This window comes from Rhinoderma darwinii, chromosome 6 (genome assembly GCF_050947455.1).
Source record: "Rhinoderma darwinii isolate aRhiDar2 chromosome 6, aRhiDar2.hap1, whole genome shotgun sequence".
In the NCBI taxonomy this organism is placed as follows: domain Eukaryota; kingdom Metazoa; phylum Chordata; class Amphibia; order Anura; family Rhinodermatidae; genus Rhinoderma; species Rhinoderma darwinii.
The window spans coordinates 144,964,567-145,108,745 of NC_134692.1; the positions used below are offsets into that span (position 1 = coordinate 144,964,567).

Here is a 144,179-nt window from a genome sequence, read left to right on the forward strand (position 1 = left end):
CTGGCCTCCTCCCTCTGAGCTCCCGGGTGTGTGGACCCTCACAGGGGAATTATCTCTATAGGCCCCGGAGGACCACATCGATCCCCCTGAACCCAGCAGATTGGAGTGGGGCACAAGCCTCACGAGGGACCACACTTCCCCCGCACAATTTGGACTAGTGGGGACACCCCAGAGGGCTCCTGGTTCTCTTTTTACGGCTTCCTGGGGACTTCGTTGCTCTCCCTGGCCCCATACAGGGCACCCTGCCTGGTAGTCGGCCTTCACTGTGACCATCTCCCCACTCGCTGGATATCGAGAGAGTGTGGGTTGCTCTGCCTCATATTTGTCTGGGACCTGGACTCTGGCGGATCACTAACGCCATATTTGAATCCTAATGTCTCCTGTCCGGATCTGGAACATAACGCCACTGATGTTTTAACGATCGTCTGAATGTCGTCTGGCAACTTTCCCATCTGACCATCTGTTATTCTGCTCTAATACGCACTTTTGACGCCTTTCCCCTGACATAGGGAACTGTGTCATGGACAGATACCTCACAAAATCGTCAAAAGCAAAATCGACCCGCTCTCAGAATACCCCAGTACTGGACTCCCCACGCTCCTCCACCATGCATGAAAATAATGGAAACGCTAAAGCGGAAAAATCATCTAAACTTGCACCCACTAAAGTGCGCTCTCCACAACCGCAATTCCCTCTGGAGCTACTTACAGGAGATGATATGACTCCCCCTCAGTTGTCCGCACAAAACAGCCCTTCACACGGCTCTGACATGGACTCACTTCAGGCTACCCTGATGGCGCAGGAGGTCTCGAAGTTGTTGATGCCTCTCTTTGATAAACACCTGGATGTCCTACACACATCTATCAACTCTGCGTTAGCCCAGATCGCCTCCAACTCCCAGAAGATTGCTGACTTGGAGACCAGATTCACCTACTCTGAACACACCATATCAAACCTGGAGGATACCCTAAGCCAGAGCCAAGCCACGACTCAGGCGCTAAGGGACAAACTGGAGGATCTGTAAAACAGGGACAGACGCAGCAACCTGAGATTTGTGGTTATCCCTGAAATGGTGACGGCTGATTGCTTGACGGACTATATCAGCAAATCTCTCCCGTATGCGCTTGACCTTGGGGGTGACCCCCTCATGATTGAGAGAGCACACAGGCTGGACCCTCCTAGGTCCAACGGAGGAGCGCGTGACACTAGACCACGTCCGGTCATAGCTAAGTGTTAGAAAAGTTTTATTTTAAATTTATGCTTATTTAGATGTGATGGAGACCAAAGTGTTAGATATGCTATCAAGTGTGAGGGTGGTGGGCAGTCTCCATTTTCTATTCTTTACATGATGTGTGTAATTTCGTGCAGCGGCCATCTTGTCTGGAGTTCCCATCTTGTTTCTTTTGTAATGAATAAAAAAGTAATTGTTCCTTTAAGACAGGTTTTCATGTTATTAAAGTTAGTTATCTTTGGCCTTGATTCTCATGCGAAACTCAAGGGAAGAAGAAGACAGTGAGTGAGATGGGAGGAGGACAAAGATGCATGTGAGAATGTCTCCCCCATCTTACAGGAATATTCTTGCCGAGAGAGATAAGACACCTGCAAACCTGATGTGTGAAGAATTATAATGATGCATCGTATGTCTGTAATTGGCTGAATAAGAAATAAGTTTATCCCATGTATAAATACCATGATACGCAAGGTAGCAACAGACAAAGGCTGAATGATGACTTAATCTGATGCTGTTTTATCTCCTCGTTAACGAGAATAAAAGGCTGCAATATTTCAATTTATGCGGGTGACTGCTTGTATCTCATTGATAAATACATCAATTCTTCTAACAATTGGTGCGTTAGGCGGGAATCCAACATCTCCTGACCCCTCGTCTATCCGAGGACTGCATACCATGTACGGGGTGAGTTATTCTATGAACTCACTAAATCTAAAGACCTCTAGCTGAATTGCTATCAAACAGAGGCCAGTCTGATGGGACGGACGGGGTGGAGTGATGGATTCTAAAAGAACCTATAGAGAGGAATTGAGGATTTAAGTTTTTATCTAAATAAAGGTAATATAATTTTGTATATATATGTTTTTGTTATTTTTCAAATTTTGATGTATAAGGTTATGTGATAAAAACCTAAATTGGATCTTAGGTACTAAGACTGGCTCTTAGTTATATTAAGCACAGGTCTTAATATAAAAACCTGGGAATAACGGTTCTCGAGGTTAGAAGTCCATAGCCTATGTGAGAAGGCTACAGGTAATAAATAACTCCGTGCAGCATGTTAAAGATAAAGTACTTGGAGATTTGGAGGATCTCCTATAGATTAAGGATTATAGAGTATTATGATTATTTGTTGTGTAAAGTTCAATATTGTGGTTAAAAGTATATTGAGATATGAGGGGAACAGCTTTGTCTTTGTAAGTGTCTGAATTGTGCTGTACAGGTTAATGATGTGTAGAGGTTTATGCTTCTGTGAATGTATGATATGAATCATATATGAGACTCCTTGACTGTGAAGAATGAATGTATGAGGGTTAAATAAATAAATAAAACCCTGTGTGTATAAGGGAGTCCAATTAGGTATGGTCCTAGGTAAAGTTGTTACCAGGACAAATTTGTAGAAAAAATACTGTTAAAACACCCAGGAACATTAAGTATATGACTGATCAGCATAATACTTGTAAATATTGGTGTGAGTGTGATAGAAAAAATTAAGAAATTAAACTTTTTACTAATGTATTAACGTGGAGAATGATGACGTGTCTTGTGGGAGAACAGAAGTTACTGATTCTATTGTGTGAGTGACCAGACGGAGTCAAAGGAATTCCATCTGTACAACTAACCATTGTAAATTATAAAGTAACCTTTATCTTTACCTCATTATATGATATAGACATGTGCCAGTGGTATTGTACACTAGGTCTTTCTATCTCCTGGTGTGCATACATCATATTGGCTATATAAACTGATGTAATTAATGATTTGATGTCCCATCTCAATAGGAAGATTTTGGGTTATATTACAGATTGCAGAATATGTGTAATATTGTAAAATATTTAAAATTGTTATACTAACTGTATGTTTGCTGTTTGAATGAACGGAAGTATATGGTATAGTCTTCTCTGTGTTTTACAGACTTATCCACCAGAATGGGGGTCTAAGTTGAGACACTTTATTATAAACTCCGTGTGTGAAGTGGCGGGTAACCACTCCCGTCCACGAATCTGGACAGCACTCTTGCACGTCCACCTTGTGACTATTATTGCGCTCGTGGTCAGGAGTGAGTTAGCAAGTTAACAATTAAGAAAAGTAAGTGCTGCATCTTTTCTGTTGGGGTTATAAGCATTTTCTACTATTAGAGTGATTCTCTTACAGAAAATATAACTCCACATGCTTCACAAATGTATTGTATGTCACCTAACATGATGATGATTGATGATGATGATGATCTTGATGAAGTTGATGTGAGATAGAACAATTTGAATACAGTTGTAAATTTTGATGGGAAGGCAAAAAAAAAACACTCTAAAAAAAATTGTTAAACAGGCTGGCAGCCGTAAGATGGTTGGCTGCATGTGATATATAGAATGGATTGTGGAAAGTTGAAAAAGGGGAGTTAAACTCTGTTAACTGGGCATAAGTTAAAATGACAAAGTATGGTTTATGGAAAAATAGAGGCATGGTAACTTCTACAGGAAAATATATTAATTATAAAGATCTTATATTGCAACTCTTGGAGGCTGTTCAGTTACCAAAAGCGGTGGCAATATGTAAATGTACCGCACACACAAGCAAAGACGACCCCATTTCAAAAGGAAATGAAAAAGCTGACACAGCAGCAAAACATGCAGCTACAGGATAAGATCATCTACTCATACAACAGACACCGCAAATTATAGATCTCTAAATACGACAAGACATGCAACAGTCCTCACCTAAGTCAGAATAAAATAAATGGACAAATAAAGGAGCCACCATTCAAAATGGGCTATACATATCCGCAGAGAACAAATAAATCCTACCCAGAAACTTATTCAGATATGCAGCTATATTGAGCCATGGGACAAGCCATGTCTCAACAGGGGGGATGGTAGAAATCATATCTAAAATGTTCACGGCATATGGCTTTACTAACTATTCTAAAAAAAATTGTTTAACCTGTCTAATAAGCGCCAAATATAATCCACAGGGGAATGTAAGACCAAAGAGAGGACAGTTCCCAAGTCCACAATATCCATTCCACCATGAATAAGGACGGAGACACCATCCGAAACGCGTAGGCTACCTACCCCCAAATCTTTCATTGCAAGATATACCATACACGCTAATGAATATCCTCTTTTAAACAAAAACGAATAAAACTTGGAAAAAGTTTCCTTTTACCTCTGCCAGCGCTGGATCCAACCACTCTTTCCTACAAAAACAGCAAGTTTTTCGTGTGCCACCACGAGGATCCGAGCGCCAGGATTACCAATTTCAAAACACGCAACTTTCACAAGGTGAGCTGGAGAAATCCTCCCTATTTTTACCTGATCCATTCCACCATGTTTGTATGGATTTCATTGAATTAAACAAATGTGAAAGGAAGAAATATTGTTTAGTGATTATTGATGCATTTATTAAATGGGTAGAAGTATTCCCCACAGCAAGCCCAGATGCTGTCACAGTCGCTTAAAGGGAATGTGTTGCCAGAAAAACATGTTTTGTTTTTTTAAATTAAACATTTAGTGTGTGAGTGATTAAACATTGTTCAAATTTTTTTTATTTTTTTCACGAGTCAGGAAATATTATAAATTAATTCTAATTTATAATATTTCCCATTTCTGGTCACTAGATGGAGCTATTCCCAAAATTGCAGCATTGCAAAATTGGGTAAAAAGCCCTCGCTCTAGTGAGCTCTCAGCATCCCCCCCCTCCTTTATCCTGGCTAGTGCCGGGATAAACGAGGGGTTTGAACGGTGTAACCTCCTACACTGTGTGTCGCCATTTTTTGAGCTAACACACAGTGTAGTAGGTTTACATACAGTAGTAAACACACACAAACACGAACATACATTGAAATCTCTTACCTGCTCCTGCCGCCGCGGCTCCCTCCGGCCCGTCCGCTCCGTCTGCTGCCGCTGGTCCAAGAGCACAAGTCCGGAAGCCGCGACCGGAAGTAGTAATATTACTGTCCGGCCGCGACTTCCGGTCCACAGGAAAATGGCGCCGGACGGCGCCAATTTCAAATTGGACTGTGTGGGAGCGGCGCATGCGCAGTTCCCACACAGACGCCGTACACACAAGTGAATGGGACGGGAGCCGTTCGCAGTCCCTATGGGACTGTGGCTGCCGTATTCCATGTCTGTATGTGTCGTTAATCGACACATACAGAAATGGAACAAAAAATGGCAGCCCCCATAGGGAAGAAAAAGTGTAAAAATAAGAAAAAGTAAAACACAAACACACAAATAAATATAAACGTTTTTAATAAAGCACTAACATCTTTAACATATAAAAAAATAATTTGTGATGACACTGTTCCTTTAAGCATTGGTAAAGGAGATAATACCTAGGTTTGGGATACATGAGAAAATATACAGTAACAATGGATCTCACTTTGTGAATAATGTCATATTCTTACTAGCACAGAACTTACAAATAGAAGTGAAAAATAACTGTGCGTACCATCCACAATCAGCGGGATTGGTAGAAAGACATAATGGGATACTAAAAACCAAACTCAAGAACACAATGGAAGAGACTGGGAAGAATTGGGTAAATTGTTTACCATTAGTAGTTCTAAATATGCATGTGACTCCTACAGCATCAGGTTTGACACCTTTTGAAATTATATAGACCATTTGTAATACCATATTTAAAACCATTCTCTAGGATGGATGAGGAGTCTGATTTTACACTTGCTGAATATATGGCAAAAATGCTAACCAACACGGAAGTTTTTATTCGTAATTGTAATGCAGATGACCCTGTACCTGAACCTGTGAAGTCAGGAAATTGGATCCTGATCAAAGCAGCCTTGTTGGGAAGGACCATATCAGGTTCTGCTTACCACATCTATGGCCGTTCAGATAGCCGAGCGTACCTCTTGGATACACTCATCGCACTGTAAGTTAGTTAGGAAATTGCCACTATCCTCCTAGGCTATAAAAGACTGATTACAAAGGGTGGTCATTTGCTAGAAGTGACAGGTCTCAAACTTCAGAGAAGAAAACATCCAGAGCCTGGGAGGAGACAGGGAAAAATGTTATTCGTTATTTTAGGTATCCTATGGGGTCCAAGGTGTGTCAACCAAAGGTATGGTATCACTGGAAAACAGGGTCGGGGGTATGATTCCCTAAAGACTTGGAGGGTTAGATATTTTAATTTCACTGAAGGTGAGATTGTAATATATGAAATAGCTTTTTGCGCTGTGGTTAAAAACCAATGCACGGATAGAAACATAGCTCACAAGCTAGCATATTCAGATTAATATATTTGTACTATCTATGTAAATACCTCTTCTCTACATAGTTGCTCGGGTTTCAAAGACATGTGTTCAAAATATGGCCTTCATATATCCCCATTGTAGCGGGTTGGCTGAAGGCCCAGACATAAAATACAACTATTTGCCGTAATCGCCCTCATAGGAAAAGACAGCTAACAACATCTCATTGTTTGTATCTCTCCAGGTTTTACCTGATGTCAGCATTTTAATGAACAATTATAGTTATGTACTTGAAATATTCTTATGGTCTGCTATTGCCTAAATGGTAGTATTTTGAGCACATTGCCTCTGATTGGTTAACCTCAAATTTACACCCCTTCTGAATAATATTGTAATTGAGTTTGGCAATAAACCCCCAGAGGAGTATGTCTGCCATTAATCCCTCTTTAAAAGAAAAGTTAATTACTATGAAGAAACTTACCTCTCCCTGTACAAGTTCCACCAACTGTAACTAGTTATTTTTGACCCTTCCGAAATCCTAATAAAAGGATAAGGGACTAAATGCTATATGAGCTGATGTTTCAGGTACTGACCCTATAGGGCATGTCCTTAATGATGTTAAGGAAAAGGATGCAACTGAAAGTCCTTTAGCTCCGAAGATAGACTTACCCTCTATAGTTTATATGGCCAACTTCATTTATGAAGATAAATTGGCATTAGAAACAGGTTACAGTGATAAAAAATAATGGTTAGCCTGGATGAGATACACTGCAATCCAAAATAGTAGAATTAACTGTATCGCTTGCGCAAAAGCTAGGCCACATCTGGGTACTATACCTTTCAGGCTATCAGATAAGGAGAACCCACAAGGTCTGTGCAATACGAGTTATCTTTATATAATGCATCATATAATCCAGGTGATAAATTATGTAAGACATTCTCTTTATTGTACCCACCTGTGGGGAGAGATGAAATCCCTCCCTTAGTAGTTGCTTACCCAGTCAGCTACACCTGCTTTCTGAGGAATGGGCAAGGTAAGAAAGTAGGGAACCTCATTGAAGCTGTCTATCCCTGGAGGTTCCTTTGACTATAAATTATACACCGTGTTCCAAATTATTATGCACATTGGATTTAAGTGTCATAAACATTTAATTATTAGTTTTTCAATTAAACTCATGGATGGTATTGTGTCTTAGGGCTCTTTGGATCATTGTAATCAATCTCAGAGACCTGTGATAATTAGTTTGCCAGGTGTGCCCAATCAACGGAAAACTACTTAAGAAGGACGTTCCACATTATTAAGCAGGCCACAGGTTTCAAGCAATATGGGAAAGAAAAAGGATCTCTGCTGCCGAAAAGCATGAAATAGTGCAATACCTTGGACAAGGTATGAAAACACTGGATATTTCAAGAAAACTTAAGCGTGATCATCGTACTGTGAAAAGATTTGTGGCTGATTCAGAGCACAGACGGGTTCGTTCAGATAAAGGCATAATGAGGAAGGTTTCTGCCAGACAAATTAATAGGATTAGGAGAGCAGCTGCTAAAATGCCATTGCAAAGCAGCAAACAGGCATTTGAAGCCACTGGTGCCTCTGGAGTCCCGCGAACCTCAAGGTGTAGGAACCTCCAGAGGTTTGCACGTGTGCATAAAGCTATTATTCGGCCACCCCTAAACAATGCTCACAAGCAGAAACGGTTGCAGTGGGCTCAGAAATACATGAAGACTAATTTTCAAACCGTGTTGTTTACTGATGAGTGCTGTGCAACCCTGGATGGTCCAGATGGATGGAGTAGTGGATGGTTGGTGAATGACCAGCATGTCCCAACAAGGCTGAGACGTCAGCAAGGAGGTGGCGGAGTCATGTTTTGGGCTGGAATCATGGGGAAAGAGCTGGTAGGCCCCTTTAGGGCCCCTGTCGATGTGAAAATGACCTCTGCAAAGTACGTAGAGTTTATGACTAACCACTTTCTTCCGTGGTACAAAAAGAAGAACTGTGCCTTCCGTAGCAAAATTATCTTCATGCATGACAATGCACCATCTCATGCTGCAAAGAATACCTATGTGTCATTGGCTGCTATGGGCATAAAAGGAGGGAAACTCATGGTGTGGCCCCCATGTGCCCCTGACCTCAACCCTATTGAGAACCTTTGGAGCATCCTCAAGCAAAATATCTATGAGGGTGGGAGGCAGTTCACATCAAAACAGAAGCTCTGGGAGGTTATTCTGACATCCTGCAAAGATATTCAAGCAGAAACTGTCCAAATACTCACAAATTCAATGGATGAAAGAATTGTGAAGGTGATATCAAAGAAGGGGTCCTATGTTAACATGTAACTTGGCCTGCTAAGATTTTTTTGATTGAAAGAGCTTTTGATTTCTGTAAATATGACCTCCTGATGCTGCAAATTCAACAAGTTACCATTTTAGTTGTGCATAATAATTTGAAAAAGGGCATTTTGAGTTTTTTACTTCTAAAAAAAAATCTGTTATCATTAGGAGATTTGTTCAAAAAAATTTGCATTATACTCCAACTGTTCATGGCTTGAAGATTATACTGACTGTCATTTGCATCGACTATTTAGGAAAATCAGCGAAAAATAACATTTGCATAATAATTTGGAATGCGGTGTACATAGATGAAGTAGAAGTACAGCCGAGGGGTGCCAAATTGTGACATCTATGGCCGGGGGTCGTCTTTCAGACTTACCCCTTGACGGCCCCGGCCATGGACATCTCTCTTTACGGCGTGAGCTCCCTCCAGGGAGACTCTAGCACTCACTTCCGGGTCCTCGGACTGATTCCAGCAGGGCATGCACACCCGCGCGTGCATGGCCTTAATGGGCCAGAACGCGTCTAGCTGTCACCTATCAATTATTAGCCCAAATGGCTGCTGGACTATAAAAAGGGGCTCTGCCCACTGGTTCCTTGCCTGTGCGTTGTTGTCTACCTAAGTTTGTCTTGCAAATGGTCTGCCAGTGTTTTCCAGTTCCCAGTGTAACCCGTTTCTGCTGCCTGTACCCTGTATCCCGTGCTATCGTATCTACAGTGAAAGTCATGTCGAGTCTTCCGCTGCATCCACGGTGCTACCTGCTGCGAAAGTCAAGTCGTGTCTTCCGCTGCACCCATGGTGCCACCTGCTGTGAAAGTCAAGTCGTGCTTCCGCTACTGTCTACATTGCCTCAGGTACCTGTTCTGAACTATAGACATTGTTTTGTACCTTGTTGGTCAGCTGCTACGCGGTACGGCCCAGTGGGTCCACACCCCGCGCCGTGACACAAATGAGTTTAGGGCCCGAAATCAGATTGCATCAGGGTTCGAGTCTATACTTTTCTGGTGGTCTACGATAAATAAGAATGTCGACTGGATTAATTATATTTATTACATTCAACAGAGAGTTGTTAATTATACCAGAGATGCAATACAGGGCATTGCAGATCAGTTGGGACCTACATCTTTAATGACATGGCAAAATAGAATAGCCCTGGATATGTTACTAGCAGAAAAAGAGGGTGACTGCAAAATGTTTGTATTTTCTGTTGTACTTTTATTCCCAATAATACAGCTCCTGATGGCAGTATTACCAAGGCATTGGAAGGACTCAATTCCCTGTCCGAAGAGCTTGCGGAAAACTCTGGAATAAATGACATCTTCACTAATTGGCTTGAAGGATGGTTTGGAAAATGGAGTGACCACATATCCAGTCTATTGATTTCCTTAGCAGCAGTGGCAGCCATACTTGTAACTCATGGTTGTTGTTTCATTTCTTGCATAAGGGGACTAATTCAGAGACTCATTGACACTTAAATTACTAAGACTATGTGTAGCGTCCATGGCCGCGGGCCATCGGGTCTACTCACCTCCTGACGCCCCAGCCATGGATCTGTGAGCGCTGGTCCCCATCTCCTTCCTAGGAGACACCAGGGCTCACTTCCGCTTCTGTCCGCTGTGTCCCGTAGGGTGCGCGCGCACGCTCGTGTCTGCTCTTAAAGGGAATGTGTTGCCAGAAAAACATGTTGTTTTTTTTTTTAATTAAACATTTAGTGTGTAGGTGATTAAACATTGTTCAAATTTTTTTTATTTTTTTCACGCGTCAGGAAATATTATAAATTAATTCTAATTTATAATATTTCCCATTGCTGGTCACTAGATGGAGCTATTCCCAAAATTGCAGCATTGCATGTGGTAAAGCAACCACATTGCTTTATGCTGCAAAATTGGGTAAAAAGCCCTCGCTCTAGTGAGCTCTCAGCTTCCCCCCCCCTCCTTTATCCTGGCTAGTGCCGGGATAAATGAGGGGTTTGAACGGTCTAACCTCCTACACTGTGTGTCGCCATTTTTTGAGCTAACACACAGTGTAGTAGGTTTACATACAGTAGTAAACGTACACAAACACGAACATACATATAAATCTCTTACCTGCTCCTGCCGCCGCGGCTCCCTCCGGCCCGTCCGCTCCGTCTGCTGCCGCTGGTCCAAGTGCACAAGTCCGGAAGCCGCGACCAGAAGTAGTAATCTTACTGTCCGGGCGCGACTTCCGGTCCACACGAAAATGGCGCCGGACGGCGCGCATTTCAAATTAGACTGTGTGGGAGCGGCGCATGCGCAGTTCCCACACAGACGACGTACATTGAAGTGGATGGGACGGGAGCCGTTCGCAGTCCCTATGGGACTGTGGCTGCCGTATTCCATGTCTGTATGTGTCGTTAATCGACACATACAGAAATGGAACAAAAAATGGCAGCCCCCATAGGGAAGAAAAAGTGTAAAAATAAGAAAAAGTAAAACACAAACACACAAATAAATATAAACGTTTTTAATAAAGCACTAACATCTTTAACATATGAAAAAATAATTTGTGATGACACTGTTCCTTTAAAGAGCCAGCGCGCGCACATGAAGGTAATCATCATCAACTCACATGATTTCCTGGTCTATAATAAGGCCCCAGCACTTCTGATCCTTGCCTGAGTGTTGTTAGTATATCCCAAGTCTGTCTTGAAAATGGTCCCTTAGTGTTTCCTGTTCCAGTTGTTACCTGTGCCCTGTTACCTGTTCCTGTATCCCGTTCTGTGTTCTTGTTCCTGTGCCTACTAGTTGGAGTCGTGTCTACTGCACCCGCTGTTGTTTGCCACGTCCTGTGTCATCCGCCATGTCCTGTGTCATCTGCCATAATCAGAGGGATTCGCCACGTCTGGCGCAACCGGCTGTTATCCGCCACGTCTGGCATTACCTGCTGCACCCACCTCCATCCGTGCCAGAGCTGAGGCGACTGTCTGCACTATCCAGGTACCCTTGTGCGGGACTTTGTATTGCTGGGGTACCCTGTTGTTTGGCAAGCTGCCTCCCTGCTACGGCAGTGCAGCCTAGTGGGTCCACATACCCATAAACCGTGACAGTATACTCAGGACGCCGCTGGTCAACCTGAGACCTTGACGACAAAAGCCATGCTGGCCGAGATGCAACACCTCCTGTCACGGTGTAGCATCCATGGCCACGGGCCGTCGGGTTTACTCACCTCCCGACGCACGCAGCCATGGATCCGTGAGCGCTGGTCCCCATCTCCTTCCTAAGAGACGCCAGCGCTCACTTCCGCTCTGGTCTGCTGTGTCCCGTAGGGCCAGCACGTGCACATGAAAACAATTATCATCATCAATCCACATGATTTCGTGGTCTACAAGATGGCCCCAGCCTTTCTGATCCTTGCCTGAGCGTTGTTAGTTTATCCCAAGTCTGTCTTGCAAATGGTCCCTTAGTGTTTCCCGTTCCAGTTGTTACCTGTGCCCTGTTACCTGCCCCTGAATCCCATGCTGTGCCTACTAGTGTTGGAGTCGTGTCTACTGCACCTGCTGTCGTTTGCCACGTCCAGTGTCTTCTGCCACGTCGTCCATCCGTGCTGAAGCCACAGCCACTATCTGGACTAGTTCAAGTACCCAAGTGTTATGAACTGCTATAGACTTTTTGTATAGGCTGTTACCTGGTCAACTGCCTCTCCGCTAAAGCGGAGAGGCCTAGTGGGTCCACATACCCTGTGATCGTGACAGTACGCTCAGGCCATGGAACCCGCTGGACAGCCCAAGACCGCAGTCCAGAAGATACAGACGTAGATGCATGAGCTACGCACACGTCAGGATCAACTCCTTGAGGCTGTGAATTCTATCTTGGCCCGTTTGGATCTACTCACTGTTCCACCTCCGGTTCTTCCTCCAGAGGCTGTTGTTGTGCCACTGCCCGTAGCTCCTTCTGTTTGTTCCGGATCCACAGTTCCTCTGCCTCTTCCTCCTCGCTACGACGGTGATCCCAGAGCATGTAGAGGATTTATTAACCAATGCACGCTTCATTTTAGGCTACGGGCTCATCACTTCCCCTCCGAGGAGGAGGCCAAGGTAGTAGTTATCATCTCCCTTCTTGCTGGCAAGGCCCTCGCATGGGCGAACCCAATCTTGGAGCAACAAGGACCTCTATCCTCGGACCTAGCCTTGTTCCTGCAGTCCTTTCGTGCCGTGTTCGAGGAGCCGGGTCGAACATCCTCTGCCGCAGCTACTCTGTTGACCCTCAAGCAAGAGGGTTCCACAGTAGGGGAGTATGCTATCTCCTTCCGTACTCTGGCAGCCGAGCTGGCATGGAACAATGAGGCACTGGTGGCGACCTTCTGGCAGGGACTGTCCTCTCACATCAAGGACGAACTGGCAGCCCGCGACCTTCCTTCTACCTTGGATGCCCTCATCCTGTTAGCCACTGAGGTTGACATGAGAATCCAGGCACTCAAGAGGTTCGACAGGAGAGCCGGGTCCACAGACCAGCACCCTCGATCCAGAGACCACTATTGCCTTCCCCTAGTGCGCTACCTGAAGAACTCATGCAGGTAGACAGAGTCCAGTTGTCTGAACAGGTGAAGCAGCGCAGACTCTCCTCTGGACTATGTATGTATTGTGGCCTTAAGGGTAATTTTGTGCGCCAATGCCCTCAGAAACCGGGAAACTCCAGTACCTAGGGTTGGTCGGAGAGGCAACTCTAGGTGGGACGTCTCCAAATGTTAAAACCTTTCAAATTATCAATTCCTGTGGCCTTCAACTCCGGAGAGTGATTGTGGGGGCTGCCGATGCTTGTCATGGCAATTGGAGGCCAGACAATGACCTCCGGATTGCCATGTACAGAAGCCTCGGAGAAGCAGTGTAATGTCCGTGGCTGCAGGCTGTCAGTTCCAACCTCCCCCTGACAGCCACAGCCACGAGTCGGCAAGCACTGGCCCCAGCCTCCTCCTCAGGAGACGCCAGCGCTCGCGTCCACTCACCTCTGCTGGATCCCGTAGGGTGCGCGCGCACGCTCGTGCCCGCTCTTAAAGGGGTAGCACGCGCACCGGACCTCATGGACAAACTTTGCCCCGCGAGTACCCTGGACTATAAGAGGGGTCCAGCCCTAGTTCTATGCCTGAGCGTTGTTGTGTTCCCTATAGTTTGTCTATGCAAATGGTCCCCTAGTGTTTCCTGCTCCCAGTGTTTCCTGTTCCTGTAACCTGTATCCGGATCTAGTGCCGTGCTTAGCTGTAGTCGTGCTGTGCTGTATTCTACACCTGACCTGCTTCTCCACGCCTGACGTCTACCTGCTGCCTAGTTCCTGCCAAGCTACTGTCCGAGCTGCCAAAGGTACCCTATATAACTATAGACTCTGACCTGTGCCCTGTTGGCCAGCTGCCTTACCGCCAAGGCGGTACGGCCCAGTGGGTCCACAGACCCTTCGTGACAGTACGCTCAGGCCATGGACCCCGCTGGTTGATTCAAGACTATGACGACAACACAGGAGATGCGAGCGGATATGCTGGACCTCCGGTCTCAATAGGACCAACTCCTCCAGGCGTTGAACATTCTTGCACGTCGGCAGGAGGCACAAGCTGCCGTTCCTCCTACTACACCTCCTGGCAATATGGATCCTCAGTCTACACCTCTGGCAGTATTGACCCACGTGTTTCTTTGCCACTTCCTGACCGCTATGATGGAGAAGCAATTACCTGTCGTGGTTTTCAATGCCAGATCCACTTCAGCCTGTATGCTAGGACATTTTCGTCTGATGGTGCCAGGTCGCTTTCATCATTTCTCTCCTCACCGGAAAGGCTCTTGCATGGGCGAACCCTATCTGGGAGAGACAAGGACCAGAGACCCGTGACTTCTCTGCCTTCCTCCGGACTTTTCGCATGGTGTTTGAGGAGCCTGGATGGGTCTCATCTGCAGCGGCCTCTTTGATTAACCTGCGCTAAGGAGACACCTCCGTGAATGAGTACGCCATCCACTTCCGCACCCTAGCAGGAGAGCTCTTATGGAACAATGAGGCTCTGGTGGCTGCATTCTGGCATGGACTATCTTCCAGAATTAAAGACAAACTTGCCGCCCGGGATTTGCCGTCTACTCTGGATGATCTCATCCTTCTGTCGGATTAATATACGGATCTGTGAACGCCTCCAAGAGGTTCAACGGGAGGGAGCCCTTCCTAGTCTGGTCCCTACGTTGCAGCAACCCCTGCTGTCCTCAGATGTCGATCCTCCTAAGATGTCGGTAATAACGGATCAGTATAAGTTATCTACCCAAGAGAGACAACGCAGACGCACATCTGGACTCTGTCTTTATTGCGGTCTCGATGGCCATCTGGTGCCCCTGTGCCCCAAAACCTAGGGTTGCTTGGAGTGACGACCTTGGGTAAAGATGGACTTCCGTCAAGCTCCTAGATCTCCGTTGGAAGACATGTGTGTTGGCTCTGATCTAGCTCGCCACACACTGTCCACGATCTACCACCTCCTTCTGAACCCGCCGGACCTTCCCCCACCTGACTACGTTTTTAAATGGGACTTGAACCTGGGTATCTCCTTTACCGCAAGTCAACACACTCCTCACTTTAGCCCATAAAACATCGATTAGCTCGCGCTATCAGGAAGCCAGTTTTAAATTGCTCTCTCGTTGGTATAGGACCCTGGTTCGCCTACACCGTATTTGCCCGACAGTATCCCCCCTTTGTTGGAGGTGCGGATTGGATAATGGTACCCTTCTCCACACCTTTTGGTCCTGTCCGCTACTCAGAGTTCTGGGGAGGGGTTAAGAGGGTGATCTGCGAGTTAACAGATACCAGTCTTGACATGGATGTGGCCTTCTTTCTCCTTCATCATTGCGACATTCCAGCAAATAGTTACAAACGCTCCTTGCTTCACTTTTTAGTGATGGCCGCTCGACACTGAATTCCGTTGCAATGGAAGAGTTCCTCTCCTCCCACTTTGTCCCTCTGGGTTTCAAGGGTTAACGACCTCATGCATATGGAGGATCTGGCCTCTTGCGTTCATAACTCCCATGCTAGGTTCTGCCTAACGTGGTCTCCTTGGATTGGTTTCCAGGACTCTGACTCCTACAAAGACATTCTTCGAGAGATGAACACTGTTCAGTAGCCCGTTGTGGGCTCTCTCTGCAGATGAAGGTATTTCCTCGGTGGGAAGTGATGTCTTTCTCCCTCCCTCCCTTTTACTTTTTGCTCTGTCATTTATTGCTATGTCTCCTCTTTCTTTACATATTGGGGTGTGTTTATCAGTTAATATGGATTTGAACAATAATGTCCTATCTATTGATATGTTTACAGAGCGCTGTTCAGTGAAATCCATCTTCATCTCTGCATATGTGTTTCAACTTCCCTTATGTACATGCTGTATTTTTAGTATGTGGAAAATGTGGCTGTTGGTCACGAAAATAAATAATAATAAAAAAATAAAAAAAGATGGACTTCCGTCTAAATTGTCCATACCTGTGACCATAGTGTCCGGCGAGAAAACGCATCAGGTCTCTGCGTATCTCGACTCTGGATCCGTTGCTAATTTAATCCGCAGAGATCTGGTGGACCTTCTGCAATTGCCCACCGCCCCTCTGGAGAGCCCGTTGACAGTTGCTTTAGTAAATGGACTACCTCTGCCACATCCTGTTATAGCTGTGACCAAGCTGCTGAGGATCCAAGTGGGAGCTCTTCACTCCGAACTTCTGCCTTTCTATGTCCTGCCCAAAGCTGTTAACCCTGTGTTGCTGGGCCTGCCTTGGCTCCGGTCTGCATGCCCCAGTTCTGGACTGGAATTCTGGAGAGTTTCTCCAGTGGGGCCCTGAGTGTCAAGGTCGTTGCCTGGTGTGGATTCGTTCAGCTCAGCCTTCGCTGCCTCGGTCATTGGCAAGATTGCCGGGTCATTATGCTGCCTTTTCGGACGTCTTCAGCAAGAGGGAGGCGGAGACATTGCCCCCACATCGGGCGTATGACTGCCCTATTGAACTGATTCCTGGTGCATCCCTTCCCCGTGGTAGGGTATATCCTCTCTCCTTGCCAGAGACTCTGTCCATGTCCTCCTATGTGAAAGAGAACTTAGAAAGTCTTCCTCCCTGGCAGGAGCCGGGTTCTTCTTCGTCAAAAAGAAAGATGGCTCTCTTCGTCCTTCCATCGACTACCGTAGTCTCAACCAAATCACGGTGAAGAATAAATATCCGTTGCCACTGATCTCCAAACTGTTTGATCGTATACGTGGTGAATTTTTTTTTCTAAACTAGACCTGCGTGGGGCTTACAACCTAGTCCGGATTTGCCAGGGTGATGAATGGAAAACTGCATTTAACACCAGTGATGGACACTATGAGTATCTAGTAATGCCCTTCGGCCTGTGTAATGCTCCCGCGGTCTTCCAGGAGTTTGTGAATGACATTTTCCGTGACCTCCTCTATGTTTGTGTTGTAGTCTACCTTGATGACATCTTGATTTTCTCCCCAGATCCTGTGACGCACCAGAGACTTGTCCGTCAGGTTCTGCTACGGTTAAGGGAGAATCGTCTGTACTCCAAGTTGGAGAAGTGCGTATTTGACAAGGATGCTCTACCCTTCCTGGGCTACATCGTCTCAAACGAGGTCTCGAGATGGACCCTGAGAAGGTAAAGTCTGTCCTGGAGTGGCCACGTCCTCAAGGCTTGAGGGCCATACAGCGCTTTCTGGGATTTGCTAACTTTTACAGGCAGTTTATTCCGAACTTCTCCTCACTAACTTCTCCCATCTCTAACTTTACTAAGAAGGTTATGAACGCTAAGGTGTGGACTCCTGAGGCAGAGTCCGCATTCAATAGCCTGAAGAGTGCCTTCACGTCAACCTCTATCCTCCATCATCCGGATGTCTCTCTGCAGTTCTCGTTGGAGGTGGACGCATCCTCTGTCGGTGCTGGTGCACTCCTGTTCCAGAGAGGTCCCAAGGGGAAGTCAAGGGTATGTGGATACTTTTCCAAGCTCCTGTCTTCCGCAGAACACAACTACTCGATTGGGGATCAGGAGTTACTGGCCATCAAAATGGCTCTGGAAAGTGGAGACATCTACTAGAGGGCGCAGCTCATCCGATCTTGATTTTTACGGACCACAAGAATCTGACCTACCTCCAGACGGCCCAACGGCTGAACCCTCTGTAGGCCAGTTGGTCACTGTTCTTTGCAAGGTTTCAGTTTGAGCTTCATTATCGCCCGGCCGACAAGAATGTGAGGGCCAATGCCTTGTCCAGGTCTTTCGAGACAGAAGACACCAATGAGAGTCCACAGAACATTATCGATCCATCTTGCATTGTCTCTGTCAATCCCCTGCAATTTGGGGACATTCCTTCAGGGAGGACTTTTGTACGCGTGGCTGATCGTGGAAGAATCCTCCGCTGGGAACACTCCTCTAGACTGGCAGGTCACGCGGGGTTGCGTAAGACATGGAAATTGGATTGCTCGTCATTTTTGGTGGCCCACTCTACCCAAGGATATTGTGGACTTCATTTCTTCCAGGGCTGTATGTGCAGCCAACAAGGCCACCCACTCCAGACCTGCCCAATGCTCCCTGGCAGCATATAGCGATGGACTTTTTCACAAACCTGCCTCTCTCTGCTGGATGCAGTGCTGTCTGGGTGGTGGTGGATTTTCGAAGATGGCCCACTTCGTTCCTCTGACCGGTCTTCCTTCTGCTCCTCAGTTGGCCAAGTTATTTATTCAACACATCTGTGAGTACCCTGGACTATGAGGGGTCCAGCCCCCCTAGTTCTATGCCTGAGCGTTGTTGTGTTCCCTATAGGATAGCATCTCTTAGAAAACCCTCAAATATTTTACCCACAATGGAGGTAAAACTTACAGGTTACAGTTTCCAGGCTCACTTTTTGAATATTGGCACTACGTTGTGGAGAGACGTGTATGACGCCGACCAATCAGCGTCATACACTTCTCTCCATTCATTTACACAGTACATAGTGATCGAGCTAGATCACTATGTGCAGTCACTTACTCACACATTAATGTTACTGAAGTGCCCGGACAGTGAATAGACATCACTACCAGCCAGGATGTGATGTCTATTTAGAATCTCGACACTTTGGTAACTCGTGTGAGATTTACAGCACAGCAAGTGTAATCTCGTTTTAAATTACAGTTTACAGCGTAATCTCGCAAGATTACGTTTGCCTTGCTGTAAATCTCACGCAAACGTTACCGAAGTGTCAGGATTCTGAATAGACATCACGTCCTAGCTGGTAGTGAGGTCTATTCACTGTCAGGACACCTCAGTAACGTTAATATGTGAGTGACTGCACATAGTGATCTGGATAGATCACTATGTGCTGTGTAAATGAATGGAGAGAAGTGCATGACGCTGAGTGGTCATACAGTCAAACACTTCTCTCCACAACGCCCACTTGTGGAATTTTAATAATCAGGCACCTCGCAAGTCCAGGGGTTGCTGGATTAATAGAGTTTCAAAACGCCAAGCTAGTAAAGACTTTCAGCATATTCTTCTGTAGATGTAAAGGGGATTATCTATAGTGTGCAGTCTCTGACCAGAACGTAACCCTGGGTGAAGTGGACAAGCAACGAGACCTCATCCATTTACTGCTGGACTAATAAACCACACAACATACTAGTCATTAAACACATTTTATTTCCTTAAAAAAAATTTAATTGCAAATATCTATGTTGTGAACTAAACGGCAACATTTCCACAGTATGTCCTGGAGTTACAAGCAAAAAAACAAAAACATTTCAGTATAGGAGCAGTGGTATCAGTTGTGTACAAAACGCAGGGGGTGAACATTGAGACCAGAGTCATGCAGGAATGGAGACAGGTAAGGATACAGCTTCTCAGTGAACGTGGCCCTGAACGTGTAGATCGCAGACATGTCATCAGCGTTGTAGAAGGAGATCTGACCTCCCTCGTAATCTACGTACACCCCGATTCTCTTCGGCTTGGCGTTCAGGACCAAGGTCTTGGAAGGAGACTCCAGAGCTTTGTAGGCGTTGCCGTTCCTCAGCCAGATGGCCCAGTAGCCGTTCTTGGGGTTCAGCTTGATTTTACCCTTGCGGTTGCTGGACTCGCTGGCCATGCCAACATCCCAAGCGGTCTTGTCTCCCACTTCCACCTCCCAGTAATGACGGCCAGACTCAAAGCCCTGCGATCCCAGGACCAGGATGCACTGGCTGAAGCGTTTGGGATTGTCGGTGACCGGGAGTTTAACATCTCCATATTTAACACTGGTCATATTATCGGACATTACCAGGTTTGGGTGCGCAGTGACGGGATCGAGCAACATTGGAGTCAAATCTGGACAAAGGAAGAAAGTAGAAATGTTTAGAACAATTTATGTTTTGTATCCTACGGAGCGTTTAAACAATTTCCTAGTGTCAGCTTTAGAGGCTGTTCGGATCTGGGCTCTACGTTGCATGTATAGTGGCTCCCAAAAGGCGTAAAAAAAAGATTCTGGAGATAGATAGTACACCTCAAACTAGAGTATTGGGCAAATCCTTTACATTAAAACCATCTGTTTTAGGCCTCATGCACATAGAATTCATCCGTAATTGCGGTCTGCAATTACGGACCCACTCATTTCTATTGGCCATGGACACCTTTACTGGAAGGTGTCCGGGCCATAGAAAGACGCCGCAAAAGATTGGACATGTCCTATCTTGCTTTTTACAGACCGTCCTCCCATACTTTGTATGGGAGCACGGGCCGAAAACGCGTGTGGCTGTCAGTGACTGCCAGCCGTGCCCGCAATCACGAGCGGTGATAACTGGTACGGCCGTGCGCATGATTTCTTACTGTTCGCAAATGACCTCCACGAGTTATCAAACTCAATTTATATGCATAACTGCTCAAATCCATTTGAACTAACCTTTTAGTTCCTGTAGTAGTTGTCAGCCTTTCAAGATGATCTTATGAGAAATTCTATGCTAAGAGATCTGACAACATGGAAGCATTCTACGCAAGTGTATAAAAATGGCCAGACCATTGTACAGAACAAACACTATTACACTTTGTGTCTCCCTTATGTCCTCATAGATTGTAAGCTCTTGCGAGCAGGGTCCTCACTCCCCAGGTTTGAATTGTAAATGAACTTTGTCACTATGTAATGTCTGATATTGTTTGTTTCATGTTCCCTCTAAATTGTAAAGTGCTGCGTAATATGTTGGCGCTATATAAAGATTATTATTATTATTAAAGCGGCCAATGGCCTCTTCCCTACCAATTCTAGGTTGGTTTCACCTCCTTGCATCCTAGAACTCCTCAATAATTATAGTGTCACGTATATGCATTTACTGTAATGCTAGAATCTATAGCTAGATAATCCCTAAAGGAGGAAAAATTCCCTATTCAAAATCTTGTCATCCCATAATATATATACACACACCACGTTTTATTTAAATCCCCCCCTTTAACTGCCAAATATGTAACTTTTTTCAATACCAATAACATTTCTTCAAACGACACAATTTCCTACTGAGGTTTTGTTGAACAAAGACTGGATAATATGAATGTGAGACCAGGATCCTTAATTTCTACAAACTTTCCAACACCAGTTTTACATCAAAGCTGCCAGCAGCCTCTATAATCGCAGCCTGCTGAAGACGACTGGAAGAGGACAGCAGACATACAAACCTCAATGCCGATTTTGTTATATTTGTCACCGAGCAGCCATTCAGTAACAAACCATTACGGTTACGTCAGGAAAACAATAAGGTATTGGACTTTACTAGTCGGCATAATGAAGCCCATGATGTACAAACTTTTCTAGTGTTGAAATTTCATTCTATATGTGACCGATATCAACGCTGTTCTGAGCTGCGGACTTTACATTTAGATCGTACAGGACACCACATAGTAACACAGGCGTATCATCTTTTGCCGTCTCCTACAAAAACTTGGATTCGTTCCAAAAACTATAGGACTCAGTAGTGAAGAGGGCAATCACGTAGCTTTGTTGTTTCTTATACAAAGGATTTGATGGAACGAGTAGCAAATATTGTCAAATGGGTCAGTACTTACGTGGTACAACAAAAGATTTCATCTGCGTCCAGACTGTGTACTGAATGGGCCCTCTAAATGTTCCTTGACACAAATCCTTGGAGAGTAGGCTGTTCCCTGAAGACATGACCTCTTTCTGCTGTGACTGGCACCTGGAGAGAAGAGTGCGAGACAATCAAGTGATCTGGATTTCTAGACATTAGACCGTAAAATACTAAAGCAGAGACTTACGTTTCAATGAAAGACTTGATGTCCTGCAAGAGGGGGAAAATAAAATAAGGTTAGTAATAGAAGGAGAAGCAAAGCGAGGAGCCAAGGAGACGACACCATAAACGCCACACAGGTTACGGGATGGCGGGCAGTGGCACTTACCGTGAGGAAGGAGATGGAGTCGGCATCGTTCGCCCTCTCGTTGGCCATAGTGATGGTCTGTTTAATGTTGTTCTGGTTGTCCTGCATCTTAACCATGTTGGTCTCCATCTCTTTCAGCAGGTTTTCTCCCTGTTCCTGAAGCTGCTCCAGAAGCTTCTCCTCTCGCTCCTTCAGGAACGAATGAAGCTGCTCAAACTCCGACACAATGTGCTGCTTAAACTCCGATACGTTGGTCTGCAGGGAAATCAAATTGTTGTAAGTTACCAATTTATTATTCATGAAGATGGATAAATGGTTGGTCTAATAACACATCTTGTTTGGATTACAGGGGCTGACCACCCACCTTGTGCTGCTCAACCTTCTCGTTCTGTTGGCTTGTCAGCTGTTCCGTCACCTTGAGGGCTTCTTCTAATGGTGCCACAATGGCCGATAGCTCTGCCTGGAGGTTAGGTAATGAGAATGGCAAGTCAATTTTAGATCTCTGGTTGGGACAATCTAAAGTGTATTTCCTTACAGCTTACCCTGTACACCGCCACTGCATCCAGGATGGGTAGGAAGTTGTGACTCGCGTGTTTGAGAGAGTCCCGGCAGATGACACAGCTCAGGGTCCCATCATCCTTACAGTAGAGCTTCAGTCTCTCATCGTGCTCGGGACAGTTCTCTGCCGGTTTAGGCTTCTCAGAAGGTTTCGCCGGGGTCAGGACAGCGGAGGAACCAGCCGTCTTCTTCACCAGGTTAGCCAGGGCTCGATTGGTAGTATACCTCTTCTCAGTGATGACTTCCTTACAGTCAGGGCAGGTAAAGGATTCCTGGCCATTCCAGGCCTTGTCAATGCAGCTACGGCAGAAGTTATGGCCACATTCCACCATGACGGGATCTTGGAAGAGCTCGCTGCACAGAAGGCAAGTCAATTCTTCAGCAAAGTCCCCAGACGCCATCACCGAATTGGTTGCTGGAGCAATTTCAACTTTCACTTTCTAGAACAGATAATGGGGGGGGGGGGTCAGTGAACATTTCCTTCTGAAAGACAAACACGCATAACGGTTACACTCCATACCCGAGATAGGAAGGAATAACCTGCTTCTGCTGAGGGAATGAAGAACGTAAAAGGGCATTAGTCAGTTTTTAGTAAGTCTCTTCCAGCTCAACACTCTGATAATATATGGCTTTGAATTAACAGTTTGTAAAAGCCGTCCAACTATAGCAAATATAGGGACTGGCACTACACAAACAGAATTGGTGTCATCACATACCAATATTGCATCAAGTGACCAGTGAGACTGAATACGAGGTGTTGGTTAGACAAACATCCCAAACTGGAATTTTCAGAAAATAAAAATAATGAAACAATTCATGCTGTTTATTTAGGTGTGAATAAAGCCCAGCAACAATATTCAGGAGGCAGCCTATGGGAGAAACTTTATATAAACGGGAGCACGACATGAGAGAATAAGAACGCTTCTCTGGTTTTACGGAGGTAGAGAACTGGTAAGATGCCTGAATAACAGCCATTAAATGTGGAGGCTGCAAGACGTAAGTGACTGCTAGACACCCCAGATGTCATTTATCTTCACTAAGCCATCGAATCAAAGCGGAAAAAAAATGTAGCATCACAACTGTGTGAAAATCTGACAACAAATACTTAGGCCACATTTATCAATTTACTACAAAATAATGTTTCATTTGATGTGTAACATTCATTAACCATTTGAACCAGGATTTAGCGCCATTTCCTGCAGGCACGTCAGGTGTAAAACTGGATGGTAGAGGAGCGTGTCTTTCTGCCTGCCCAGGATTTAGAAATTTATGAAATGCCATTTAATCAGTGGCAGAAATCTTGCCATTGTGAAAGTTGACGGCAGTGATTTATGTTGTGACATTTATCAAATAGGGCACCTGCTGTCAAATTTGTTGTAATACAGGCCAATAAAGCAGTCTAGCTGTAACTTCTCAAAAGTGGCGGGATTGTGGCCAATGTCTAAGTGCGGGCCTTAATGCTCAGCCAGCTTTAGGCCGTGTTCACACATTGTGTATTTGTTGACTAATTCCACAAGTACAGTAAAATTTAAGCAAATGAAGTTAACAAAGAAAGCCTAAAAAAAAAGTTAAATATAAAAAATAATAATAATAAAAAAAAAATAGTGGATTGTAGTTGCTGCAGATCACAGCAGATTTAATTTCAAAGCATGAAATCTGTGACAATATCCGCACCAAAAGCCACATGTAATGTACGCGGTTTTCATTGCAGATTTGTAGGCTGGTTCAACAGCGTAATATTTCTATGATCCTGCCCAATTTGCATAACTGGCTTTCATGGATCACATACCCTATCCACACCAATGCTGTAGAACATCTTTGTTTCTTCGACAATGGGAGAACACAAAAAAAAATAAAAAAATATTTCTCCACTTTGAAGAACCCCTTTTTAGTGGGGGTGTTTCCCCAGTGACCCGCTAATTGCAGGAGGTGCCCTAAGCTGCTAGCACCCTTACAATAAACAGTCATCACACTGAAAACCTCTCGGCAAGCGCACGTCTTCCCTGCAGCACTTAAAGTTTAGCTTGAGGGTATGTGCACACGACCTCTTTTCAGACGTAATGGAGACGTTTTACGCCTCGAATTACGCCTGAAAAGACGGCTCCAATACGTCGGCAAACATCTGCCCATTGCTTGCAATAGGTCTTACGATGTTCTGTGCAGATGAGCGGTCATTTTATTCATCGCTGTCAAAAAGACGACGTGTAAAATTACGGCCGTGATAAAGTGCCAATGAAAACCAGCTCCAATTACGTCCGTAAAAGACGTAGCGAAAAACGCGTGCACTAATAAAAACGTCTGAAATTCAGGAGCTGTTTTCTCCCGTATTTGGCGTTGTCGTGTGCACATACCCTTACATGATCCACCATTGAACCAAATAGTGGATAAAGCACAGGCTCCAGCAGATCTAGAGTGGTTCGTTGCAGGAGAAAGGGGGTCTGGATCAGGAAAGCCCCTCTATTACCTGCAAATATCACAATATTGCATTCAGGAAAGGGTAAACAATAAGGCCCCATTCACATTGCATTTAGTGATCTCCATTGGATGTATACGCCGGAAAAAGCTCCCGAAGCATACGTTAAACAGAGGCAGCGATAAATGCCTAACACTGGCATTTGTCACATACACTAATTGCATTAGTTAACGAAATCATAACAGACAAACTCCCATAATCAAAGAGAAATATATATCAATTTATAGCGAGCAACACGTTTTTACCGGATGCCTCTAGATAAAAATAGTATAATCGACTCAAAACGGCAAAACACGTGCACAATATACCAGAGCCACTCAGACACGGGCCATGAAGTCCCTGACTGGTTGCTTTAGGCATCAACCCTTTTTTTGGTTTTCAATAGGGAGCCTGTGTGTTAGGCCCCAAGCACACGGCAGTGCCTGTAATCACGGCCCACGATCACGGCTGGCCGCCGACAGCCACATACATTTTCAGCCCGTGCTCCAATACAAAGTATGGGAGCACAGTCCGTAAAAAGTAACAGGACATGTCCTCTTTTGCGGCGGCTTTCTACGGCCCAGACACCGTCCCGTAAATAAACGTTGAACAGTAGAAGTGAATGGGTCCGTAATTGGACAATTTTTACAGTCGTGTGCATGGGGCCTTATTCAGATGAACGTATTAAGTCTGCGTGATGCCCTTTTTTTTTTTACATATTTCCACGGGGCGGTTCACACGGCCGTTGTTTTAACGGACTGTGTGAATGGCCCGTTAAAAAAAACAAAAAACGTAATGTCCTATTTGTCAATTTTCATGGATCCCTCAATAGGCTCAAGTCTGAGGGATCTGTGAAAACAGGTCACGCACGGGTGCGAATTGGACATGAAAAATAGTTTTGCGGCCGATTTCGCACACATTCGTCTGAATATAGCCTTATCCTAGGACACAAAAAAGCGTCTCACTATAAGACCGTGTGCACATGCAGCAGATATATTCCACAGCGGAGTGGCCTGAAAATTGTTGCAAAATCTAAATGCGTTATGTACAGATTTTTTCTTTTGCAAAGAGCGATGACATCCGCAACACATCACGTACACAGATGTTTTCTGCAGCATCTATGGAGTTTTGTGTTACCCCATTTATTTTAGAGTCAGATTTGTTATGCAAATGGTGCAACTGGTCCTCTGTGTGTGCACAAGGCAAACAAGCAAATTATTATTTTTTTCTCTTGCCTACATTTAACACCATAAACAGAAAGGTTCCTGACGAGTATTCGTTACTGGAGTCCTGGGATGATCTTTGTACAAATGTTGCAGAGCCATTTGCCACCCCTTAAGGAGACTTCACAACGTGTTATATGTGCGATTTTACATAGGACTGCAGAATAGTCCTCTGCACAGTCACACCACAGAAAGCCATTCAAATGCATAAACAAAGCAGCACCTGAGAGTTACATGACAAACCAAGCTCTGCTGCATTTACAGGAACAGTGGATAACATTTATCAGTGCGATTACAACACTTTTCTCTTGCTGATCACAGAATATTTTTCAAGTCACCTGACCACAACCTCAAGGTTTGTGTCAAGTCTCACTGTGCGCCCCATTTAGTTTTTTCCCCCTTTTCTGCGCAGAAGAACGCAGGTGAAATACGCCAAGTACAAGCGAGCATAGTTCAGTGGCTGCACCCTATTCCCCAATCGCCATGTTGTGGAATACAGTGCAAGCTACACTGCAGTTACATGCTGTGTCCAGCGGGGCAGGATCTTCCACACTTGGTCATATTTAGGCCTTATTCACACGGACGTGTCAGTTTTGCGCACGCAAAATAACGCTGCGTTTTGCGCAGTGCACAAAACGTCCGTGTGTCATCAGTATATGGTGCGCAGCTGCGTGATTTTGCGAAACACGGCCAAATATAGGAGATGACGTGCGTTTCACGCAGCGGACATACGCTGTGTGAAATTCACTGACAGTCTGAACGGCCCCATTCAGTAACATAGGTCCGTGCGAAGCGCGTGATCGCGCGCGTAGCACGGACGTATTATACGTTCGTGTGAATAAGCCCTTATACAGGAAAAAAACAAAACAGTTTATTGTGACGCCACCCCCGAGTAGGCAATTCTTTGTAATTGACGGATGGATCTTGGAAATGTCTTCAAGACATTTTCTGCAATTCTTAAAAGGGATTGTCCTCCCTGAACGACTTCTTCTCTAAATGAGGACCTGCTGGCGATCAACTGATCGCAGAAGGTCCGGCTTCTGAAGCCGCCAGCCATTGCAGGAGAGATGTGGTATTACATGGTGAATATTCAGATAAATGGTCAACCACGTGATGGAGGGTTACACGGAGTATAATAGAGCTGCTCATTGCATCTGTTCTGTTTTGACTTAAATGTCTTCGCACCTAGGTAAACGATGGCATATCACTAGGATACGCCAACACTTACAGATGGGGGGGGATTGTCACAAAAACCATCATGTGTGTGAAAGGGCCAGTCAGTATTTTCTCGGCACAGTACTTGATTGGGAGTGATGCTGTGCAGAGTATTGCAACTTGGCCCTGTTCACTTGAACAGGTTTGTGCTGCTAAACCAGGCAGCACCAGGGTGGAGTGGCACGGTGTTTGGTAAAAGCCTAAGGGGTGGCGCAGCCCCTTCATTCTAGTGATCACGCAGGTCCCAGCAGTGCAAAGTAAATAAAAGCGATGCCGCGTTTTTGGCAATATAATTAACTAAGCATCTTCGTATATCCTGGAGGTTTCACAGGGTGGGGGATAGAGTTGTAGATTTATAAATCCTAAAACCACCATTGCCATGTATGAAAAATTATTGACAAACAGGACGATGTACTACAGACTCTCCCCAATGAGGTGGCGAGCACTGGTGGAGCAGACAGATCTGGAGATTGAGTTACCTTCGCTTCCGGTTCCCCCTCCTCATTTTTCCGTTTCGGGGAAGTATTTTCATTCTCTGCGACGTCCGAGCTTGTACCATTTTCCACTTCAGCCTCGACCTTTACTGGCTTGGGAATCACCAACCGCGTTTTGTCAACCCACTCGTTTTGTCGTCGATTCACTGTGGGGGTGGGTGGGGAAAATTTAACTTACAACATAATTTGATAACATAACGAGAGGCGAGCATTGTGGGCTCCTGACCGAGCGCTGACTTACCAAGCTTTACCGGGTGGAGCTTCTACACTGCTTATTGTGGTCACCATAATCGGCACCTGCAGTAGAATTGCCCCTATGAGCTACAAGACTGCAAATATTTGACAATGGAACCGAAGCCAACGCATGAAAACAACCTAACCCGGTACATAAGGATCCTCTTGAAACATCCAGGAGAAAGAAAAGCACTCGTCAAGGGTAAGAACCAAAGACTGAATGATGGGCAATGAACTAGAAGCCGCGTGTCGTCCGAGCCGGGACACTTGGTGGTAAAAAAAAAAGAAAAAAAAGAAAAAACGAACACACTAGGCAGAGTGAATCTATAGATCACTCAGCTGCTTAAAAAATAACAAAAGACTGTTGTCCAGCAGGAAGGGTCATCCATGGGGTTTGTCCACACGTACGTGTCAGAACTATGCACGTAAATAGAAAAGAAAAAAAAACTTCATGGTTTTCCCAACTTAAGAATATGTAGTACAGGCAATAGCAAATCCAGGTCCAGAAGCAGCAGGTGCTGCAGTGAAGGATACGCGGGGCCATGCCAGAGAGGGCAGAAGAAACCAGGCTAAATAACAGCAGAAATAAAGCCTGGGGCCTCATTGACGCCTCAATAATTCTCTTCCGATTTTAGACTAGAAAGCTTCCCCGTGTTATTTTCTGTTTGGACATTCATGTATTATACATTGACCATTAATCAGAAGGTTTAAAAAAATAAAAATAAAAATCAAAAACAAACTGCACGCAATAAGTTTTTTATGGTGGCGCACTGTATAGGAATCTACAGGCGGCTGTGCTTTCATATACAGCACAAAAAAAAAAAAAAATGTACCGACGTGTCCCCAGATGAAGGCCACCGGTCCTCGTTGGGTGAATGGGGCCATATGGCTGCTGTCACCTCAGACACCAGGAGATATCCCGACGCATACTTCAAACGTGTTTAGTAAACGTGACCACAGCCTTTTCCTTTTACCACGAGCAACCAGAGAGCCGTCCACCTGGGAAGTGTAGTCCAGAGGAAAAAAAATACGTACGTGCAAACAGCTCGTCATCTCACCGGATATTAAAGGGGCGACTGTACTAGTATTACTGACAAGTCCAAAGCGTGACGCCGGGTTTAGATGACCATGAGACGCTACGGCATGTGGCAGACAGACATATCCATCGGTACGGCGCCGTATAAACAACTGAGGTATTACCCCAAGGCTGGAATACAGCATTTTGCTGTGCTTTTCGTGGCATTTTTATTGCGCTCGTCTGTAGTAAAATAGCCAATGCACTACATACAACGGAGTTTCGGTTTGTGGCGGTTTTGTGGTCAGTGGCATTAGAAAGGCTTGATGCTATGGGTATGGCGTTTTTCCCATAGTCTCCTCTATAGGAGTTCAAATACACCAGAAAAAAAAATATACAAAATGACACCTAAATAAAAACGCCACTAAAAGCACTTGACAAAAACTGCATGTTTCCTTTAAATAACACGAATGGGCTTTTAGGAGCATTTTTTTATGCGGTTTAAAACACCAGAAAAATTGTGTGTGATGGAGGCCTAAACCTCCCCCTCCAAGCTCAGACAGGAAGAGATTTACCGGAGCAGGAGCTGCGTCACACCCCCCCCCCCATTATAGACGCCATTACTTACAACCAGCGTAATGCACATAGAACTCTTCCCTGCCGGCCTGCTTGTTCATTCTGGTTTTCAGAACTTCAGCTTCATCTGTTAGAAAATATAAAGAAAAGTTACAAAAGTCCATAGTGTGAACGCTGCGAGACGCATTACATTGGAGCAGCAGAGGATAGATGAGGAGTGCGGTGTATACCGGCTGCTTCTAGCACTGCGGGGGGAGGGGGGGTCATTTACAGCCACAGGCCTCATGCACACGCACGTAAAAACGCCCGTAATTACGGGCCCATAGACTTCTATTGTCCACGGGTACCTCCCCGTATGCTTACGGGAAGGTGCCCGGGCCGTTAAAAAATATAGAACATGTCCTATTTTAGGCCGTTATTACGGCACGGGCAGCCCATAGAAGTCAATGGAGGAGAGCCCGTAATTACGGATAACTACGTGTGTGCACCAGTAATTACGGGAGCATTGCTAGGCGACGTCAGGAGATAGTCACTGTCCAAGGTGCTGAAAGAGTTAAACGATCGGCAATAACTCTATCGCCCTGGACAGTGACTACCGATCACAATATAGATGACGTGTAGAAGAAAAAAATTAATTAATTAAAAAAAAGACGTTCATACTTACTCAGAACTCCCTGCTTCTTCCTCCAGTCCGGCCTCCTGGGATGACGTTTCAGCCCATGTGACCGCTTCAGCCAATCACATGGACTGCCGCGTCATCCAGGGAGGTCGGTCTGGATGTCGAAAGAGGGACGCGTCACCAAGACAACGGCCGGGTAAGTATGAATTTCCTTTACTTTTACCTCGGAAAGGGCTGCCCCTTCTCTCTATCCTGCACTGGTAGAGAGAAGGGGATGCCGATTAGTGCAGTGCAATTTTGCAGCAAAGAAGTGCCCGTAAATACGGGTGCAATACAGGTCGAATACGTGTGACCAAGGACCCGTATTTACGGGATGACAAAAATACGTTCATGTGCATGAGGCCATAGCAGCAGGAATACAGATCCACATGCCGGTCACTTCTACAGCGGTGACCTGCAGAGTCCTCCCTTCCCCCTTCTCATGTGTTTGATTATAATACAGCCGGCCTATAGGAGACGCACTACGCAGCGTTACAAGATGGTCAGCGGAGTGAGGAGTGATTAGTACATGCGCCGCATGGAGCACGAACAGCCATCCTCAATATCCTTCACTCCTATTGCACTTTATTTTCCAATCAAAACAGAATATATAAAAAAAAATAAAAAAATAAAATGTCCCAGATCAGCCGCCATTTTCACCTCCTTCCCACAGAGCTCAGATCAGAGCAGTCTATGGCTGTAAGGCACCTGGCTGCAGCAGGAACCCTCCCCCACACCAAGTCCCACCTCCTCGGCCATAAACGACCGCCTATGTCCCCTATGATTTCTACAAGACGGCACTGAGTGACAAAACGAGGCCATTTTACTTCATTTCTAGGTTTACTGTTCCATTAGAGTTTTTTTTTTTAAACAAAGGACATTTATCACCTGTCCACAGGACAAGATTGTGTATCTAGATAGAGGGATAGCTGTATATATATGTACATGGAGGGGTATATAGCTGTATATATTCATGGAGGGGTGTATAGCTGTATATATTCATGGAGGGGTGTATAGAGGGATAGATTATATATATGTACACGGAGGGATATATAGCCGCATACAGGAGAATTACATGGCGGTGACTACTCACGGTAGGATCCGTCCTGCCTCTTGCAGGAGTACGAGGCCCCGACCTCAACCACCACATCTTCTTCCTCCTCGGCGCCGTCTTCTTCTCCCCCGTCATCATTCTCCTCGTCGTCTTCTTCCATGGGCTCCTCGGGGTTGTTGTCCGCCTCCTCCCCGGCCGCCGGGACGTCTTTCTTCTCCAGCTCTGAGGAGATTTCAGCCTTCGCTGCAGAGGCCATAGCGACAGAACACGTGATCCGGGGGAGAGAGCGGGAAACGGCGGGAGGCCTGGAAACTATCTCCTCACAAAGGGGCAATCTGGAAACCGTGTGACGAGAGCGGCGGACACCGGGCCAAGGCGGAGGATGACGAAGAGACGGCGGCGGCAGCAGCAGCAACGTGTACCGGCTCCTTCACTGCGAGACCTCTGCTGGACGGACTGCACATGCGCCGGTTCTACACAAAAGCTAGGGAGGAGCTTTGCGCGGGTGAAGATGGCTGCCTCCACACAATAGAACCGCCACAACTGTGCCCGGGATAAAGATGGCCGTCACGTCTCAGCACATAACCAACTGCCAGCGACGTAGTTCCGGCAGTAGATCGTTTGGGTGAGGGAATACTGAGGAGGCAGCTTCCAGCCTGTGAGAGTGTCCGGCCATATTCTTTTTCCACAGGATGTACCGGACCCGCCTTTTTCTCAGCATTTACAGTGCAGTGAAGTCAGAGAAGCTGGTCACCTTTTCTAGAGCAACAGATGCCGGTGTACAGCACAGGAAGGGCGTCAGGCTGTGCCCCGTTGGGCTTTTCAACTCCCCAGACGCCTTCTGCCTGTGACAACAGGATTCAGGGCCTGTTCACGTCAGCGTTTGCTTTCCGTTCCTGGGTTCCGTCGGAGGTTTCCGTCAGGTGATCCCCGCTACGGAAAGTCAAATTGAAACCACAGCTTCCATTTCAGTCCCCATTCTGGCAGGTTTCCATTTTTTTTTCCGACGGATTCAATAGCGCAGTCGACTGCACTATTGATTCCGTCATTAAAATGGAAACCATTAGCGATGTTTCCGTCACCATTGATATCAATGGTGACTGAAACGGAGGCTATGGTTTCAGTTTGACTTTCCGTTAAGGGGATCACCCGACGGAAACCTCAGACGGAACCCCGGAACGGAAAGCCAACGCTGATGTGAACAAGCCCTAAGGTGACAATTCACGCGGAAAAGACTAGGAAAGAGAGACGAGGTCAGAGTAAGCAGTTTTCGAGAGGTCAGATGGGGCGGTTTTGGAATGCTGGTTGGGGGGCTCTTTAGGCCCGGTTTTATGCTTGTCAGAAGAGGTTTCAGTCAGTGTTTGAAGGGTTTGGGAATGAGGGAAGTCATTCCATGAGAGAGGGGAAGCACGAGAGAAGTCTTGTATCGGAGAGGAAGGCGCGTGTGGGGCGATATCTGTGAAGTAGAGGAGAGTTGTGCAGTAGAATTAAAGGAGTTCTCCTGCTGGTATCCACAACACAGCGCCACACCTGTCCATAGGTTGTGTGTGGTACTGCAGCTCAGCCCCATCCACTTCAACAGAGCTTAGCTGCAATACCAGATATAACCCATGGACAGGGTGGCGCTGTTAGTGATGTTCTCGATTGTGAGGGTGAATTTAATGGAAACCGACATCAATATGAAGAGGAGATTACATACGAGGAGAGGACACTAAACATCCTGTCAAACATTGGCATCTTTGGGGAGTGGGTGGTTTCTGGGGTTTGGCTGGAATGCCGATTGTAGGAAGAATTGTCAGATATAAAGGTCAGAGTGAGGAGAATAATGGCGGGAGAGCGGTGAGGATGTCAGAAGACGTTTCAGTGCGTCGTCCTATCTCCTGCAGCAGCTTCATCCCCAGTGATCGGCCGTTATCGCGCGGGAGGTGGCAGGCAGGCAGGCAGACACGTTTTTGCAGTGGCGGCTGTAGTATTACATGGCACCTTTTTAAATGAATAAGTAACATGGATCAGGAGCTGCTCTTGGCAGGAAAGCGGGGGCCTTGCTCCATGATGTCCATATGCTCTAATAGACAGACCATGACTTCCCATGGTAATTACAGCTGATGGCCAGGGGATAGAAGAGAGGGGTTTAGCTTTATGACACAACCCCTATAATCCTCGTATAATGAGAACTGCAACTTTCCAATAGAGTTGTCTTCATGTTATGTAATTACCCCCCTAGATTCATATTTAAGACGTGATCACTATGAAGGAACATATGGAATTAAGTGGTAAACAAAAAAGTGTGAAACCAGAATGTTAGGCCCTGTTCACTTTCGCTGCGTTTTTTTGGCTGCGGCTATCGAGCCATGTGGGCAAAAAACGCTTTCTCTGCCTCCCATTGATTTTAATGGGAGGTCAGAGACGGAACCGCAGGAAGAAAGAGCATGCCGTTTGTTTTTTCCGTGAGCGGAAGGAAAATGAAACCTTCGTCTCCCATTGAAATTGATCGTTTTTCAGTGTCAAAATTAGCACCAAAAATCTTATATTTCCACTCCGTCCCCCATAACTGCACACTAGGATGGTCCCATAACCTCTGTAGGGACAGAAACTGAGGGAGGTTAAAAGGCCCCACCTTCAGCCAGAGGTGGGACTCGCATCTATCTGACATTTATTACATATCATGATGATATGTCATAAATGTCTCTGGTGGGAAAACTCAATACAAAGGATACAAAGGAGATGGATTAATTATGATCATCTGGTTCCCCCTCGGGATTTATGGATTCTAAACAATATTACTTTCCTTCTGAAGACATGGATTATTTACTAAAAGCGATGAGGGGTACAATGAATATTGAGAAAGGTAAAAGACGAAAAAACATTAAGGATAAAATGTTTGGTAGTCCAAAATCAAAGAAAAAAACGTGTTTTCCCAATTATTGAAAATTTTATAGAGTTAATAAATGATGAATGGAAGGACCCAGAAAAAAAAAAAAAGATTGGGGGGGGGGGGGGGTTCTCCCGCGAATTAAAAAAAAAAAGGACTGTTATCTCACGAAGTTGATACAAGTATTTGGGATGATTTCCCAAATATGGATGTTCAGAAGGCAAATGTGGTCAAGCAAACATCCTTACCTTTTGAAGACTCAGCCCAACTAACTGACCCCATGGATCGGAAGTCAAATTGTCTCTAAAGGAGGCCTGGGAAGCAACCATGTTTAGTTGGAAGTCTAACATTGCGGCCACATCAGTAGCCAGAACCCTCTTTATCTGGTTAGGTGAGCTAGAGAACCACCTTAAAGCAGAAACACCCAGGGACCAGGTAATTGAATCTATTCCTCTCCTAAAAGTAGCAACAGGGTTTCTAACAGACGCCTCGATGGAATGTATCAGATTCGTGGCCAAGGAAGAGGACTTACCAATGCCGCAAGAAGGTCCCTCTGGTTAAGGCACTGGCAGAAAGGGGACACTCGTTCAAAGAATAGACTTTAGAACATTCCGTTCCAGGGAGAATATGTTTTTGGGCCAGACCTAAATAAAATTCTTGAAATACTAGTACGGTATTGATTACGTCAAAACGACGAAACCCTTGCACAACTGAGACAAATGGGAACCATTGACACCGGATCCGTCACCATTGAAATCTATGGTTTCCGTTTGTTTCAGTCAGGCTCCCGTTCTGACGGGAAGCTCTGACGGAACATCAGAACGGGACCCTGATGCAGATGTGAATGAAGCCTAACACAGCAGCTATCCGGTCGTTTCAGGATTGTAAATTTAGCAAAATCAGATCTGATACCGCACAGTCGGACAGAATTTCTAGGTGTTCTACTGGACTTTACTTTCCAAATATCTTTACTCTTGGGGAAAAAAGATAGAAAATAGTTTCCAGCATCAAAAAATGTCAAAAAGCCACCTCTTACAAAATAAGAGCAGACATGAGTGTGCTGGGTCAAATGACGGCTTGCATTTAGTCAGTCGCCTGGAGCCAGAACCATTCCCGACAACTTCAAAGGTGAGTACTCTCATCGAGGGGCAAAAAAATAATCGTCCCTGGATCAGAAGATAAATATACCTCAAAAAGTAAAATCGTCTCTGTGCTGGTGGACAGAACACTCAAACCTCAGGAGGGCAGTGACTTGGCATCAGTTCCCGGTAATCATCCTAACAGATGCAAGCAAACAGGGATGGCGAGCAAAACTCTCAGACAAATATATTCAGGGGACTTGACCATCTACCATCAGTGCTCGATCTTTGAATTACCGAGAGCTCAGAGCAGTCTGGGAGACACTAAAAACAGCATCTCTTTCTCTTCAAAACAACCATGTCAAGATACTATCAGGCAGCATGACGACCGTGGCTTTTCACTGCTAGCACTATCTCAGAAAAATATTTTTTGGGCAGAAAAGACTCTACTTTCTCTATCAATGTCACGATGGGTGTGAGGACCCACTGGGCCGTACCGCCGTAGCGGGATAGCAGCTGGCCAATCAGGATACCAAGGCAAAGTCAATAGTTCGAATACGGGTACCTGTGGCAATACAGGCAGTAGTGATGGCAGGCTCAGATGTGACCTTGGCAACAGGCAGACACCAGGCGCAGTGAAATAGAGCAGGCATAGTATACGACACAACACGACTCCAACTCCCTACAGCACAGGAACAAGGTAGCACGGGAAACAGGAACGGGAACACTGGGTGTAATGACGGGGTAGGGAGACAGACAAGTGAGCCCTAATCTACCCGCCACTCAGTCCCTGCCTACTTGCACGGCCCGTCCTAGGCGACGGTGTACAACTGGGCGACGGGCCCTACGCTTAATATGTGCACAACAGACAAGGGTACACAGAAGCTAAGGGAAATGGGGCAGTTGCCCACGGCAACACCGTGAGCAACAAGAGTAGTGAACGAGCCGAGTCAAACCAGGAGCATACGAGGTACCAAACGCAGAGCAGGAGAGTAGTCCGTAAAGCCAGGATCAATTTGAAGCAGAGGTAAATAGACTAGCAGAGCCAGGAACCCAGACAGAATCACAGGCAAAGGAGGAGCAGGAAATGAAGGTATAAATAGACAGAGGACGGGAGCTAGTTCCGTCTGGCCAGGCTGTGATAGGCTCTCCCACTCCTCAGCCTCCCAGCCTGAGTGGTAGCAGATCGAGTCACTCTATCAGACTTAGGAGCAGATGCAGACTGATTAACCACGGGCATCGACACAGAAGCTGTGTCTGGCAGATCCTTTACAGGAACCCCCCTTTTATGAGGGGCCACTGGACCCTTTCTAGGTGGACCTGGCTTATTGGGGAACCGAAGATGGAACCTCCTGAGCAATACCCCAGCGTGAACATCCCAGGCGGGTACCCAAGTCCTCTCCCCAGGCCCGTATCCTCTCCAGTGGACCAGGTATTGGAGGGAGCCTTGGACCATCTTGCTGTCCACAACCTTGGCCACCTCGAATTCTACCCCTTCAGTTTCCTCGAGGTAGCCAAGGACGGGGAGCAGCGTTTCAGGAGGGAGGCATGAAACATGTCGTGTATTCGAAAAGACGGGGGTAACTCCCGTCGGAAGGAGACAGGGTTAAGGACTTCAATGACCTTGTATGGCCCTATATACCGGCGAGCAAATTTTTTGGACGGGACATTAAGGCGCAAATTTTTTGAAGATAGCCACACCAGATCCCCGACCACAAACAAGGGGTTAGCAGAACATCTTCTATCTGCCTGAGTCTTTTGTATGCTCTGGGACGCCTCTAGGTTCTTCTGAACCTGGGCACAGACTGTGCACAGTTCCCGATGAACAACATCTACCTCGGGATTGTTAGAACCACCAGGTGAAACGGAGAAGAACCGTGGATTAAACCCAAAATTACAGAAAAAGGGGGAAACCCCTGACGAATTACTGACCCGGTTATTAAGGGAAAATTCGGTGAGGGAACTGAAGGAGACCCAATCATATTGACAGTCGGAGATAAAACACCTTAAATATTGTTCTAGAGACTGATTAGTCCTCTCAGTTTGGCCATTAGTTTCAGGATGGAAGGCCTATGTCTGTGAGACTGACTCCATCTTCCACCACTCAGGATGGCAGGCTTAGGAGTGGGAGAGCCTATCACAGCCTGGCCAGACGGAGCTAGCTCCCGCCCACTGTCTATTTATACCTGCCTTTCCTGTTCCTCCTTTGCCTGTGATTCTTCTATGCTTGTTTCCTGGCTTGCTGCTGCTGCTTGTACTACTCCTCCTCTGCTTGTTATTGACCTTGGCTTTCTGACCACTCTCCTGCTCAGCGTTTTGTACCTCGTTTTCTCCTGGTTTGACTCGGCTCGTTCACTACTCTTGTTGCTCACGGTGTCTCCGTGGGCAGCTGCCCCATTTCCCTAGCTTCTGTGTACCCTTGTCTGTTTGTCTGTCTTGCACTTACTGAGCGTAGGGACAATTAACAGAAAATCATGACGTCATGCATTCATTACCCCATTTGGTAGGATTCCCAGTATTCCAGTTAAACGTGGGATTATGCATCTGCAACCAGGGAAGGCCTAAAACCAAATCGGATGATAATCCCTGCATCACCAGTACAGAACACTGCTCCAAATGCATGGAGCCAACAAGGAGTTCAAAAACAGGGGTATGCTGCGTAAAATACCACTAACTTCCAATTTTGACCCCTCAGGTTTTCTGCAGAAATTATGGGAATTAGGCTGTGAAAATGAAAATCTATATTTTTGTCAATAAAATGTAGGTTTGTTTAATTTTTTTAAATTTCCACAAGAACTAAAAGAGAAAAAGTACCCCAACATTTGTACAGCAGTTTCTCCTGAGTAAAACAATTCCCCACATGTGGTCATAAACGGCTGTTTGGACACACGGCAGGGTTTAGAAGGGAAAGGGCGCTATTTGACTTTTGGAGCTCAAATTTAGCAGCAATGGTTTGCGGAGGCCATGTCGCATTTGCAAAGCCCTTGAGGGGACAAACAGTGGAAACCCCCCAGAAGTGACCCCATTTAAGAAACTACACCCCTCCCCATAGTTAGCATTTTGACCCCACAGGTTTTTTTGGAGAAATTATTGGAAGTAGGCTGTGAAACTGAAATCAACATGTTTTTCAAAACAATGTAGGTTTAGCTAATTATTTTTCATTTCCACAAGAACTAAACGAGAAAAAGCACCACAAAATGTATAAAGAAAATTCTGAGTAAAACAATACCCCATATGTGGTTATAAACTGCTATTCGGACACACGGCAGGGCTTAGAACGGAAGGAGTGCTAATTGGCATTCAGATTTTGCTGGATTGGTTTGCGGTTCAATGTCGCATTTGCGAAGCCCCTGTGGGACCAAAACAGTGGAAACACCCCAAAAGTGACCCCATTTAGAAAACTACACCCCTCAAGGAACTTATCTAAGGGCATAATTAGCATTTTGACCCCACAGGTTTTTTGTCTGAATTTATTTGAGTTAGGCTGTATTTACTGGTATTTCAATATATAATGTGGGGGCATGTCATGTGTAAGTTGTGAAAAGCAAATCAGAGTATAATAAAATTAATAATTCATAGATGTGTGGTAAGCCTTGAAGCAATCCTTTATGCACAGACCAGGTTTTTCGGGGCAGGTGTCGCACTGATAAGTGGTCTCCCTTCACTTTGCACCTTTTTTGGGATCTTCCCTTCTTTGCAGTTTGTGGAACGATGCCGGCAAAGTGTTACCCTGGTACAATACGGGTGCCCTCGCTTTCAGCAGATGTGCTTGGACTCTCCCCTGCCTGGTTTTCAAACACAGGCACCTTGATAATCTCTTGAAAATTAAGGAATGACCCTGTCCGGCCTGCACATTTGGAATAGCATGTAAGCGTTATACAATGCCATCTGTACCATGCGCACGGCCACCTTTTTGTACCACACCCTTGTTTTTCTCATGGCACTATAGGTCTTCAGCACTTGATCTGGGAGATCAACTCCTCCCATGTACTTGTTATAGCCCACGATGCAATCTGGCGGGTGGGTCACTGTTGTGGTACCTCGTACAGGGACTGGGGTGCTGCCATTCCGATGTATTGTGGTCAAGAGAAAGACATCCCTCTTGTCCTTATACTTGACGAACACCACGTTCTTGCTTCATAATGCCCTGCTCTCACCCCTTCTGACACGTTGGCCAAGCAGTGTTTTAGGGAGGCCTCTCTGATTTTTGCGCATTGTGCCGCATGCTGCAGTATTTCTGGTGTCGAGGCATTTAAATAGTGGGATGCTGGTGTAGAAGTTAACCACATAAAGGTGATAACCCTGGACCAGCAGTGGGTACACCAAATCTCACACTATTTTCCCACTAACTCCCAGGACAGGGGGGGGGGCATTCTGGGGGGTTCAATCCTGGAGTCCTTCTCTTCATAAACCCGAAACCTGTAGGTGTACCCTGAGCTACTCTCGCACAGTTTGTAAATTTTTATCCCATACTTTGCCCTCTTACTGGGCAGGTATTGGTGGAATTTTAGCCTACCCTTAAAATGTACAAGGGACTCGTCTGTTACAATGTTCTTTTGGGGGGTATACGCTTCTTGAAATTTGGTGCAGAAATGATTGACTGGCCGGGGCGGGCACTGTGCATTATCATTATAATGCAAAAATTTAAGAATAGCTTGAAAGCGAGTCCGGGGCATTGGCATGGGGTGTTGTACAAAATATCTGTACTCCAGTATTGCCTGATCTGTGGTTTCTTTGCTAGCCCCATACGCAGCACAAGGCCCCAAAATTTGGCCATCTCCGCTTCATCCACAGGGGTCCACTTGAAGGGTCTAGCATATGATGACATGGCGTTCGTGCCAATAAATTGCTGGGCATATAAATTGGTCTGGGCCACAATTAAATTCACTAACTCCTCACTGAAAAAAAAATCTATTTCTGTGAGGCCTTCAGTCTCAAAATGAGTTCAGAGTTTCCTATGAATTCAGGGATCTGCGGCTCATAATTCTCGGGGGGTGGGTTCCACACAGGATCACTTATCTGGGGGGTCGCCTTTGCAGGGATTCCTCATCACCGGATGAGGAGGACAAGATGTATGGGGCGGATTCCTCTTCTCACTGGAATCTGTGTCAGAGGCCAGAATGGCGTATGCCTCCTCTGCTGAATAGACCCTTCGGGATGATTGGGGCATTTTTATTAGGGGGGGTGTGTAGTGCTTGAACACATGTAAGGGTACGTTCACACGGCTTATTTTCTGTAATTTTTCTGGCCGTAAACGGGCGAAAGATCGTAAGCAGAACGCCTCCAAACATCTGCCCATTGATTTCAATGGGAAAACCGGCGTTCTGCTCCGACGGGGCGTTTTCTTATGCAGTTTTTAAAAATGGCCGCGTAAAAAAAACAAAAAAACAAACAAACAACGCCCACGAAAAAGTGCATGTCATTTCTTGAGCCGTTTTTGATTGACTCAGAAAAACAGTTTGATTAAAAAACGCCTGAAAATCAGGTGCTGTTTTCCCTTTTTTTGCGAAGCGTGTGAACATACCCTAACACTGACTTTATTTTTACCCAGGGGGTTGTGTGTTGTGCTTTTACACGTGTATTTCAAAATTGCTGAATAAAAAAAATAAAAAAAGAAGAGAAGAAAGTAAAAGTTTTCGAAAAAAAATTAAGTATAAAAAAAGTTTACTGAAAAAACTTTGGTAACAAAAAATGATGGCAATATAAAACTGTAATGAATTTCCTGACCGCCACCTGACACTAACTAAAACTTAGGAACGTTGAATTTTCCCCCCAAAAAAAAAGTAGTATAAAAACTACTGCAGTAAATTTAGGCTAAAACTAAAAGTACGCTGTGTAAAATTTAGTGAAGAGCTTCAGTAACAAACAAAACGGAATGTCCGTCACTAACTGATGCTAAGGCCTTATTCACACGAACGTGTTATACGTCCATGCTACGCGTGTGATTTTCACGCGTATCGCAGGGACCTATGTTAGTGAATGCGGCCGTTCAGATTGTCAGTGAATTTCACGCAGCACAGCACTTCCGGGTGATGCGCGCTACAGTAGTAAAATAAATGAATGAAAACAGAAAAGCACCTCGTGCTTTTCTGTTTGTAAACATAAAAACAGAGTGTCATAATAATGGCGGCTGCATGAAAATCACGCAGCCACACACCTTATGCTGATGCCACACAGACCTTTTGCGTGCGCAAAACTTATTCTTCCGTGTGAATAAGGCCTAAATCTGTAACACTATATATTAGTGCTAAAATAACTAGTATAAGAATTATACTGCAGTAAGTTTAGACTAAAACTATAAAGCCACAGTAACCACACTAAATTTTAGAAAAAAAACTTTAGCATAAGAGATTATACTACAGTAAGTTAACACTAACTTTAGAAAAATTGTATAGCTAAAATGACCTAAAATGCTATGTAATTTTTTTTTAATTATAATACGGACGCTAACCTAACACCCTACCTATGCAGGTACCAGCTAACCCTAAACTACCGCTACCCTCACGCCCTACCTATGCAGGTACCAGCTACCCCTAAACTACCGCTACCCTCACGCCCTACCTATGCAGGTACCAGCTACCCCTAAACTACCGCTACCCTCACGCCCTACCTATGCAGGTACCAGCTACCCCTAAACTACCGCTACCCTCACGCCCTTCCTATGCAGGTACCAGCTAACCCTAAACTACCGCTACCCTCACGCCCTACCTATGCAGGTACCAGCTACCCCTAAACTACCGCTACCCTCACACCCTACCGATGCAGCTAGTACCTGCACCTAACTATGTTTTAGTTTACTTTTTTAGTTATATATATATATATATATATATATATACATAGTCGTCCAAAGATAGGCAGCACTCCAAGTTTTAGTGAAAAAATGGCGTTTATTTAGCACAAGGGCTAAATAAAAGCCATTTTTTCACTAAAACTTGGAGTGCTGCCTATCTTTGGACGACTATATTTGGATTTGGAGCAGTGATCAAGCTCCCAGGGCGTGCACCCATCCACAACTTTGACTGGTGCTGCTGGACTGTGGACTTTATATATATATATATATATATATATATATATATATAAGAAAAGGCCCAAAAAAGCATGCGTCAACAAATTACCACTGAGGCGCATTATAGACTCAGCACTCAGTGGCTGCAGGGCGAACACTTGATCTGAGAGATCAACTCCTCCCATGTACTTGTTATAGCCCACGATGCAATCTGGCGGGTGGGTCACTGTTGTGGTACCTGGGACTGGGGTGCTGCCGTTCCGATGTATTGTGGTCAAGAGAAAGACATCCCTCTTGTCCTAATCCTAATCCGCTGTGACTTATTGCTGGAGCACCTCGCTTTGTTTTTTCCTTCTACGTTCCCCCGCAATTGTGGTCGGACACTGCCCAGCCGCTTGTACGCTGCTGGACAGTCTCTGTCCTTACGGTTTTTCCGTTAAGTCCTTATAGGACTACTTTAGGTCCTTCTTTTCTCTCTTTTTTTTTTCTTTCCTCCATTCCATCCAGATTGGGGATTTCTTACCCGGACCTTAAAACACATAGGACTTGGATCCAACATGCTCCGATGGATTGGTAGTTTGTACTAGAGGCTCTCTGCGGCAGTCATATTAACGGTGTCCTCTCAGACTATTTCCCTATACTGAATGGTACCCGTCAGGGCTGTCCCCTCTCCCCTTTTATTTTCATTCTCGCACTCTTCTTTGATTCATTCGTCAGAATGTTGACATTACAGGAGTTCAGGTTGGGGACAATACCCATAAAATTGCCACTTATGCCGATGACCTTTTATTTTTTCTATACCAACCGTTAATCTCTCTTCCCAATCTTCTCGCCGAACTCTCCCGATACGCGACCCTATCAAATTACAAAATCAAATTTGCAGAAATCGGAAGCCCTCAATATTTCTTTGCCACAGACAGTTCTTGCTTCCTTCCCATTCAAGTGGTCCACGTCTACCTTACCATATCTGGGAGTTCACCTCACCCCATGTACGTCGGGACTCTATCAGGCCAATTTCCTTCGACCTATTGTCCTCTATTAAAAAAAAGATCTGGATAGATGGTCTCTTGGCACCTTTACATGGTTTGGTCGCTGCTCAATACTAAAGATGAATGTTCTCTCTAGGATTCTTTATTTATTACAGGCCCTGTACATTTTTATTCTTCGGTCCTTCTTCAGTGCGCTTGCCTCCCGCTTCTCCAAATTTGTGTGGAATAATAAAACAGCCAGAATCCAAAAGTTGTTGCTCTATAGACCCAAAAGACAGCAGGTAATTCAATTCCCCCTTATCTATGCATACTATAGGGCTACTCACCTTACTAGGCTAGTGGATTGGCATCGTAATGCAGATACCAAACTTTGGGTTCCATTGGAATCACATTTCTGCTCCTCGCCTCTTCATATCCTGCCCTGGCTTCCCAATGCCTCTTTGTCCTCTCAATCTCACCCTACCTTGACAATAATCAGAAACGCTACTGGGTCCCAACTTCTACCCCGTCTTTCCCTGTTACTCCCGATATTGGGCCATCCTTCCTTCACACCGAGCCTGTCTGACCCAGTTTTTCAGAGATGGGCGTCTTCTGGCCGATATCGGGCCAACCATATTTTGATAGGGGATTCATGGCCGACTTTGGAATCTCTAGCTTCCACTCTTGACCCGTCCTTTGGGACTCTGGGAGGGAAAATCAACTCCATTTCCTTGTCTCCCTTCCACCCCGCCTCCGTTTCACGCTCCGTCACCCCATTGGAAATCCTCGGCTCGTGAACGGGTCCGATGCGGCATGCCCTTTCCGCTACCTATGCCATGTTGGGCTCCCCTTCGACGCGGCCTCCACCTCCTTTTGTGGACAAGTGGGAGCGGGATTTGAATTTATCTTTCTGACTCTCAATTGACCAGAATTTATGATTTAACACATGGATCCTCAATTTCTAGTCGTATCCAAGAGGCAGGATATAAACTTTTCTCGATGGTAATATGTTCCGTCTAGACTCAATGTTAGGTTTCCCAATGTCTCCTCTTTGCTGGTGCTGCGGGTCTACTGAAGGGACCCTTCTCCATACCTTCTGGGATTGTTCAGTGTTGTCTCATTTCTGGCAGAAAGTCTGGAGAATAACCTCCTCTCTCTGACCACATACCTTTTACTCCGGCCTTTTTTCTGCTTCATCTCAGCGACATTCATTTTCCAGTATACAAAAAGTCGATTTTACTCAAGATGCCAAAGACTCAGCATATTCTTCTGTAGATGTAAAGGGGATTATCTATAGTGTGCAGTCTCTGACCAGAACGTAACCCTGGGTGAAGTGGACAAGCAACGAGACCTCATCCATTCACTGCTGAACTAATAAAACCACACAACATAGTCATTAAACACATTTTATTTCCTTAAAAAAAAATTGCAGATATCTGTGTTGTGAACTAAACAAGAATTCTAAACAGCAACATTTCCACAGTATGTCCTGGAGTTACAAGCAAAACAACAAAAACATTTTAGTATAGGAGCAGTGGTATCAGTTGTGTACAAAACGCAGGGGGTGAGCATTGAGACCGGAGTCATGCAGGAATGGAGACAGGTAAGGATACAGCTTCTCAGTGAACGTAGCCCTGAACGTGTAGATAGCAGACATGTCATCAGCGTTGTAGAAAGAGATCTGACCTCCCTCGTAATCTACGTACACCCCGATTCTCTTCGGCTTGGCGTTCAGGACCAAGGTCTTGGAAGGAGACTCCAGAGCTTTGTAGGCATTGCCGTTCCTCAGCCAGATGGCCCAGTAGCCATTCCTGGGGTTCAGCTTGATTTTACCCTTGCGGTTGCTGGACTCGCTGGCCATGCCAACATCCCAAGCGGTCTTGTCTCCCACTTCCACCTCCCAGTAATGACGGCCAGACTCGAAGCCCTGCGATCCCAGGACCAGGATGCACTGGCTGAAGCGTTTGGGATTGTCGGTGACCGGGAGTTTAACATCTCCATATTTAACACTGGTCATATTATCGGACATTACCAGGTTTGGGTGTGCAGTGACGGGATCAAGCAACATTGGAGTCAAATCTGGACAAAGGAAGAAAGTACAAATGTTTAGAGCAGTTTATGGTTTGTATCCTACAGAGCGTTTAAACAATTTGTTGAACAAAAACTGGATAATATGAACGTGAGACCAGGATCCTTCATCTCTACAAACTTTCCAACGCCCATTGCACATCAAAGCTGCCAGCAGCCTCTATAATGGCAGCCTCCTGAAGACGACAGCAAACATACAAACCTCAATGCCGACTTTATTATATTTATTAACTAGTTACTAGTCAGCATAATGAAGCCCATGCTGTACATATTTTGCTGTGTTCCTCAACACGGCACCAGGAAGTGCAGAAACCTCCCTGTCCCATGATCACTCCAGAGCGGAGAACCTCGAAACATTTACATCCATATATGTGACCAATATCAACGCTGTTCTGAGCTGCGGACTTTACATTTAGATCGTACAGGACGCCACCTAGTAACACAGGCGTATCATCTTTTGCCATCTCCTACAAAAACACGAGGACTCGTTCCAAAAACTATAGGAGACTCAGTAGTGAAGAGGGCAATCACGTAGCTTTGTTGTTTCTTATACAAAGGATTTGATGGAACGAGTAGCAAATATTGCCAAATGGGTCAGTACTTACGTGGTACAACAAAAGATTTCATCTGCGTCCAGACTGTGTACTGAATGGGCCCTCTAAATGTTCCTTGACACAAATCCTTGGAGAGTAGGCTATTCCCTGAAGACATGACCTCTTTCTGCTGTGACTGGCACCTGGAGAGAAGAGTGCGAGACAATCAAGTGATCTGGATTTCTAGACATTAGACCGTAAAATACTAAAGCAGAGACTTACGTTTCAATGAAAGACTTGATGTCCTGCAAGAGGGGGAAAATAAAATAAGGTTAGTAATAGAAGGAGAAGCAAAGTGAGGAGACAAGGAGCCAACACCATAAACCCCACACCGGTTATGGGATGGCGGGCAGTGGCACTTACCGTGAGGAAGGAGATGGAGTCGGCATCGTTCACCCTCTCGTTGGCCATAGTGATGGTCTGTTTAATGTTGTTCTGGTTGTCCTGCATCTTAACCATGTTGGTCTCCATCTCTTTCAGCAGGTTTTCTCCCTGTTCCTGAAGCTGCTCCAGAAGCTTCTCCTCTCGCTCCTTCAGGAACGAATGAAGCTGCTCAAACTCCGACACAATGTGCTGCTTAAACTCCGATATGTTGGTCTGCAGAGAAATCAAGTTGTTGTAAGTGTTATCAATTTATTATTCATGAAGATGGATAAATGGTCTGTCTAATAACACATCTTGTATGGATTACAGGGGCGGACCACCCACCTTGTGCTGCTCAACCTTCTCGTTCTGTTGGCTTGTCAGCTGTTCCGTCACCTTGAGGGCTTCTTCTAATGGTGCCACAATGGCCGATAGCTCTGCCTGGAGGTTAGGTAATGAGAATGGCAAGTCAATTTTAGATCTCTGGTTGGGACAATCTAAAGTGTATTTCCTTACAGCTTACCCTGTACACCGCCACTGCATCCAGGATGGGTAGGAAGTTGTGACTTGCGTGTTTGAGAGAGTCCCGGCAGATGACACAGCTCAGGGTCCCATCATCCTTACAGTAGAGCTTCAGCCTCTCATCGTGCTCGGGACAGTTCTCTGCCGGTTTAGGCTTCTCAGAAGGTTTCGCCGGGGTCAGGACAGCGGAGGAACCAGCCGTCTTCTTCACCAGGTTAGCCAGGGCTCGATTGGTAGTATACCTCTTCTCCGTGATGACTTCCTTACAGTCAGGGCAGGTAAAGGATTCCTGGCCATTCCAGGCCTTGTCAATGCAGCTACGGCAGAAGTTATGGCCACATTCCACCATGACGGGATCTTGGAAGAGCTCGCTGCACAGAAGGCAAGTCAATTCTTCAGCAAAGTCCCCAGACGCCATCACCGAATTGGTTGCTGGAGCAATTTCAACTTTCACTTTCTAGAACAGATAATTGAGGGTCAGTGAACATTTCCTTCTGAAAGACGAACACGCATAACGGTTACACTCCATACCCGAGATAGGAAGGAATAACCTGCTTCTGCTGAGGGGAATGAAGAACGTAAAGGGCATTAGTCAGTTTTTAGTAAGTCTCTTCCAGCCCAACACTCTGATAATATATGGCTTTGAATTAACAGTTTGTAAAAACCGTCCACTATAGCAAATATAGGGACTGGCACTACACAAACAGAATTGGTGTCATCACATACCAACATTGCATCAAGTGACCAGTGAGACTGAATACGAGGTGTTGGTTAGACAAACATCCCAAGCTGGAATTTTCAGAAAATAAAAATAATGAAACAATTCATGCTGTTTATTTTGGTGTGAATAAAGCCCAGCAACAATATTCAGGAGGCGGCCTATGGGAGAAACTTTATATAAACGGGAGCACGACATGAGAGAATAAGAACGCTTCTCTGGTTTTACGGCTTGTACGGCAGTAGCGGACTGCATCAAGGAGCAGCGACACAGACATCATGCTCCACTGAGGCGTCATGTTGTCCAATAAAGCCTTCATCAGATAAGATGGTTGAATAAAGCTACATTCACACAAGCATGACAGATTACACACGTAAAAACCACGCATAAATCTGGCGTTATTGCATCTGCTTTGCGAGCGGCATGTATTTTTCACGTTCTCTGTGTTTTTTTTTTATTTTTCAATGCAATTGATGTGCAAATCACAAACACCACAGATGTGCAACCGTGTTCTGTTGGTGGTTAACACGAACCCATTGACTTCAATGAGCGCGTAGGTGCGTGATAACGCACCAATATAGGACATGCAGTGAGTTTCACGCAACAGACTCTTGCATGTGTGAACAGTCCCATTGAAAATCAATGGGTGTGTGTGCTGTGAGCGATTTCCACGCACAGCACACGGACGAGTTTTAGGCTCGTCTGAATGAGTCCTAATGGTCACTTTTTAAGCGCAGTTAAATGTGGAGGCTGCAAGAGATAAGTGACTGCTACACACCTCAGATGTCACTTATCTCCACTAAGCCATCGAATCAGAGCAGAAAAATCCAACATGACAACTGTGTGGAGAACGGACAACAAATACTAAGGCCTCATGCACACGGCCTTGCCCATAATCACAGCCTGCGATCGCAAGCACGGCCAGCCGCCGACACCCGCATTTTCGTGCCGTGCTCCCATACAAAGTATGGAAGCACAGCCCGTAAAATCAGAAAAGTAGGACATGCTCCATAATTCCCAGCACAGCTCCATGGCACGGACACCTATCCGTAGCGCTATGAAAAGGTGTCCGCAGCCAATAGAACCGGGCGGGTCCATAATTGCGGACCGTATTGCGGTCCGCAATTATGGCGTTATTTTTCGGTGTGCATGGGACTTAAGGCTGCGCCAGTCTTAATTAAAAACAAGCCAGAGTAAGGTGCGATAAGAGCCAATGCCTCTTAATAAATTTGTTGCATCTTCGGCTGTCAGTGCAACCCTGAGTGAAATATACGCCAGCCAGGATCGGCCATAGATTTTGGCTATAATTTACACCCGCTTCTGGCGTAAGTTCTAGTAAAATATGTCTGACCCACCACTTTGGACTAAGATTCACACCTTTTTTTGGCTAAAGCAGGGGGAAGGGGTCCAAAAGTCGCAATTGTTGCAACTTCTGGACCCTTTGTAACATTTGTAGACCAGAAAACTGGCGTAGGAACGTTATTAACTTTCAGGGTATGTTCACACGCTGAGCCAAAAACTTCTGAAAATACGGAGCTGTTTTCAAGGGAAAACAGCACCTGATTTTCAGACGTTTTTTGAGCAACTCACGTTTTTCGCTGCGTTTTTGGAGCTGTTTTCAATAGTCTATGAGAAAACTGCTCCAAAAACGTCCCAAGAAGTGTCCTGCACTTCTTTTGACGAGGCTGTAATTTTACGCGTCGTCTTTTGACAGCTGTCAAACGACGACGCGTAAATTATAGGTCGTCGGCACACCCATTCAAATGAATGGGCAGATGTTTGCCGACGTATTGGAGCCGTATTTTCAGGCGTAAAGCGAGGCATAATACGCCTCGTTTACGCCTGAAAATAGACAGTGTTCACATATCTGCAAGAAAATACAATGTGAGTGTACGAGGTGTAAACAAACTCATTTCCACTTACAGCGGATTCGAGACATGGTGCAGATTTTCACACATATTAATTTCCAATCAGTTACCGTGTATGACACAAGCGTTACACAGGCAGCCAAGCACTCTCGACCCCTGGTAAGCCCATCATCACTACTTGCTCATTTTTCTTTTGTGCACTGCCTTATACTTTGGGTTGGCAACAACATAAAAGGACAGATCAGTGTTGTCATAGGAGCCATCTAACACTGGTTGCAAAGCTAACGGAGATTCCTAAGATTTGAGCAAAATTCAGGAGTGGAAAGGACCATTTTAACATTGAAGATATTAAAATACCGGATTAAAAAAAATGAACAGATTGCTCCTTTGGGACAGACCTCAATTCAATTTGTCCATATTTGCTACTGCTCCAAACATGTTCAATAAAAACCAGCGTCAGGAAAAAACAAAAACACAAAAAGGTGAAAAACAAAAATATATGACTATAAAAATCTGTTCTTAGATCATCTTTTTTTTTCCCTTTTAATACCCCAAAGTAAACAAAACAGAAAGGTTCCTGACGAGTATTCGTTACTGGAGTCCTGGGATGATCTTTGTACAAATGCTGCAGAGCCATTTGCCACCCCTTAAGGAGACTTCACAACGTGTTATTTGTGTGATTTTACATAGGACTGCAGAATAGTCCACTGCACAGTCACACCACAGAAAGCCATTCAGATGCATAAACAAAGCAGCACCTGAGAGTTAGGGCGGATTTACACGAACGTGATATACGCCTGTGCAACGCACGTGATTTTCACGCGCCTCGCACGGACCTATGTTAGTCTATGGGGCAGTGCAGACAGTCCGTGAGTTTTACGCAGCGTGAAACTCACGCCAGGTCCTATATTTCTGCGTTTTTCGCGCATCACGCACCCATTGAAGTCAATGGGTGCGTTAAAAATCACACGCACCCACAGAAGCACTTCCGTGGGACGTGCATTTAGCGCAACAGCAGTAAAAGAATGAATGTGAACAGAAAAGCACCATGTGCTTTTCTGTTTACAAACATCCAAACGGAGTGTCATAATGATGGCGGCTGCGCGAAAATCACGCAGCCGCGCACACCATATGCTGCTGCCACACGGAGCTGTTAAGGGCCTTTTGCGTGGGGAAAACGCACACGCTCGTGTAAATCCTCCCTTACATGACAAACCAAGCTCTGCTGCATTTACAGGAACAGTGGGGAACATTTATCAATGCGATTACAACACTTTTCTCTTGCGGAACACAGAATATTTTTCAACTCGCCCGACCACAATCACAAAGTTTATGTCGTGTCTCACTGTGCGTTCCATTTAGTTTTTCCCCCTTTTCTGCGCAGAAAAACGCAGGTGAAATACGCCAAGTCCAAGCGAGCATAATTCAGTGGATGAACCCCATTCCCCAATCGGCGTGTGCCATGTTGTGGAATACAGTGCAAGCTACACTGCAGTTACATGCTGTGTCCAGCAGGGCAGGATCTCACACACTTGGCCAGATTTATACAGGAAAAATGTGAATAGAAAAATCCGTTATTTATTGTGACGCCGCCCCCGAGGAGGCAATTCTTTGTAATTGACGGATGGATCTTGGAAATGTCTTCAAGACATTTTCTTCAATTCTTAGAAGGGATTGTCCTCCCTGAACGACCTCTTCTCTAAATGAGGACCTGCTGGCGATCAACTGATCGCAGAAGGTCTCGCTTCTGAAGCCACCAGCCATTGCAGGAGAGATGTGGTATTACATGGTGCATATTCAGATAAATGGTCAACCACGTCATGGAGGGTTACGCGGAGTATGAGGCTGGGTTCACACGACCTATTTTCAGACGTAAACGAGGCGTATTATGCCTTGTTTTACGTCTGAAAATAGGGCTACAATACGTCGGCAAACATCTGCCCATTCATTTGAATGGGTTTGCCGACGTACTGTAATTTACGCGTCTTCGTTTGACAGCTGTGCAGGACACTTCTATACATTATATGCAGGGCACTTCTATGCCACGTAATTTGAGCTGTTCTTCATTGAACTCAATGAAGCACAGCTCAAGATTTACGAGCGTCTCAGACGGCTCGCAAAATGCGAGGAGCATTTACGTGTGAAACGAGGCAGCTGTTTTCTCTTGAAAACAGTCTGTCTTTTCACACGTAAATGACAGCTAGCGTGTGCACATACCCTAATAGAGCTGCTCATGGCATTGGCTCTCCACTATCAGAGAGGAAAAAAATAAATAAATAAAAAAAAATAGCAGCAACTACCGGGATATCCCCACCTCTGTAGGAAGTGGCGTATCACTAGGATACGCCATAACTTGTCTATGGGGGGGTCCTATCATGAGAATGAAGGGGCCCTTCAGTTTTTGCTCCGCACAGCATCACCCCCATTCAAGTACTGTGCAGAGTTCTGTTTTGACTTAAATGTCTTCGCACCTAGGTAAACGATGGCATATCACTAGGATACGCCAACACTTACAGATGGGGGGGGGGGGGGGAGTGTCACAAAAACCATCATGTGTGTGAAAGGGCCAGTCAGTATTTTCTCGGCACAGTACTTGATTGGGAGTGATGCTGTGCAGAGTATTGCAACTTGGCCCTGTTCACTTGAACAGGTTTGTGCTGCTAAACCAGGCAGCACCAGGGTGGAGTGGCACGGTGTTTGGTAAAAGCCTAAGGGGTGGCGCAGCCCCTTCATTCTAGTGATCACGCAGGTCCCAGCAGTGCAAAGTAAATAAAAGATGCCGCGTATTTGGTAATATAATTAACTAAGCATCTTCGTATATCCTGGAGGTTTCACAGGGTGGGGGATGGAATTGTGGGTTCAAAAAGCTTAAAACAGTGATTGCCACCTATGAAAAATGATTGACAAACATGATAGTACGTACCATCTCAGTATTAACCCCTTAATGACCGGGCCTGAAAAGACCTGAGCGACCAGCTCATTTTTTCTGTTTTTGCCTCTGCCTTTCAGCAGCCATCATTTTTTTATTTTTTCATTGACGTGGCGCGCTATGAGGCCTTGTTTTATACGAGAGAAATAGTATTTTTTTTCCACGCAGTTTCTTTTACACGGCGTGAATATAGGAAAAAGTGATTCTCGGCATAGTTTCTCTTGTTTATTTTTTATCCCGTTCACATTTCACACCAAATAACCTGTTAAATTAATTCTTCAGGTTATTACGGTCGTGTAGATACCTAAAATGTGTAGGTTTTTGTTTTAATGTAACGTGGGGGCAATAAAATATATTTTATGCAAAATAATGACACTATTTTTTAATCCCATTAAGGGATAACTTTATTTATTACTTATAATGTATTACCATACTCCTGTTTGCCAATACATTACACTGTCACTAGGACACAGGCTGTGGTTAGGGCAGCACAATATGTGCCCGAACAGCAGGCAAACGGAACAGACAGCCCTGGGGTCCTTTCTAGGTCCCCAGGGCTAACTGCAGAGGGATTCCCCGGTGTTTCATCGCATCACCGGAATCCCGGTGATGCGATCAAAGAGGGGAATTCTCTTTGATCATGCCGCTGTCACGGACCGCGGCGATCAAAGGGATAAACAGCTGGGGTCCGAATGTTTTCCCGACCCCAGCTGTATTCAGGAGGCTGCTCGGAGATCAGGAGCTGTTCGCTAGGATGAGTTCTCAGCAGCCTCATCTACAGCGACACCAAAAGAAGTCGTCGTAGACTGGGAACCTGCACCGCCTGACGTCAAAAGCCGGTGGGCAGTCGGGAAGGAGTTAAAGCAAAGAGGATATAAACAGTTTATTCATGAAAACTGAGACAAACAGGACGATGTACTACAGACTCTCCCCAATGAGGTGGCGAGCACTGGTGGAGCAGACAGATTTGGAGCTTGCGTTACCTTAGCTTCCGGTTCCCCCTCCTCATTTTCCAGTTTCGGGGAAGTATTTCCATTCTCTGCAATATCCGTGCTTGTACCATTTTCCACTTCAGCCTCGACCTTTACTGGCTTGGGAATCACCAACCGCGTTTTGTCAACCCACTCGTTTTGTCGTCGATTCACTGTGGGGGGGAGAATTTAACTTACAACATAATTTCATTATATAACGAGGGGGGAGCATTGTGGGCTCCTGACCGAGCTCTGACTTACCAAGCTTTACAGGATGGCGCTTCTACACTGCTCATCGAGGTCACCAAAATCGGCACCTGCAGTATAATTGCGCCTATAGGCTACAAAACTGCAATATTGGGCAATGGAGCCGAAACCAACCTAACCTGTTACATGAGGATCTTCTTGAAACATCCAGGAGAAAGAAAAGTTCTCAAGGATAAGAACGAAAAGATAGAATGATGAGCAATGAACCAGAAGACGCGTGTCGCCCGAACAGGACACCTGGTACCAAATTTAAAATAAAAACAATTGGCTGGGTACACAGCTAAAGAAAGACGGATTAGGAGACCGTCTGGACAAGCCCCATCTCAGGTTGTAGGAAACCCTCCGACCACGAAGTAGATTACGTTAAACTCTACTCTGCAGTGCCACTGAAAGAAAAGGTGGACAGGACATCCATTGCGTTTGCTCACACCACAGACACTGCAGACTTCTAGTGCAAAGAGTTATAAAAAATAAAGACGCAAGAAAAAAACCAAAAAACAACTTGGAAGGTTTTCTTTAGCACCGGGTACAGAAGCAGCAGGTGCTGCAACTAAAGATATGGGGGCCCAGAGGAGGCAGCGGAAACCAGGCTAAAATAACAGCAGAAATGAAGCCACGGGGCTCAATAACAGAAGCTTCTGGACATTCAGGTGTTAACTTGGTTTAGCAAGAGATGATTTATTTGTGAGCAGTAAGAGTTGGAGCCATTGTGGAACGCATTTTCCTTTTGCTACTGATGAGTATTCCCCCGACGTGAACTTGACAAGCAATACAGTGACATACGCCAACCATGGATCACGTTAGAAAAAAAGTATATTGCGTGATATATACATGTCCTTTTTTTACGGCGACCCACAGTATGGTAAAGCTCAGTCTGCTGCGCTTTCCTATACAGTAAAAAAACACCAGTATGGACAGTTTAGACCTGTGGGGTGAATGGGAACCCATGCCTAATTTCAGCGTAGGCATCTTTCCAGGAGCATACGCCAAATATGTTCACTAAACGTAATGTGAACACATCCTTACCGCTGAAGTCGCCTATAAGCAGGAGGTAAACAAGAGCAGAGAAAGTGCATTCGACCCGGCACAGAACAAGCAGGGAAGTGTAGTCCAATGTCCAATAATATGGACTACTCAGACTGGCTGCACCGGACCTAGAGAAAAATGTAAGTGCCAACGGCTTGTCACGTCACCGGCTATTCAGGGGCAACTGAAGTTCCGCTTGTATTAATGACCGTTCAAAAGCTTGATGTTTGGTTTAGACGACCACAAGACGCTGCAGAACTTATACATGTCTATGGGCACGGCGCCTCAAATAACGGAGGTGTTCACTTAATCCTCATATCTCCCAGCTCAGACAGGAAGAGATTTACCGGAGCAGGAGCTGCGTCACACCCTCCCCCCATTATAGACGCCATTACTTACAACCAGCGTAATGCACATAGAACTCTTCCCTGCCGGCCTGCTTGTTCATTCTGGTTTTCACAACTTCAGCTTCATCTGTTAGAGGGAGAAAAAAAAAGTTACAAACTCCATAGTGGGGGGGGGGGGGGGGTTGGGGGGGGGAGTCATTTACAGCCATAGGATTTGAACGCGGCAGCGGTCGCTCTATAGGCGAACAAAAATAGAGTGCTGCACGGCCGCTTGCTATTGGTAGCGTGGGATGGTCACAGGAGTGTACACAGAAACAACAAGACCCCACTGAGCGAAGACTCCAACTAATGACCCGTACTGTAATCATGTTTTCAGTAGTTCCACGGAGAGGCAGGGACTCCTAGCGTCGTACATAACTATGATGAGCCCGGCTCCCTGCAGTGTGTTCGGTCCGGGACTTGCGGCCGAAATACGTTCCGTCCATTATGGACCGAACATGCTCGTGTGAATGCAGCCTAACACACGACCAATCAGCATGTAGAGACCGCTAAATGAAGTATTGTAAGGGGCGGAGCTTTCATATTCATGAGCCTCCATGTCTGGTATATATGGTCAGGAGATCTAGATATATGGATGGGGAGTTGTATATATGTAAGGTCGCAGCAGACTGTAGGATACATGTGTAGAATATGGAGGGGTATACTTTTGTATATAGATGTAATACATGAGAAGCGTAGGAGGTATATATTAGAATACGGAGGGGATATACACACAGGGGTATATAGCGGTGTGTGTATATATGTACATGGAGGGGTGTATAGAGGGATATATAGACGCATACAGGAGAATTACATGGCGGTGACTACTCACGGTAGGATCCGTCCTGCCTCTTGCAGGAATACGAGGCCCCGACCTCAACCACCACATCTTCTTCCTCCTCGGCGCCGTCTTCTTCTCCTCCGTCATCATTCTCCTCGTCGTCTTCGTCCATGGGCTCCTCGGGGTTGTTGTCCGCCTCCTCCCCGGCCGCCGGGACGTCTTTCTTCTCCAGCTCTGAGGAGATTTCAGCCTTCGCTGCAGAGGCCATAGCGACAGAACACGTGATCCGGGGGAGAGAGCGGGAAACGGCGGGAGGCCTGGAAACTATCTCCTCACAAAGGGGCAATGTGGAAACCGTGTGACGAGAGCGGCGGACACCGGGCCAAGGCGGAGGATGACGAAGAGACGACGGCGGCGGCAGCAGCAACGTGTACCGGCTCCTTCACTGCGAGACCTCTGCTGGACGGACTGCACATGCGCCGGTTCTACACAAAAGCTAGGGAGGAGCTTTGCGCGGATGCAGATGGTCGCCTCCACACAATAGAAGCGCCACAACTGTGCCCGGGATAAAGATGGCCGTCACGTCTCAGCGCGTGCCACTCATCACATGACCAGCTACTAGTGACGTACTTCCGGCAGTAGTTCGCGGCCTACGTTTGAGTGAGGGAATCTTGAGTAGTGTTTTCTATCCCCGAGGAGGCAGCTTCCGGCCTGTGAGGGATTGTCCGGCCATTGTCGTGTCCACAGGAAGTACCGGAGTTGCCTTTTACTTCGAGGACAGGATTTACAGTGGAGTGACGTCAGAGGAGCCGGTCATGTGATTGATGAGGTAACGTATGATGAGAGGTGTCCATGGAGCACAAAACTACAACTCCCAACATTTCCAGTCTTCTGTCCTGTAGTTTTACATCTCAGACACCCGAGCGCTCGCCCGAGTTCTGGAATGATCTTTGGTTAATATTATTGGCGCTCACACTCGCTATTGACGTAGCAGCGGAATGTCTCGGTGTAACGGCGCAACTGTAGATTGAAACTTCGCAGGTGATCCGGGCAAAAAAAGGAAGAAAGAAATGTTTTCTAGAGCAGGTGTAAAGCCCCGGAGAGGCGGGAGGCTGTGCCTGTGCAGCAGCACGCATGTCGCTGGCGGGGGAGATGACGATTCGCTGCTCTTTCTATTGCAGCCTTTAAAAGCCATTTTTTCCGTTGTCGCATTTATGAAGCCATGTTTTTGTTTTTTTCCGTCCACATTGCCGGGTGCGGACTTGTTTCTTGCGGGGTGACTTGTCATTTTCGTTGGTACAGTTTTGGGGGTACATATTTAATTAACATAATTTTTTTTTTTGGGGGGGGCGGGGTGGAAAAAGACCGCAATCCCGCCCTTGTTTTTTGAGTTTTAATTTTATGCTGCTCTCCGTACGCTGTAGATAACGTGTTGTTTTCTGCGCGCCGGTGCGGTTACGGCGATACCGGTTCTGTGTAGTTTTTTTTTGTTTTACACAATAAAATTACTTTTGAAGTAAAATAGTTATTTTTTTTGTCGCCGCTTTCTAAGAGGCAGACGTTTTTTCTCTTTCCGGAGATGGCGCTGTACGAGGGCTTGTTATTTGCGGGACAATGTCGTTTTTATTCGTACAGTTTCGGCGTACATGGGATCTACGTTTTTTTGGGAGAAAAGAAAAAAAAAACGACTATTTGAAGATTATTTTCAGGGCGTTTTTTTTGAAGCGTCAATGGAAAGCAATCATTGGGGGGGAATTTGGTTGTTTTCCGTATAGTAAAAATATCCGCTCGTAAAACACTTGTACGCGACGTCTCTTCTTTTTTCCAAAGCGTATTATTAATTCAGCGGTGTAATAACGCCTTCGTATGATCTGCGCAGTCTGTTTACTATTGAAAGGTGTTTGCAGGTGGATTTCGACTCGTAGTGCGAGCGGTTTATGCGTCAAAATATGGAGTGTGAACGTTTCCTTAGGGCTTGTACAACCAGGATCGGAGGTTTCTGCGGTCCCGGCCAATAGAGCAGGAGCACGCCGGTCATTAGGGACCCGCTTCACCGCCATGGGACACCCGTGCAGGGCTTAGACTAGGCCGCCGTTATTGGCAGTCGATAGGGGGTTAATAATAGATTGGAGAGGTGTTGGTCGGTTTATTGCTAGTCACAGTGAGCGCGCGAGCGCCTGCGTGGGGAAGGGACGGAGCGTGCGGGTCTAATGGATGCCGACATCAATAGAGGGAGAACGTGGAGACGCTGAATATCCCGTCAGTCTTCGGGGAGGGCGGTTTCTGGGGTTTGGCTGGCGATTGTAGGACGAATTTTCCGATCGTTGGGAAGTTTTTCCTTTTTTCCCTCCTCTTAGGCCTGGTTCACACGGACTTTTTTTGCAGGCAGAATAATCCGATTTTGACCCGTCTGCACTCTCTTTGCCGTGTTTTTCACTGCGTTTTTTTGACCGACGTCACCATTGAGCGCCGCGGGAAAAACCGATGCGAAAACAGCTTCCTCTGCCTCTTATTGAGGTCAATGGGATGTCCGAGACGGAAACGCATGAAGGCAGAGCGTGGCGCTTTTTTTTTCCTGCCAGCGTTTTTTCCGCTCGTGGGAAATAAACAGCCCCCGCCTCCCATTGAAATCAACGGGAGACTATTTCGGCCGTGTTTTTTTGCGCAGTTCCCGAAGCCATTTCCGTGTCAAAAACCGCCAAAAAACTCCGTGTGATCTTGGCCTTCTATTCTTTGTGGAATTAAAAACGACATATCATTGAGCCAGGTCCGCACGTCACGGCTAAAATGCACATTTTTGACTGCACCGTGTGAACCCGGTCTGAGAGAAAATGTAATTTCTCATCCTTGTCCCCCCCAATTCTAATAAATGATTCATCACCTAAAATAACGGAATTAACCCCTCATTGACCGGCCCTGAAAAGGCCTTAATGACCGCCATAACTTTTTTCTTTGGCGCGGCTGTGTGAGGCCTTTGTTTTATAAACCTTTTACATTTCATTTTCACTTTGTTTTAATTCCTGTATAACCCCTGAAGGCCTTGTCCACACAGCGCAGATTTTGCCTGCACTTTTTAAGCCAAAAGCAGAATGTGATCCAGGAGAGCAGAACTACAAGGTCTTCATTTATAGATTTCTTCTGTTCGGGTTCCGTTCCTGGCTTTGGCTTATAAGAATAAGGCCAGAGGGTGCAGTCACGCGGCGCGCGGTAGGTTTTGTCGTATACGTTTTCTGTGACTGAAAATCCGTTTCATTGATCTGAATAGAAGTCCCAAGAAATTCAAACCCCTTCTGCAGAAACCGTCAGAGGAATGGAACAGATTTTTATTTGCCGAAAATTTCTCCAACAAAATCTGCCACGCGTCGTGTGAAAAAGAAAAGGACGTTCAAAAAATGAATCCACCGTAAAGCAGAGACATGGGAAACGTTCGTAATACCACACAAAATCGTGAATATTTATCTGTCCTAGGCCCTAGGGCTCTTTCAGATGAGCGTAAATCACGTCCATCACACGGACTCCTGTACTTCAATGGGGTCGTTCACATGACCCTTGTTACAACGTCCCGCACGGGGGCATCTCTGATGTGATGAACGGCGGTTCGTTCGTGTGAATTCGGCCTCAGACGATTATTTTACGTCCGTGTGTTTTCTTTTGAAATAATTGACAGCGCACGGACCCGCGGTAATCAATGGGCGATGCACATGCGTGATATTTCATGTAGCGCGCGTCTCTGTGAAACTCACTGCATGTCCTATTTTAGTCCGTTTTAGCGGGTCAGTCTCGCCCATTGAAGTCTATGGGTGCGTGAGAACCGCGGACCGCACACGGACGACATCCCTGCGCTGTCCGTGTTTTACGCATCAGTTGCTTAAAAAAATGTAGAGAAAAAAACTACAAAGCAGAAAGTGCAGAAACACGTGAAAAACTGAGGCCACACGGAAATGAAATGCGTGAAATACGGTCAGTTTTTTGCGGACGTGCTCGTTTGAATAAGGTCCTACAAGCAGAGAACTTGAAAAATGCAAAATTTTTCAAAACTTTCTATACATTTTTTTTTTGTTTTTAAATAAACACAAAACTTATAAACTAAAATTTACCACCAAAATAAAATCGTGTTTTTAAAAACACCAGGTCAGAATCTCTCCAAGGCCTTGTTCACACAGTGCAGATTTGCTGCAGATTTTGCATGCATTTTTAATCCAAAACCAGAATTTGATTCAGAAGACCAGACGTATAAGACCTTCCTGTATACAGGTCCTTCCCCATGAATTAGAGGATCATCATAAAGTTCATTTATTTCAGTAATTCAACTTATAAAGTCTCTCGTATATTCTATAGATTCATCACACGCAGAGGGATCTCATATATTCTATAGATTCATCACACACAGAGGATCTCATATATTCTATAGATTCATCACACACAGGGGGATCTCATATATTCTATAGATTCATCACACACAGAGGGATCTCATATATTCTATAGACTCATCACACACAGAGGGATCTCATATATTCTATAGATTCATCACACACACAGGGATCTCGTATATTCTATAGATTCATCACACACACAGGGATCTCATATATTCTATAGATTCATCACACACAGAGGGATCTCGTATATTCTATAGATTCATCACACACAGAGGGATCTCATATTCTATAGATTCATCACACAGAGAGATCTCATATATTCTATAGACTCATCACACACAGGGATCTCATATATTCTATAGATTCATCACACACATGGATCTCATATTCTATAGATTCATCACACAGAGGGATCTCATATATTCTATAGATTCATCACACACAGAGGGATCTCATATATTCTATAGATTCATCACACACAGGGATCTCATATATTCTATAGATTCATCACACACGGGGATCTCATATATTCTATAGATTCATCACACACAGAGGGATCTCATATATTCTATAGATACATCACACAGAGGGATCTCATATATTCTATAGATTCATCACACAGAGGGATCTCATATATTCTATAGATTCATCACACACAGAGGGATCTCATATACGCTATAGATTCATCACACAGAGGGATCTCATATATTCTATAGATTCATCACACAGAGGGATCTCATATATTCTATAGATTCATCACACAGAGGGATCTCATATATTCTATAGATTCATCACACAGAGGGATCTCATATATTCTATAGATTCATCACACACAGAGGGATCTCATATATTCTATAGATTCATCACACACAGAGGGATCTCATATATTCTATAGATTCATCACACACAGAGGGATCTCATATATTCTATAGATTCATCACACACAGAGGGATCTCGTATATTCTATAGATTCATCACACACAGAGGGATCTCGTATATTCTATAGATTCATCACACACAGAGGAATCTCATATATTCTATAGATTCATCACACACAGAGGGATCTCATATATTCTATAGATTCATCACACACAGAGGGATTTCATATATTCTATAGATTCATTACACACAGAGGGATCTCATATATTCTATAGATTCATCACACACAGAGGGATCTCATATATTCTATAGATTCATCACACACAGAGGGATCTCATATATTCTATAGACTCATCACACACAGAGGGATCTCATATATTCTAGATTCATCACACACAGAGGGATCTCATATATTCTATAGATTCATCACACACAGAGGGATCTCGTATATTCTATAGATTCATCACACACAGAGGGATCTCGTATATTCTATAGATTCATCACACACAGAGGGATCTCATATATTCTATAGATTCATCACACACAGAGGGATCTCATATATTCTATAGATTCATCACACACAGAGGGATCTCATATATTCTATAGATTCATCACACACAGAGGGATCTCATATATTCTATAGATTCATTACACACAGAGGGATCTCATATATTCTATAGATTCATCACACACAGAGGGATCTCATATATTCTATAGATTCATTACACACAGAGGGATCTCATATATTCTATAGATTCATCACACACAGAAGGATCTCATATATTCTATAGATTCATCACACACAGAGGGATCTCATATATTCTATAGACTCATCACACACAGAGGGATCTCGTATATTCTATAGATTCATCACACACAGAGGGATCTCATATATTCTAGATTCATCACACACAGAGGGATCTATTTCCAGCAGTTTTTCTGTTATTGTTGATGATTATGGGAACAGTTACTGAAAACCCAAAATGTAGTGTCTCAAAGTCAGAATATTATATAAGCCCAATTTAAAAAACGATTTTTAATACAGAAATGTCGTCCTACTGAGAAGTCTGTCCAGTATCTGCCCCCAATACTTGGCCGTGGCTCCGACTCTACATGAATTACTGCATCAATGCGGCGTGGCATGGAGGCGATCAGCCTGTGGCACTGCTGAGGTGTTATCAATGCAGCGTGGCATGGAGGTGATCAGCCTGTGGCACTGCTGAGGAGTTATCAATGCGGCGTGGCATAGAGGCGATCAGCCTGTGACACTGCTGAGGTGTTATCAATGCGGCGTGGCATGGGGGTGATCAGCCTGTGGCACTGCTGAGATGTTATCAATGCGGCGTGGCATAGAGGCGATCAGCCTGTGACACTGCTGAGGTGTTATCAATGCGGCGTGGCATGGAGGCGATCAGCCTGTGGCACTGCTGAGGTGTTGTCAATGCGGCGTGGCATGGGGGCGATCAGCCTGTGGCACTGCTGAGGTGGTATGGGAGCCCCGGTTGCTTTGATATCGGCCTTCATCTCGTCTGCATTGTTGGATCTGGGGTCTCCTCTTCCTCTTGACAATACCCTACAGATTCTCTATGGGGTTTAGGTCGGGTGAGTTTGCTGGCCAATCAGACGCAGTGATCCTGTGGTTATTACACCAGGTATTGGCACTTTTGGCAGTGTGGGCAGGTGGCAAGTCCTGCTGGAAAATGAAATCAGCGTCTCCATAAATCTGTCAGCGGAGGGAAGCATGAAGTGCTGGGAATGTCCTGCTAGACGCTGCGCTGACCCTGGACCTGATATAACAGTGACCGGCACCAGCAGATGACACGGCCCCCAAACCATCACTGACTGCGGACACTTCACACTGGAGCGCAGGACACTTCACACTGGAGCGCAGGACACTTCACACTGGAGCGCAGGACACTTGGACTGACGCCTCTCCACTCTCCTCCAGACTCCGGGACCTTCCGAATGAAATGCAAAATTTACTTTCATCTGAAACCAGGACTGGACACCGAACATGAGGCCTTAAAGGGGTTTTCCCACCAGGGACATTTAGGATATATCCACGGGAAATGTCATAAATGTCAGATAGATGCGGGTCCCACCTCTAGAGCCCGCACCTCTGTCTAGAAAGGGGCCCCTAAACCCTGCTCTAGCTTTTGGTGTTACGGAGACAGTATAACTCGCTGCGCTACGCCGTTTTCGTATCTCCTATACTAGTGAATGGCGGTTACGGAAGCAGCTTCGCATGCGAGTTTCCGGGGCCGGGGGACAGCGGTAGCACCAAAAGCTAAAACATGGTTTATGGGGCCCCATTCTAGAGAGAGGTGGGGGCTCTAGGGGTGGGACCCGCATCTATCTGACATTTAGGACATTTCCTGTGGATACATCCTACATGTCCTTCATGGGAACACCCCTTTAAGAATGGGGCTTCGTGCCTGATGCTGGGACTTGTAGTTCTATTTTCTCGTTTTTTTTTTTTACATTGCCTAATGAGTAAAGGCGCGACCGTATCATTACCACATAAATGACAGGTGAACGAGGCCACGTCCTGAAGGGGTTAATCCTGATGTAATGAAATGTTCTGCTACTTCCTAATAGGCCTGTGGTCATGTATTTACCCCCCCCCCCCCCCTGTATTTGCAGGTGCGGCGCCCTGGAAGTGAATGGCACTATAAAATAAAAATAGGTAGATATAGAATATATAAAGATCTCTGCTTGCTTTTGGTGAATGAAAGCATTCATCGTTTACATTCAGAGACTGAAAACTCTTCCTGACCTAGTCCTGCTGCCACAGCTGACTGGCTTATATGGTAAACTGCAGCACAGTGTCATTACATGTATAGACCACAACTACAGTCTACACGGGTGTGTTCAGACGTTGCGGGTTTTCAGCGCGGATTGTGCGACAATCTGCAGCTCCGTGCATGTGGAGGTTTGTTTTTTTAAATCAACACATGCTGCGGATTCGTTAATTCATGACCGTCTTCGCGTGTAACACTTGGATCTCGCTGCTGAGGAACTCTACGGCGGACACGGGTCTGCAGGAGGGGTCTGCACGGAGTCCTCTATAGAAACCGCAATCACATGACCCACTCACTGCCGTGTGTATTGCCGCAGGCTGACATGACTTATTCCCACACAGGCGTTTTGCGACCTCACACGATGTCGTGGGACATGCCCCTCCTCCTTCATCGTGAGACGCTTGTTGAGATCAGCGTCATTTTCTCAGCCACCCTAAACTTTGTTCGCTTGTGCCCTCAATCTGATTTACCAGTGTGTCTGTAATACGTCAGTCTGCCTCTAGGTGGAGCTAAGGGCCCATGTAATGTCTGCGCTGCCCGATATACACAAGGGGTCCGTTCTCCCCTCTGGTTTATTGATATAATTGTCCTTTATCTACCGCAGAAGCTCCACCCGTCAGTACAGAGGTCTGTCAGTGCAGCGACAACACCTGTACGCCTGCTTCCTGCTCTTCGCTGCCGGTGGGCGGACAGCGCTGTGTTTCGTTTGCTCTTGGCTGTTGCTGTGCTAGTTCTTCTGCTGTTGTTATCCACTTTCATCATGGGGAACCCCTGAATCGGCCGCTTCTTAGCTCTGCTACATTAGGACAAAGCTGTGATAAGTGAATCCAGCTTAGTGGTATAGTCTACTGAAGGCTCAGGCTGGTGCTCCATCCTCCCACCATTCTTTACACTGCAGCTCTGCTTGTTTGGACTGGCTCATGTACATAAGCACAGGCTCAGCAGGAGGTCAGTACATGACCAGCTAATTTCCATGACAACAATGTCAAAATTATAATAAACGACAAACAAACCCCCAGTGAGTAGATCAGTAAATTGCTGCACATAGATTGAGGGGAGGAGCCTCAATAACGGGGAGGAGCCTGGAAACAGCAGGACATCAGCATTCCCGGTCCCTAACGTTTGCTGGGTTCAGCCTGATCTCCGCTGCTTGGGGGGTTGATGATATCACATAATGTATGTGACGTCCATTGTGTTGCTCACCTCGTTGTGTGTGAACAGCGTCCGGCACTTGAGGAAGCGTTGTGTACTCAGGGTGTGGGATCTGTACACATTACAGCGTTTATCTCCTGATTTCCTATTCATGTGTGTGATGTTCTTCTTGTGTTCTAATTGTTTGAACAATGCAATTAAATAGTTTTATACTCCAGTCACACCCAGAGCAGCATTCCAAGTGCTACTAATTTCCTGTTGGCACTGAGACTGCAGGTCATAAAATCTCCCTGTCATTCCATGCTGTATTTTGATCCAGGCGCAAAATGAACTGCATTTTCCACGATGCAATGCAGCAGAGTGGTGCATTATGGAGCCAAGCTGCCTTCAGGTGGTCTGTACGCACCGTGCCCGGGTTCCAGCAGCTTTTACATACCAGGTCATTGGTTTGCTGGTGCATTGTGGTCCGTATAGTCTCTCACCTGCTTATACTGTATTCTTTTCCTGCCCACAGATCCCAGTGGTGGCCATGGACGATTCCGTTCCGGAGGAGCACAAATCGGTGGCGCTCGCAGCCGGGGAGAACCAGCATGATCCGCTCCCGTCCCAAGACGATGGCCTGGAGCAAGGGAGCATTAAAGAAGAGGAGGACGACGAGGTCGTGTCCGGAGGAGAATCCGGCTCTGTGGTCACAGGAGGGAGAGACCCAGAGGTGACGGTGGAGATCGGGGAGACCTACCTGTGCCGGAGAGCCGACAACACCTGGCGTAAGTGACCCGGAGAATCTGCCGCTGATTATGGGGATACAAGTCAGGGGGGCGGCAGGTTCTCTTTAAAGGATAGCGACACCTTAGTACGGAAACTTTTTTTTTTTATTCATTTAATTTTCTCAATCGTCTTCATTATAAATTTCCTCCCATTTTGCTGCTGTCGAGTCTGGGTCGCTCCTTCATCTGGCTGGTTGTCCTGCTCCTGCCGACATAGATGTGATCTCACGCTGCTCCTGATGACGTCAGCTGCTCTCCCCTCCCTTCTCTGTGTTAGGCCTCATGCACGCATCCGTGGCCCTTTAAACGGCCGCAAAACACGGACCGCACACGGATGGCTTTCAGGTGCAGTCCATAGTTTTAATGGATCAATGAATAGAATGGCCGAGACTTATCTGCAGAAACGGACAGGAATAGGACCTGTTCTATGGCACGGCCACACGGCCCCGCAAAAAAAATGGAAGTGTGCATGGCCCCATAGAAATGAATGGGTCAGTATGCTATCCGGTAAAAAAACGGATAGCAGACTGAAGCATTTCACTGAAGTGTGCATGAGGCCTTAGAGATCACAGTGGGGAGGAGGTTGTATACAGCAGATCAGTGTGTGGAGAGGGGGGGAAGCATCTAAGTCTACCGGGAGGGCAGATTACACAGGCTTGTCAGTATCAAAGTGTAGATAGGGAGGAAAGAACAGGGGGAAGGAGGGGGAATCATACAGGATATCAATGTAGAGAGAAAGGAGAGAAGACGCTCTGCAGGGGGAGGGGGAATCATACAGGATATCAATGTAGAGAGAAAGGAGAGAAGACGCTCTGCAGGGGGAGGGGGAATCACACAGGACATAATGTAGAGAGAAAGGAGAGAACAGGCTCTGCAGGGGGAGGGGGAATCATACAGGATATCAATGTAGAGAGAAAGGAGAGAAGACGCTCTGCAGGGGGAGGGGGAATCACACAGGACATAATGTAGAGAGAAAGGAGAGAAGACGCTCTGCAGGGGGAGGGGGAATCACACAGGACATAATGTAGAGAGAAAGGAGAGAAGACGCTCTGCAGGGGAGGGGGAATCACACAGGATATGACGTAGAGAGAAAGGAGAGAACAGGCTCTGCAGGGGAGGGAGAATCACACAGGACATAATGTAGAGAGAAAGGAGAGAAGACGCTCTGCAGGGGGAGGGGGAATCACACAGGACATAATGTAGAGAGAAAGAAGAGAAGACGCTCTGCAGGGGAGGGGGAATCACACAGGACATAATGTAGAGAGAAAGAAGAGATGACGCTCTGCAGGGGGAGGGGGAATCACACAGGATATGACGTAGAGAGAAAGAAGAGAAGACGCTCTGCAGGGGGAGGGGGAATCACACACTCCTCAGCATCAGTGACTGTCAGGACAAGGGAGAAGAGATCCCTTATGGGCTGTAGGGGAAAGCAGTACAGAGATGTAGCTGTGCTGATACATGAGAGCTTGTGCAGACAGCAGCGTCCTGGACACAGACTTCACACCCTGCATGTATTTCTGGAAAGTTACACATACATGAGAAAAATCTAAAACTTGGAGCAAACTGCATATCAGGGAAGATGAAAATTGCAACATGAAGGTTTTTAAACTCCACGTAATATTTTTCCATATCAAATGTCCATAGGCTTTAAAGGGGTTGTCCGGGCATGGGGCGGTTTTTTATACTGATGACCTATCCACAGGATAAGTATAAGTTCTCTGGGGTCCGAAAACCCTGCACCAATCAGCTGTTCTGGCTGCCCCAGGCACCGGAAGTTACGAAGTGGTCGGTACTGGAAGCAGAAGGCTCCGTACACTATAGCGGCCGGTTTGGGTTCTTCCATCTCGGCTCTTATTCACTGCTGCACGGCCGCTATACAGTGTTCCTGTGGATATGTCATTAGCATGAAAAACTGGGCGATGCCCAGAAAATCCCTAAAAGTCATAACCATTAATCTAATCTTTATGGACACCATGGTGGGGGGTGGGGGGGTCACCTTTTGCCAGCAGTCCGTCTAGTGACTATAAAACGCTCGTCTTGTCTCGTTTCCAGACTCGGCGGAGGTGATCCAGTCACGGCTGAATGAGCAGGAAGGAAGAGAAGAATTCTACGTGCACTATGTGGGCTGTAAGTCACAACCTTTACACGTGGATTTCCCTGGGCGCTGGACTGCAGCTTGACCTCTTGTTCTACTTCTAGTTAACCGCCGTTTGGACGAATGGGTGGATAAAAATCGTCTGGCGCTGACCAAAACGGCAAAGGATGCGGTTCAGAAGAACACGGACCAATACTTGAATGAACTGTCCGAGCAGCCGGAGAGGAAAATCACCAGAAACCAGAAGAGGAAACACGATGAGATCAACCACGTGCAGAAGGTGAGCCGCCAAAATCACAGAAACCCGGGCTATGGCGTTACTGAACTCGCTATTTATACCCGGCAGCGCTGATATCGTTATAGTCGCGCCTCCCTGCAGAAATATCGACTTTTAACGCCTCGTATGTCTACGTATTATTCATGTGAATTACCGCAAATTACGAACTTCTCCTTGGCTAAAAACGCTCCGAGGAGGATTTTTACTATGTAGTGCGACCTCTGTCTGATCACGAGTGACTGAGAAGAATGACACGGACATTACGATAATCTTTCCCGCAGACGCCATGGACTCGATGGCGACTGACTGTTCTGTCGCTGCAGCCCCAGCTCTTCTGACTTCTTGTTGGGTTCACTACTTGTATATAAGTTTCTCCTGTCGTTCTCGTCCTATTTTTTCCAGACTTACGCAGAAATGGATCCCACCACCGCTGCGCTGGAGAAGGAGCATGAGGCGGTGAGTGCGAGCGCGCGCGTTACTGTGAATACTTCTCACCACACGGATGACTTTCTCGCTGACTTTCTTTTTTTTCTCTCAATCTCCAGATCACAAAAGTTAAATACGTCGACAAGATCCACATTGGGAACTACGAAATTGATGCTTGGTACTTTTCTCCATTCCCAGAGGATTATGGGAAGCAGCCAAAATTGTGGGTGTGCGAGTATTGTCTGAAGTACATGAAGTTCGAGAAGAGTTACCGCTATCACCTGGTAAGAAACCCTTGCAATTCCTTCTGCCGTCTGATAATTATCAATAACTTGTAAACCTGCATAGGACGAGCGCGTCGAGTGTACGTGGCGGTCCAGATGCAGGAGAAGACCGTGCGGGACATAGTCAGCGGCTATAAACCACGGCTGTCTATGTCCGTATGACGCGGAGTAGCTTTGTAAAGCCTTTGCTGTACACATTGACCACTGATCATGTCCAGTCACCTCCAGAGCTGCATTCACAATTCTGCTGTTACATGTACATCCAGAGCTATTTTCTTCCCCGCAGAGAGACATTACTAGAGCATTACAAGCCGTCTTCTCGTGAATATTGGTTGGTCTTAAATGTCTTGCTCTGTCCAGTCTTCACTTCAGTTCTCTTTGTGACTCTCCAGGGCCTGTGCCAGTGGCGGCAGCCCCCAGGGAAGGAAATCTACAGAAAGAATAACATCTCCGTGTATGAGGTCGATGGGAAAGATCACAAGATCTACTGCCAGAACCTGTGTCTCCTGGCCAAGCTCTTCCTGGATCACAAGACGCTGTACTTTGACGTGGAACCATTCGTCTTCTACATCTTGACTGAAGTCGACCGGCAAGGAGCGCACATAGTGGGGTACTTCTCCAAGGTAATGCCAGGAAAAGTGAATCTCTGATCTCTGCTCCCTGTCAGGAATAACTAATAGAAGCCGTGTCATTTCAGGAGAAAGAGTCTCCAGACGGAAACAACGTGGCTTGTATCCTGACCCTGCCCCCGTACCAGCGGCGCGGCTACGGAAAGTTCCTCATCGCCTTCAGTAAGTGTAGAAATTGTGTAAACCAAAGGCTCCAACCTGAGTCAATCAATTACTAATGAGGACAAATGAACCAACCAAACCATAAATGTCAGAGTAAACCCTGCCTGGTCCTGAGCCTGGCGTCCTCTGACGGTCATCGTCGTGAGTCTGGTGTCAAGTTTCCTTATTGCGATATCATCCCTGGTGTCGCGTGGTTGTGTTCTGCCTGCAGCTGCGCTCATACGGGGGTCATTCTGATAATTGCTGCTTATTTGGGACTTGCTTTATATGCAGTTCCACACGAAGGTCGGGTTCTCATGGGTCGGATACGCTACGTAAAAACTGCAGTGTATCCGAACTGGAACCCAGATCACCTTCCGCCTAAAAATGTGGTGCGTTTTTTTTCTTACGTAAGTTCGATTGCGGAAAGCAGCGCTGGGAGAAAAAAACAAAAGTCCACACATACCCTCTTCCCTCTTTTCTGTGCGTAGTCCGGCCTCCTAAGATGACGTTGCAGGCCATGTGACGCTGCAGCCTGTGATTGGCCTGTGATTGGCTGCAGCAGACGCATGGGATGTAACCTCATCCTAGGAGGCCGGACTGCAGGAAGGAGAGAGTTCTGGATCCGTTTTTTTTTTTCCTGAGTTGTGATTTTTGCAGTGGAATCGTTGCGATTCCGTTGCAACACTTTGCTTTCTGTTACGGGTTATACATCCCCATTGAATTCAATGGGTAAAACCCGCGAAAGAAAATCAACGAAAACGCTGCTTGAATTAACATGCTGCAGATTTTAATTCTGCACCACAGGTCAATTTATTAAAGTTTACGCTGCATTTTTTTTCCGCAGCGTGGGCATGAGATTTTTTAAATCTCATCCACTTTGCTGCTGCTGTAAATGCTGCGGAATTTGCGCTACGTGGAAACCCGGCCTAAGGCTGCATGTTCTGCACAGCGCTTTCTTAAAGGGGCCGCAGCAAACCTGTTAATCCTGTAATACACGGACGCATAGGGGCCGCCAGAGGGAGAGAGCAGCTGTGGGCACTGCTTAATAGAGGGGGAGAGAGCTGCTGTGGGCACTGCTTAATAGAGGGAGAGAGCTGCTGTGGGCACTACTTAATAGAGGGGCAGAGAACTGCTGTGTGCACTGCCTAATAGAGGGGGAGAGAGCTGCTGTGTGCACTGCTTAATAGAGGGGGAGAAAGCTGCTGTGTGCACTGCTTAATAGAGGGGGAGAGAACTGCTGTGTGCACTGCCTAATAGAGGGGGAGAGAGCTGCTGTGTGCACTGCTTAATAGAGGGGGAGAGAGCAGTTGTGTGCACTGCTTAATAGAGGGGGAGAGAGCTGTTGTGTGCACTGCTTAATAGAGGGGGAGAGAGCTGCTGTGTGCACTGCTTAATAGAGGGGGAGAGAGCTGTTGTGTGCACTGCTTAATAGAGGGGGAGAGCTGTTGTGTGCACTGCTTAATAGAGGGAGAGAGCTGCTGTGTGCACTGCTTAATAGAGGGGGAGATTGCTGCTGTGTGCACTGCTTAATAGAGGGGGAGAGAGCTGCTGTGTGCACTGCTTAATAGAGGGGGAGAGAGCTGCTGTGTGCACTGCTTAATAGAGGGGGAGAGAGCTGCTGTGTGCACTGCTTAATAGAGGGAGAGAGCTGCTGTGTGCACTGCTTAATAGAGGGGGAGAGAGCTGCTGTGTGCACTGCTTAATAGAGGGGGAGAGAGCTGCTGTGTGCACTGCTTAATAGAGGGGGAGAGAGCTGCTGTGTGCACTGCTTAATAGAGGGAGAGAGCTGCTGTGTGCACTGCTTAATAGAGGGGGCGTATTGTTATAGGTTGTGCAAAATGGCCATATCCTTCATCGGTCATTAGTCACACCCCGAGTCTCTGACATTGGGGCGCACAGAGCGTTACCTGTTTTTGCGCACATATATTTAGTGCCGGGACCGGGCACAATGTGTTTTCTAGGATAATTGTTCAGGAGGTGAAGTCAGAGCCGTCCTCTCCCCTCCTAGAAGTGGGTGACCCTGGTTATTGTCTCCTATGTCTCAGGTTATGAACTATCAAAACTGGAGAACACGGTGGGCTCGCCCGAAAAGCCTCTGTCAGACCTGGGTAAGCTGAGCTACCGCAGCTACTGGTCCTGGGTGCTGCTGGAGATCCTGCGGGACTTCCGGGGGACGCTCTCCATCAAAGATCTGAGGTACGTCTGGCTGCGAGCGCCGGGCATGTTCCCCGCTGGGACTTGTACTCATAGCCATCACTTTCACTCTTCCAGCCGGATGACGAGTATCACACAGAACGACATCATCGGGACCCTGCAGTCCCTGAACATGGTAAAATACTGGAAGGGGCAACATGTCATCTGTGTCACCCCCAAACTGGTGGAGGAGCACCTCAAGAGCGCGCAGTACAAGAAGCCCCCCATTACAGGTAGGACCGAGTTGTAGAAATAAAAAGTTCTACAACTTTCTACTAGATTTTGTGTTTTCCATTTGTCACAATTTGAAAGATGTTTGCTGTCAGTGAATGAAGACACTTGTTTACATCCAGAGGCAGTCAACCTGAACATATCCGGTGCTGCTCACAGATGATAGTTTGTTACAATTGTATCCAGTCTAGACAATCCTCTGTGATATAAACAGCCTTGATCCTACTGATACATTGTAACAAACTACCAGAGAGGTTTTTGTAGCTGCCGCTGATGTATTTACCTCGCAGCATTGCCTGGATGTCTCCCCCTCGTTTGTTACATTTACGATTTTTTTTTATTCCTCTGCAGTGGATTCGCTGAACCTTAAGTGGGCCCCCCCAAAACACAAGTTAATGAAAGCGTCTAAGAAATGAGGCGATGGAAGGTGAAGAAGAACGAGGGGAGGTGATTGGTCAGTGTCCTGTGATCTGGATGATGTCATCGGCGTGGAGGGACGTTCTCCCCGGCAGTGAAAGGGTGGAGCACTTGCCACTACTAGAAGTTGGCATCCGTGGTCCCGGCCGATGGCGCAGCACGTAGAGAGTCTAGAAGTTTCTATCTGTTCACCAGTCAAAAGTTTTATATAATAAATGTTTTTTTTTTTGTATTATGACGTTTGAGATATTAAAGTGTTTGGACCCCCCCCCCGCCCGCACAAAGGGAGGGGAGAATATGATCCCTGTATATAGCAATGTACCCCCCTAATTACACCTGTATATAGCAATGTACCCCCCTAATTACACCTGTATATAGGGACATCCACAGCGCGAGCCGGGGGAATAAAGTGTAATGTTCTGTGGTCGCTGCTCCCCGCTTCTCTGTTATTAGAAATATCTGACCCCTGGGCTAGAGCACGGTCAGATTATCTGTGTGACTGTATCTTTAAGGGTCCAATCACATCACATGACAGGAGCAGCCATGATAGAGAAGAGATTGGTGTCAGTGCAGATAGTGGGAGCCGCTGCGTTACCTGAGAAGGGGATTAGTCTGCGGCGCCCCCTACAGGTCATCAACACGAGTGACACTTCTTCCCACAAAAAACAGCATCTTCAAAATAATTTATTAACCGCAAGATGATCGGATTTCAGACTTAACATTTACATTCAGATGCGAAGATTCTGCGGGAATAAACTCCACATTTTACAGGTGATTATCAGACGTAGAGAACGGCGTTCACACAAACGTTAATGGATCTCTCCCTCCTCCCCAAATTATCCATTTTTGTAATGGATCCTGTGTTTTTATTATATGGGACATTTTTTAACCTCATCCGGGGATTGTGGGCGTTCCGTCTCCTGGGTCTGATCCTGCAATCGTTTGTGTACAATTACTGCTTATTCAGTTCTGTAGAGCTACGGGGGAGGGGTCCGGACGTTACATCCAAAATAGGGACAGTCAGGCCGGGTCCCCACGTAGCGTAAATGCTGCAGAATTTACAGTAGCAGCGAAGTGGGTGAGATTTAGGAGATCTCCTGTCCGTGCTCCGCAATTTAAATTTGCAGCGTGTCAATTTATTCTGCGTTTTCGTTGCGTCTTTTCCTCAGTGAATTCAATGAGGAGGCAACACTCGCAACGAAGTCAAGCGTAGCGCGATCGCAGCGATTACGCCTCAAAAATGGCAACTCTGGAAAAAAGTGTAATCAATAATTCATAACTCCCCAGGACTCCCCCCCCCCCCCCTTCCTGAAGTCTGGCCTCCTGCGATGCCGTTTCATCCCATGTGACCGCTGCGACATCAAGATAGGAGGCCGGACTACACACGGAGAAGAAAGAGGAGGGGGGGGGTGTAAATATAGACTTTTTTCGAGCGCTGCTTAAAAACCGCACCGCAATTTGCAATTTTTTTGGGACAGATGCTGCTGCAGGTTCCAGGTCTGATTCGCTGCGCAGTTTTTTCACAGTGTATCCGACCCGTGGGAACCCGGCCTTACACACCGGTAAACTCCACCCGCCAACACGACGCCTTCGCAGACTCGCCAGTGAGGGGTTCGGGTGCAGGGCCGGTGATGCACGTGGATTTTTAACGCCGTGTCTGAATCCATCCCGATGGCGGCCAGAGAAAGGTCTGAATAGAAGAGACTCCAGGACTGATATTTACTGTGGATTAATTATTTTACTCGTTTGGGGGGGGGGGGGGGTGTCTCATCTTTATTCCCTTCTTGACATGAAGCCGTCGTCCCGGGGTGCAGCATAAGATTACACACATTTAATATTGAAGTGATAATTGAATCATCCTCTTCCTGCATTAAGATGACCAGGACTAATTATATGACCGTCACGGTCACCATAGTGAATACTACGGTGACCGTCACGGTCACCATAGTGAATACTACTAGCCCCCCCCCCCCCCCCCGGCTCAGAGCGCGGCCCGAACAATCACCATCCAGAGTCTATTTACAACCAGAAGTGGAGGATAAATCACAGAACACAACACGAGCCCCTGAAAATTCCAGCATGAATGTCAGCACCCCCTGCTGGAGGGTATGGGTTTGTTTTTCCTAAAATGGGCCCGGTATCCGACGAGTGGGCACATACTTTATTAAGAACGATCACCATCCGCTGGAAAGATTCTTATTGCTGACGCTGCGTCTTCTGGAACGAGCATCAATCGCGTTGTTGGACGAAACCTTGGGATTAAGGGAGAGGGCAGGATACAGGTGGGTGGAGTGTTATAAATTTGGTGGGAGGAGTCCTGGGAGTCACATGACTGAATCCATTGATCGCAGGAGGCAGCCACAATCGGTCTACATGTCAGTCAGGAAGTAGGCGGTCATCCAGTACAGGGGCAGCATGCCCAGCGTGACCAGGACCTTGGATGCGCGATTAGGGTAGGGATAGGTAAGGCCGTCCACTCCTGTGCAGCCATCCGGGTTGTCCGGCTCTGGGGTCATGTCCACAGTGAAGTCGTCCACCTGAACGTCTGGGGCGATGCTCCTGATCCAGTCAATGTGAGCAGCGGTCGAGATGTAGATGCCAGGCCTGTTTACTGTGCCGCACTCCTCGCCTGAGCTGACCACTCCGGCTTGGTACCAGTTTCCATTTATGTTACAGGAGAGGGGTCCCCCAGAGTCACCCTAAAAAACAAAGTAATGATGAGGGGGCAGGGAATAACACCAAGATTATAGTTATTTTGTCTACACGTAATAGACGCCGGGTGGCAACCGGTAACGGCCACCATTGCAGTGCTCGTGGGGGTTGTCACTCAGCTTTCTATATACCCCTACTGGTATATACATTGTTATCCCCTGTTCCTTCTCTCTTGCTGATTTGTCTATATGTGTCAGTCTTCACTGTTCTGGCATCCTATTCACGAAAATTAGGATGAACAGAGGCTCCTCTCATATAGTGGCATGAATATAAACGCTGCGTATGAGGGGCCAAGACCACCATAGGCATCTAATAATAACCAACAACCAAGACTGCTATCATGTCACAGCAAGGGGATAAATGCTGCCATCTTGTTAGACTCCTCGCTCGTGTCCCACCGTGTAAACCTGATCGCTGCGCAGCTATCCTGTGCGGTAAATGTTTCTCAACCCTCCTATGAATTCTCGAATAATCAGCGACCATAATATCACAAATGTAAATAGCTCATCCACAACAACCCCTGCCCCCCGGGTCCTGACTGCTGCACTGAGGGGCAGGTACCTGACAGGCATCGACAGCTCCAGTCACCGATCCAGCGCAGATCATGTCCTGTTGTATGGACGTCAGCGTGTTCGCGCCGGGATTAATGTGGTACAGACAATTGCAGGTCCTGCTGCTGATGATCATCACTTGTCCAACCTGCAGGATTAGGGGGCTGTTCAGTGGAACTACAAAAGATAAAAATCATCCTCAGTGACCTGCACCGTACATTATAAAGGGGGGAGGGGTACGCAAATATCCGCCGTTTACCTGAGTGTCGAATGTGACCCCAGCCAGTGATCTTGCATTTCATACCAGCCGGGAACTGGACGCTGGCGGCGGGGAGATGGATGGGCCGGACGGCGCTAGTCAAGGTCAAGGGTGTCGTCAGCCTGACCAAAGCGATGTCCCAGGAATAAGTACCATCGGAGTATGCCGGGTTCTTAATGGACTGCTCCACCTGCGCTGTCTGGACAGAGGTGTCACTGTTGGACAGCGAGGTCGTCCCCACAATCACATGGTAATCTGCATCGCTATGGTCACTTAAAAAACACAGAAAGTGTCAGTACAAAGCCCCGAAGACGTCGTCTGGGGATCCGCTACATCGACGACATTCATTATCTGCAATCACAGCTTCATCCGCACAGAAATTCACCACAATGGCCACAATCTCATGGTTGATAAGAGTTGGCGCTGCCCAATAACCGCACATCCCATAACGTGATGCCCCTGGCCCATCATTCATATGCAGAACATTAGCAGGTTAGACCAAGTGATAAATATAATTTTAAAAAAAAGCAGACCATGCGGTGTTACGAGACTCCCCAACCCTGCTGCCCCCTTTTCTTGCTCTGCTGTCATGCATTGCGGGAGATGCAGTGGACATAGAAGTCACGTACATTCTGTAATGCAGGACATCATTGAATAGCACTGGGGCAAGGATAGAAGATGTCCAGTCAGCAGTGCTGCGAGATTCCAAGAGTAGACCAAAGAGCTGTGGTATTAGGCTATGTTTACACGGCTTATTTTCGGCCGTTTACCACCAAAAAACGTCTGCAAAGTCTGAAACAGAACGCCTCTAAATATCTGCCCATTGATTTCAATGGGAAAAACGGCGTTCTGCTCAGACGGGCCGTTTTTTTACGGGGCCGTTTTTAAAAAAAAAAAAAAACACCCGCGAAAAAGAGGTGCATGTCTCTTCTTGAAACATTTTTGGAGCGGTTTTTTAATGACGCCACGAAAAACATGCGTTTGCTTAAAAAACGGCTGAAAATCAGGAGCGATTTTTCCTTGAACAGCTCCGTATTTTCAGATGTTTTTTTATTAAGCGTGTGAACATAACCTAACAGTAACGGTGTGAACGCTGCTCTGGCTGTGACTGGAGTAGATGTGATGTAACGCAGGATCAGTGTACGGCTACGTTCACACGCTTAACCAGGAAAAGCTTCAAGGGAAAGGAGCTCCTGATTTTCAGACGTTTTTTGAGCAACTTGCATTTTCCGCAGGTGTCTTTTTACGCGCCGTTTTTGGAAAACGAGGTGTAAAAAAACGTCCCGTCAGAACAGAACGCGGTATTTCCCATTAAAGTCAATGGGCAGATGTTTGGAGGCGTTCTGCTTCCGATTTTTTTTGCCGTTTTTCGGGGAGTTTGCTTGTGTGAACATTCCCTCAGATAAGAGTTTTCCTTTATTGCTGCTGTAACTATAAATGGCGGCCGGCGTCTGTACATCACGCACTTACTTTGGGAAGCAGTGAGCAGCGGTCAGGACGTACTGCGCTGTGAGTAAGGACCCTCCGCAGACGTGGTCTGTTTTATACCACAGGCTGACCTGCCACGGCCAATCAAGAATGTTTCCATCTTGTCCTCCAACAATGCGATTGGCGACTACGAGAAAATAAAAATCTGTTTAATGCGCATAATAAACGGGCAGTCGTCACCTGCCCCGAGCTGCACAGCGACCTCTAGCAGCAGAAGCATGAACTGCAGGCGGTGGCAGATTCCCCAGCTCCACAACTGTATGAGCTAAACAGCCTGGACCCCACACGGATACATGTTACCTGCACTGACACATTGTAACAAACTATCAGCACAGGAGAGAAAATTCTACTGCAGATGTGTTTACCTCACAGAGGATTGTCTAGACTGGATACAATTGCGACAAACTCTCTGCTGTGTGAAGCATTATGCCTCATGCACACGACTGTGTGTGCCGTCCGTGATCCGTGGAAAGATAGGACACGTTATATCTTTCCACGGATCGGAAAGTCGGTACGTTTTAATGGACCCGATTCACCCGCTAAAAAGTGAAAGGGTCAATGGAAACTATCGGGTGCCGTGAAAAATAAAACCGCCCGAGTGACACTTGGTCGTGTGCAAACGCGCATTAGCTCAGAGCAGGATTTCAGCCTCTGGGTGTAAACAATGTTCCCATTCCCCGGCAGCAAGCAGAGATCTTGTAACCGGTGAGTCTATAACAAAGTAGCAGAACTTTTCATTATACAAGACCAGAAGCCTCCTTTAATAAAAGATGTTCTGAAGCAGCTGGGGTCTAAATTAGAAATGTTTTTTATACAGCTTTGGACCCCCGTATGTCACATATGAGGGGGGGGGGTGTCACGTGACTACGCTGCATCGCGCTCGTCATTTACTTACTTTGACCGGACGCCAAATTCACGGCTGAAAAAGAAAAGAAAAAAAAATGGTTACAACAGTAATCCAGGATCTGCCGACCCCGGTATGAAGAAGCACAACCAACATGGCCGCCCCCACACTTCCCCCGCGTGGCCACCCAGCATCATGAAGTGATGACTGCCATTCAGGGCTCTAGTGAAGTTGGGTGGCCCCCGAGACCCCAGCAACTAAAGCATCACCCCCCCCCCCTGCCCACTTCTCTGGACTACAACCAGGTAATGTATGGGGAAAATGCCAAGAGCCGGGGGCACAAGGGGGCAGAGGTCTCACCATCCATGAAGCATCTGCCCACGAGTCACAAGAGACATCACTGCAGAACAAGGCAAATCAACCATTCAGGATTCTGGGAAAGCTGGGAGATGTAATGGCGGCCAAACTGAACACCAACATATAAAGAAATAACTGAACAAACAAACCCGAATGTCCGGAACACCAGATAACGACTCACAAACCACAACGTACACAGCGAATGCCGGACAAATCATAGAAACAAGTATCACACATGATAAGATTAGATACACAGCTCAGCAGACAGTATCACACATGACAGAATGAGATACACAGCTCAGCAGACAGTATCACACATGATAGGATTAGATACACAGCTCAGCAGACAGTATCACACATGATAGGATTAGATACACAGCTCAGCAGACAGTATCACACATGATAGGATTAGATACACAGCTCAGCAGACAGTATCACACATGATAGGATTAGATACACAGCTCAGCAGACAGTATCACACATGATAGAATTAGATACACTGGCTCAGCAGACAGTATCACACATGATAGGATTAGATACAGGGCTCAGCAGACAGTATCACACAGGATAGGATTAGATACACAGATCAGCAGACAGTATCACACATGATAGAATTAGATACACAGCTCAGCAGACAGTATCACACATGATAGGATTAGATACACGGCTCAGCAGACAGTATCACACATAATAGGATTAGATACACAGCTCAGCAGACAGTATCACACATGATAGGATTAGATACACAGCTCAGCATAGCACTGTCCTTGGAGATGACCTCATGCAGGTCGTGACTCAGTGGCGCCCCCTCCGCGTACTTGCACACGACCGCTTATATTTTGCGGCACATAAATATTGGCTCCGTTGTCCGTTTTTTTATGTGCTCCGCTCGTCATCAGTGTGTCCTCCGCATTCGTTCTGTACGTCCGTTATTTTCTTAACGCCGCCATAGACTTGAATAGGCGAGACCGTCCTGCAAACACGGCCAGGAATAGGACCTGCTCTAAGTTTTGCGCTCTCAATAGAAAAAAAATGGATACGACACTGACGAAAACGACGGTCGAGCGCATGAAGAATGTGAACAATGTCCCTCAGAAGCTCCTTGAAGGGCGGCAGTTGCGCAATCACGTGACTCGTCGGGACTTTGACACCTCGTACAGGCTGCAGAATAAAGCTCCATTATATCACAGGAGTCACAACCCCCACATCGAATCCATAGATCAGGCCCCTCTGCGTGGCCCTAGATCACCCGAGGGGGCCACAAAGCGTTAGACAATGTTACCACGAGTCCACGTCCCGAGTGCAGAGACCCGGAAGATATTCCCCTATCCGGAGTCTAAAAAGGACTTGGATAATTTTATTATAAATCCTGAGTCCCCTGAAGCAGCCGGTCCTGAATTCCCCGGATACATCTACATAGAACGTCTTGTAAGTGTGTGAACGCCACGATTTACTACAGTCACGTCCGGAGTCATCGCTCTCCGGTCACATCAGGTCTAAGGCTCTGTTCACACGCAGTGAGCAAAAACGTCTGAAAATACGGAGCTGGTTCAGGCGAAAATAGCTCCTGATTTTCAGCCGTTTTTGTAGCAACTCGCATCTTTTGGTGCGTTTTTTACGCCCGTTTTTTGAGCGGTTTTTCAACGGAGTCAATGAAAAACGCCTCCAAAAACGTCCTGCACTTTTTGACGAGCCAAAATTTTACGCGCCGTATTTTGACAGCGACGCGTAAAATAAAGGCTCGTGGGAACAGAACATTGTAATTCCCATTGAAAGCGATGGGCAGATGTTTGTAGGCGTATTAGGGGCGTATTTTCAGGCGTAATTCGAGGCGTAAAACGCACGCGTTACGTCTGAAACCACTGCGTGTGAACATACCCTAAGGCTGGGATCACACGCACTATTTACGGATGTAATTCAGGCGTTTTACGCCTGGAATTACGGCCGAAAATACTGCTTGAAAGCGTCGGCAAACATCTGCCCATTCATTAGAATGGGTCTTACGATGTTCTGTGCCGACGGTCATTTTTTTTACGCGCCGCTGTCAAAAGACGGCGCGTAAAAAAGACGCCTGCGTCAAAGAAGTGCCTGTCACTTCTTGAGACGTAATTGGAGCCGTTTTCCATGGACTCCATAGAAAAACAGCTCCAATTACGTCCGTAATGGACGCTGCGAAAAACGCCTGCACATGCCTGAAAACAGCTCCGTAATTTCAGCCGTAGCGGACGTGCACGTGTGAACATACCCTCAGGCTGCAGTCACACACGGCAGGTTTTGTTTGAGAAATATTTTGCGACTGACAATCATTTCCCTTCATCTGAATAGAACCAAATCCAAACTCCTGCGGCAAAAACAACCCCAGTCACATCCAGAGCTGCATTCATCATTCTTCTGAACCCTGCACCTGTGGTACAGAAATTAGATTTACATAACCTGCCATAACTATAACCTACCCCTTTATATTTATATCTCCATCATCGCCTCTCAACTTCTCTCCGGACAAGGGGAAAAACAGAAAATCAAGATCCTGTAGCTGCAAAGACGCCGTATGTCGCCCTGAGGTGCGTGATGTTCAGCAGACCATAAAATCCACTAATTCAGGGGGTCAGTGAGAAAAATCGTGTCCGTCATATGATCAGTCATACATCAAGACTATGCAAAACATGGGCACTGTCTGAGATATGGCGCACGTCTGATCTGCCATCATTTAACGTGATCGCACTATTTTTAGATGATTGACATGAGCACGTTTGAGAATGTCAAATCCTGCTGACTGACATCCTCGTGTACTGAAGCGTTACATCCTGTATTATACTCCAGAGCTGCAATCACTATTCTGCTGGTGGGGTCACTGTGTACATACATTACATTACTTCTCCTGTACTGATCCTGAGTTATATCCTGTATTATACTCCAGAGCTGCACTCACTATTCTGCAGGTGGAGTCACTGTGTACATACATTACATTACTTATCCTGTACTGATCCTGAGTTACATCCTGTATTATACTCCAGAGCGGCACTCACTATTCTGCTGGTGGAGTCACTGTGTACATACATTACATTACTTATCCTGTACTGATCCTGAGTTACATCCTGTATTATACTCCAGAGCTGCACTCACTATTCTGCTGGTGGAGTCACTGTGTACATACATTACATTACTTATCCTGTACTGATCCTGAGTTACATCCTGTATTATACTCCAGAGCTGCACTCACTATTCTGCTGGTGGAGTCACTGTGTACATACATTATATTACTTATCCTGTACTGATCCTGAGTTATATCCTGTATTATACTCCAGAGCAGCACTCACTATTCTGCTGGTGGAGTCACTGTGTACATACATTACATTACTGATCCTGTACTGATCCGGAGTTACATCCTGTATTATACTCCAGAGCGGCACTGACTATTCTGCTGGTGGAGTCACTGTGTACATACATTACATTACTTATCCTGTACTGATCCTGAGTTACATCCTGTATTACACTCCAGAGCTGCCCTCACTATTCTGCTGGTGGAGTCACTGTGTACATACATTACATTACTTATCCTGTACTGATCCTGAGTTACATCCTGTATTATACTCCAGAGCTGCACTCACTATTCTGCTGGTGGAGTCACTGTGTACATACATTACATTACTTATCCTGTACTGATCCTGAGTTACATCCTGCATTATACTCCAGAGCTGCACTGACTATTCTGCTGGTGGAGTCACTGTGTACATACATTACATTACTTATCCTGTACTGATCCTGAGTTACATCCTGTATTATACTCCAGAGCTGCACTCACTATTCTGCTGGTGGAGTCACTGTGTACATACATTACATTACTTATCCTGTACTGATCCTGAGTTATATCCTGTATTATACTCCAGAGCTGCACTCACTATTCTGCTGGTGGAGTCACTGTGTACATACATTACATTACTTATCCTGTACTGATCCGGAGTTACATCCTGTATTATACACCAGAGCTGCACTCACTATTCTGCTGGAGGAGTCACTGTACATACATTACATTACTTATCCTGTACTGATCCTGAGTTAAATCCTGTATTATACTCCAGAGCTGCACTCACTATTCTGCTGGTGGAGTCACTGTGTACATACATTATATTACTTATCCCGTACTGATCCTGAGTTATATCCTGTATTATACTCCAGAGCTGCACTCACTATTCTGCTGGTGAAGTCACTGTGTACATACATTACATTACTTCTCCTGTACTGATCCTGAGTTACATCCTGTATTATACTCCAGAGCTGCACTCACTATTCTGCTGGTGGAGTCACTGTGTACATACATTACATTACTTATCCTGTACTGATCCTGAGTTACATCCTGTATTATACTCCAGAGCTGCACTCACTATTCTGCTGGTGAAGTCACTGTGTACATACATTACATTACTTATCCTGTACTGATCCTGAGTTACATCCTGTATTATACTCCAGAGCTGCACTCACTATTCTGCTGGTGAAGTCACTGTGTACATACATTACATTACTTATCCTGTACTGATCCTGAGTTACATCCTGTATTATACTCCAGAGCTGCACTCACTATTCTGCTCGTGAAGTCACTGTGTACATACATTACATCACTTATACAGTAATATTTCAATTGCTTAGTTATATCTGTTTCTGACAGCGCTGGATTATTATATATAATGTACAGAGATCTACTGACCGGATATTATCAAGATGGGATCAGACAGCGCTGGATTATTATATATAATGTACAGAGATCTACTGACTGGATATTATCAGGACGGATCAGACAGTGCTGGATTATTATATATAATGTACAGAGATCTACTGACTGGATATTATCAGGATGGATCAGACAGCGCTGGAATATTATATATAATGTACAGAGATCTACTGACTGGATATTATCAGGACGGGATCAGACAGTGCTGGATTATTATATATAATGTACAGAGATCTACTGACCGGATATTATCAGGATGGATCAGACAGAGCTGGGTTATTATATATAATGTAGAGATCTACTGACTGGATATTATCAGGAGGGATCAGACAGCGCTGGATTATTATATATAATGTACAGAGATCTACTGACTGGATATTATCAGGACGGGATCAGACAGTGCTGGATTATTCTATATAATGTACAGAGATCTACTGACTGGATATTATCAGGAGGGATCAGACAGCGCTGGATTATTATATATAATGTACAGAGATCTAGTGACTGGATATTATCAGGACGGGATCAGACAGTGCTGGATTATTATATATAAATGTACAGAGATCTACTGACTGGATATTATCAGGAGGGATCAGACAGCGCTGGATTATTATATATAATGTACAGAGATCTATTGACCGGATATTATCAGGACGGGATCAGACAGTGCTGGATTATTATATATAATGTACAGAGATCTAGGGACTGGATATTATCAGGATGGATCAGCCAGCGCTGGATTATTCTATATAATGTACAGAGATCTACTGACTGGATATTATCAGGAGGGATCAGACAGCGCTGGATTATTATATATAATGTACAGAGATCTACTGACTGGATATTATCAGGGTGGATCAGACAGCGCTGGATTATTATATATAATGTACAGAGATCTACTGACTGGATATTATCAGGATGGATCAGACAGCGCTGGATTATTATATATAATGTACAGTGATCTACTGACTGGATATTATCAGGAGGGATCAGACAGTGCTGGATTATTATATATAATGTACAGAGATCTACTGACTGGATATCAGGATGGATCAGACAGCGCTGGATTATTATATATAATGTACAGAGATCTACTGACCGGATATTATCAGGATGGATCAGCCAGCGCTGGATTATTCTATATAATGTACAGAGATCTACTGACTGGATATTATCAGGAGGGATCAGACAGCGCTGGATTATTATATATAATGTACAGAGATCTACTGACTGGATATTATCAGGGTGGATCAGACAGCGCTGGATTATTATATATAATGTACAGAGATCTACTGACTGGATATTATCAGGATGGATCAGACAGCGCTGGATTATTATATATAATGTACAGTGATCTACTGACTGGATATTATCAGGAGGGATCAGACAGTGCTGGATTATTATATATAATGTACAGAGATCTACTGACTGGATATCAGGATGGATCAGACAGCGCTGGATTATTATATATAATGTACAGAGATCTACTGACCGGATATTATCAGGATGGATCAGACAGAGCTGGGTTATTATATATAATGTACAGAGATCTACTGACTGGATATTATCAGGACGGGATCAGACAGCGCTGGATTATTATATATAATGTACAGAGATCTACTGACTGGATATTATCAGGACGGGATCAGACAGTGCTGGATTATTATATATAATGTACAGAGATCTAGTGACGGGATATTATCAGGATGGATCAGACAGCGCTGGATTATTATATATAATGTAGAGAGATCTAGTGACGGGATATTATCAGGATGGATCAGACAGCGCTGGATTATTATATATAATGTAGAGATCTAGTGACTGGATATTATCAGGATGGATCAGACAGCGCTGGATTATTATATATAATGTACAGAGATCTAGTGACTGGATATTATCAGGATGGATCAGCCAGTGCTGGATTATTATATATAATGTACAGAGATCTACTGACTGGATATTATCAGGATGGATCAGACAGCGCTGAATTATTATATATAATGTACAGAGATCTACTGACGGGATATTATCAGGATGGATCAGACAGCGCTGGATTATTATATATAATGTACAGAGATCTACTGACTGGATATTATCAGGATGGATCAGACAGTGCTGGATTATTATATATAATGTACAGAGATCTAGTGACTGGATATTATCAGGATGGATCAGACAGCGCTGGGTTATTATATATAATGTACAGAGATCTACTGACTGGATATTATCAGGATGGATCAGACAGCGCTGGGTTATTATATATAATGTACAGAGATCTACTGACTGGATATTATCAGGATGGATCAGACAGCGCTGGATTATTATATATAATGTACAGAGATCTACTGACGGGATATTATCAGGATGGATCAGACAGCGCTGGATTATTATATATAATGTACAGAGATCTACTGACCGGATATTATCAGGATGGATCAGACAGAGCTGGGTTATTATATATAATGTACAGAGATCTACTGACTGGATATTATCAGGATGGGTCAGACAGCGCTGGATTATTATATATAATGTACAGAGATCTACTGACTGGATATTATCAGGACGGGATCAGACAGTGCTGGATTATTATATATAATGTACAGAGATCTAGTGACGGGATATTATCAGGATGGATCAGACAGCGCTGGATTATTATATATAATGTAGAGAGATCTAGTGACGGGATATTATCAGGATGGATCAGACAGCGCTGGATTATTATATATAATGTAGAGATCTAGTGACTGGATATTATCAGGAGGGATCAGCCAGCGCTGGATTATTATATATAATGTACAGAGATCTACTGACTGGATATTATCAGGACGGATCAGACAGCGCTGGATTATTATATATAATGTACAGAGATCTACTGACTGGATATTATCAGGATGGATCAGCCAGTGCTGGATTATTATATATAATGTACAGAGATCTACTGACGGGATATTATCAGGATGGATCAGACAGCGCTGGATTATTATATATAATGTAGAGATCTACTGACCGGATATTATCAGGATGGATCAGACAGAGCTGGGTTATTATATATAATGTACAGAGATCTACTGACTGGATATTATCAGGACGGGATCAGACAGTGCTGGATTATTATATATAATGTACAGAGATCTACTGACTGGATATTATCAGGACGGGATCAGACAGTGCTGGATTATTATATATAATGTAGAGATCTACTGACTGGATATTATCAGGAGGGATCAGACAGTGCTGGATTATTATCTATAATGTACAGAGATCTACTGACTGGATATTATCAGGACGGATCAGACAGCGCTGGATTATTATATATAATGTACAGAGATCTACTGACTGGATATTATCAGGAGGGATCAGACAGCGCTGGATTATTATATATAATGTACAGAGATCTACTGACTGGATATTATCAGGATGGATCAGACAGCGCTGGATTATTATATATAATGTACAGAGATCTACTGACTGGATATTATCAGGAGGGATCAGACAGTGCTGGATTATTATATATAATGTACAGAGATCTACTGACTGGATATTATCAGGAGGGATCAGACAGCGCTGGATTATTATATATAATGTACAGAGATCTACTGACTGGATATTATCAGGATGGATCAGACAGCGCTGGATTATTATATATAATGTAGAGATCTACTGACTGGATATTATCAGGACGGGATCAGACAGTGCTGGATTATTATATATAATGTACAGAGATCTAGTGACTGGATATTATCAGGATGGATCAGACAGTGCTGGGTTATTATATATAATGTACAGAGATCTAGTGACTGGATATTATCAGGATGGATCAGACAGCGCTGGATTATTATATATAATGTACAGAGATCTACTGACTGGATATTTTACCATCCGGCCTTTCTGTTATTTTATAGATGTGGCGCCAAGGTCGCTGTATTATTAACCTGGGACGGTTTCACTTCCGCTGTTTAATTCGCAGCAGTTTATTTTTTTCTAGACAAACATATAAAATCCCAATTCCTTCCCCAAACCGTCACATCTCCCCGATATATATATACACACACACACACACACACACGAAAACCCCCACTTTTTAGAGTAACGTCAGCGCCACTTACCTGCCAGCAATAATATCAGGCTGCAGATACGCTGCTCCATGGCTACACTAAAGTCCACCCTCTGTATATGAGGGTTCCAGCTGCCAATATCTCAAGAGCGCTCCTAAGGATCCAGGTACAGACCAAACCCCAAGTAAAGAAAATCCTCAGACAAGGAGGGGGCCCAGTGTTTGTATAAATTGGGGCGCCGCAGCCGGTTCTTCAGATCCCTATAGGTGGTGGTCGATGTCCAGGGTCAGCGCAGGTGTCTGCACTATATAGAAGTAGCAGATACTGGGAGGTCGGTGCTGATGTCGGCTCTGCTGCCTCTGGAATGTCAACAGGTGTATGAGAGCAGTTTCACCTGAAAAGCTAAACCAACCTGTTCCTGAGCAGCGCTCCTCCCCAGCTCCCTGCACTCCCCGCCCTGTGTCCCTGCCTCATTGTAAGGGCTCCCACATGTACAGTGCATGTAGATTGTCAGCTCTGTGGGCGAGACCGTAGTCACTCGTCCTGCAGTCTCCGCTTATGCCAAGTTGTTCAAATTCTATTCAGCCATTTCTTAGTTATATCTGTTTCTAGGAAAGCTGGGTGGTGACCAATAAGGCCGCCATTACAGCTCCCTCAGCCGGGCGACAAATCTACCTGCGAAGACGTAATCTGACGCTCTTGTCTAGTTGGGAGTTAACAATATGGCTGCCATCCCAACTCCGACAGGGCTGGTACCCAACTTTCCCGGGCTGCTGAATATCACATCTGCCTCAGCATGCAGCTATACAGAAGCGGGGGATGTGTCACTTCATAATGCAGGAGATTTGCTGTTCTGGTCTCTGGGAAAGCTGAGTAACACGCCCTTAGCCTAGGAATCGTCACCCAGCTTTCCCGGAAATACAAATTCTGTAACCGCTGGACCGTTAGTAAACGCCCGCAGATCCTTCAGGACGGACAATGCTGTATTCTTTCCAGACTCTCATCCGGTTTCGCTCGGTCACATTTTACAGAAAACCTGCAATTTTGCTCTTTACAAATCCGTGCAGAATAAGGCGCTGAGGCGAGAGGGGCGTTACGGGTGCCCGCAGTCTCGCTATTACGCGCCGTGACGTATCTTACCGCCATCCAACAGATCACAAAATGTTCTGGAGTCGTCCACGAGGCGTTACATACAGTCTCTGTGTCTAGGAAAGCTGGGTGACACCCTATATGGCCACCTTACCAGCTTTCCTAGACTTCTGAATGGCCAACGTGCCTGGTTATGAAGGGATACAGGAACAGAGGATACATAACTAGACTGACTTGACATTCTGGAGTCTGGGAAAGCTTGGTGACGGCCATATTGTCTGTGAGAAGGGAACTCCCAGAGCTTTCGATTTGCCTTGTGTAGGTTTGTGCTTGGCCGAGGCCGATGTTTGCGTCTCTTCGCACTCGGAGGTGTCGCGGGTTCCCGTGGTCCTCATTGTCTTCTCGGGGCAGATAACGCTGTTTGCTGAGACGGTTTCACTCTACGGCCGGTTTATCATTAACCCTCAGATTCTTCTCAGGTTTCCAGATTCCATAAACAGCAATTTCACGGGTCACAGGGCCGAACCGAAGCAGCGATCACCGTCAGAAGAACCGCAGCGGAAAAAAGGGAAACAGAAAACTCTGCGTGACTTGAGCGTCATTCTTCAGAACTGCGGCTTTAAGAAGTTATTTTTCTTGCAGTTTTTTTTTACAATTTTCCTAATTGCTGCAAAACACGTTCTTATAAAAACCGCCGCCGTTTTGCCATAATTACAAAAATCACCGGTAAAACTTTAGGTCACATTTGGAATTTTTCTATTTTGCAGCTGTAAAACATCAGTTACAGTCCCCTTAGGGTATGTTCACACGGCTTATTTTCGGCCGTTTTTCGGGGTGTAAACGGTCGAACAATCGGAAGCAGAACGCCTCCAAACATCTGCCCATTTATTTCAATGGGTAAAACGTCGTTCTGTTCCGATGGGGCGTTTTTTTAAGCGGCCGTTTTGAAAAACGGGCGATTAAAAAAACGACCACGAAAAAGTGCATGTGGCTTCTTGAGCCGTTTTTCATTGACTCTATAGAAAAAAGCTCCAAAAACAGCCATAATAAATGCGAGTGGCTAAAAAACTTCTGAAAATCAGGAGCTATTTTCCCTTGAAAAGCTCCGTATTTTCAGACGTTTTTGATTTTGTGTGTGAACGTAGCCTTACACGGCCCGACGTGCTGTGTTTACAGGCGTTGATCGGCGCTCGTTTTCTCATGGAGTTATGGATGGGGACGACTGATCGTTACTACGACCGCCTGTCCCCAAACATTTCTATCATGTCGGCAGCGCGTCTCCCGTTTACACACCGAGATTTGCTGCCGACAACCAGACTATTTCTTGCAGCATAAACGATACGATCAGCCGATGAACGTTGTTTGCTCGTTCATCTGCCGGCCCTGTTTAAACAGGGCAATGATCGGAAACAGTGATTCACATAAACGCTTGTTTGCCCAATAATTGGCCTGTGTAAAAGGTCCTTTAGTAGATGAGATCTGTCAGATTCAAGGTCTTCCTTCAGTTCTTGATTCATATTGTATGTGAAATTCGCAATAACAAGTTTTACACGCGGTATCACGATGCGGTTATCAATAGATATATATCTATGGGAGCTGTATGAATGTTATCATGTAACTCTACGGGAGCTGTATATATCCGTATGTAGTGAGCTCCCCCTAGTCGTGACTTACAGGCAGGAGAATGTTATCATGTTAGGCTGGACTCACACGAGCATGTTCGGTCCATAATGGACGGAGCATTTCGGCCGCACGTCCTGGACCGAACACACTGCAGGGAGCCGGGCTCCTAGCATCATAGTTATGTACGACGCCAGGAGTCCCTGCCTCTCCGTGGAACTACTGTCCCGTACTGAAAACATGATTACAGTACGGGACAGTTGTCCGGCAGCGAGGCAGGGACTCCTAGCATCGTACATAACTATGATGCTAGGAGCCCGGCTCCCTGCAGTGTGTTCGGTCCGGGACTTGCGGCCGAAATACGTTCCATCCATTACGGACGTAATGTGCTCGTTTGAATCCAGCCTAACACTATGGGAGCTGTATATATCTGTATGTAGTGACCTCTCCCTAGTGGTCTCCACAGGCAGCAGAATGTTATCATGTAACTCTATGGGAGCTGTATATTTCTGTATGTAGTGACCTCTCCCTAGTGGTCTCCACAGGCAGCAGAATGTTATCATGTAACTCTATGGGAGCTGTATATATCTGTATGTAGTTAGCTCCCTCTAGTGGTGGCTGCAGGCAGCAGAATCTCACAATGTAACTCTATGGGAGCTGTATATATATTGGTATGTATTGAGCTCCCCCTAGTGGTGACTGTAGGCAGGAGAATGTTATGTAGCTCTAAGGGAGCTATATATATCAGTACGTAGTGAGCTCCCTCTAGTGGTGACTGCAGGCAGCGGAATGTTAGAATGTAATTCTATGGGAGCTATATATATCGGTATGTATTGAGCTCCCCCTAGTGGTGACTGCAGGCAGGAGAATGTTTATGTATCTCTATTGGAGCTGTATATATCTGTATGTAGGGAGATCCCTCTAGTGGTGGCTGCAGGCAGCAGAATGTTAGAATGTAACTCTATGGGAGCTGTATATATATTGGTATGTATTGAGCTCCCTCTAGTGGTGACTGCAGTCAGACAGAATTTCATAAAATAACTGCATGACTATGTAAAGCAGGGGATCTGGAGTTTTGTATCTTAACCAAAGCTCCAACCAAAATATATGTGATCTTCACCATTTGTGGAATTTCCAGCTCCCTCTGTAACTTGCAGTTACATTTCTTTGCCTGTTATTTTCTCTATTCAACAATGAAACAGCGCCCCCATCTTTACTCCAGTGGAGATTCCATTGAAAATGACTGATGACAGATAATAGCATAGACTCAAGGCAAGCAGAGTTATCAATGACAGACTCAGGGTCAGTCCTTGCGAGTCACATGTAATTGGGCAGTCGGGTTATTTTGGGGTAGTTGCCGCTGAACCCCTGGGTCTCCAAGTAGACGTGAAGGAACACTGGCCCCCGTGTCTGTCAGGGGCCGGGAGTGGCTGTGTCGTTTTTGCTATTGACAATGGCCTCTGTGTTCTTTGGGTCAATAACAAAGTAAAGTGACACTTAATCCGCAGGAACACTGTACACAAAGCCGCGGGAAACAGGATCCGGCCAGGAACCTCTATATGATAAGATTACCCTGATCCTCCCTGTGCACCCCCTCCCCCTATAAACAGCATCGTATGCACCCCGATACCAGCCACGTTTATCACCTAAAAGCAATATTCGCAATGTTAGGATTTAACAGCTAATTGTACCACGTGGCCAAAAACGCAGGTGTCACAACTTCCATCCAATTACAGAAAAAACGTGTAATTTTGGGCACAGCTGCACTCCCTGAGCCAAAGCTCCGCTCATCCAAAGCTTCCTGGTTCATGAACAGAATGCCTGAAGTACTGTGAAGACTGACACACAGGCAGAATAGTGCAAGGCAAAGGAGCAAGGCTTTATTTCTACACATCACTGCAGATTCTATGCCATTCTGGATACGTGGAATGCTGGGTGACTACCCTTGTTGTTGTGTCATGTAGCAGACGAGAATAATAACGTACATCTTGTGACACTGGTTTGTCCCAGGCTGGTAGTGAAGCGTCTGCTGATGATTGTTCCCAGGGCCTCTCCCCTGTCGTTGGAGTAGTATCACCATCATCCGTCTATGACTTCTCCATGTAATTGCAACAGTCAGAGATGTGAGGCCAGAAACCGCCACGCCTGCATTACACAACTCCTGGCTCCCGAGCACAGGGGATTCCGGAGCTGTGAGAACTTCTGGGAGAGGAGGTGACCCGGTGACATCACTGATCTCCGCCGGCTCCTTCACCTTCATAGGTGTCCTGTAAATATTGGAGGAGGACACAATCGCTGATACACAACTGGGTTTGGCTTCAAGGGAATTTATCACCAGCAAAAGTTCCTGTTAGATCCGGGTATTACCAGGACACCCTATCAACGCTGAAATAGCGGACACCCAAACACCCATTAAATGGCCTCCAAAGAGCCAAGCAAGGGGCAACAAGAAACGGCCCCTCCTAGATACAGGGCTCCTCTTGTTACTTAGGGTCACAGCTGCAGGGTATTCATATGACTCTTTCCCTTACTTCCTACCAGCAGCACAATTATGGGGTAACTCTGCCCCTGTGAACTAGCAGGACAGATGAAACATTTAATTAATCAAATGTCTACCCCCCCCCCCACGCCTTGTTTTTTTCTGTCCCGTGGACTCGGATGGCCTGCTCTGCTCCTTCTGTCTTCGTTTATTATGCTGGACCTCATTGATTAAACTCAGTTGTGTACAAAGGGTGTTTCTTGAAGGGGTTTTCCAAATTATTCCAAAAAGTGGCAGGGGCAGGAGGGATGCATTAAAATTTTTTTTTTAAAAAAGATTCCTGGCGTACCAGTCCTTTGCGCCGCTATTTCTTGACATGGCTGCAGAGATGACTTGCTTGTATACCCACATAATCGTTGCAGCCAATCAATGGTCTCAGTTGGTACACGGCTCAGGATCACGAGGCCAGTGATTGGATGCAGCAATCACATGGGTATACGGGCACATCATCGCCGAGCAATGTCAACAAACAGTGGCAGGGAGGATCGGAACAGCAGTGCTGGAACGCCGGGGACCTCTGAGGTTTTTTTTTTTTTAATGCACCTCTCCTACCCCTGCCACTTTAATAACTGGGAAAGCCCCTTTAACCCTTTGTAATGTGCTTGCTGCTGCTGCTTGCTATTGAATGTTTTAGCGCTTTAAAACCTTTTCCCCCCTCTAGGCCGTCACGTTCCACGTGTTGGGTGGAGGCGCCTGGAGTTTTCAAAGCTTCTCAGATAAGAGTATTCCTGAGAAATGTAATATTTGTATGAAGAAGAAGCCTTTTCTTTTCTGACTTCATCCTAATTTTTTTATATTTTCTGTTTGGGAACGAGGTTTCTTTAGTTCGAGGTGCCGTACACGAAGCTTCGTTTTTCTTTGGCTCCAGTTCCCCGTTTTTCTTTGGCTCCAGTTCCCACAGTTTAAACTGGACATAGTGCTGCCCGGCCTCATTGAGCGCAGCGATCACCTACTTTTATACTTATTTTCTATATGTATTTTTTCTTTCTTGGTGTAAATTTCAAATTAATTTACTTCTTAGATGTCTTCAGCAGGTTCTGGCCACAGAGGTTGGGAGGAAAAAAAACAACAACCTCCAACCGAAAGAACTTTAGTTGTAGGGATTGTAATGCCCCCTGCCCGTTGGCTATGAATTTCTAGGTGCCAGGATTGTCGTCCTTGTGACTTTGCTGATGAATCATCTCTGGAAGATCCATGCTGAGATGTCAGTCCCTCTTCTATCAGGAAAGTCTAAGCGTTGCCATGGGCAATGCCCCCAGTAAATTTATCATTCTAATGGAGGGAGTCCATCTGGATGCTGACCAGGTGGGAAGCTCAAATCTTCACCTCTAGGGGCCTTCAAAGTAGATGAAGCTTTTAAAAAAGCGATGATGGTAGAAGTGGAAACATCCGGAGTACGGTCCATGTTTCCCATGAATGGGATACACTTAAGCAGTGGGGTCCTCCAAAAATTGTTATGGCTTTGACCAAGACTGTCCAGGCGTACTATTGTACATGCTGAGGTCAGGTCAAATCTGAAGGGGCTTCTCTGCTGAGCAGGGCCAGTGCCGCAATGGATTTTGCATTTGGCTACGAATTACAATATTGTGGGTTTGGCTCATACCTGGCTTGAGAACGTTGCCTTATCCTGGCCATGGAATCTCCTCTTAGATAAGCTAAATGTGCCTGATCGCAGTTATTACACAGCTTTAGGCCTGACGGGTATCGGCATGGAAGATTGGCTGGGAACCCCTGGTTCTATTGATTTCTGGAAATCTCCAAGGCCCAACAAAATTAATCCTTCAGAAGTAGATATAGATCCTGGAGTTACACATGATCATCTCATCAGTTGGGCCCCTGACTATCTGGGTGATACTAGCTCCCAACAGGTAAACCTGTCAGACAAAACTATAGCCCTATCTACAGCTGGCAGACACTCTCTCTGGTTTAAATTCTGGGTCGCAGTTAATGCTTTCAGGTACAACCTCTGTGGGTTAGAGTATGAGTCAATTAACAGGTTCCCGACCGCTGGCCGTAAATATACGGCCAGCGGTCAGGGTCTCTAAAGTCCGGCGTATAGTATATATACGGCCGCACTTCAGAGACTGTGCACGCGCGATCGCGTGCACACAGCTCTATGCCCTGGCTGTTGCTAACAGCCATGGGCACTGGGCAGAATGTCAGGGGTCAATCTTTTGGCCCCTGAACATGTGATCGCTGTGACAACCAATCACAGCGATCACATGCATTTCTGCATAGAAAACAGTGTGCACGCGATCGCGTGCACACAGCCCTGTGCCCTCGCTGTTACCAACAGCTCTGGGCACTGGGCAGAGTATCAGGGACCAATCTGATGGTCCCTGAACATGTGGTCGCTGTGACAACCAATCACAGCGATCACATGCATTTCTGCTTATAAAACAGTGTGCACGCGATCGCGTGCACACAGCCCTGTGCCCGCGATCGCGTGCACACAGCCCTGTGCCCTCGCTGTTACCAACAGCTCTGGGCACTGGGCAGAGTATCAGGGACCAATCTGATGGTCCCTGAACATGTGGTCGCTGTGACAACCAATCACAGCGATCACATGCATTTCTGCTTATAAAACAGTGTGCACGCGATCGCGTGCACACAGCCCTGTGCCCTCGCTGTTACCAACAGCTCTGGGCACTGGGCAGAGTATCAGGGACCAATCTGATGGTCCCTGAACATGTGGTCGCTGTGAAAATCACAGCGACCACATTTGTTTTATTTTGAGTTTTCTGGCAGTAAATCTCCTGCCTCTTTTCTTCTCCTCAAATATTGTTTCAGTTTGAGGAGAAAAAGAGACTCGGGAGAATTGCTGCCAGAAGATTACAGTGAAAAAAAAAAAAACAGTTACACTATAAAACATTCTCTGTATAGATAGATTTCTATCTATCTATACAATCTATCTATCCATCTATCTTTTTTTCTATCTATCTACCTTTCTTTCTTTTATTCTATTAGAATAGGCAGGTAGGGAGTATATAATTATATATATATCCACATATATATAATATATATAGCAATAGCGGTTTATTTTTTTGTTAGCGGTAGTGTAGATATATATAGCAGTTAGGCCCCATGCACACGACAGCAAAAAACCTCCGTTTTTGCGGACCGCAACTGCGGTCCGCAAAAACTGAGCCATTCACTTTCATTGAACGCTGACACCTTTCAGTAGCACTACGGAAGGGTGTCAGTGCCGTGGAAATGTTCCGGGAATTATGGAACATGTCCGTTCTTTCGCATTTTGCGGGCCGTGCTCCCATACTTTGTATGGGAGCACGGCCCGAAAATGCGGCTGTCAGTCAGCGGCCGGCCGTGCCCGCGATCGCGGACAGCAATTGCGGGCACGGTCGTGTGCATGGGGCCTTAGTTTGTGTGTTTTATAAAAAAAATAAAAAAATAAAATTTGTTTAGTTAGTGTTAGTGTTAGTTACGTTATGGCGAGGAAGTTGTTTAGCGCCGAGGAGGCATACGCCATGCTGTGGTCTGAGTCGGAGACCGCATCAGAGATGGCGTCCGAGATGGAACCTGTTTTAGGTAGTGACGATGACAGCGTCACTTCAGGTTCATCTTCAGGGGACGTTGTCCCTGATGCAGTCGAAACTGCAGAACATGAAAGCGCAGGGCCAAGTAGCGCTGTAGCACGGGACAGCCTGGTCCCTCCAGTCCAGGCTCTTGTATGGGCACCTGCCCCATCTTTTGGGCCTAGAATCCACGGATTTACTGCCACTCCTGGCATAACCGTGGACAATACAAATTTTGTCCAAATGGATTACTTCCATTTATTTATAACGGACGACATCCTAAATCAGATTGTCCACGAAACAAATTTATATGCCACGCAATATATAAGGCAGAAACCTTCATCCACCCATGCCAGAGATTGGACGCCCACCAATTTGCAGGAATTAAAAAAAAATTTGGGGCTCACCCACAATATGGGTATTGTCAAAAAGCCCTCCATTAGGTCTTACTGGTCAACAAGACCCGCCCAAGCCACCCCAGTATATTCTGCAGTAATGCCCAGGTCTCGTTATGAGACAATAATGAGGTTCCTCCACTTCAATGACAACGCACAGGCCCCCCCAAGTACCGATGCAAACCGGGATCGGTTGTTCAAAATAAGACCGCTAATAAATTCCCTGAATAATTTATTTCTGCAACTCTACACCCCTGAGCAGAATGTAAGTGTGGACGAGCAGATATTTTGGAAGTGTTATAGAAACTCTGTTGAGTTTTGTAAAACCAGCTTTGAAAAAAAGCGATATGTGAAATAATCTTCTTCTATCCTCCGCCCTCCTACATCTCTATGTGATAAATAAGGCCACATATTTGGTATCCCCGTGCACGGGAGAAGTGGCAGAATGTGAACGGAGATTAATTTTGACCGTGGTCTATACCGTGTGTGAAAAATGCTGGTATAAACTGACGCATTTGCTAAAAAATTGCTAATTTTATTTTGTTCCATCTTATTCAAGAAACTTTCAGAAGAAAACTGGACTGTCTAAAAATATGATAAACCCCTTGAAGAAAACCTTGTGGGGTCTGCTTGCGTGAATGAAGTCATTTATGGGGTGATTCTAATGTTTCAGCAGCATTAGGCCCCCCAGAAAACAGTATGCGGCTATAAAATCAAATGCAAAATTCCTGGACCGAAAAGGCCAAAAAGCCTCCTTTTATGCCAAGCCCTGGCACATGCCCGCACAGCGAATAAGGCACACATATTTGGTATCCCCATGCACGGGAGAAGTGGAAGAACGTGAAAGGAGATGAATTTTGGCCGTGGTCCATACCGTGTGTGAAAAATACTAGCCTAAACTGACGCATTTGCTAAAAAAGTGCTGATTTTATTTTGTTCCATCTTATTCAAGAAACTTTCAGAAGAAAACTGGACTTGCTAAAAATATGATAAACCCCTTGAAGGAAACCTTGTGGGGTCTACTTGTGTGAACGAAGTCATTTATGGGGTGTTTCCAATGTTTCAGCAGCATTAGGCCCCCCAGAAAACAGTATGCGGCTATAAAATCAAGTGCAGAATTCCTGGACCGAAAAGGCCAAAAAGCCTCTTTTTATGCCAAGCCCTGGCACATGCCCATGAATAAAGCACACATATTTGGTATCCCCATGCACGGGAGAAGAGGAAGAATGTGAAATGCGATGAATTTTGTCCGTGGTCCATTTTGTGTGTGAAAAAGCTAGCATAAACTGACGCATTTGTTAAAAAAAAAAGCTAATTTTATTTTGTTCCATCTTATTCAAGAAACTTTCAGAAGAAAACTGGACTGTCTAAAAATATGATAAACCCCTTGAAGGAAACCTTGTGGGGTCTACTTGTGTAAATGAAGTCATTTATAGGGTGTTTCTAATGTTTCAGCAGCATTAGGCCCCCCAGAAAACAGTATGCGGCTATAAAATCAAATGCAGAATTCCTGGACCAAAAAGCCTCCTTTTATGCCAAGCCCTGGCACATGCCCGCACAGTGAATAAGGCACACATATTTGGTATCCCCATGCACGGGAGAAGTGGAAGAATGTGAAAGGAGATGAATTTTGACCGTGGTCTATACCGTGTGTGAAAAATACTAGCCTAAACTGACGCATTTGCTAAAAAAGTGCTGATTTTATTTTGTTCCATCTTATTCAAGAAACTTTCAGAAGAAAACTGGACTTGCTAAAAATATGATAAACCCCTTGAAGGAAACCTTGTGGGGTCTACTTGTGTGAATGATGTCATTTATGGGGTGTTTCTAATGTTTCAGCAGCATTAGGCCCCCCAGAAAACAGTATGCGGCTCTAAAATCAAATGCAAAATTCCTGGACCGAAAAGGCCAAAAAGCCTCCTTTTATGCCAAGCCCTGGCACATGCCCGCACAGCGAATAAGGCACACATATTTGGTATCCCCATGCACGGGAGAAGTGGAAGAATGTGAAAGGAGATTAATTTTGTCCGTGGTCTATACCGTGTGTGAAAAATACTAGCCTAAACTGACGCATTTGCTAAAAAAGTCCTGATTTTATTTTGTTCCATCTTATTCAAGAAACTTTCAGAAGAAAACTGGACTTGCTAAAAATATGATAAACCCCTTGAAGGAAACCTTGTGGGGTCTACTTGTGTGAATGAAGTCATTTATGGGGTGATTCTAATCTTTCAGCAGCATTAGGCCCCCCAGAAAACAGTATGCGGCTCTAAAATCAAATGCAAAATTCCTGGACCAAAAAGCCTCCTTTTATGCCAAGCCCTGGCACATGCCCGCACAGTGAATAAGGCACACATATTTGGTATCCCCATGCACGGGAGAAGTGGAAGAATGTGAAAGGAGATGAATTTTGTCCGTGGTCTATACCGTGTGTGAAAAATACTAGCCTAAACTGACGCATTTGCTAAAAAAGTGCTGATTTTATTTTGTTCCATCTTATTCAAGAAACTTTCAGAAGAAAACTGGACTTGCTAAAAATATGATAAACCCCTTGAAGGAAACCTTGTGGGGTCTACTTGTGTGAATGAAGTCATTTATGGGGTGTTTCTAATGTTTCAGCAGCATTAGGCCCCCCAGAAAACAGTATGCGGCTATAAAATCAAGTGCAGAATTCCTGGACCGAAAAGGCCAAAAAGCCTCCTTTTATGCCAAGCCCTGGCACATGCCCGCACAGTGAATAAGGCTCACATATTTGGTATCCCCATGCACGGGAGAAGTGGAAGAATGTGAAAGGAGATTAATTTTGGCCGTGGTTCATACCGTGTGTGAAAAATGCTAGCATAAACCGACGCAATTGTTAAATTCTTGCATTTTTTTCCAATTTTGCCCACTTTAGAGAAAAAAAAAAAAATTATATATACTGACAAATGCCACTAAAACAAAGCCGTATCTGTCCTTTAAAAAGAGTGTAAAATTCAAAGATGAACTTTATTCACCTGCTGAGTTATAGTCATCTAAAGAAGCGCATAGCAAAATTGTGAAATTTGCTCTGGTCATTTAGCTGTAAAACAGCCTAGTCCTTAACCGGTTAAGAGCTTCTCTGACAAGAGGTAATCATTACTGCAGTCCTTTGAGGTAGACATAGACCCTTCAAATGTGTCATCACTTCCTCTGATGCCCCCAGAAGTCAATACCAAGGCCGACCAAGGTTCCATAGAGGGAGATTAAGATGCTCCATAGCCCTTAACAAAGTCAATCAGGATGGCCGAGAAGTCTAGGACTCTACGTTGGGGTCCTGGAGGCGTTGATTCTGACACTAGAAAGCCCAAACTCTGACACCAGATCCCTTCATGTAGGGGGTGCCTCCAAATTTCTTCTGAATCTGGCAAAGTATAACCTTTTCCTGGGGTTAAAGACCATACAGTCCAGCTATTCAATAGATTTTTAAGGTCATCCTGGAAGTCTCCTCTCTACAATTCCTAGAAAGGAAGATCCTAGATGAGGTCCCTACTGGGAGAGGAACTTGAGTTTATTCTTCTGTAATTCTAGCTCCTAAGTCTTCGGGCAAATGAAGGAAAGGTATCGGCCTCCGATTCTTTAGGAAGAAATTCATATAGGAGACAATCAGAGCCATGAAAAGGAGATTTCATGGCCTCTCTGGTCTTAGAGGATGCGAACCTTCACATTCCCATTTTCCTGCCTCTCAGAAAATATCAAAGAACATTTGTGTATATTAGGCCTCATTTACACGAGCGTGCGACGCGCGTGCTTTTCACGCGTGTCGTACGCACCTATAATAGTCTATGGGGCTGTTTAGACGATGCGTGAATTTTGCGCTGCGTGAGTGCGTTGCGTAAAACTCACGACATGTTCTATATTCTTGCGTTTTTCACGCAACACGCACCCATTGACTTCAATGGGTGCGTGAAAACAACGCATGCCACACTGACGGTCCTGCGTTGCATGCGCGAAAATCACGCAAGAGCTGTCAAAAGGATGAATGTAAACAGAAAAGCACCACGTGCTTTTCTGGTTACAAACATCCAAACGGAGTGTCAAATTAGAGATGAGCGCACCGAACTTCACCGGGTTCGGCCGAACTCGTTTTAACCGAACCCGGCAAAAAATGTTCGGGTACGCGACGTCAGGAGACAGTCACTGCCCACGGTGCTCAAAGACTTAAACTGTTTCAGCACCCTGGACAGTGACTTTCGATCACAATATACATATACGTGTAAAAAAAAAAAGAAGTTCTGACTTACCGATAAGTCCCGGCTCCTTCCTCCAGTCCGACCTCCCGGGATGACAATTCAGGCCAAGTGACAGCTGCAGCCAATCACAGGCCAAGCACAGGCTGCAGCCAATCACAGGCTGCAGCGGTCTCATGGCCTGCCGCGTCATCCTGGGAGGTGGGGCCGGATGACAAGAGAGGGACGCGTCACCAAGGCAACGGCCGGGAGACCGGACTGGAGGAAGCAGGCAGTTCATGGTAAGTGTGAACGTCTTTTTTTATTCACAGGTTGGTGTAGATTGTGATCGGCATTCACTGTCGAGGGTGCTGAAAGAGTTACTGCCGATCAGTTAGCTCTTTCAGCACCTTGGACAGTGACGGGCGTCGACTAGCCTCATCTCTATGATGGCGGCTGCGCGAAAATCACGCAGCCGCGCATCATACACGGATGACACACGGAGCTGTCAATTGCCTTTTGCGCACGCAAAACGCAGCGTTTTTTTGCGCGCGCAAAACGCACACGCTCGTGTAAATGAGGCCTAAGAGGCAGTGTCAAACACCCTGCAATTCATAATTTTTTAGTTCCAACCCCCAGCTCAACAACATACTACACTACTTGCAGGTACGGGGGGAGTGTGTGAGAGTGAGATCGAGTGTGAGTGTGTCTTTTCAAGAATCTTAACTTTTTATTTTATATGTTGCTGTCGCCATATGAGGACTTGTTTTTTTTGCGGGTCAAGATGTAGTTTTCATTGGTAGTATTTTGGGGAACATGGGACTCAACTTTTATAAAAAATTTTGGTGGGGGCGTTTTTTGAATAGAAAAAACCGCCAACTTTTTGCTGTAGTTTTTGTACTGCGTTCACCCGGCAGTTTAACCCCTTAATGACCAAGCCAGATTTGCCAAATCTGGTATGTCCACACGGCCAAATTACGTCCAAAATTACAGCTTGAAAGCAATGGGCTGACGTTTGTCTGTTCACACGAGGCGTATATTTGCGCCTCGCTGTCGAAAGACGGCGCGTAAATAGACGCTCGCGCCAAAGAAGTGTCATGTCACTTCTTGGGACGTAAATGGAGCCGTTTTCCATGGAAAACCAGCTCCAGTTACATCCGTAATGGACGCGGCGTTCAAGCACCTGCACATGCCGTTACGGCTGAAACGACGGGGCTGTTTTCTTCTGGAAACAGCCCCATAATTTCGGCCGTTACGGACGCTGCCGTGTGAACATACCCTAACTTTATCAGAGAATAACTGCGAAAGTTTTGAATATCCAAGTAAATCTGACATTGTTTTTTCGTCACATGTTGTACTTTATTTTAGAGGTAAAAGTAGACGGATACAATTTGCGGAAATTAAAAAATAGAAAAATGTAAGAAATTTTGTAAAAATTTTAATTTTTCCCTATTTTTAACTGCAATATGTCACATACTGTACAATTTTTTTTATTCAATATGTATTTCCATCTCTTTATTTTGGCAGCACTTTTGAAAAAATAAAATAAAATTTCAGCAATTTAGAAGACTTACAAAATTGAATAATAATTTTATACATTTTGAAGTACATTTTGTTTTCCTGCACCAAGCCAGGTTTTCAGAGGCTCATAGGTCTCAGAGTGATGGAAACCCCCACATATGACCCCATTTAGAAAACTAGACCCCTTAAGGTATTTATCTAGGGGTATAGTAATTGCTAAATTTAATGCATAGCAGGAGAAAAGTATCAGTTTGAAGACCAATTTCTTTGTAAGGCTGGATTCACACGAGCATGTTCGGTCCGTAATGGACGGATGTATTTTGGCCGCTAATCCCGGACCGAACACAGTGCAGGGGGCCGGGCTCCTAGCATCATAGTTATGTACGATGCTAGGAGTCCCTGCCTCACTGCAGGACAACGGTCCCGTACTGTAATCATGTTTTCAGTACGGGACAGCAGTTCCACGGAGAGGCCGGGACTCCCAGCGTCGTACATAACTATGATGCTAGGAGCCCGGCTCCCTGCAGTGTGTCCGGTCCGGGACTTGCGGCCGAAATACGTTCTATCCATTACGGACGTAACATGCTCGTGTGAATCCAGCCTAAAGCGACCATGAGAATGAAGAAACACACCACAAAATCTATCACCCTGTTTCTCCTGTTTTCAAAAATACCCACATTGTGGCCCTAATGTGCTGCCAGGACACACGGCAGCACCCGGAGGCTTTCAGGACTCATATTTTGCTTGAAAATGTTTTAGGCCCCACTGTACATTTGGAGAGGCTGAGCTGCCAGAATGATAGAAACTGCCCATAAACGACCCCATTTCGAAAACTAGACCCCTTAAGGTATTTATCTAGGGGTATAGTTAGCATTTTGACCACACAGGTTTTTCACTAAATATATTGGAATTAGTCTGTAAAAATTCAAATCTACTTTTTTCCTGAAACATAGAAAGTTTTAATATTTACAAGGAATAACGAAGAAAATGCACCCCAACATTTGTAAAGCAATGTCTCCCGATTACGACAATACCCCATATGTGGTAATAAACTGCTGTTTGGACCCACAGCAGGGCTCGGAAGGGAAGGAGCGCCATTTGGATTTTGCTGGAATGGTTTTCGGTGCCATGTCGCATTTGCAATGCACTGGAGGGACCAAAACAGTGGAAACCCCCCAAGTTACCCCATATTGGAAAAACCTTCAAGGAATTTTTCTAGGGGTATAGTGAGCATTTACACCCCACGGGTCTTTTGCAGAGTTTATTAGAATTATGGCACGAAAAATTAATATCACATTTTTTCCACTAAAATGTTGAATTTTCTCATTTTCACAAGGGATGAAGGAGAAAAAAACAACCATTTTTTATAAAGCAATTTCTCCCGAGTCCGGATATACCCCACATGGGGTCATACGGTTTTTTTTCATTAGAAATGAATTAACCCTTTCAGGACTGATCCATTTTTTTGCTTTCTTATTTTAGATTTTCACTCCCCGCCTTCCAAGAGCCATAACTTTTTATTTTTCCATCAATAGAGTGGTGTGGGGCTTATTTCTTGCGGGAGGAGCTGCAATTTTTATTGGTACCATTTTTTGGTACTTAAAAAGTTTAAATTTTTTTTTTTTTTAGAGCCAAGTTGACAAAAAAAACATAACAGCGATTTTGGCGGTTTCAATGATTACATTTTTTTTTTAAGGTGTTCACTGGGCGAATTAAATAATGGTATATTGTAACAGTTCGGACTTTTACGGACGTAGCGATACCAATTCTGTTCATTTTTTTTTACATTACTTTAGAACAAAAATGGGAAAAGGTGTTTTTTTTTTTTTTACTTTAAAAAATAAATAAATCTCTCACTACTAATAACTATAATTCTTCTACACATTTTATTAGTCCCCTTAGGGGACTTGATCCAGCGATCATTGGATCACTGGTACAATACACTGCAATACTAATGTATTGCAGTATATTATTTTTACAAGCTTCTGTAACAGAGCGATCGCTGTTCCTGTCCGTTAGTCCCGGGTGTCAGCTGTAATACCCAGCCGACACCCGCAGCGTATGGAGCGGGCTCAGCACGTGAGCCGGCTCCATACATCACCCCCACACCATGAGGTGCTATTAAGTCATAGTGCGCAAAGGGGTTAATGCACAGAGGATGGTTCAAAGTGAAAATTGCAATTTTCCACCGATATGCCATTTTAGTGCATAATATGTCATGCCCAGTTTGTGCCACAGAAGACAAATACCTCATAAAACGTTAAGCGGGTTCTCCTCGGTATGGCAATGCCATATATGTGGGCGCAAACTGCTGCTTAGGCACGCTGCAGGGCTCAGAAGGGAGGGAGCGCCATTTTGCTTTTGGAGCGCAGATTTTGCGTGGTAGTTTTTCTGTTTTGGGTTACGCTGGTATTTCAGATTATAATGTGGGGGTAAATGTAATCTGTGCGGAGACAATCATGGCATAATAAGGGGGTACAATAATGGGATGAATAAATAATAATCTGCAGATATGTGGCCGGTGTCGCACTGATAAATGGCGCCCGATCTTATCCGCTTTTGGAGCTCTGCACACTTTGCATCGCCATATTCTGAAAGACAGAATTTTTTTATTTTTTCACCACCGGAGCCGTGTGAGGGCTTATTTGTTGCGGGACAATCTGTAGTTTTCATTGGTACCATTTTGGGGTACATGAGATTTTTTGATCACTTTTTATTCAATTATTTTGTTTTTAGTTTTGTTTTTTTTTGCAGTGTTCACCGTGCACTATAAATGACATTTTTACTTTATTCTGCGGGTCGGTACGATTACGGCGATACCAGATGTATATAGGCTTTTTTTAGCCTTTGCACAATAAAATCCCTTATTTATATAAAAAAAAAAAATATTCTGCGTCACCGTATTCTGAGAGCCATCATTTTTTATTTTTTAGTCAAAAAAGCTGTGTGCGGGCTTGTTTTTTGCGGGACGGATTGAAGATTTTATTGATACTATTTTTGGGAACATGCAACTTTTTGATCCCTTTTTATTCTTATTTTGAATAAACTTTAATGGTTTTAATTTTTATTAGTCCCACTAGGGGACTTCACTTTGCAATCTCAATGCTTTGGTATACCAAAGCATTATTGCCTGTCAGTGTAAACCGGACAGGCAATCTATTAGGCCATGCCTCTGGCACAGCCTAATGGGCATACAGCCAGGGGAGGCTTGTTAGGCCACCGGCTGCCACGGCAACCCGTCGGCAATTGCATTCACAGGGCCGCCGATCGGTGACAGAGGGCGCTCCCTTCCTCTGTCAAGCAACTCAAATGTCAGTCACTATTGACCGCGGCATTTAAGGTGTTAAACGGCCAGGATTGGAGGTTTTGCAGCAGGAGCCCGGCCGTCAGTCAGCTCCGCTTCTCTCCTTCCCTGCTCAGCGTGATCTCCGCTTCATACACCAGGTCACGCTGAGTTTACACTTCTGGCAGCGGCTGCTTTAGCATGTCGCCTCAGAGTTCACCCAGGAAGACTGTCCCTGCATCGACCGTCTCATCCAGGGACAATCGTCCTGGCTGAGCGCGGAGGCGACGTGTTGAAGCTACAGCCAGAAGTGTAAACACACGAACTCACAATATCATGAATGCGACTTTTCTTCTCCAGAGATTATGTTTAGTGGTCCCCCCCACTGGTGAGACCAGCAGAGGGTCCCCAGCACTAGCCCCCTCCCCCACAATCAGTCAGTTGCCAAGTCTGACTCCAGGCTGTACATGAGCTGTGCGCTGGCGTCATGTGGCCTAGCGGCGGTATTTATGGTGCGTGGAGCTCTCAGTCCGCATCATATTTCCACTTTTCCTTTGAGACGGTTGAGATTTGACTCCGGCGCCTTCCAACGAGCACACAAGTCAAAGTTTACAGCATGACGGAGCAAATGTCTCGTGACATTCTTGGCCCGAACACGTCTGACATCAAGACAAGGAGCGCTTGTCCACATCTCATAACTCCGCTCTTATCATGATCTTCCTGCACGTTCCTCTTAATCACCCACACCCTCCGGAGTCTGACTCTCCCCGCCATGTTCGGCTGTCCTCACATTACAGCCCCCGGATCTCAGCTTCACGACGGAGCTCAGTAGTAAAGGGGTTTTCCGAGACCTACAAAAATGTATTAATAGTCTGCTTAAGCCATATATAAACCCCTAAACTACCTTTGCTTAGCACAGGAGTGGGCATGTGTGGTAAAGGCCTCATGCACACGACTAAGAGGGTCAGCCGCGAGCCGCCCGCAAATCGCACGCCATTATTTTCAATGAGCCCGGACCGCAGAAGACGGCCATAATAAGACATGTCCCTTTCTGCGGTGCGGGCTCCCGGGCCATGCACGGACTGTAAAAACTACGGTCGTGTGCATGGCCCCATAGGAATGAATGGATGGGGCCGCAATTCTCCGGTGGATTTTTGGGGGATATGCGGCCGCAACTTCGTGTGCATGAGGTCAAACACTAAGGGCATGTTCACACGCACAAGTCAAGACTGCTGAGAGTTATGGAGCGGTTTTCAAGAGAAAGAACAGCCTCCGATTTTCAGCCATTTTTGGAGGCTTTTTTTTTAGGAGCCGTTTTTCAATTGACCCTGTGAAAACAGCTCCAAGAACGGCTCAAGTCGTGACGGGCTTCTTTTTACGTACCATTTTTTTTGGTTTTCTTTTTAAGACCGCAGCGTTAAAAAACGGCCCATCTGAACTAAACGCCGGTTTCCCCATTGATTTGAATGGGACGCCATTTGTCTGCATTTCACTAGTGTATATTGGTGTTTATGCCCCGAAATACTCCTAAAAACACTGCGTGTTAGTTAACCTTGGTGTAGACCGTTCGCATGCTGAGGGACGCCGGAGGAGGATCCGGTCCACCCCTCCCTCAGTGTACAGCGACGTCACAAACATTGAGACGGCCTGAAAAAGGAAGCGTACGGGGCCGCGCCGGAAGATTGAGATTGGAGACGCATCACGTGACCGGCGCTGGAATTGGGTGTTCGAAAAGGAAATCCAATGGTAAGTAGATAACAAATGTGATTATTTCTAGGAGTCGAGTGAAATAGAAACACGTTCATAGGTTCTAGAAAACCCCTCTAAGCAAAAACGTTTTAACCCAATAGAACATACGACGTCCGTACAGAACACGTTTTATTGTTTCTCCCGGGATAATTCCCAAATCTTTACAAAAAAATGTAAGTTCCAGATTAAGGAAAACCAGATCCGTCTCATTACAGGTTGATGTCGGGAGCAGTAAAGACCCTCCATCAATTCCCAAGCTGGATCATTTCTCCCGTACAGGCCCAGCGTCTCAGCCCTGCCGGAGCCCGACTCGTAATCTGAGCTGCACAAACATCCGACATCACCTCCCGGCAGATCCAGGACATAATGATGATTAATAGCTGAACCATCCAGCGCAGTCATAACAGTCACCTCAGACGTCGTCACCCCTCCTGTCCCGCACTTGATGCTCCAGTTTGGCGCTGCTCGTCTGCATGTCGTACAGATTACACAACCCGACTAATTGAAGGTTGTGACATTCATGAATGACAAGATGGGGGATGTGTAAGAACCACAGCACGACCTCTACCCTGGTACACCCCTTATACCGGTCACTAGGACATAATCATCTACAACACAAGCCACAGCCGGGCGCCCAACACCACGACACGAGGGCCGGGCGCCCAACACCACGAGGGCCGGGCGCCCAACACCACGAGGGCCGGGCGCCCAACACCACGAGGGCCGGGCGCCCAACACCACGAGGGCCGGGCGCCCAACACCACGAGGGCCGGGCGCCCAACACCACGACACGAGGGCCGGGCGCCCAACACCACGACACGAGGGCCGGGCGCCCAACACCACGACACGAGGGCCGGGCGCCCAACACCACGACACGAGGGCCGGGCGCCCAACACCACGACACGAGGGCCGGGCGCCCAACACCACGACACGAGGGCCGGGCGCCCAACACCACGACACGAGGGCCGGGCGCCCAACACCACGACACGAGGGCCGGGCGCCCAACACCACGACACGAGGGCCGGGCGCCCAACACCACGACACGAGGGCCGGGCGCCCAACACCACGACACGAGGGCCGGGCGCCCAACACCACGACACGAGGGCCGGGCGCCCAACACCACGACATGGTCAGTAATATCCCCTCATGGGTAACATTGATCCAGGCAGAGGAGGCGCCGCACAGAGCATAGGAAACTTACACTCACATTCATCTGTTTAATGGGCAAGTACTTTACAAAGACAGATAAAATTCACAGCGCGCTGCGGAGGTAATACAAAGTGGACATAAAGTTAGAACAGTTCTGCAAGAATCCATAGGATACATCATACGTATAAAATAAAACCAGTATAACGGTAGAAATGGTGTTACAGCTAATACGGCCGATCACGTCTGTCCTGTCTGTGGTCGCCCCTGAAACACAAGAAAACACGGTGACTCATCTCATACCAATCATGTACGAATTACCCACAATCCACTGCTCAGCAGATTATACAGTTATCGGGTGTATATACATACACGAGTCCTTTTTTTAAGAGATTTTTGTAATTGCAGAAAAAACTATTTTGTGTAAAACCTCCAAGTTATGAAAATCTTGTCAAGAACAGACATTGCAGGACTTGGGCAGCCTGTGCCATGTGCTGTGCCCCTCTAACAAGATCTTTATACTATTTCTATCATTCTCTTGCACATCACTCGTCTTCAGGGCAGGTAGCATCTTTTTCTAGCATTAATACATTTTCAACTGCAACTCACCTGGAATCCATTTTGCCTGGTCCATACCCTCCTCGGTCTCCACCTCTGCCCCCCCGGAATCCCCCTCTGTCACCGCCTCTCCCTCTGAAGCCGCCACGATCAAAGCCACCACGGCCACCGCCCCTCCTGTCATCACCAAAGCCGCCTCCACCGCCACCTACAGGATGAGAGGAGTCAGTGAAATCATTTTAAGAATGACAGCGCTCCATTACAGTCCAGGGTTATAAAGAATCCTCACCCATGTGAGCGCCGCCCGGCCCTCCGGGGCCATCCGGCTTTGGAGCCTTGCACTGATTGCACTCGTTTCTCCATGAGAAATTCATGTTCTCACAAGTCCTGTAAGGAGGAATCAGAACGTGAGAGAAAGTTCTACAATTGAGTTTCATTTCTATGCAGGACGTCAATGCTGCTGTAAACTTACGGGTTTGGACACTTCCAGTCACCAGCTCTCTGCTGTCCTCCACCGCCGCTAGGGTATCCGCCACCACCTCCGCGGCTGTTGTTGCTGCTGCTAGGACCACCAAATCCTCCTCCACCACCACCACTGCCTCCGCTGCCACTACTACTACTACTACCACCACTACCGCCGCCACCGCTGCTACCACCACGACCCCCAATGGGTGCTGAAAATAAAAAAAAATAAAAAAAAGTCAATTCGCATCTGTACATGTCCAAACACGTCATAAGATCCCTAGTGACAATGCGACTACTACAACATAAGCTAGATGGTCACCAAGTAGTAAATAACAGCATGTCGGCAGCGCATTTCTAACTGTCCCGCAGTGATTTACACACCTCCACGTCCTCTCCCGCGGCTGCCGTTTCCACCTCCTCGGCTGTTGAAGTCAGCCCTCCGTGTAGCAAAGGAGACTTTAATGGGGTTTCCAGAGAACTCTTTCCCTAAAGGGATCAACCAACAATGTTTAATACATCACAGATCAGACAGAGGAGGATCCCTAACACCCCACGCGGACCACTCACCGTCAAACCAATCAATGGCAGCCTTAGCAGAGGGAGGGTCATCGAAGGACACGGTGGCTTCTCCCTTCAGCTTGCCGGTCTCGCGGTCGGTGTACAGGTTTATCATGGGCTGTCCGGTCTTCTTGTTGGTCTGTGTAGTAAATATTCATTATATAATGGACTGTACCGGAGGAACTTCACACAATAATAACCGCATTGGTCCTGTACTATGAACTACACCCGTCACGCCATTGCCCATCTTGCTGCCATTTTTAATGTCTCTTCTTTTAAGTCGGGCTGTAATAAAGCAGGGCAGCACATGGCACTTAACATGCCTCTTAATATGTGAAATAGTTATTCCAATCGAGGTACAATATATATATATATATATATATGCAGCTCCCAATATACAAGTCAGATACACCATGTACTCCGCACCCTCCGTCCTCTACTCACCTTGATTATTCCAATCTGCTTGAAGTACTCGGCAACCCCCTCCACCGTCACGCTCTCCCCGAGGCCTTGCACAAAGATGGTGTTGTTGTCCGAGTTGTCCTGCTCAGCTGTAATACAAAGTTGCAGTTAGAGATCTTCTGTGTGTGGCGGGTGCAAGGTTAATCAGGGCATGATATCAGGAGCGCTCACCCATGTCATGCCTGGGGGGTCCGTCTTCACGTGGTCCTTTAGAGAAGAGCAGAGAACAGGACGTATTACAGGTCTGAAGCAAACTGCAGGCTCAGCCCCCCGCAAGCCCCCACAGAAACAGCTGTATGAGCGCTCAGACTATCAGTCCTCCGTGCCAGGACCTGACACACAAGTCTATCCTGTAATTGTGGAAGCGCCGGGGCCTCCTGTGGACCCAGGTCGGCCAGTTTCAGGAGCAGACAACCAATCTTACATTTAAGAAGCGAAACCTCCCCGGTGCGCACCCCTAATCCACACTATGAAGATACAACGAGAGCCTCTTCACTTCATCGCTCATGAATAAACACATTTCTATAGGACCCTGTTAGACCCTCGTGTTTTGTGGCTATTTCACATTTTTTTGCCCTTCCACTGAACCAGTTTTATATATTTTTTCCATCACCTGTTTTTTTTTTTACACCAATAATTATTACCCATTGATAATCATCGTTACCAGCAGTGTCGTTTGCGTCGTACCTTTTAACCACCACGGATTTGGTCATACAAGATTTAGCTTAAAACCATTTTCCACATTACACGTTAGCGTTTTTTTGTTACCAGGCTGACCAGTTGAACGGACCCGCGACTCAGCACATGCATGGACCAATTTCCAGCTTCCCAAACATTAACCAGACCCCTGCGGGTTTTGATTTTGGCTTCAACCAAATACACATTGCCCTGTAAAAACGTGTTCACTAAACCAAAATAATAGAAATAAAATAGACTGAACGTAAAATAAAGTGCACTGGCACCCACAGTGGAATGAAGCCCCCCACCACAACCGGGTCTCCTCATTATGAATGAACCCAAAGAAAATGAACAGTAACAAGAATTTTTGTTGGAGATTTTACAACTCTTCACTTACCACCAAATTTACTGAATCCTCCCCGTTCACCACCGCTGAGAAGACAATTAGGAGAAATTGAAGTGTTTGTACTGATTCCCGAGGCTACAGACGTTCTGATCCGTCACACGCACGGTCTAGGTGTGCGCGCGCTGTACTAATAACAATGGCGTCTTGTTCCTACAGGGATGAAGCCTTCCGCTGCACGCTCACCTCTAGTCACCACCTTTAGCTCACAGCCGTGAAGACACCATTTTTTTTTCTATGAGATCTGATTGTGGTTTTATACCAAGGTTTACATAGAACTCCCAGCGGTATTACCGAGCACCTTATGTAAGAGGTCAGCGCTTTGTGCACTCTGGTAGTTACACTTCTGTAATGCTAAGCTTAGAGAGGCTACGTATATACTGAGCTGATATAAAGCTAGTGTGTAAGCTGACGACACCTTGAAAACCTGTAGCACATAAAATGCAGAATTTGTTAAAGCAGCAACACAGCAAACATGATTTGGCAGTTGTATTCCTAACCCTGCAGCGGGCGGCTCCATATACTCACCTTGTGCTGCCCGTCCTGCTCACCCACCTAACCCCACCACTGGCAGCGCCCCCACGTAACCATCACACAAACCCAGCACATCGGCCAGAAGACCTAGACACACAAACCTCCTGAACTAGACACGATATGGAGGAGGACATTGTGCCCTATTGGACGGTCGACCCAGAAACGTTCTAATCGCTTCCTCCAGATGACATTACACGTGGTGAACCTGGTGATCGTTCAGAAATCTTATCGGCTTATTATAAACTTAACTACGTTATTTAGCACTTATACCATGGAAATATTAGTGGAACCCAGAAGTTATATATGTAGCGAAGCAGTGAACACATCTGCTATATCCAGTAGTTGTTTCCTTCTGCAAAGTTCAGTGGTTTTTAAGACCCAGTCAATCATTTAGCATTGTTTTTGGATTAGTTTGTGACGTACCAGGTAATAGTAACACATCTTCCTGCCTACACCGTGGACCAGTTGGCTTGTGCCTTGATAAACCTTTGTAATATTTACACCCTGTCTCATCAAAGTTGTCTTGACACCATTCCTCTCTTTACAGCCACAATTCAGAGTTGTCAGTGCTTAGGAATGAGTTAACAACCTGTAATAACCTCTCTGCAACATCCAATCAGCATCCAGCCAGCCATGCTCCGCCCACACACACTGCCCATGGTCAGGTACCTACCCTATGCTGCCTCTTCCTCCACGGCTTCCTCTGCCACCTCTGTCAAAGCCTCCACGCCCACCGAACCCTCCACGCCCTCGGCCTCTACCATCAGGTCCACCATAGCCGCCCTGATCAGAGCCACCGTAGCCTCCACCTCCACTCATGGAAGGAGAGTCCTGGTTGTATCCACCAGCTAAAGGACAAAAAAACAAAAACCATCAGAATACTAAACTCTACGATCCCTCACGGCGGTATCATAAAAGTCCTTTCAACGTACACCCACTGCTGTAGCTTGACTGCTGCTGGCCGTAGCTCTGAGGAGCGCTGTAGCTTGACTGCTGTCCATAGGAGCTTGGCTGCTGACTGCCGCTCTGCTGTCCCCCATAGCTGGACTGCTGCTGTCCTCCATAGCCACCTGGTGGGCTGCTGTACCCGCTGCTACTCTGCTGACCATAGCTGCTTCCCTGCTGCTGTTGCTGGTAGGAAGAGGACTGGGAGTTGCTGCCATAGCTATGATAGAACGTAAACAGGACCAGCATTTACAAATCACAGACCATCATTTAACAAAACCTCCAATCCTCACACAGTAGGTCATGCAGTCACTTACCTTCCGGAATTGCTGCTTGCGGGGGGCTGCTGGGGGTAGCTGGAATAGGATGACTGAGATGACGGCTGTTGCTGGCCACCGCTATAAGGAGTCTGGGAGGTCTGCGAGCTGCCATAGTTACCAGCCCCGTATCCTTGTGGAGCCGACTGCGAGCTGTATCCGGCTGTACACAAATGAAGACCGGTCGATGGAAAGTGAATATTGAGGGACGTACAGAAAACACAACATACAAGACGTTCACCATATGACACTCACAGCTCTGCTCCTGCCCATAAGATGAGCCGTAACTTCCACCCTGACCGTAAGACGACGATCCGGCGGACTGGCCGTAGCTCCCGTAGCCCTGCTGGCTATAGGACTGGCTGCCTTGCTGGGAATAGCTCTGTGCCGGCTGGGAAGGGTACGCCCCATACCTAAACAAACATGAGGGAAAAGGCAAAAAGAATTCATATAAACGACAGGACAAGGGAGGACACGTAATAATCAGGAGCCACAGTGGCCGGATCTGTTCTGTAGCTTCAACATCCGATACTTAAAAACAGTGAACGAGCTTTATCACATATGAAGCCTGCGGCTCGTGCGGGGGTCCATTACATAGACCAAGACTGGGGGAGCATTAAGTGTCATAAGAGGATCAGAGCCCCATAAAGGGTTAAAGGCGTGGCCGCTCAGTCCAGAGATCCTGAGACTCACAGCCTCCGGTCAGTCAGTCAGTCGTGCTCTCGTCCACATTATCAGACTGACAGCGGGGCGTCTGTAGCAGTCAGTGGGGCGTCTAGTGTACCCCATGGTGGGCGGATCGCTACTCTCAGCCCATTGGCTCGTGAAGTTTAGGGGATCTCGTGCTTGGTCCACATCTGCGGCGTGGCCCCTAATAACGGAAGCCACGACAGTGCCGGATCTGTCACACAAACGATACAAGTGGCGCCTGATGAACCCCGTTGACTTAAAATCGGGTTAGTCGGGCTCTGCTAAGGCGTCATGTGATATTTTTCCTTTCAACTTGGACATAATCTGCTGCGCAAAAGTGAAAACAACGTAACAGGCCGCACAATAGCAAGGGATTGCAAGTGTCAGATTCACTCTTTGGGTGGTCTCATCAGAACCCCCCCATCACCGCTGGTGGGCCCCTATATGCCCCGGGGACTCGTAGCCGCTATAGGGAAATGTAATATAACACGGCATCCGCTGAAGGGAAAAGACAACGAGGCAACACATGGCCGGGCTTTATTAGAAGCCATCCACTCATGCTAATAAAGGGGCGCCCTGTGAGACCCCCCTCTATGATGTCCATAACACGTGTATATCCCTTTAAAGGGTTTTTCCCAATTAATTCTAAAAAGTGGCAGGAGTAGGAGGGAGGCATTCAAATAAAAGCCATTCCTCACCTCACAGATCCCTGGTCTTCCCCGCCGCTGTTTATTGACATGGGTGCAGTGATGAGGGGCCCGTATACCCACTGAGCCCAGTGATTGGCTGCACAGTGATCATGTGGGTATACGGGCTCTGTGAGATGCCGTAATGGCTCTTTTTAATGCATCCCACCTACCCCTGCTACTTTAAATAACTGTGAAAACCCCGTTAAGGGTGGAATTGGGGGGGGGGGGGGAGAGGGAGGAGAGTGTTCTAGGGCATCGCTATGGTAACGCTGTACGCAGGATGACTTACCCTTGGCTCGCCTGTTGGGTGTAATCTGCAAAAAAAAAAAAAAAGATCAGCAACTCTGAGGCAGACAGCGCCGGTCATTATAGGGCCTCGTGCCCGCTTCAGCCATTTTCTTCAGGGTGTCATCCGTTTTGTTAACTGATCGCACCCCGACATTCACTTCAATGGAGCCAGGCACACTTATTTTAACAAAACCGTTCCGTCAAACACAGGTCAGGTCCTACTCCTGTCCATTTCTGATGGAACAGTCTCAGCCTTTTCATTGATATGGTCCGTGAAACAACAGACTGCACACAGAAGACGTCCGTGTTTCACGGAACAGTTATTGGCGTCCGTACAACGGCCGACGTTAGTGAATCGCGTGTGAATCTGGTGTGTGTGTTGCGTTATGCTCAGCGTGACTTCAATGGGCGCGTGAAAACTCCTGCATGTGTGAACAGCCCCATTGAAATCAATGATTCCGTGTTCAACGCACCGCACATGGATGTGATTGACGCTCGTGTGAATGGGGTTAAGGCTTTGTTCACACCTGCATCGGGACTCCGTTCATGGGTTCAGTCTGAGTTTTCCGGCAGGGGAACCAAGGAACGGAATCCAAAGGTCCTGTTTGCATCACCATTGATTTCAGGTGGCAGATCCGGTGCCAGTGGTTTCCGTCTGTCTCTCGTGAGGTTTCTGTCTTTTTGACAAAATGAACAGCGGTCGACTACGGTATTCATTCAGTCAAAACAGAACCCTCACACGAGACAGACGGAAACCACTGGCACCGGATCTGCCACCTGAAATCAATGGTGATGCAAACAGGACCTATGGTGTCCCGACGCAGGTGTGAACGCAGCCTTACACTTCTATATAACGTCATGTACGGCAGAGTTGTGTATTGGCTGATGCAGCGAGCGGCGATCAGTGAGACAGGGTTGATCGGCGCTCGTTTGCTCCGGTCTGACAAGAACTATGGACGGGGAGGAGAGGTCATTACTCCTATCGCTGGTCCCCACACATCATCATCATCATGTCGGCGGCGGTGCGTCTCCGGTTTACACACCAGGACGTGCCGCCGACAACCAGAATATTTCACTTTTTAATCGATCCGTGCGGCAGATGATCGCTGATCTGTTTACACCGGAGAATTATCGGCACCGAGCGCTACACCAACTAATGATCTGCCGATAATCGCCCCGTGTAAAACCCCCTTACACACAGGATTGTGGGGCATCCGCGGCGTTACATGGTCACGTGATCAGTACATTGCCGCTGCGGTTACGTGGATCCTCCCGCCTTCCCTGCTGCGTCCCTGAGGGAGTCCGGATACTTTTGCTGACCGAGTCCCGGATATTACTCCATTATATATTAGGACGTGGCCATAACAGCAGCAAGAATGAGGGGGAGGGGTCAGCGCATTTGTTAGCGCTCACAATTACGTCACGAGCGTATCGTCTGACCGCCATTTAGACAGTCTGACTATGTTCACACTGAGTTTTTTGCAGGAGGAAAATTCCTCCTGCAAAAACTGCTCCAGTAGGTTTTTGCACAGTGGTTTGACAAAAACTCGTCGAGGCGTTTTTTCCCTCTTTCTGATTGAAAAGGGGTTTTGGAGGCGGAAACCGCCTCAAGATGGGTAATGCCGCTTCTTTTTACCGCGACGCGTTTTTTGTACTCGCGGTAAAAAAAACTCGTCCAACTCCCATTGATATCAATGCGAGGCATTTTCGGGCGGTATTTGAGGAGTTTTTTTGGCGCTGTTTCCGCGTAAAAAAAACTGTGTGAACAGGGTACAACGACCTATCTTCAGGCATTTACACCTCTGACCTCCCGTTGAAATCAATGGGAGGCAGAGAAAGCGTATTTAGTGCTGTTTTATGCCTGCGGCTCAATGGCCACGGGCGAAAAACGCCGCGAAAATCTGCGTGCAGGGAGAGGAGAATCCGCCTCAAATTTCCAAACGGAATTTTGAGGCAGATATTTCTCTTGCAAAATACTCCGTGTGAACATAGCCTTATTACTGCTCGCGGGAAAGAGAGCGACACCTCCCATTGAAATCAATGGGAGGCATTTTCGGGCCGTTTTTGACGAGTTTTGCGACGCTGTTTCCGCGTCAAAAAAACTCGTCAAAATACTCCCGTGTGAACACGGGGGCACAATCTCCATAGGAGCGGAGAGAGAAGCCTCCAGACAACGCTGCTCCCCCACATCCTCAGCTGCCCCGTTATTTCCGAGCACACTCCCATCACGTGGTCTCGTTTCTGCCTAGGAACAGGCGCAGCCAATCAACGCAGCGGACCGTTCTACGCAGCGCATACATCAGTTTCTATAGCAACGCTCCCCGCCCCCTCCAAAGCGCGAAATGGCGCTACCTCACAACGCCAAGACAAAATGGCCGCGTCCGCAGGAAAGACAATAGAAACTGCCGGGAAACCGACGCTACCGGAAAAAAAATACCGACCCGTGACGAAACGAGCTGCGATAACCCACACAGGAAAACGCAGCACTAACCGACCGGTCCCGCCAGTAAAACGCACCGGCACCGCGTTATATCCACATATAAAAGAGCACAGAAAATCCCACCCCCGTGTCCGCACACAGGCGGCCCCGGGAGTCTTACCGTTGGTCGCCATGATCGTTATCCTGGTCTGTTTCGCACACAAACGAATATTCCCCGAAACCGCTCCACGCCGCAATGATTAGGGCGGGGTTTCTGCAGTGTTTTATATATACCCGGGACAAACCATTCTACTGGGCCGGAGGGGGGAGTGACAAGACGTTCAGCTGCTCAGTTCAAGCTTCCTGTTCTATTACAGCCTGGAGCATTATATATATTTATCTTCTGATATATAAGACCATACAATATATCACATATATATATATCTAGAACAGCGTGGGAATGAAATCGCACCGCAACTCGTATACGATAAGTGCACTGCGACATTTGGCGGTTTTACGTGCAATATTCTTCAGTTTAGGGCTGAAACCCCGTATGAGAAGGGTAAACAATGTTAAAATCGTGTTACGATATTACACGTCGCGATTGGCTAATACCGCCTGCCGTTTGAATATATTAACGCTCGAGGGAAAACATCACAGAAGCGTCGCGAGCCTTTGTTGCGGCTTTCGCCACTTTTGACAACAAGTATTAGTGCAGCACGTGCTGCTATTCAACAGAAACCCATTATGTCATCCTACAACGATCCGGTCATAATGGTCATAGTTTCCGTTAGAAACGTAAGTGTGAACAGGGCCGAACGTTTGATTCTTGCGATCAGTATAGATTAGAGGCGACATTGCACCGCCATCTAACGTGAACCCGTAGTGCGATAGTCGCGCACAATTTATCGTCGTGGAGACCTGGTCGGATACATTGTGACCGCTGTGAAGATTTACTGCGCCAAATGAGTTTCGCTGTTGTCTGCAGGGGGCCCTTATGACTATTGGGGACCCCTTAGGTCTAATTCACACGAACGTGTTATACGCCCATGTGACGGCCCTTAAAACCACGGCCGTCACGCGGACCTATGTAATTCAATGTGGCCGTTCACATGACCGTTGTTTAGGGTCTGTGAGGAAATAAGACATGTTCTATCTTTTCACGCTTCGCGCAGCCCTCCATAGAATCGAGTCTATGGGGGATACGTGATATTGCGTCCGGCAGCGCCGAGCACGGATGCACAGAGGTTCGCAACGTTCGTGTGAATCCGGCCTCACTGGAAAATCTCAGGCCCGCCATTTTATAACAGAAATCCTTGACTTCAAATCTATAAAATGTCTGAATCTGCTGCGTCCCCGGCCGGCAGCCATGTTTGCGTAGCTGAGAGGACGCCCCTGTTGTTTACTGTAATCGTCTCATCATTTCCATGTCCTGAATGAACAATGGCTGCCAGCGGGGTGTGATCCCGGCCATTGTGCGGGGGAGGGGACGGAGGCCACAGGAAATGCCACCAGATCCCGATTATGATGTGCAGGAAAAATCACAGGAAAATTTCCCCCCCAAAAAAACGTTACAGCGGTGAACCAAATTTTTTATCATTTTTACACGCTGCTGCAAAGCGTTCTGTCCGTCAGACACTTGAGATTGTCACCCAGCTTTTCAAGATTCCTGAACGGCGTATATTCGCCGTAATACAGCGCTTCCTGCGCCTTTCCTATAACCGGCAGATTTGGCCATCTCTGTCGTCCGCCGTCTTCCTCAGAAACAGATATAAGATATTTGACCCCCTCCCCCGTAGATTACGATTGTCTCTGCGTCTGCGGTATTTGCGCGCAGACATTTTTATTTGTGATTATTACGTCACGGCAAGAAATTCCCACATAAATACTGGGACGCGCGTTCACGCCGGTGGATGCACAGGAAACATTGATGCGACGTCTCCAGCTCATCTAGTATTTCTGGCGATCACCGGATCCGGCCGTTTGAAGAGAAACAATTTTTGACCCGCCATATAAATTTGCGCAGTGATGGCGGTGACTCCCATCAGAATGGGTTATTTTGCTCATTTCCAGCCAGCCATGATGGTAGACGTGAGTGTCATTTATCGGATTGGGGTTCAGATTATGTCCCAGGAAATGGCGCGGAGCGGCCAGAGGATTACGCTCATTTTCCCGTCCTCTTTGTGTGTACATCTCCGGATATTTTGCACTGCGTATCACTGCACCCCCCCCCCCTGCCCCCCTCTGCTCGGGGGAAAATGGTTTCGCCTGTTACTGGCTCAGTCCAGTCTGGTCCCTAGTGAAGGACAAAGGAGGGGGGGGGGGATGCGAAGCGGCAGGAAATACGGGTCAGGACAGATGGCGTACACAACTAACACAGCGTTAGCACAACAATATTGTATAAATTCTGCCATCACAAATTATAATAAAACCACAATAAATATAATTTATGAAAATGAACGTGCAAGGAAATCACCGCGCCCCATATTAGGGACAAGAATATCCCCCCTCTCAAACAGGCCGCCCAAAAATGTCAGTAAATGCAAACATATCAATGTCCCTTCCATCTAGTGCCAGTCCTCCTGTAAAAGCTGCCACTGGGGGGCGCCAGGTTCCAGTCAATACGGGTGTAAAAATCTCCATGGTGACCAGAAACAACTTCAACCCACACAAATAATGGAGAAAGGCTGCTTATAGCCACACCCCTATGTATAGCTCCACCCACAGCCCCCCATAGTGGAGTCTCCATTGTCTCTACTCCTATAGGGCTCAGTATTCCAGCCGTTATAAGTCCTGTAGGTGATTATAATACAGTAATGAAATCACGAGATCTTAATGACAAACAACCCAACGCTTTTTTGGCGTTCCCCCTTCTTTGGGCTCTTCTTCTTCTCTTTTCAGAGACGTGAGGGTTTTAGGGCTCAGTGAAGGGTTACATTTCACCATCTTCCCAGTTCTGTAGTCTTCTCGGTCGCCATCTTGGGTTTGATGATTCTTTGCTGCTGAGGACGTTTTCCTTCTCTATAAATATTGTTTTTTCTGGCACCTCCACGACGGCACTCACAGGATTTCCCGCCTCTCTAGGGACAGAAAACGTGGACACAGAAATAAAAGGCCCCTCCTCCACACCTTATCCACTTGTTTCCTGTCCATCTGGGATAGCATGGACGTCTCCTGCCGTTGTGGAAGAGCAGGATGAGAACGCCCGTCCTTCTCTCTGCCTGGTCCCCACTTGTGTGTTCCCGGAGGGCTGGTGCGGTGAGCGGGGCCGTGGATGGCTCTCAATCTTCCCTCCAGCTCCGTGGCACAATTCCTTCGCTGGGGGCAGCCCACGGGCCGGTTCCTTCAGCGGGTAGGAGCCTGGATCATGCGGAAGACCTCTTCCACTTGTGGTCTCGGCGTTCCCGGTCACATGGTATCGCATGTGACGCAGGTCTCTATGACGCGCACATCAGCGTCATGTTAACAAGATCCGGGGGAGACTGGGGATTGGTTGGATCTTTCAGGGGGCGTAGTCTAAAGGGAGTTGGAGCCAGATTCAAAATAAAAACAGCTGGTTTGCGTATTTCATCGTCTCCTAATCCAGGTCGGTGGATTCCCGCCAGTCTGCGGTTCCTGTGGTTGCCTCTGGTAGATCCCTCCTCACTTCTGTTTCTGTCATCCCCCCTTTTTTTGGTTAGGCTGGGGGGGGTGAAGTCGTTTTTATATTTGTTTCTGTGACTTCATCCTCTCTCTTGTTATAATGTGACACCTGTTTAACTGCCCGGACTGAGCGTCCTATAAAAAAGTCAGTAAGAAGTCACTTTCCTCTTCCTATAAAAAGGCGTTATGCTCAAAATGCATTCAGAAGCTGGTGACGGGTGAAGCGCCATCGTTTATGGATAGCTTAGAATCCATTATTAAAGATGAAGTTTGCTCCTCGATTGCCCACATATTGATTCCCTTTCTCAGACAATGTAACCACCGTGGCATATCTGAACAAGCGGGGGAACCAGGAGCAAATACCTATACCAAGTGGCAGCTTGTAACGTCCACGGTCGCAGACTCTTATCATCCTGCAGACGTCTTCCTCCCAGAGACGCCAGCACATGCGGCCGTCCTGTAGTGACCACTAGGGTGTGTGCTCAAACTCATACCTGGCCTTAATGGGCCAGAGTACACATATGTTTTAGATTGACTGATTGCTCCCATGATCACCCTGGACTATAAGAAGGGCCCTGCCCCTACCTTCATTGCCAGAGCGTTGTTGTGTTACCCATGTTAGATTTTGCAAATGGTTCCTTAGTGTCTTCCAGTTCCCAGTGTTCCCATACCTGCTACCTGTATCCTGTATCTCAGGCTGCCTTGTTCCTGTGCCTTAAAGAGTTGGAGTCGTGTTGTGCCACCAGTCTGTCTGCTGTGTTACACCACGACTGGTGTCTGCTGCTAAGGTCCCATCTGAGCCTAATCATTGCTACTGTCTGAACCACCACAGGTACCCTTGCTTGAACTATAGACTTTACCTGGTACTCTGTATTGGCCAGCTGCTATACCGCTACGGCGGTACGGCCCAGTGGGTCCACATACCCACAGATTGTGACACAGTTCAGATTCCATCCTGGGCAGAACATCCTCTCCCTGTCGGCGGTTCATGTCAGAGGCAAAGAAAACATAACAGCAGATTTTCTCAGCAATGTTTCTCTGAGGGAAGGAGAGTGGAAGTTAAATCCTTACATTATCAGTCCACCAAAAAATGGGGGAATACCAGATCTAAATGGGTTGCCTCAAAAGAGAACCATCAAGTTCCAGCTTTTTATTCTCTCTCTCACAGGGACAATCCTGTAAAGGTAGATGCTCTGTCCCAGAATTGGCGGAGAACTCTTCTTTATGCCTTCCCTCCATTCTCCTTGAAACCAATGTTCTAGCGAAGATCCAAGAAGATAATGCCGGAGTCATTTTGATTGCACCTCATTTGGCCAGAAGATCTTGGTGTCCTCTCCTCCTCCATCTTGCAGCAGGGAATTATTGGTTTCTTCCCTCCCTACCGGAACTCCTGTCTCAGGGACCAGTTTGTCACCCAAATATCTGTCAACTTTGGCTGATGGCTTGGATGCTGAACGAAGGATCTTAAAAGACATGGGCTTCTCAGATGGTGTAATCTCAATCATTTTGAATAGCCGGAAAAAAGTCACTTCCAAAATATATTTAAGAGTCTGAAAGACCTTTATCTTCTTTGCTCAGGATCGATGGGACCGATCTTCTCAGCCTAATATTGGGTTAATATTACCTGGACTTTCCACAAAATGGCCTGGAAAATGGCCTAAAAACCAGCACTTTAAAGGTGCAGATCTCAGCTCTGAATGCCTTTTTACGGACTGTAAAGTGGCAGAAAATTCATTTATCAAGAGATTCATAAAAGGTTCTGAACGCCTACTTCATTCTACAGTACCGCCGTGGGACTTGAACCTTGTTCTCTCAGGTCCTCCCTTTGAACCCATCTCTGAGATTTCTCTCAGACTTCTGTAATTTAAAACCATCTTTCTTCTAGAAACAGCCAGAAGAATTCGAGAACTGCGGGCTTCTTCCTATGAAGCTCCTTACCTTACAGTATGCACAAGTGCACATTCTACTAAAGCAGTTTCCACATCATGCACTGAAGGGGCTTCCACTTCTATTGACCAGATTTGTCGGGCAGCTATCTGGGCTAAGCCATTGACTTTCTTCAAACATTATAAATTGGACGTTTTGTAAGATAGGGAATTGTCTTTTGGACGTAAAGTACTTTCTGCTGCTGTCCCCCCCCCCCTAATTTAAAATCCTCTGTTACTCCTGTGGGTGCCATTGTGGAGGTTCCAGGAAAAGATGAAAATTACTTTTACCGGTAATTGGATTTTCCGTGAACCTCGACAACGACACAGGATTTTCCCTCCCATGTTTGTTTGTTACTTGTAAGGTCGGGGACACACGGGGCAGATTCATCCTAGGAGACCGCTACAGCCGGTGATTGGCTGCAGCGGCAGTCACATGGGATGAAGCATCATCCCAGGAGGCCGACCCTCTGACGTCATCCAGTGGTCGCATGGGAGGAAACGTCATCACAGGGGGCCGGCCTAGAGGAAGAAGCACAGACTCCTATGTAAGTATAGTGTTTTTTTTTTCCAGAGTTGCCTTTTTTTTGCGGCGGAATCGCTGCAAACCTGCCGCAAAAGACGCAACAACTACTAATTTTTGCAGGTTTTACCTCCGCAGGTCCATTTCTGAGCGTTTTTTTCCACTCCGTATTTACGCTGCGTGTGGATGATATTTGTTCAATCTCACCCAATTTCCTGCTTTTGTATTCTGCTGCGTTTTTTCCGTTCGCAATTCCGGATGGAAAAAACGCACCAATTCCGCTACGTGTGCACAAGCCCTAATTGCGTGGTTTATACTAAAATATTAGAGCATTGAATGGAGGTACTTTGCTATTACTGGATAAGTTATGGAGGAGGGGTCTTTTATTTCTGTGACCATGTTGTTTCCTGTCCGTAGGGAGGCGGGGAATCCTGTGAGTGCCGTTGTGAAGATTTACGGAAAATCCAATTACCGGTAAGAGTCATTTTCATCTTTTTTGAAAGGGACTGCGGCCCCATAGACGGGCGGCTTCTCTGGTGTTCGGGGAGAGGACACATCAAAATATTCCGGCTTTTCCTCCTCATCTAGGGCATTGTCCACCACACTGGGGTCTGGACGTTTCTCTGGTATAAGGTGAACCCACTATTGGGCACCTAGCTAGCACACCCTGAGTATCCCTGCTGGCGGTGGTAAGGGATATGTTACTTTCACCAGGCAGCTGATGGCAGGCGGAGCGGACAGGTAGAAATGTCAAACTATCAAATGTCAGTAACGGATCGGCAGTGTCAGAGCCAAAATGATAACCATAAAATGATAAAATGAATTAACCCCTTAAGGACACGGATAAATTTGGCCTTGATAGAACAATTTTTTTGTATTTCCCTCTCTGCATCCCGGCGCCTATAACTTTTTCATTTTTAGTCTGATGTAGCCGTATGAGACTTTGTTTTTTTGCGGGACAAGTTGTACTTTATGTAGGTGACATTTTTTGGTACAAATACATTACCGTTTAATTTATATACATTTTTATTTTGGTGGAAATGCAGAAAAAAAGCAGTTCCACTGCAGGTTTAATGACTTTATTTTTTTTACACCATACCCCGATCATCATAAATAATGTTATACATTTGTTGTACAGGTTGTTACGGTTGTAGCGATACCAAATATGTCTATATTATTTCATATTTTGGGACTTGTTTTAAAAAGTTTATTAGTTAAAAATGTGTATTTCTGTGTATTTTTTTTACTATTTTTTTTTTTAAATTATAGTTTGCTTTTTGTTTTAATCCCATAGAGGGATTTTTTATTTTGATTTTTTTTGACTGTAATGTACTGGCATATATCTATATACTGACTGTACACAGGCAGTTATTGGGGCATACCTCAGTGTGCCCTAACAACAGGGAATATGGTCAAACAGCCCTGGGGTCTTTCAATAGACAAGTTATGGGCCTCGATCGCGTCACAGGAATTTCCTGTGATGCCATCAAAGGGCAGTCTCCCTTCTCCTATTCACTTTGAATGCCGCAGTCAGTTTTGATCACGGCATCCAAGGGGTTAACAGTGAAGAGATGAGGTTTCTCTACTCTCTGCCGTTAGAGCGGGGCTGCGACTGTGTATTACAGCCATTTCCCCGCTCCTGATCGCACGCGCACACTTGCGAGAATGCTCGTCCTAATGCGGCAAACACCCGCCGCTCAGGAGGAGTATTCTCATCCTGTGTTGGCAACCAGTTAAAGGCACATTGAGCCCTGTCTGAGGAACATTTGGACATTGTTTGGCATTAGCCTTTGTGCAAGAATTACTTATTTTTTCCATATTGGCCTTGATATGATCCATTCCACAAAGGAGCCTCCTGGCAGGAGGAGCTGGGAGATCCAGGAATGATCCACCTCTTGGTTTTCTCTATGAGAAGTGATTCCTGTGATGCAATTGCCCAAATTTATAGGCTAGACCTCATAATATAACTTCATAATATGACTTCATAATTCTCCCAATGATGACTTGTAAATAGAGCATTGTGACACTCCCAATTATGTCATCACCACATCACAATGCTCCATGGTGAGGTCAGCAGTATATTATGATGTCATCATTGTGTGCATAATGAGATTCTCATTCAGTGTATAAAATGGGAAGTCAATACCTATAAAGTCCAGGCCAGACAGAAAACCTGTTTCAGCAATAACATCCATATACGTCAATACTGGATATAGAATACCTATGAAGACATATATAGACAACAATACTAGAAGTGTAGATAACCATAGTACAAGTAAAGCAACAACCAATATCAAAAATATATCTTTATTTGGAAAATATTAATAACATACATAGACCATCACATACAATATAAACCAGCACATAATAATAATGTAGTGGTATCTAGGAGCAACAAATGTATCATATTAGACATCCATGGAATCAAACACTACAAGAATACCGCAACAGTTACCGGTATACTAAATATGTACACACTGGACAAAATATACACGTGACCGTGTCAGAGAGACGGATCCAAGATATAAAACATATATAAAGTCAGGATCCCTCCTGTAATGGCAGGGGGTAGGGAGACGGACAAGTGAGCCCTAATCTACCCGCCACTCTGTCCCTGCCTACTTGCAACGACCCGCCCTAGGCGACGGGGTACAACTGGGCGGCGGTCCCTGCACTCAGTAAGTGCACGACAAACATACAAAGGAACACAAGCAAGAAAAAGGGGCCGTTGCCCACGGCAACACCGTGAGCAACCAGAGTGGTGAACGAGCCGAGTCAAGCCAGGAGTGTGCGAGGTACAAAACGAAAAGCAGAAGAGTAGTCGGTAAGCCAGGGTCTGTATGGAGCAGGATCAAAAATAGCAGGAGCTGTAGCTGGGCCAGGAAACCACAAGGAAAGAATCACAAGCACCGAGGGACAGGAAGTGCAGGCTTAAATAGACCGAGGGCGGGAGCTAGCTGAGTCTGGCCAGGTTACGATAGGTTCTCCCACTCCTAAGCCTGCCAGCCTGAATGGTGGAAGCAGGAGTCAGTCTCAGGGATGTATTCTCAGGTGCTGACTGATTAGTTCTGGGAGTTAACCCCGAAGCTGTGCCTGGCAGATCCTTTACAGTACCCCCCCTTTTATGAGGGGCCACCGGACCCTTTCTAAGTGGACCTGGCTTACTGGGGAAACGCAGGTGGAACCTCCTGACCAATACCCCAGCGTGAACATCCCGGGCGGGTACCCAAGTCCTCTCCTCGGGCCCGTATCCTCTCCAATGGACCAGGTACTGGAGGGAGCCTTGGACCATCTTGCTGTCCACAATCCTGGCCACCTCGAATTCCACCCCCTCAGGGGTGAGGATAGGAACAGGAGGTCTCCTCGAGGGAGCCAAGGACGGGGAGCAGCGTTTGAGGAGGGAGGCATGAAACACGTCGTGTATCCGAAAAGACGGGGTAACTCCAGCCGGAAGGAGACAGGATTGAGGACCTCAATGACCTTATACGGCCCAATAAACCGGGGAGCAAACTTCTTGGACAGAACCTTGAGACGCAAGTTCCTAGACGACAACCACACCAGATCCCCGACCATAAACAGGGGGTTAGCAGAACGTCTTTTATCAGCCTGAGTTTTTTGTACGCTCTGGGACACCTCTAGGTTTTTCTGAACCTGGGCCCAGACTGTGCACAGTTCCCGATGAACGACCTCTGCCTCGGGATTGTTGGAACTACCAGGTGAAACGGAGGAGAACCGTGGATTAAACCCAAAATTACAAAAAAAAGGAGAGACCCCTGACGAGTTACTGACCCGGTTATTAAGGGAAAATTCGGCGAGGGGAATGAAAGAGACCCAATCAAATTGACAGTCAGAGACAAAACACCTTAAGTATTGTTCTAGAGATTGATTAGTCCTCTCCGTTTGGCCATTGGTTTCAGGATGGAAGGCAGAGGAGAAGGACAGATCAATCCCCAACTTCATACAGAAGGCTCTCCAAAACAATGAAACAAATTGTACCCCTCTGTCCGAAACAATATTGACAGGGACCCCATGGAGACGCAGGATGTGTTTGACAAACAAGGTAGCCAACGTTTTGGCGTTGGGTAGTTTCTTGAGGGGCACAAAGTGGCACATCTTACTGAAGCGGTCCACCACCACCCACACCACCGACTTGCCTTGGGATGGAGGCAAATCGGTGATAAAATCCATGGAGATATGTGTCCAAGGTCTCTGGGGAATGGGCAACGAACGCAGTAAGCCCGCTGGTCGGGACCTGGGAGTCTTGGACCTAGCACAAACTTCACAAGCGGCGACGTAGGCCTTAACGTCTTTAGGCAACCCAGGCCACCAATAATTTCTGGTAATGAGGTGTTTGGTACCCAGGATGCCTGGATGGCCAGATAGTGCGGAGTCATGATTTTCCCTAAGTACCCTTAGCCGGAATTGCAGGGGAACAAACAGCTTGTTCTCAGGAAGGTTCCCGGGAGCTGCACCTTGATCAGCAGCAATATCAGAGACTAAATCAGAATCGATCGAGGAAATGATTATACCTGGAGGCAAAATACAAGCAGGATCTTCCTCCGAAGGAGGGCTGGCCATGAAGCTACGCGACAGTGCATCAGCCTTAATATTTTTAGACCCAGCCCTATAGGTAACCAAAAAATTTAATCTGGTAAAAAATAACGCCCATCGAGCTTGTCTCGGGTTTAGCCTCCGGGCAGATTCTAGGAAAACCAGATTCTTGTGGTCGGTAAGGACCGTTACCTGGTGCCTAGCCCCCGCTAGGAAGTGGCGCCACTCTTCAAATGCCCATTTAATGGCTAAGAGTTCGCGGTTGCCAATATCATAGTTACTTTCAGTTGGCGAAAACTTCCTGGAGAAGTAGGCACAGGGGCGGAGATGGGTGAGGGACCTGGTACCCTGGGACAAGACAGCCCCCACTCCCACCTCAGATGCGTCAACTTCCACGATAAATGGCTCCATTTGGTTGGGCTGAACCAGCACCGGGGCCGAGACAAAGCACTTCTTAAGGACCTCAAAAGCCTGGACAGCCTCAGGAGGCCAGTGGAGGAGATCAGCACCTTTGCGAGTGAGGTCTGTAAGGGGCTTAGCGATGACCGAGAAGTTAGCAATAAATCTCCTGTAATAATTAGCGAACCCCAAAAAACACTGTAACGCCTTCAGGGAGGCAGGTTGGACCCATTCCGCCACAGCCTGAACCTTGGCGGGGTCCATGCGGAATTCATGAGGAGTGAGGATTTGACCCAAAAATGGAATCTCCTGTACCCCAAACACACATTTTTCGGTTTTGGCAAACAGTTGTTTTCCCGAAGGACCTGGAGCACCTTCCTGACATGCTCAATGTGGGAGGACCAGTCCTTGGAAAACACCAGTATGTCATCAAGGTACACTACCAGAAAAACCCCCAGGTAATTTCTCAAAATCTCATTTATGAAATTCTGGAAGACCGCAGGGGCATTACACAACCCAAAGGGCATGACGAGGTATTCGAAATGGCCTTCGGGCGTGTTAAACGCTGTCTTCCACTCATCCCCCTCTTTGATGCGAATAAGGTTATACGCCCCCCGTAGATCCAATTTAGAAAACCATTGGGCCCCTTGAACCTGATTAAAGAGATCAGGAATCAAAGGAAGGGGATACTGGTTCCTTACCGTGACCTTATTCAGGCTACGGTAGTCAATGCATGGCCTAAGACCACCATCCTTCTTCCCCACGAAGAAGAAGCCAGCACCTACCGGAGAAGAAGAGGGACGAATGTAACCCTTGGCCAGGGATTCCTGGATATACACTCTCATAGCTTCACGTTCGGGACAAGAAAGATTAAATATCCTACCCTTAGGAAGCTTAGCTCCTGGTACCAATTCGATAGCGCAATCGTATTCTCTATGAGGAGGTAACACTTTGGAGGCCTCCCTAGAGAAAACATCAGCGAAGTCCTGAACAAACTCGGGTAGCGTATTCGCCTCCTTAGGGGGAGAAATAGAATTAACAGAAAAACATGACGTACAACATTCATTACCCCATTTGGTTAGCTCCCCAGTATTCCAGTCAAACGTGGGATTATGCAACTGCAACCAGGGAAGACCTAGAACCAAATCGTACGATAATCCCTGCATCAACAGTACAGAGCATTGCTCCAAATGCATGGAGCCAACAAGGAGTTCAAAAACAGGGGTATGCTGTGTAAAATAACCATTAGCAAGAGGAGTGGAGTCGATACCCACTACCGGGACAGGTTTAGGCAAATCAATCAGAGGCATAGCAAGGGACATAGCAAATTCCACAGACATGATATTAGTAGAGGACCCTGAATCCACGAAGGCACTGCCGGTAGCAGACCTACCACCAAAAGAGACCTGAAAGGGAAGCAAGATCTTAGTACGTTTCATATTTACGGGAAATACCTGTGCGCCCAAGTGACCTCCCCGATGATCACTTAGACGCGGAAGTTCTCTGGCTGCAATCTTACGCTTAGGACAGTTGTTCACTTGATGCTTGTCGTCCCCACAGTAGAAGCAGAGACCATTCTTCCTGCGGAATTCTCTACGTTGTTGGGGGGACACGGAGGCCCCGAGTTGTATAGGTATCTCTGAATCTTTCGGGGAGGAACGAAGCAACGGAGCTTCGGGAGGCATCATGGGGGAGTCGGAGGAGAAAACACATAAACGTTCACGTTGTCGTTCCCTGAGACGTCGGTCAAGTCGTACCGCTAAAGCCATAACCTGGTCTAGGGAGTCAGAAGAGGGATAGCTAACTAGCAGGTCTTTCAGGGCATTCGACAGACCCAACCTAAACTGGCACCTTAAGGCAGGGTCATTCCACCGAGAAGCTACGCACCACTTCCGAAAGTCAGAGCAATACTCCTCAACAGGTCTCTTACCCTGACGTAAGGTCACCAGCTGACTCTCGGCAAAGGCAGTCCTGTCAGTCTCGTCATAAATAAGTCCGAGAGCAGAAAAGAAACAATCAACGGAGGAAAGTTCAGGGGCGTCAGGAGCCAAGGAGAAGGCCCACTCTTGGGGCCCTTCCTGGAGCCGGGACATAATTATACCCACCCGCTGGCTCTCAGAACCTGAGGAATGAGGCTTTAAACTAAAGTAAAGCCTACAACTCTCCCGAAAGGAGAGAAAAGCCCTCCGGTCCCCTGAGAACCGGTCGGGCAACTTGAGGTGGGGTTCAAGAGGTGCGGTGAGGGGAACTACCAGGGTAGCATCAGGCTGGTTGACCCTCTGAGCCAGGGCCTGGACCTGTAGGGAGAGACCCTGCATTTGCTGAGCCAGGGTCTCACGGGGATCCATAGTGGTGTCAGGGACCAGGGGTAGACTAGGTATGGGCTTGTGATTATGTAATGGCAGGGGGTAGGGAGACGGACAAGTGAGCCCTAATCTACCCGCCACTCTGTCCCTGCCTACTTGCAACGACCCGCCCTAGGCGACGGGGTACAACTGGGCGGCGGTCCCTGCGCTCAGTAAGTGCACGACAAACACGACAAACATACAAAGGAACACAAGCAAGAAAAAGGGGCCGTTGCCCACGGCAACACCGTGAGCAACCAGAGTGGTGAACGAGCCGAGTCAAGCCAGGAGTGTGCGAGGTACAAAACGAAAAGCAGAAGAGTAGTCGGTAAGCCAGGGTCTGTATGGAGCAGGATCAAAAATAGCAGGAGCTGTAGCTGGGCCAGGAAACCACAAGGAAAGAATCACAAGCACCGAGGGACAGGAAGTGCAGGCTTAAATAGACCGAGGGCGGGAGCTAGCTGAGTCTGGCCAGGTTACGATAGGTTCTCCCACTCCTAAGCCTGCCAGCCTGAATGGTGGAAGCAGGAGTCAGTCTCAGGGATGTATTCTCAGGTGCTGACTGATTAGTTCTGGGAGTTAACCCCGAAGCTGTGCCTGGCAGATCCTTTACACCTCCCTTGAAAAAGCTGACGACGAAACGTACGTCGGGGTGTCTTGGTGGGGTCTATGGGTGACTCATTTAGGGGCAGACATGCAGAATATGGGTTGGTATCTGACATGGATCTGATCCTGACTTTATATATGTTTTATGTCTTGGATTAGTCTCTCTGACACGGTCACGTGTATATTTTCTCCAGTGTGTACATATTTAGTATACCGGTAACTGTTGCGGTATTCTTGTACAGTATGTGATTCCATGGATGTCTAATATGATACATTTGTGTCTCCTAGATACCACTACATTTGTATTATGTGTTGTTTTATATTGTATGTGATGGTCTATGTATGTTATTAATATTTTCCAAATAAAGATATATTTTTGATATTGGTTGGTGCTTTACTTGTACTATGGTTATCTACACTTCTAGTATTGTTGTCTATATATGTCTTCATAGGTATTCTATAAAATGGGATGTAGCCTGCATCCCTTCATATCAGCACTTCTTTCAGAGCAGCACACGTGGATCATTCCTGGGTTTCCCGAATCCTCATGGCTGGAGGCTCCTTCATGAAAAGGATCGCCTTAAGGCCAACGTGGGACAATACTAGAACAATACTCAGGCCAGCACTGGACAAACTCAGAATACACCTCCTACTGGGCTGAATATCCCATTTATGATTTCCTTTGTGGCCACAGAAGAGCTGCAGGTCAAGAATGATGATATACACTGAATGGCCACCTTATTAGAGACCCCTATGTAGTAGTGTGTTGGACCACTTTTGGATTTCAGAACTGCAGCAATTCGTTGTGGCATAGACACCACTCGGTGATGAAATCGTTCTGTAGGAATATTGGCGCATGCGGAGTGGCTCGCTTCTCGCACTTGCCGGTAAATTGTCCTGCCATAGGGTAAACATCCGCCATAATGGATAAACTTGGTCAACCACAATGCTTAGGTAAGTCCTACTGTTCAGACGTCCATCAACAGGTATTAAAGGACCCAGGCTGTGCCAACAAAACATTCCCCCCACCATTACTCCACCTCCAGCGGCCTGAACTGTTCACACCTTACAGGATGGGTTCCTTGATTCCTGCTGCTTGTGAAAAAATCTGACCCTCCTATCAGCACGGGGCCACATAAATCTGGGTTCATCTGACCAGACGATGTTTTTCACTGCTCGGTGATCCAGTTTTTCGGCTCTTTTGCCCACTGGAGTCTCGTCTTTCTGTTTCCCTCAGACAGTAATGGCGCTGGAGCTGGTCGTCCGCGGTTGTAGTCTATCCGTGCTGAGGAACGACGAGTTGTGCGTTCGGACACGTTGGGTGGAGCACCAGCGTTGTACTCCGCTGCAATTTGCTTGACTGTTCCCCGCCTGAACGATTCTTCACATCCTCCTCTGACTCTTTCATCGACCAGTTGTTGACGTCCACAGGTTCCCCTTTCCTGGATGTTTTTCCTCGATCACATCATTCTCGGTGTACTCTCCACACCGCTGCACGAGAAACCCCATAAGGTTGTCAGTTTGTGAAATCCTGGCCCTGGCTTGTCTGCTCCCCCTGACTATGCCACGTTCCAAGTCACTCAGATCGCTCGATTTTCCCATTCTGAAGTGGATTAACACTGAAACTGATCCACGGAAAACTTCAATCGTGAAAGGGCCGGCGTCGCTAATAAAGTGGCCGTTCAGTGTGTATTATAATTGTAACCCGTGCACAAGGCAGAGGTTGTTCAGTCATTAGGCCAGGGTCACACACACAGTTTTGATGCAGTTCTTGGTGCAGTTTTTTGCTCAGCTGTTTTAGCCAAAGCCAGAAATGGATCCAAAAGGAAAATACGGTCTAAAGAAAAGACTGATGCATCTTCGTACTTTTGTGTCTACTCCTGTATTTGGCTTAAACAAAACTGAGCCAAAAACTGCATCAAAACTGTGTGTGTGAACTGGCCCCCTAGAATGCTGCGACATCATAAATGTAGCACATGCATCATGGTTCGGGGATACACGGCTCAGCAGACAGTATCCCACATGGTAGACTGAGATACAGATGCTAAGCTATGAACGGTCAGATCTAGCGCGGCTCAGTAGTCGTACATTGAGGACTGTGACGCGTTTCCGTACTCCGTATATACGCCGCAGTGTCTGGAGGTTCCTCGTGATGGGATCCAGTATAATTCTCCAGCAGAGGGAGCTCTTCTTCCAGACAGAACAGAAAGTGAAAATAACTCGGGGCGATTCTCGGGACGTCTCAGCGGATCCTCGTTGTACAGCACAGAGCCCGGTGTCCACAGTCCAGGGCGGATCTTCCATGCGAGGAGCTCAGGTAATTAGCGTTACAACGCCTGTGATGGATGGACTGAACCTCTAGTGATATGCAGCCCCTTCACTTCTGTAGACTACAACTCCCAGCATGTCCTGATGGGAAAGGCACAATCCCTGGAGATTCTCATGTTATCTGTAACTACGCTACATGGACATGAACTCTCATCATCTGTACCTGCGTGTAGAGTTATGGCATTACCTGTATTTTTGCCAGCATTTTCCTTTAATGTAAGTGCGAGTAAAGAAGACAGGACAGTAATGTCACCTTGGTGTGAGGATCTACTCCTGAACACCGTTTTATTATATTTTTATCACAACAGGTCCAAAATTCGGTGCAGATTAAGTTCTTAATATATTTTTAAAGATGGGAAAAATCCGGTTTTCTGATACAGAACTCCAAATCCCCTGCATAGACCGTTACATGATGAAATCCTGCAGTCTACGCCAGGAGGAGGTTAAGGGATGGAAAAATCTGCTCTGTTTTTTTTTGGCTATGTTCACACTGAGTATTTTGCAAGAGGAATATCTGCCTCAAAATTCAGTTTGGAAGTTTGAGGCAGATACTCCTCTCCCTGCACGGCAATTTTCGCAGCGTTTTTCGCCCGCGGCCATTGAGCGCCGCGGGCATAAAACCCCACGAAATACGCTTTCTCTGCCTCCCATTGAAGTCAATGGGAGGTCAGAGGCGTAAACGCCCGAAGATAGGGCATGTCGCTTCTTTTTCCCGCGAGGCAGTTTTACTGCTCGCGGGAAAAAGACGCCGACGCCTCCCTTTGAAATCAATGGGAGGCATTTTCGGGCCGTTTTTGCCGAGTTTTGCGACGCGGTTTCCGCGTCAAAAAACTCGCCAAAATACTCCGTGTGAACATAGCCTTTAAGTGGTTTTGCACCACAGTCGTTTTTTGACGCGTTTTTTGCATGAAATTTTGCTGCATTTTATTACCTCTTTCTTACACGCAAGGGGAAAAAACGCCAGCGGTTTTTGCCATAAGATGCTGCAGTGTTTTTTTCAGTCTCTCATTAATTTCAATGGAGTTTTTGAGGCGGTAAATGCCTCAAGATGGGGCATGTCGCTTCTTGTTCCCGCGAGCATCCTTTTCCACTCACGGGACAAAAATGCCTCCACCTGCCATTGAAATCAATGAGAGGCAATTTCGTCCGGCTGCAAAAACCACGTAAAAAAACTTGTGTGAACAAGGCCTAAGAGCTTTCCACCTGCTGTCTATTCATTATACTCACTAATAACACAATGGGTAGTGAGCTTCCCCTAGTGGTGACTGCAGGCAACAAAATGTTATCATGTAACTCTGTGGGAGCTGTATATATCTGTATGTATTGAGCTCCCTCTAGTGGTGACTTCAGGCAGCAAAAGGTTATCATGTAACTCTATGGGAGCTATATTTATCTGTATGTATTGAGCACCTTCTAGTGGTGGCTGCAGGCAGCAGAATGTTATTATGTAACTCTATGGGAGCTGTATATATCTGTATGCAGTGAGCACCTTATAGTGGTGGCCGCAGGCAGCAGAATGCCATTATGTAACTCTATGGGAGCTATATATATATCTGTATGCAGTGAGCACCTTCTAGTTGTGGCCGCAGACAGCAGAATGCCATTATGTAACTCTATGGGAGCTATATATATATCTGTATGCAGTGAGGACCTTCTAGTGGTGGCCGCAGGCAGCAGAATGCCATTATGTAACTCTATGGGAGCTGTATATATACATCTGTATGTAGTGAGCTCCCCCTAGTGGTGGCTGCAGGTAGCAGAATGTTAATATGTAACTCTATGGGAGCTGTATATATCTGTATGTAATGAGCTCCCCCTAGTGGTGGCTGCAGGGAGAATATTATCATGTAACTCTATGTCTATGCAGGGGATTTGGAGCTCTATATCAAGAAAATGGAGCTATGACCCCTAATAAGATATATTTTAAAACTAATCAGCACAAGATCTAAACGGGACATGATGCTGAAATGTAAAGAGGACCTGTCACCTCTCCTGACATGGTATTCTCTATTAAATAATAATTCTGGAACATCTTTTCTTAGAAATCTGCATTGTGTCCTCTGTTATTCTCTCTGGAAATGCATGAATAAATTGATAACCCGGTTCTACCATTTCCCTTGTCCATAGGATGTTTTGGTACACAGACTGACACTGTCCAATCAGTGCTAACAGTGTCATACTGTGTAGGTACATACCCTATTGACAAGGCAAATGGTAACACCCGATTGTCAATTTATTCATATATTTCCAAGAGGAATAACAGAGGGATGACACAATGCACAATTCTAAGAAAATATGTTCCAGAATTGTTATTTCATGGGGAATACAAGTTTTTACTAAACAGACAAGTCAGCCTTTATGTGTACTCTGATATGTCAGGAAATAGGGGCCCCAAACAGGGCCACGGTACTTCATGATTCACTGACAATCCCTTTGGTGCTGGTTAGACTTGACAATACTTACCATAGAAAAGAAAAGGGAAATACGAGATCTGGTCACAGCCAGTTTTGTTGTTGGTATTCAGGAAATGTGAGGCCTGCAGAATATAACACCCTGTATACAGAAAGGAGCAATCATCTGCAAATCAGTGGTAACCAGCTCAACCTCATATACCTCATAACCTTATACACCCTATCAGTGGATTCTGGGTAATATCGGGGGTCCGCTGTTCAGAATCCTCATCTCTTGGCCAGAGTGTAGAGCAGTTACATACAGCGTCTCCGGAGGACCCGTCCTGTCCCGTATTACACACACAACACATTGACATGAATGGACGCTGTGTAATGCGTCATTTCCCATGTGGTGGCGCTGCAGGGATATTGAACACTTACTGCCAGAATTCCCCACAGATTGCAGCTGATCGCTGGGGGGATCCCGGCAGAGGGGACAAATTGTGATCATCTTATTGTCAAGGGACCCTGATAACAAGCAGTAAGCGCCCTCACCACCTCCACATGTAGACCTTTGTGTACATTGTGAAACACAGATACATTAGCATTTAATGACAAAAGTGCATTATAACATTTAAAGGTGGGTTTCCAAGTGGACAAAGAGCCCCTGAGGATATGTGGGAGCCCTTGTGGTATGGGTGCTGTATCTGGGGGTGCAGGCTCTATTCACAGCAGCAACAAGGGACTACTTTGAATTCTTACTTTGACTCCTAATATTTTTTAAATGCTTTGTTAGGAAATTTTTGACCTTTAAATTTCTTTGTTTTTGTTTTTTAATCAGGCTAACCTAATGGATTGCCTACTGTCCAAGCTACAGCTAGAGGAGTACCAAGACTCCAAGCTCAGCCTGGAACACGTGATGTGTATCGGGAAGGAGAATGAGAATGAATATTCTGCTGAAACTTCATTACCATGGAACTTTCTTAGAAAACTTATTGCACTGGATGAAACTGCACGAAATACGATGAAGGATGACCATGAAGAGGCCAACATAAGCGGCTTCAGCACAGAAGATGATCTATTTGGAACCGTTAAAATGTCATCTAGAATTTCGTTGAATTCCCTCCATCCCCTGGATGTTCTCTGCGCTCTTCTGCATTGTTCTGACAACTTTCTACAACAAGTCATTTTCTCAAAAATGTCAATGTGCCAATTTGCTGTTCCTCTTCTGCTTCCTGCTGATGAGACCAAGCCATGTACCTTTTTGCTATGGCCCATGAGAAACATTATAAAGAATTGGAGACCAACATCCTTACTAAGCTCTAAAGGATTTAGAGAAAACAACTTAGTGAACATTTCTATGCCGATCTTCTCATTTGTCAGATTGGGCAATTGTAGTCTCTCAAAATCTAAAATCCTCAACAGCGTTCTCAGTCCATCTTACACTCATCATGACTTTTTCGTGCACCAGGGCATTGAGTGCGGTTATCATCCTAGGACAATTTCAGAAGGACTTCTGGAGCTCTTCTGGTACTTCCCAGGTGGGAGTCAAAGCTCTAATATTTTCCATGAACCTATCACTGTCATGAATCTACGCGGAGAATTAGAATCCAATAAGGAACAGTTTCGTTTGTTGACCAAGGTCTCTTCTGCTGTTTTTATCTTCTCTGAAGGTCTACAGGAAAAACACTGGAGATTGTTGGAGAGTTCTGCATCAGACAATCCAAACTACTATTTCATTATCTGTCTACCTGAGGACAAACATTGCAAAGAAGAAACAAAAAATTCCTTACTTAAGTTAATGACATCTCTAAACTTGAACAGTAAACATATCGTGGTGAAAGATTCCAAGATGAATGAAGCCGAAATTGTTAAAGAGATACAAAGTCTTATAAGAAGTTTGACCAAGGCTTCTCCTAAATTCATGACATTGGAAGAAGTTGGGGACATGGCTAATGAACTTGGATTCTTTGTAGATGAGAATGTGGAAGAGTGCCAGAGAGCCAAGGAACAAGCCAAGAGAATCACCAGTCAAATAATGGATGTGTCACAGTATAAGAAGCAAACGTTGACTTTGCAGGGAGATCTTTGGAAAAAGATTACTAAAAATGAAAAAGAACTTTGTAGGATGAGGAAACAGGGTGACGTTAGTGGAGAAACGTACAAGTCGGAGCTAAAGGGACACAACGGGGAGCTGCGTAGACAACAAAGCCAGCAAGAACTCCAGGAAGACATGAAAAGGTTTCTGTTAGCGCTCATTGACCTGACTCATGCTGAGAAACTTTATTTCTTGAAGTGGATGAAAATATTTCTTGATGATATTGCTCGATCAAACCTAAAAGAGTTACAGACTGAGTATTTGAAAAATTCTACCAGCATGTTGGCACTAAAACAAATAGATCAGAAGATGTCTGATAGCTCACTTGGATTAGAACATTTCCTACGTGAACTGGGGCAGATGCATGAGGCACAATTTTTTAAACTTAATCATAAAGATCTAGGGCAAAAATTAAGTGACCTTCCTGGATTAGTTGCCGATCTCCTGCTTTATGGGTTCCCATTAGAGCTGATGGACGGAGACGCCTCCAATATTCCCTTACAGTGGATAACTGATGTCCTGACCTCGCTGGATAAGAAGACGGGAGGACAATGTAGGATGAGAGTGATCACTGTGCTGGGGGTGCAGAGTACAGGGAAGTCCACCCTTCTGAACACCATGTTTGGTCTACAGTTCCCTGTGGCCAGTGGACGATGCACACGAGGAGCCTTCATGACCCTTATTAAAGTGAAGGAGAACTTCAAGGAGGAACTAGGCTGTGAATTTATTCTGGTGATTGACACTGAAGGGTTGAAGGCTCCTGAATTGGCTTCTCTGGTGGACAGTTATGAACATGACAATGAATTAGCCACACTAGTGGTGGGGTTGAGTGACATCACCATCATTAATATATCAATGGAAAACTCATCAGAAATGAAAGATATTTTACAGATCGTGGTCCATGCATTTCTCCGTATGACCAAAATAGGAAAGAAACCCAATTGTCATTTTGTCCACCAGAATGTGAGTGACGTGTCTGCTCATACTATGGGAATAAGAGACAGAAAGAAACTCTTAGAGCACCTGAATGAGATGACAAAATGTGTGGCAAAAATGGAAAAATTGGAGGGGATTACGACCTTTAATGATATTATGGACTACAATATCAATGAACACACATGGTACATTTCTGGTCTGTGGTATGGAATCCCACCTATGGCTCCCATAAACACTGGCTACAGTGAGGGAATTCTTTCACTTAAGAAATATTTGATTGAGTTCCTGAAAAGGAAACTACAGAAGCCACAGACCATTCCAGATTTTCTTGAGTGGTTGAAAAGCTTATGGAACGCAGTGAAACACGAAAAATTTATATTCAGTTTTCGAAACAGCCTGATAGCAGACGCCTATGACCAGCTGTCCGTAAAGTATTCACAACTGGAGTGGAGCTTTCGTAAAGAGATGTATAATTGGATGACTGAGGCGCTGATATCAATTAAGAATGAGAGGATGGAAAATCTAACAACGGAAACATTGACGGATTTCATACAGTCGACATCAGAAATACTGAGCAAAGAGGAGAAGAAAATGCGCAATTTACTGGATACGTTTTTTGATTCTGAACTGGAAAATGCTCATCTAATAGAAAAATACAGAGAAGATTTTTTGAAAAGTATAAAAAATCTTAGGAAGGGACTTAATGAAGAAATAATCAACAAGTGCAAAGAAGCCATTCATATCCAAAAGACAAAGCGTAAGATTGAAGGTTTAAAGGACGGTTACATCTCAAAAATAGAAGAAAAAGTGACATCGCTTCTCAGCTCATGCAAGGACAGAACACTGAAACTGGACATTGAGGAACTTGAAGTAGAATTTCATGCCATGTGGGACGACACAATGAGAGGCCTCCAGGTCAAATCCATTACAAAACAAGACATTGACCAAATCATGCTCCAGCAGCTTCGGGTGGAGATGAGCCACAAGTCAGGAGCCATCAATGAGAAACTTCTCAATATCAAGACGCTTTTTGAATTTTCAGATGCAACTTATGAAGTGCGAGATGAACATATTGATCTGAAATGGTACAAAAAATGTCAAGACAAAATCTGGTACAAAGTTGCAGGTTTAAAAGATTTCTATAAACAAGACTACATTTTTAAATCAAAGCAGCTAGCAGAGTCCTTGGCAGAGAAAGGCTTGAGCTATGTCGACCAACACGTGAAGATGAACGAGAATTACCATGAAATGTTTTGTTTAGAATTACTTGAAATGGTCAATGAAAGGCTACAACAAAAAGACGTGAAGAACCTGCACACCACAGACCATTTTGAGCTAAACCTCAAGCTTCTACTTCTAGGCAAAGCAGCCCCAAAATTTCAAAAATTGCACGATAATTTTGTGAAATTAAACGACCCACATATATGCCTGGAAACCTTAAAATCAGAATATCTCTCAGTTTTCAAAGCCGTATTCCAGGAGAAAGATGAATGCAAAACCAGGGCGAAACTTTTTTGTGAACTGTGCCTTAGACCGGCCATAGTGCAGTATGTGAACCATCGTCTTGGACAGGAGATAGTTAACGACATACTGAACAGTGAAGACAACATGAAATACATGAGCCGCACTTTCTTTCAGCTGCGGGTGCTCTGTAAGCTTCTTGAAGACCATTCATTTGACCAATACGTCAAGTATATCAATAATTATGAGCGTTTTGTCAAGGACTGTATCTTAGAGTTCCTTAAAGAGAAATATGAAGACCCCAAAGATTTGCGGTCATTGCGATCAAATATAATCTTGCCCATTCTTCAGAAATTAAGAGAGATTTTTCAAAAATCCCAAATACAAGTAAGTACTGATGTCTCCGAATTCCTAAGAAAAGTCTGTAAAATGCTGCACAAGGATTTAGTCATATCACAGGAGGATCTCAAGGTGGTAATTTTTCAGAATTCTGTGCCTGTTACTCAATTTGCTGCCGATGTTGAGTTCTTCCTCTCTGAACTGGGAGAAGACATCATGTTGGAAATGAGACTTTCAACCATCGAGTCCGTTCTTGCCATAGTGATCCTTAAACCAGAAGAAGAATTGTTTAAGAAAGTGATTGGATGTGGGAAACAGTGTCCATTCTGTAAAGTCCCGTGTGAGGCCGGATGTGCGGAGCACACAGAGCACTTTGCTACCGTCCATCGTCCTCAGGGTCTGGGCAGATACAGATATGTGGACACTAATGTGCTGTGTTCTTCACTATGTTCTACAGATGTTGTTACCGAGACGTCGTTCAGGAACTCAGATACTGATTGGAAGTTTCATCCCTATAAATATTATCGGGAGTTTTACCCCGACTGGATGATCCAACCCGACCCCAGCATTACCGCCTCAGACTATTGGAAATTCATCTTTAAAGAGTTTAATGGCCATTTTGCAAAGGAATACAATGCAAAGCCCGCAAGTCTACCGAAAGACTGGTATGGCATAACCAAGGGTCAAGCTCTTGAAAGCCTGAAGGAATCATTCCGTGTAAAATAAGTTCTGCACTTATGACCTAAAAAGCAGAAGGACACTTAAAGATTTCTATATCTAATGGCCTAACTCGGTGCCGATTCTTATAGGGTTCAATGACGAATGAATAGGCCTCAACAACCAGTTCAGGGAGAAAGTGGTGGGCTACTCATATCGACCATTCTTCTGGAAAGATCTCACATTGTATGGCTGCCATTATAATCACTTCTCATTACATTGCCATATGTTCAGGAATTTATTATTGATGATTGAGAGGAACCACCTATAATGTAGTAGACGTGTTATAGAAAATTCTTTATGGACCCAAAGACCGTAGCTCTTCTATCCTCATGGCAACACTTCATGCACTATGCCCTGGGGGCTCAGCCTTATCGTGGTGACGTTGTGTGAATCCAAATTCAATCCAAATCACCATCCACATTAAAAGGGCATTCCCATCTTATAATGTGCAAGGAGATGCCTTCACTTGGGACCCCACCGATCCTGAGAATGAGTTTAGCGCCGCGTATCCTTCAAAAGTTTTTCCTGCACAGTGGCGCTCCCGGTCGAATGCAGGACTAAATCAGAGAGGGTAGTCCCAATTTCATCCCATAATCTTTCGCCAATACTAAAGTAGGATCACCATAGACCAGTGACCCCTGAATCATATTGTTGTCCAGATAATGATGAGATTTTTTTATTTAATTTTTTAAATTTTTTATCAAATCTCTTTTTATTAAGACTTTCAATTTAAATGTTGTTTAATAGGGGCACTGGCATTAATGCACAACAGTATAACAGACTCGCAGGTCCATGATGAGATGTGGCTTTGACCTCCTCTACATGCATGGACATTGTTAGCTTCCTCCGATCCCTTAGTGTTCATTACATTATCTTAGCGATTGCAGTGATTAGATCCGGGAGATTTTATCATGATCATTTTATGTGTAAACCCTGCAGAAAGCTTATTAACTTTGTGAACTACAACTACCAGCATGAGCGTGCTAACTGGCTTTTAGGACATTCTGAGAGTTGTAGTCTAGTCACAGGTAGAGAGACAGAGGTTGGAGACCCACTGAACAAATGGAAAGAGACATAATATATAGCACTGCTCTCATACCTTCTGTTCTGTATTTTGCTTTATTGTCTGAAAATAAAATTAACCCTTGCAAATAAGAATGTTCTCCTGTGTCCAAGTGTATACAGAAGACGAAAAACACAAGTTAAAATCTAACCCATCAAAAACAGATCCTTCCAAGTAAACCCATAATTTATATATATCCTGATCCTAAATTACATCCTGTATTATACTCCAGAGCTGCACTCACTATTCTTTTAGTTGTTATTGGAAACATTCAGCAAACTTTTAGTTTTAACAATTAAGCTGAATTCCTATAATGCAGGGGGAGGGGAGTTATTTTTTCCAACATCAGATGACTGTACAGAACCTGGTGCAAAGTCAAATTTCCAAAATGCAAATCACCAGAGCAAGTTCTGTGCAGTCTCTGAACCGGTAGGGGATAATGAGAAATTACAGCACTGAAGAATGTATACGCCAGAGCTGCACTCGCTATTCTGCTGGTGGAGTCACTGTGTACATACATTACTTATCCTGTACTGATCCTGAGTTACATCCTGTATTATACTCCAGAGCTGCACTCACTATTCTGCTGGTGGAGTCACTGTGTACATACATTACTTATCCTGTACTGATCCTGAGTTACATCCTGTATTATACTCCAGAGCTGTACTCACTATTCTGCTGGTGGAGTCACTGTGTACATACATTACTTATCCTGTACTGATCCTGAGTTACATCCTGTATTATACTCCAGAGCTGTACTCACTATTCTGCTGGTGGAATCACTGTATACATACATTACATTACTTATCCTGTACTGATCCTGAGTTACATCCTGTATTATACTCCAGAGCTGCGCTCACTATTCTGCTGGTGGAGTCACTGTGTACATACATTACATTACTTATCCTGTACTGATCCTGAGTTATATCCTGTATTATACTCCAGAGCTGCACTCCCTATTCTGCTGGTGGGGTCATTGTGTACATACATTACTTATCCTGTACTGATCCTGAGTTATATCCTGTATCCAGAGCTGCACTCACTATTCTGCTGGTGGAGTCACTGTGTACATACATTACATTACTTATCCTGTACTGACCCTGAGTTATATCCTGTAT

The 144,179-nt window shown here is 45.9% G+C and overlaps 6 protein-coding genes across 7 annotated transcripts; 2 read left to right on the forward strand and 4 right to left on the reverse strand.

Moving 5' to 3' along the window:
* Nucleotides 1–19,362: 19,362 nt before the first annotated feature.
* On the reverse strand, nucleotides 19,363–32,279 carry LOC142656076 (nuclear factor 7, brain-like). The gene is made up of 9 exons (XM_075830944.1): nucleotides 31,610–32,279; nucleotides 29,911–29,985; nucleotides 28,019–28,179; nucleotides 22,634–23,089; nucleotides 22,456–22,551; nucleotides 22,113–22,346; nucleotides 21,972–21,994; nucleotides 21,762–21,892; nucleotides 19,363–20,039 (listed from the first exon to the last, which is right to left on the reverse strand). Exons 1-9 carry the CDS (start codon nucleotides 31,824–31,826, stop codon nucleotides 19,501–19,503), a joined length of 1,932 nt encoding a protein of 643 aa, XP_075687059.1. The 5' UTR covers nucleotides 31,827–32,279; the 3' UTR covers nucleotides 19,363–19,500.
* Nucleotides 32,280–44,887: 12,608 nt separating this feature from the next.
* Nucleotides 44,888–56,568, reverse strand: LOC142656075 (nuclear factor 7, brain-like). Its single transcript, XM_075830943.1, has 9 exons — nucleotides 56,059–56,568; nucleotides 55,240–55,314; nucleotides 53,560–53,720; nucleotides 47,063–47,518; nucleotides 46,885–46,980; nucleotides 46,540–46,773; nucleotides 46,399–46,421; nucleotides 46,189–46,319; nucleotides 44,888–45,574 (listed from the first exon to the last, which is right to left on the reverse strand). The coding sequence occupies exons 1-9, from the start codon at nucleotides 56,273–56,275 to the stop codon at nucleotides 45,036–45,038; spliced, it is 1,932 nt and encodes a 643-aa protein (XP_075687058.1). The 5' UTR covers nucleotides 56,276–56,568; the 3' UTR covers nucleotides 44,888–45,035.
* On the forward strand, nucleotides 56,473–72,910 carry KAT8 (lysine acetyltransferase 8). Its single transcript, XM_075830955.1, has 11 exons — nucleotides 56,473–56,836; nucleotides 65,730–65,982; nucleotides 68,035–68,109; nucleotides 68,182–68,357; nucleotides 68,757–68,810; nucleotides 68,900–69,064; nucleotides 69,457–69,687; nucleotides 69,762–69,855; nucleotides 71,883–72,033; nucleotides 72,109–72,263; nucleotides 72,613–72,910. Exons 2-11 carry the CDS (start codon nucleotides 65,745–65,747, stop codon nucleotides 72,675–72,677), a joined length of 1,404 nt encoding a protein of 467 aa, XP_075687070.1. The 5' UTR covers nucleotides 56,473–56,836; nucleotides 65,730–65,744; the 3' UTR covers nucleotides 72,678–72,910.
* A 431-nt stretch (nucleotides 72,911–73,341) lies between these two features.
* Nucleotides 73,342–89,154, reverse strand: PRSS8 (serine protease 8). Its single transcript, XM_075831618.1, has 7 exons — nucleotides 88,994–89,154; nucleotides 78,893–78,932; nucleotides 78,584–78,701; nucleotides 77,671–77,815; nucleotides 76,201–76,472; nucleotides 75,952–76,118; nucleotides 73,342–75,377 (listed from the first exon to the last, which is right to left on the reverse strand). Exons 1-7 carry the CDS (start codon nucleotides 89,152–89,154, stop codon nucleotides 75,048–75,050), a joined length of 1,233 nt encoding a protein of 410 aa, XP_075687733.1. The 3' UTR covers nucleotides 73,342–75,047.
* Nucleotides 89,155–108,786: 19,632 nt separating this feature from the next.
* On the reverse strand, nucleotides 108,787–118,009 carry FUS (FUS RNA binding protein). Its single transcript, XM_075830950.1, has 15 exons — nucleotides 117,917–118,009; nucleotides 115,318–115,342; nucleotides 113,905–114,062; nucleotides 113,650–113,812; nucleotides 113,320–113,552; nucleotides 113,061–113,235; nucleotides 111,848–111,882; nucleotides 110,944–110,979; nucleotides 110,755–110,861; nucleotides 110,320–110,449; nucleotides 110,134–110,238; nucleotides 109,760–109,961; nucleotides 109,577–109,674; nucleotides 109,339–109,495; nucleotides 108,787–108,996 (listed from the first exon to the last, which is right to left on the reverse strand). The coding sequence occupies exons 1-15, from the start codon at nucleotides 117,927–117,929 to the stop codon at nucleotides 108,957–108,959; spliced, it is 1,677 nt and encodes a 558-aa protein (XP_075687065.1). The 5' UTR covers nucleotides 117,930–118,009; the 3' UTR covers nucleotides 108,787–108,956.
* LOC142656070 (up-regulator of cell proliferation-like) lies at nucleotides 117,709–143,141 on the forward strand. 2 transcript variants are annotated; one of them, XM_075830931.1, is made up of 3 exons: nucleotides 117,709–118,533; nucleotides 124,243–124,299; nucleotides 137,286–143,141. In XM_075830931.1, exons 1-3 carry the CDS (start codon nucleotides 118,483–118,485, stop codon nucleotides 142,002–142,004), a joined length of 4,827 nt encoding a protein of 1,608 aa, XP_075687046.1. In that variant the 5' UTR covers nucleotides 117,709–118,482; the 3' UTR covers nucleotides 142,005–143,141. The 2 variants fall into 2 exon arrangements, with proteins under 2 accessions (XP_075687046.1, XP_075687047.1); XM_075830932.1 differs by lacking the exons at nucleotides 117,709–118,533; nucleotides 124,243–124,299 and adding an exon at nucleotides 133,946–134,043.
* Nucleotides 143,142–144,179: the final 1,038 nt, after the last annotated feature.

Coding starts and splice junctions, on each gene's coding strand:
- LOC142656075 (XM_075830943.1), bottom strand. CDS start 56,275: ATGGCCTCTGCAGCGAAGGCTGAAATCTCCTCAGAGCTGGAGAAGAAA. Junction 53,721..55,239: donor CTATGTGCATTACGCTGGTT/GTAAGTAATGGC, acceptor TCCCCCCCACAG/TGAATCGACGACAAAACGAG. Junction 46,774..46,884: donor AGAAGGTTGAGCAGCACAAG/GTGGGTGGTCCG, acceptor ATTTCTCTGCAG/ACCAACATATCGGAGTTTAA.
- LOC142656070 (XM_075830931.1), top strand. CDS start 118,483: ATGTCATCCTACAACGATCCGGTCATAATGGTCATAGTTTCCGTTAGA. Junction 118,534..124,242: donor TCATAGTTTCCGTTAGAAAC/GTAAGTGTGAAC, acceptor TCCTGTCCGTAG/GGAGGCGGGGAATCCTGTGA. Junction 124,300..137,285: donor TACGGAAAATCCAATTACCG/GTAAGAGTCATT, acceptor TTTTTTAATCAG/GCTAACCTAATGGATTGCCT.
- LOC142656076 (XM_075830944.1), bottom strand. CDS start 31,826: ATGGCCTCTGCAGCGAAGGCTGAAATCTCCTCAGAGCTGGAGAAGAAA. Junction 28,180..29,910: donor CTATGTGCATTACGCTGGTT/GTAAGTAATGGC, acceptor CCACCCCCACAG/TGAATCGACGACAAAACGAG. Junction 22,552..22,633: donor ATGCAGTGGCGGTGTACAGG/GTAAGCTGTAAG, acceptor CCTAACCTCCAG/GCAGAGCTATCGGCCATTGT.
- FUS (XM_075830950.1), bottom strand. Junction 113,553..113,649: donor GCAAGCAGCAATTCCGGAAG/GTAAGTGACTGC, acceptor GTTCTATCATAG/CTATGGCAGCAACTCCCAGT. Junction 109,675..109,759: donor GACTGGAAGTGTCCAAACCC/GTAAGTTTACAG, acceptor TCCTCCTTACAG/GACTTGTGAGAACATGAATT.
- KAT8 (XM_075830955.1), top strand. CDS start 65,745: ATGGACGATTCCGTTCCGGAGGAGCACAAATCGGTGGCGCTCGCAGCC. Junction 69,688..69,761: donor TAGTGGGGTACTTCTCCAAG/GTAATGCCAGGA, acceptor GTGTCATTTCAG/GAGAAAGAGTCTCCAGACGG. Junction 72,264..72,612: donor CAAGAAGCCCCCCATTACAG/GTAGGACCGAGT, acceptor ATTCCTCTGCAG/TGGATTCGCTGAACCTTAAG.
- PRSS8 (XM_075831618.1), bottom strand. CDS start 89,154: ATGAGGACCACGGGAACCCGCGACACCTCCGAGTGCGAAGAGACGCAA. Junction 78,702..78,892: donor GGGCAGATGCTTCATGGATG/GTGAGACCTCTG, acceptor ACGCGGGGGAAG/TGTGGGGGCGGCCATGTTGG. Junction 76,473..77,670: donor GCTGCTCACTGCTTCCCAAA/GTAAGTGCGTGA, acceptor GTGTTTTTTAAG/TGACCATAGCGATGCAGATT.